Below are 118,970 nucleotides of genomic sequence, written 5' to 3' on the forward strand. Positions count from 1 at the left end.
ATTCCTTTATTCATTTACTAAGGAATGTATCATGTGTCTCCTGTGCACCAGATGCTTCACCAGTTTTTAGAGATATAACGTACAAAACCAAAAGGTTTGGGGCCCTATTAGGCAGATGGAAACCAGTCAGAACCAGCTCGGTGTTAATCAAGGAGGGCTGTCCCCTGCAGGGGACTTGAGTTACAAGGAAGGAGATACCTGCATCTGTCCATCGCCTCAAGTCTCCAAGGATGACACTGCGTATAGCTGATAATTATTAAATTAAAAGCAGCAGGAAGCCGGGGACAAAAAATGAAAGTGGTAACCTCGGTGTGGCGTGGGAGCATGTGCTTCTATGAGAAGCAGGCAGAGGCAACGTCCTCCTGGGTGGAGGGCCAACAGTGTGGAGGAAGGCTGAAACCGTTCAGGAGAAGGGGAGATAGTTGTAAGCTGCTGGCCAGACCCAGAGCTAAAGGCTTAATTAAGAAAGCAGACATTTTAGGTTCATACAAATAAGCCAACAGAATCCCCTCGGCCCCTCTTGATCACTGCCAAGTAATTGCTTTAAAGCCGTGGTTTTCTCTGCTTGGGCGATCCTTAAATACGTGTTGATAAAAGTAATGAAGACACGAGTGAGTGGAGACCAGGCTGCTCCTTCTCAGCCTATTTCTAGCTGTTCTTGACTCCATGAGACCTGAGCAGTTCCTTGTCCACCTTCTCAGTTGCTCTTTGCCTCCCTACCAACACAAAGTACCTGAGGATGGAATGACTTTGGGGTTTGGGGTGGCTGTCCAATCAGATGGATCCTAATCTAGTCTCAGGATCATGGAGCCCGGTTGACATAGCAGCTCAGACTCTCAGACAAATCCACAGCCATTGTAGGTCAAATGTCAACTCTACCATTTTGCTTGCTACCCTTGTGACTGTAGACTTGAGTGTAAGAAGGGAAAACTGTGAATTCTTTTCCCTCACATTAGAAATGAAATATTTTCTGAAAGAAGGCAGAGTAGGGAGTGGATCTGGCGGAGAGGGGAGATGGAAGGGAGAGATTTTGAAGCAGTAACGGAAGTCAGAACGTGATACATGAGAAAAGAATAAAAAAAATTTAAAAATAAAATTTTGGGTTTGTAGCTGTACTCAGTGACAGAGAACATAACTAATACCCATAAGGCCTGAGATTCGATTCCCAAGACTACAAAATAAAATTAAAAGAAAAGTTTCAGTAGTATTTCTAATTCTGTGAGAGTTAAGGCAAACAAGGGTCAGGTATTGGGGGCCCGGAAGCTAACTGTTTCTTCATAGACTCTGATGATGCCTACCCACAGGCAAATGGCCCACTGTGAAGAGTTCTGGGAGATATCAGCACACCGCGAGTCACCAAATGCTCTTGTCACCTGGTCCTCCTCCCTGGAGTCCTCCTGATTAACTAATAATCCTCCTTGCTTTTGCTTGTGCTTGTGGATGTTGTCCTAAAGTGCCTGTGTTCAGGCTCATTTCTCCACTATCCTCACACCCATCAGAGTGTAACATACTTACCTGCCCCACTATCCACTTTGCTCGCATTTGGGTTCCATCTGTAAATTGGACTCCCAAGTATCTACCACATTCATCATCATAGCATACTAGGCAATTAGAAACCCTACTTTATCACTAAGAGGAATGAGATACTCCCTAACAATTCATGCCCATCTAACACATAATACAAGAATTATGGTTAACAATATAGTCTCATATCCAATACTTTTACAAAAAGTATAGTTTGAATAAGGAATTATGTAAGATGATGCCTATGTTAACTTGCCAAGCAGCAAAACCATTCCCCCCCCATATGTATGTCAAAGCGTCATGTTGCATGCCTTAAATGTAAATAATAATAGTTTTTTTTTGAAAATGCTAAAAAAGAAACAGGTCCAATGTTTTCAATCTCTTGAACCTTCTATTTTATAGTTATTTCAATTTATTTTCAGACTCAGTTGGTACATGCACATACATATCCGTGACAAATTCCTACCAAAAGGGAAGGATAGGACTAAGTTAAGCTGGCTGAGATCTTTGCAAACCTTCTGCATAGTCGTACATGCTCTTCAATTAGAAATTACGGAGCAGGTATTTTTCTAAACAAAGTCACACTCCATGTCAGTGGCACAGCTTTTCCCTTTTAAAAAAAAAAAGGCTTAGAAGAACTGAGAGAGGTGCTTGTTAGATGTCTGACTGGTCTTTGAATTCTAGTGCTAGACCACAACTGATATTTACTTTAAGATACTGCCAAATTTTTCTTATTCCCCACCCTTTCACTACAATCATTTGACCCTTGGGCAGTAAAGCAACCAGTTATTTCTAAAACTTTCCTCTAAGTTGCTGGCACCCATTCAATGAGTTTTGTCATGGATTCATGAAGAGACAAAAGCCAAACTTATCACAACGATGGATGGCCAATAGCAGCCATCAGATGATAGCCCAGACATATTTTGAGCCACTGAGAAGAAACGTGAACCTGGAGAATTCCACTGCCATCCCACCTGGAGGACAGACAGAGAGCCCTCTCTCTCCTGCCGTCCGTTTGTTCCATTCTGACCTTCAGCTGATTGGATGGAAACCCCACAAATGGTACAGGGCCAAATGTTGTAACCAGTCCACCCATCCGATGCCAATCTCATCCAGAGACTCCTAGAATACTACTTACCCAGATGCAACTGATCATGCCAAGGGTCAGAGTGTTCTTCATTCCCTCAAGGCTCAATATAAGGGTTTTTTAGAAAATGATTCTTGGCTTTCTCTATGGTAATGTTCCCTAAAATCTAATTTGTTGAAAATACAGAGCTCCAGAATATTGTATCACATCTTCAATTCATTCTCTCTCAGAGACTCATCACTCCGCTTGTTTATTTGTATTTCTCTTTTAAGCTATTGAATCTGATAAATTAGGGCTATTAAGAGACTGTTTGTTATTCTGTCTGAGGTTACTATTTTGAGGGCTAAAATACTCGTATAGATGCTTGGACTCTAAATGGATTCACTTTAGCCAGTGGAAATTTCATTTTCCCTAATACGCCTTTATAAAGGGTCCTGCTGAAATTCTGCACAATGCCTCTCCACGGTCTTCTCACCATCCCTCCCAGTTTTATCTGATAAAAGCAGATCCATCACGAATGTGCTTCCTGTCCTCTGCACCATAAATAACAGTCTGAGAAAGGGAACATCTCCCAGAGCACAGCAGTGTCAACTTTAACCAATTTGGGGATTTATTATTAAGCCTTTTTTGGGACAGGAGCCAAGAGTACCTGCATGCCTGTCAATGATCTCATGGCCTCTCCTGGGCTTGGACAAAGAAAGTCTGAGATGAGAGAAATCTGCATGCGACTTCAGCTCTCTTTGGGGGTGGAGAGATTGTTACACAAAGGTGGCTCTCTCAGGCATGTTGCAGATTACACCTCTGACCCAAGTTACATTACTAAGCATGGTATCTTTTACTCTAGAAGTTCTCGGGTATATATGATAAACTATGTGGTCCCTGCAGAGGAGGCCAGGTTCTCCATATTGCCGTTCATTGACTCCCATCCCCCACGTGATGTTCATCTGAATAACTGAGACATTTTTTTCCCCATCCATCAGCTACTCATCCTCGTCAGAGGCAACATTTGAGGTGGAATAAGAGGGGGTGAGGAGAGGAAGCAGCAAAGATGATTTCAGTGACAAGAAAGTTCCTAGAAACGTGAGTTTAGTTCACACCACGGGCACAGCACTGTATGACTTTCATCAGCCAATCAATAAGAGATACCATGCATTTGCATTCATTCTTAGAACAGCCTCACTAGTAACTGGAGCTAGGATTCTGCGCTGTCTCTGCTGCACAGTGACAAGAGCCAGGAACTTTACAAACAGTATCATTTTAAGAGGTGTTTCTATATGACGGGGTGGGGCAATTCCTAATGCATATATGTATCTTATAGATTCTGCTTCCCCAGGAGCCTCATCTCCAAGTTTGCTGAGAACCAGGACTGTAAGGCTGGAGGTGTTAACTGGTGCTGATATTCCTGAACTCATATTTCTAACCTATGAAAAAGCGTTCCAAATGCTGGTGAATCTTATTCCCACGTGTTAAGAAAGCACTGATTTACTCTCGCTGGAAAGGTCAGGGATCCAGGTGTCCCACTCATTGCCCCTAGTCAGCCCTGAAGCCTCTCCTTTCCATTTTAGGTACAGGCATCTGCCTTCACAGCGTTAAGTGAACTGACGTGAGGACTTCGGAGTCCAAGGCTCCTGATCATTTCCCTTTCTCGCTGAGATTCTTGTGACCAACAGCTGATTGACATCTGTGGGGCTTCTCTGATCCTTTCTCCACTTTGGGACACAAAGATGCCACATGGTGGAATGAACACAGAAGTCATAGACAGACCTAGTTTTACATCTCATTTTTGATATCTTTTGCTGTGTGATTTAGAGTAAATTACTGGATCTCTCTGAGTCTTGGCTTACCTCCCCATTAAATGGGATTTTACGTACAAGGCCACCAATTCTAAACTTGCATTTTTTCATATGTCTTTAGAAATTTCTTAACACTTGGCTGACATCTCCCATCAGATACACTCTGTCATGAATTAATAACACTCTATTTATTGTTCTCAATTTACCACTACTTCAACCTAGGGAAATGCATGAATATCAACATAGTCATTAATTTCCTTGGTATAACAAATGCTTCTAAGAAATAAAGAAAAAAAGATAATTTTATGAAAATGGTAGCAGAGAGTACCAAGCAAGTGGCATGAGCAGGATTGTGAGGGTGGAAGAAATAAGAATGGCCAAGAGAGAATGAGTGCTTGAGGAGCCAAAGATGCTCAAATGAACCGTCTGCCAAATCTGCTGACCTGCGTTATCACCACACGATTGTTTCCCCCGCCTCCACAAGTGCCATGGAGCAGAGGCCAGAATGCGTGCGCGCACAGACACACACACACACACACACAGAGGATTGATAGGTAAGTAGATGATAGATAGATAGTTAGATAGATAGATAGATAGATAGATAGATAGATAATAAGTAGGTAGGTAGATGGTAGATTGATAAGGATGATAGACAGATAATAGGAAGACAGACAGACCAATAGACAGATACCAGAACACATGTTTGAAAAAAGAAAATCATCAAAGCTGATTAACACGAGATAAAAATTAAAACAATGCATACAAGATTTTTAAAGGTCACAAGAATAGTTATACCTTGGGCTTTGAACTTAGTAAAAATTATGTAAATAACAGTGCACCTAGCAATAGTAGTTGGAAAGCTTTTTATTGTAAAATATGCTCAGGAATTTTATCTCAGAGATAATGTTTAAAATGCAGAAAACTTGTGTTTGACAATGCTTATCAAATGTTACTTAAATTACAGAAAACATGAGATGAACTTAAATGTCTAATAGAGAAAGATGAGTGATATATATTTAAGAATACAAAGTAAAATTCTTTGCAGACATTTAAAATGTGGTTTGGGGGTTACATTAAGTTACAATAAGCGGTGACCAGAGCAAGTGCCTGGGTGTTACCTCTGAACTGTGGGGTTACAAGTAACTACTCTTTACCTTTCTTGCATATTGCTATATGTTGAAACCTGGCTGGGAAGAATAGAAGGAAGGAAGAAGAAAATGGAGAAGTTGGGAAGGAAAAGCAAGATGCTTCCTTTCTCCGAAGCTCTCTGGTGGATGGGATACCAGTCCAGATAGACCAGAGCGTCTCCATTGGAGATGGATGCTTGATTTGCCCAGTGGCATTCTGTGAATTTGTGCTCTGGTCCTAACTTCTCTGCTCTTCAAGGTTCTTCGCTGGGTAGAGATGAAAATTGCCAGACCAGCTTGCGCACTGGGCCGCTGCGACGATCAGAAGCGATGCCGTCTGTGAAAGTGCTCATCAAACCGCAAAGTGCTCGACAAGTCCTGGAGAGTGTAATTATTGCCTTCGTTAGTGCGATCATTCTCTCTTGCTCCATTATCCTCTGCTGGAGAGCTGCTTGTCGGGTGGTGAAGTGCACTCAGGGTTTCTACATACACAAAGAGAAGCACGTTCGGCTGTCCAGACCTGTTTCAACAAATCTGGCATCAAGATAAAACTGAGTGGATACCAAAGTACCCACTGGTCCCAGGAGGGGAGTATGTGTGGTCGTAAAAGAACAGCGTGGACAATGGACAATCAGGCTGGTGTGTAACAAGTCCACTGTGAGCTGTGTGGCATCAGAGCTCCACCTGCGTGAGCCCCCTTCCGTCACTTGTGAGTGGAGAGCCACTCCAGTCCTAATTGTGCTGGAGTCATTAGGGAGAATATGCCTGGCGTGGGACACATTACGGCTACTGACACACACTAATGGGGATATCATGGAGAATGCCATATGATATTGGTCATGCTATATAAACAGAAAACAGTTCCTCTCCAGGCTAACATGCAATATAGGGAATATAAGGATGTTTGGAAGAGTTTCAGAATCACTTCTCAATGATCTCAGTATGCGCCTATATATGTGAATGTCCATGATTAGATTTGTGATTGTTATTATTACTATTATATTTATTATGGTTTTTTATTGAGACAAGCTCTCTACATATTCCTGGCTGTCCTTGAAATCACTATGTAGACCAGGCTGGATTTGAACTCATGGATTCACCTGTCCCTGCCTCCCAGGTGCTGAGATTAAAGATTTTAAAAACACCTTTGACCACAAAACCCTATTTTATGGAGCTCATGATCCTTGAATCAAGCATTATTCGTGTTGCCCTAATGCAAAGCTGACTGAGACTGTGGCTTGCTTTTAACCTCTGCTACCCAGAACTCTTGAGCCCTTTCATCATGGAGGATGCATAGCATCCTTTACAGTTCCCAGAAACAACACATCAGTCTTACTCACCGATGTGCACTACTTCAACATGCCTCACCATCCTGTGACCTTCATTTTAATGGTTTAATTAGTTTATCCATCTCCATTTCTCCTTCACTCTTTCCTCTATTCCTCCATTCACATTCTCATTCCCATTTAATGGATGAGAAAATTAAGGATCCAGAAGATGAGCCGTCCCAAAGGATGCTCAACCATACCACAAAGACTCTTGCTCAACTATGTTCATAGCATCATTACTCATAATAGCCAGATCCTGGAAACAACCTAGATGCTCCTGAAGAATGGAAATGTGGTTTATCTACACAGTGGGGGGATTACTCAGATGAAAAAAATCAATGACATGGACCTAGAAAAAGGTCATCCTGAGTAAGGTAACCCAGACCCAGAAAGACAAACACAGTATGTACTCACTCCTAAGTGGATATTAGATGTAAAGCAAAGGATAACCAGGTTATAGTCCTCAGCCCCAGAGAAGCTAGATAACAAGGAGAATCCGAAGAGCCGCACAGCTTCCATTTGGAATGTCAATTCTAACTGTATGTAAGTTTATTAACTTGTGTGGACTTTGGATCTGGTTAATTTTACTGTGTGATGTTTATATTTATTTGCAAGATTTTAAATAATAAAATTAGGGGGTTTTGGTTGCTTGGGGGGATTCCCAGGCATTAGTGAGACTTACTTTAGGGTACATCTGTGATGAAGTTTCCAGAGACAATTAGGTCATAAAAACATTGACCTCATCATCAAGGGTTTGGTTCCTCGACAGATTTATAACGTGATGGCACTATTGGTAGGTGAGGCCTAAACAAGGAAGCAGGCCACCGAAGGTGACTCATTAGAAATTTTATCCTGCCCTGGCTGCTTCCTGCGTTTTCTTTACTTTTGCTTCCCATCTGTCAAGGAACTCCACCACACAGTGCTGCTGCCACAGTGAGTTCACAAGGGCCAAGCAACCATGGGCTAACGTTCGGGAATTGTGAGCCAGAATAAATAGCGCCTCCCCGTAAGCTGCTTCTGCCTGTTACGTTGTCAGAAAGATGGGAAAGCTAACTGTTACAGTCATATCGATACCTCTTTGTCACAAAGCTTTGAGAGAGCAAAGAGCCAAGGTGCATGAAGGCCTTGACGGTGGTCCTGGCCAGATGGCCTTCATCCCTTTCTCCTCCCTCTGACACGGTCTGGGTGAGAAGTTTGCGAGAGAGCAGATTAATGAACTCTGAGAGCAGAAACGCATGAATGTGAAGCAATTTTATTATTGCTGTGAATACTGGTAATGACAGCATCAGCAGAAAAAAAAAAAGAAAAAAAAAAACCTACCGTGATCACAGCCACTTCTGTTTCCTGATGCAATCTGTCCTCAAATCTGGTTTTTGTTTGTCAACTGAGGCTACATCAGAGCCCACCCCCCCCCTTTGGTAGCCTTGGAAAGCCCCTCATACATTCGCCTTTACCCTTTGTTCATTAATAAAGAATAACATATTCCTCATTAAAGTTTGTCCTGACCTTCAAAGGGCACTGGGTACAAGAACTGTGTTTTAGCCGAGCACACGTGGAGCAGGAAAGCTTGGCTAATAACATTACTAATTACTTGAAGCATCTTCTGTTTGACAATATAAGCCTGCCTGAGTGAGGTGAAATATCTCAATTACTTAGGAAAAATAGCGTAAGACCTCAGTCTGTTTTTTCTCTTTCGACTATGCAGGCCATATTCTAAAACATTTTCTCAAATCACAGGTCACTTACTGAGCAAATGAGCCACAACAATTATTAAATCCTGACAGGCCCTTCAGTAACTTTAGTTTGCCTTCTAAGGACAGTTATTTGGGTGAAACCATGAGGTTTTCTTAAAGAAATAGAATATCAAACTATGGACTTTGAGCTCTGTATTATCCTTGGTTGAAGTTCAATTTGCATTGGGGTGTGACTTCCAGCAGGATCTTTAAGAGCATTCTAGAAAGATCTCGGATGTGAAAGCAAATCCTCATCTTTCTTGTGGTCAGGGCTGGAACACACCACGTTTGACGTGGAAGTCATTTCTGATGTCTAAGATTTATTGGGTTACAGGATGCAAGGCTGATATGGAGGAAAAGAAGGACAAAGGGACGGAATCTTCACACCAACGCCATTGGAAAGCTGATCATAAAACATCTCTGCCTTTCCCCCTCATCTTTGTGGAACCACATCTTTCCACAGGGAGAAATAAGCTGCCTGAGAGGTAAGATGAGTTTGTGCTCAGTGAAGGTCAGCAGACAGCCACACGAGCATCACCTGGGGCTTTATTAGAATCGCACTCGCAGCTCGCCCCGACCCAGAACACCGCAGAATGCTGCCCCATGTACTCGCGTGCACAGGAAAGTTTAGGAGCTCTTGAATATTCTGTACACCTGACATACCTCCTTTGCTCCTTTCTCAAAAGAATCTCAAGTTCACAGAACCACTGGAAGACTCAACTTCGGCTCCAAAATAGTCACCAAAATTACCTTAACTAGCCCAGTACCCAAAGCGCTGGTAGGCACCTATCTACAGAAACCTCGACCAGATCAAATCATAGGCAGATGTGGTAGATATGTGCATCTTTTATAGGTAGCTGCTACCTATCTGGTATATTGATTAGTAAATTGATCATTGGACAGCAGTTAGACAGGATTATGAGTTCAAGGCTCACCTGTGCTTTATAGTGAGACCTGACAAAGGAAGAAAAGAAAGACAAGAGGAGGTAGGAAAAGGGAAGAAAAGAGGGAGGGAAGAAAGGGAGAGTGGGAGGAAGGAAGGAGGGAGGCAGGGAGGGAGGAAGGGAGGGAGGGAGGGAGGGAGGGAGGGAGGGAGGGAGGGAGGGAGGGAGGAGAGACATTATGAACCAGTGATGTCCAGCACACAGGCATACCCAGACGTATCATAATGAATTTAGAGGAAGCTTTGGTGGCAGGGGGTTTATAGTGAAAGCCTGAAAAATCAACTATCCCAAACCCTAGATGCTCTTCTTAGTTTTAGACCTGAGCTTTTCATGTTTAAGATGAAAACACTGAACTTCAACCACAAGCCTTTCCTACCCCGATGCTTCTTCATCTCACCAATTCATGATCCGCTGTCAATTCCATCCTGTAACACACGTTTGTGTTCCCACAACAGATTTTCAGCAACCCCCCCCCCCCGCTTCTCTTAGAGCCCTGCCCTCCAAAGTATGGTGGTGCCTGCAGGGGAAGAAGATGGAGAGGAAAGGGTGAGGGATATTGGGAGGAGAGCCTGCCAAGCACACTGGCCTGAAGCAGGGTCCCAGCTCGCCACCTCCACTGGAGCATCTGTTTCCAATGAAGCTAAGGAAATTCCTCACCCTACCCCCGTGTTCTCTCCTGGCTCTCCCGATCTTGCCTCCCCTCTATGGGCTCTGAGTCAAGTCAAGAATCCCCATATGTTTTCAGAGGCCAGAAAGCAGAACAAGGCCTGGCGCCCTGGCTCCCCTGGTGGTGGCTAGCTGCCAATTCTCCTTCTTCCAGGCTGTTTAAAAACTCTTGATAGGAAAGTCCACTGCTGGGCATTGGAAGCTTGTCGCCAAGCCTGTGAACAGGGCAGTGTGGGGAGGAGAGTTCTGAACAAAACCAGGCTTTAGTGACATGGTTTCTCTAGAGACATCTGCCCGCTTGTGTCCAGAACTTGTGTTTCTTCTGACAACAAAGATGTTAAATATAGAAAAAAAAAAAGAGTAATAAGCAAAAGGTGACATTTCTCAAGTTTGGACGTTATCTGCTGGGAGGTATTGGACAATACCTAGAAATACTTTTAGTTGTGTTAAATAGAAAGGTGCTACTGTCATCTAGTAGGTAGACCCTATGAATGCTGATAAAAACCCCTGCAGTGTGTGTGGAAACCCCTGTAAAACAAACAAGGATCTGCTCACAAGTCAGCAAGTTCAAAGTAATAAGGGACACCCCCACCCACCGCCTCATCCCACTCTCCCACCCTACATCCATAGAAAGCTGAACTTGGCCCTTACCACACCTATACTCCTAGTTTGGAGACTAGAGACCCTTGGTGCAGACAGGAATAAGTGTTCCAGGAAGCACGGAGAGCTAGTAGAAGGATTACACCCAGACGCTCAGAGGCAGCCCAAGGAAAGCAAAAGCCAACTCTAGGAGAGACCTCCTCGGGTATACAACAAGAAGGTGGAATGGGAGAATAGAATATGAGAAAGTCAAGCTTCAGGGTACAGTCGCCACACCTATAGTAAAACCAGTTTCAGAGATGAGCAACACCTTCAGCATGAACGATAGCTTCAAAGGAAAAGAAGACAAGTATGGTGGGGGAGACCTGAAGATGCTTGCTCCCGCCTAGGTTCACACAGACACTGCTTAGAAAATTCAAACAGAATCTAAAGTTTCTTTGTTGTTGTTGGAATGATTTCCAGAGGAACTATCCAAGTTACTCCAGAGTGGCTCCCGGGACGGTTTTCATCTGCTCCCAGGTACATCCCTTGCCAGGCTCAAATAGAAAATCCATTACCCTTTGTGGCCTCTAGTTTAGAGTCTGCATCATGAACCACACAGTAGAAAATTAGCCTATATTCCTGATACTACGTCAGAAAAATGACTAAAGTCTGAAGGTTGGATTGGGTGGCTTTGGGTCTCGCTCCATTCATTCATCCACCCTAACGACCCACTGTGGTCGCAGCAGCGGGTTCTGAAGCAGATGAAGAAGATGGAAGGATTTTTGGGCACCTCTTCTTTATGTCCTCCTTTAGGACAGATCTGACCCTGTTACCTCATGTTCTCTAAGAAGTTCCTTTCGTCACAGCCACACATTGACTTACAGATGAAAAATGCACTGGTAATGTCCACTTCTAAGCAGCCAAATACTATCAAAGTCAGGCCCCATTCTGCAACTCCCTTGTTGAAAAATGAAGCTACAAAATCTTTTTTTTAGTTCTATTGACCAGCAAACCATCCTTCCTCATCATTAGCATTCCCGCAGCATATGCAAAAGTCAGAGCCAAATATTTATTCTTATTTTAAAAATAATCCATCTCCTTTGTAGAATATTATACATAGGAAAATGTAAAGTTCACCTGAAAAAAAAAAGTCTCACTAAAATGGTCTTTGCCAAGTAGAAGTCAATATGCTTCTCCAATCTTTGTGTACACTCATATCTATACATAATACTATATAGGATATACAAATACATACATTTTAAATTTCCTCTGTTTTCTATACAATTTCACCATCTACTTTTTAAACAAATAGTGGATTATAATCAATCTTATTCTCCTATAATTAAATAATTTATGTATAATTGCTATATGATATCATAGTGATTTACCATAATTCACATCTTATAATCAGATGACATGTTTTTCTTTATGGTATCACAAATAACTGTAGGAAAAATTCTTACTATATTCCTTTGAGTCTTTCCATAGTTCCATAAAGTAAATTCCTTCAAGAGAAACAAGAATTTTATGACTTTTTAGACAGCCCTTCAGATTGAAAGTATCCTTTGAAAGTATTTGGAACTTCTGTTTCAGACTTTCAGATATATAAATACCCATTTTAGAAAAATAAGTGAAATCAGTCTTTTTAGTAAAATTTTGAGTAATTAAGATCTAATCTGAATGCGTTTTACTCGTGCTTGGTTCTATACCTGCAATTCAAAAAGTCACCACTAGTAGCCACTCAGTGGCTAAATAGGATGAAGGCAAGACTAGATTTACAGATGTATGTGGGATTAAAGTCCAGCAATATTGGAATAATAATTATGTCATCACAATACATACTTGTTCCCTTCTGTTCCTACCAGATTGGACTTCCTGACAGGAAGAGATCATGGAAATCCCATTTCAGAAAAACCTAACAATAAGCAAAATGTCTGCCACAGACTATGCATTCATTTTATGGGTGAGGAATTTGACATCAACATGTAAACAATTGCAAAGATGCATAGCGAGGGTAGTTCTAAGGCCCCCGTGACAATTTGCTGAACAAAAGAAGAGTTATCCCCTCTACTATGTGCTCTAATGGCAGCTTCGTAGGAAACCAATTATCTCCGTGAAAGATAAGGAGAGTAAAATGAAAGTATGTTTTAGGGAAAAATAATTTAAAACAAAATGAAAGCATATACAGGAGAGTGGCTAGTGGTGCTTAAGGTAACCAGCCAAAGAGATGACATTTGCTCGCTGGTTTCCAATGCACATTTCTGGGAACAGATTCAGGTGCACATGGAAATAAAATGTGTGCCATTCCAGATCCTAGAAAACAGACGGTGAGAGGCAAGTTGGTTCATTTCGAAAACAGAGGATATTATTTCGAGCTGCTTGATGGTGAACAAACCAACCTTCCCCACATGTCTGGCTATGGCTTCTGTCTACACCGAGTGCCAAGGACATTTAATGTGTGATATTTGATTTGCTGGGTGCAAAGCTCAGATGGGACCTTCAAGATCCATCTGCACTCTTACAGCTTTCCAAAGAGAAGCAAGGTTACTAACATCTAAGCAGGTTTTATTGTGGTGATAGGGGCTAGAGACTGTGAGGGCTCTAGTCGATTGAAGAACTGTGAGTGGTGGATAGATTTGGGCTAGGAAATCATATTCCTCAATCTATGAAATTCTATGTTCATCTCTTTCTCTCTTCTCCATTCAGGTCTTTACTATGGTGTGACACACTCTCTGTGTGTCTCCTTTCGTAGGAACCTGAAAAATGTTCATAAATGAAGGCCTGCTTGTCTGATTGTGCTGGGAAGTTTTTGTGAGTTTGACAGCCACCAGGGAAAATAGGTCTTCAATTGGAGAATTGTTTCTATCAGATAAGTAAATGTGTCTAGGGGGTGGGGGGATTTTCTTGATTGATTACTGGTGAGGAAGGGCCTTCACATGGGCTGTGGCATAGGCAGGTGGTCCTGTGTTCTGCAAGAAAACAGGCTGAGCAAGCTATGAACTGTAAGCCAGTAAACAGTGTTCCTCCATGATCTCTGCATCTGTTCCTGCCTCCAGGTTCCTGCCTTGGGTCCCTGCATGAGCTTCATATCACATGCCCATAAGCAAAAGCAAACCATTTCCACCTAAGTTGCTTCAGTCAATGTTTTATCACAAGAAAAGAAAACCAAACTATGACACTCATGAAGCATCATTGTTGACAGGCTGAGTGATATGTTACAAAAGAGCTTTAAAAGCCAGTAATAGATGAAATGCAGTGAGCAGTATTCTGCCTTTGGCACATTATAATGGCAAAGAATACATCATAGGGTGAGCGTACAAGAAACTGAAACTCTAGGTAAGGTTTGGATGAGCAATTTTCTTCAATTATTTTTAATCCTTCAACCCCATGGCAATGTCCTTACTTGGGCTTTTAAATGGTTTACTAGTCTGACTATAAGAGTCTGCAAGTGCCTGGATATGCTGGCACATGTTTGTAATTTGGAAGATGCAGTCAAGGGGATCAAGGCTTTAAGACCAGCCTGGGCTATATAGAGCTATGTGATATCCTACCTCAAAGAAGGGGAGGGGGCGGAGAAGGAAGGATAAAAATAAATTAAGAAGAAAGGACTGTGGCTAACTCAGTGAACAACTGAGGTATGATTCAGGAATGACTGAATCAATATGACATACTTAAGCAAGATCAACAGAATGCAGAAAATTGGCTTAATCAATATAGAAACAGTCCAGAATCCAACCTGATGAGAAGATAAAAATTCAGAAAGTATTAGAAAGCTGTCACCATCCTCTGATTTCAGGGAGAGAGTAAGATGGTGGCATCACTGGAGTCTAGGATCTGGAACCATCTGATTGGAGTCAAAATCAATCAGATACATTTGCAAGGAGAAGGTATTGGGAAGAAAGAATAAAGGAAGGAGAGAAGTTGGAAGAGAGGAAGGGGGGGAGAGAGGGAGAAAGAACACCTTGTTTCTCCCTATAGCTAGAGAGCAAAGATCAGAGGAAGCTCAACAAATTCAACCCTTTCATGGCCCTTCTCTGTCCCCTGGGGTATCCTAACTATAAGTCCGATATTGACATTTTCTGCTTTATAGTCTTCTGTGGTACTTGTTGCAATGTAGGAAAATATTATCAATTCCAGCACAACACACAGGATTCATCTCCATCTGCATGGGTTTACACCAGGTCCAGGATATTAAGATTCCCCTTCTGAAAAGGCCCATCTATTGGCCTTACGGTGGAAGTAGAATTATCTAGCAGCACTAGGACTGTGACGGAGAACATTGTGAGTCGAGTCCCTCCAGGTCGAAGAAGGCCAAAAGGAGGGGAACACAACAGTGGGGCTCAGAATAAGTTAGAGATGTCCGTCAAGCCACGGTGCCCTGGTTCCAAAAATCACCAGTGATGGAAGTGGGTAAGCTGCATCTCAGGAGGAAAAATTCTTTCTTAATACCTCCCCCCATGTGACTGTATCCAGAAAATTCCAGGCAAATGGCAGAGACTTTGTGAAGCCTGAGCTGAAAATACAGCAGCAGCACAGGACCAGCTCCTGGGTACCATATGAAGCACCTGGGTACCTCCTCCAGGGGTACACAATGTCACCAGGAATAGGGGACTTGAATCTACCTACAGACAGGTAAATGTCATCACTTCATTGTGAAGAGTATCCCAGAGAGAAGGAGCTGGACTAAAGATACTACCCTGGTGCCTGCTGATGGCCTCTCTACTCAGCTGCATGGCACAGGCCACTCCAGGCTCTAACCCAGCTGTGTCTACATTATATTCCCAACATAAACACCTGTACCTTATCCTTTTCAGAGGCAGAAAAGTCAATAAACTCATTTTCTCACAGAAAGAATCTGTCCTCTGTAAGACCCTGGGGAATTTGGCAACAAAGTTTAATTTTCTGAGTAGGCAAAGAATCTACAAGGGAAAGGAGCGTGGAGAAGAATTGAAGGCACTGACATCTATTTATGGAGAATTTATGCCACACTAGGAATTCTAGGGCTGCGATTCGAGCCAATGCTTGCCGCAGGTTTCCAAAACAGACAAAGTAGGGGCATGAGTAGGAAGCTGTAGGGATCAGAGCTGCCCATTCATCTCTAATGCTTGCTTCATTCAATAAATAACCATCAGGGGTCAGAGAGATAGCTCAGTCAGAGAAGTCCTTGCCACGCAAGAACAAGGACCTGAGTTTGATCCCCAGAATCCTTGTACAAATGCCAGGCACAATGCTGTGCTGGGGAGGCAGCGACATGCAGATCCCTGGGGCTAATTAGACAACCAGTCTAGCTGTTCAGAAAACTCCAGGCCAAGGGAGATTCTGTCTCAAACAAGCAAGGTAGCATCTTGGGGTGGAGCTCAACAGACAAGAGAGCTTGCCGCATGCTTAAGAACCTGAATTTGAATCTCTGGCACACAAGTGAAATACTGAACACCACTGTGAGCACTTGTGACTCCAGTACTGGGGACAGACAGAATCATGCCAACCCTGGGAGCCAGGCTAGCTGAAATAGTGAACTTTTGGTTCGGTTCAGTGACAAACACTTCTAAGGCAGAAAGGGACAAAGAAAGGATACTTAATGTCTACCTCTGGACCCTGCCTAAACAGAGTGAACACTCAAACACAACAGACACACACAATAAAGGGAGTTGGAGCAAAGGCTCTTTGGCTAAAAGCACTGGGTTTTAGTCATGGGTTGGATTCCCAGCACCCTCATGGCAGCTCACAACTGCCGAGGACTCCAGTTCCAGGGGATCCAAGGCTGTCTTCTGGACTCCTCAGGAACCAGACACAGGCATCCACTTTGTGCAGACAGACACGCAGCCAAAACACTCGTATGCATAAAATCAAAAAAAAAACAACAAAGAAGAAGAAGAAGAAGAAGAAGAAGAAGAAGAAGAAGAAGAAGAAGAAGAAGAAGAAGAAGAAGAAGAAGAAGAAGAAGACGATGAAGGTAGATAGTGCTTAAGGAACAATGTCCAAGATTGCCCTCTGGCCTCCTGGTAATCATATTTGCATGCCTACCAACACGTATGTGCCCACAGGAACACACATGTACATTTAGGTATACACATAATAATAATTGCAGTTGTTTTCATTACCTAGTGATCACCATTAAGGAACTAACTCCAGGGGCTAGGCATGGAATTAGGACTGGAAGCCCAGCGCAAACCCAGCATCGTCCTTTTCTCTGGAATGTCTGTATCTGTGTGTTGGAGGTGGGAACATGGGTAAGGCCTTAAAGCCTCTTCCAGAGCCCTAACCTCCATTGCCAGTTCTGCCTGGCCATGTACAGGAATAAGGTGTTTGCTTCTGTACCCGACCCAGGGCTTGCCAAATATCTCTGATATCCATTTTCATGGTGTGTTGAAAATCTGGATGCATCTCACAACTGATGCAGAAACTTAACATGATGGGTTTTTGTTTGTTTGTTTGTTTGTTTGTTTGTTTTCTCCTAAAAACCAAATAAGAGAAAGCAAACCAACAAGGTCTATGATGTTAATCAATCAATGGTGTGGATCAATTCAGTCTTAAATTTGAGTAATTATGGAAATTGTTTATAATCAAGATATTAATACCTCCCACTTGGGAGGCACTATGCAGACTATTTGAGGGAGGAAATGTGGGTTAAATTTGCATCCCCACCCTCACAGGATGCATTAGTGCTTGGCTGCTGTGTAACTCTCGCCTTTGCCACATGCTCACCACCCTTGTGAGCCAACCAATCAGAGTCCCCAGGAAAAACCTGCTTCTTGTTATTGAGTAGAAAAATGAAACATTCCCTTTATGTTGTTGAAGGTGAGGACCATGTGGCTTAACCTTAATCCAGAGTCTCTCTTCAATGTCTCCATTAGGGTAGGGACACAGACGTACGTACGTGAGAGAAAGGACCAATTAGGACCATTGAAGACTAATGTGTTTTCTCCTGTGTTAAATCAAGGTGTGCCCCAAAACATGGCTTTCCTGCTGACCCAACCTCAACTCCGTGCAACAAACACTAATTCACCAAACCTCCCAGGGTCTGAGGCTGGGAGACAACACGTAGGTTTTTAAATAGGGTGCCCAATGTGCTTCACCCCTCCTCTAAAGAGGCTCCACGTTAGGGGCATCAGAAAGAAATTTCCATGGTGGAGCTAGTGTGTGTTTTCAGACCATGTTAGTGTGTGGAGATGAGGCCACTTTTAGAAAGACAGGAGTTCATGGGGAAGCAGTGGCACCTGCGCTACCAAGACAGGCAGCTCAAGGGCTGACCTTCCTCTCTCTTAAATGAGACAAAAGAAAAGGGGATTTTTTTTTAAATCACTCCATCTTCTAGGTTCTCTGGGGGGGATGTTTGTTTTGATGAGATTTCAGGCCTGATTTCCAAGAATAAGGAGGTGCCAACTGTTTGTAAAGCTCCTAAGCCAGCACGCTCTCTGACCCCTCGGGAGATTTATCTTTTATTTATACAGAACATTCTTAAAAGCCTGTTACAGAGACAAAGAAGAGACTGAGTGATTTCACGTAAAAGGCAGCACCGTGTTTGGAGAGCCCACACTTAAAGGAAAGCAGTGCGGGAAGGTTCCAGAACAGTAAGTGGAGAAAATGGTTTTAGTCATTCACTTCAGTTCAAACATAAGTCAGCACTGCTAGGCTTCGGCAGATTAATCTGCACACAGACACTGCTATCAGGGAACACACGGTTTGGAAAAGGAAGCTAACTTGCAACAAACACAAACTTGAGTGCAGAAGAAGCTGCAGGCTGGCCTTCTTTTCGTCCCGCCTGCTCCCACATGGCTAGCTGAGCCCCAGAAATAATAACACACAAACTGTATTCTTTTAAACACTGCCTGGCCTGTTAGCTCTATCCTCTTACTGGCTAGCTTTCACATCTTGATTAACCCATTTCTAATAATCTGTGTAGCACCACAAGGTGGTGGCTTACTGGGAAAGATTCAGCATGTCTGACCTGGTGGCTGGCTTCATGGCGGTCTGACCTCACTTCCCTTCTTCCCAGCATTCTGTTCTGTCTACTCCACCCACCTATGTTCTGACCTATCAAGCCAAGCAGTTTCTTTATTAATTAACCAATGAAAGCAACAGATAGACAGATGACCCTCCTCCATCACACGAGTTTTGTATGGCACTCGGTGCAGCAAAGAAGCAGGGTTTCTGAGGAAGCACTGTGAACTTGCTGCTGGATAAAGGCTCTCCAGAAGCGGTGGTCCAAGTTTGATATATTAAAAGCACATCATCTCAAGTCGATGTTATCTCTGTTACATTGTAAGCTAGCAGGAGATTTCACGGTACGAGATAAAAACGGGCATTTATTCCCTTCTCTTGTTCTAATTCGGGGACTGCACAATTGTGCTCAAGATGGGGCCTAAGCTGTACCTCTCTGAGGACTGGCTGAGGTTTGGGGGGGATCTGTTTTCAAGGTAGCTTGCTCATGTGACTGGCAAGTTTCAAAAGAAACAAACCCAGGGAGGCCTGGATACTTCATTCTGTAGCCCTCGCCACATAGAACTGTTAATAGCATGGCACCTAGACTCCCCCTAGCCAATGGGCCAAGAAAATAATGCACTGTATTTTGGGCCTTAGCTTTCTCTAATTGGAGGAGGCTGTCTGCCATATCCTCAGTATTGTCCGCTCTGAAGGGTGGGAGAGAATTACCTGACCAGGGCTATAAGGCCGAACAGTTAAGAGTCACTGGGAGCCATCTTAAACTCTGGTTATCTTAAGTCATAATGGTAAGCAGGACAAGAATAAGTCATCATTGTCATGCTTGCCCTTTGGTTAGGAGTTGGAATAAGGGGCAGGTCAGTTCAGTGGTTATCGAACATCACAGTCGAGACCTGCACAGGCCTCTTTTCAAATTCTAGCTCCATCGCTTACTGGATTTCTCCCTTTCTCTGAGAAGTGGGCAATGCTAGCATCTAGAAAATCCACAATGAAGGCAGGGATGAAGTCACATGTACTGAAGCAGGATCACCTCCCTCCAGCGGTCCCTGATCACCTCCCCATAGACAAACATGTGAGAACGTTAGAGCCGTTATATTCGAGGCTCTCCCTGTGAGCAGGCCTTTCCTGGGAGCCTGACACATGAGTTGATGCCGAAAGTTAAATCCCCGCGTCTAATTTTTCACATCTGTAGAGCCAGAAATAGCAACTTCCCGGGAGTCCAGTGCGGGATGAAATAATGCATGGAAATGTTTTTCCAGTGTCTGGCCCCAGAGTTCACACACTTGTCATTGTCACCGGTGTCCTGCTTTGAATTTACGAGCAGAGTTGCCACAATGGATTCAATAGAAACAATCAGTAGATTCAGCAAAGGCTTGTACTCGTCCACCGATGGTGTCACCACTAGGGGAAGGGTTTTCAACAACTTCCTTTGGAGACCCCTTTCATGGGAACCTCGGGGATTTTAATAACACAGTAATGGTTTCCAGAAAGATTATACGCTGGGCTGCTTGCGGGCCAGGCTCTGTCTTGAACATCTTGGCCTTGCTACTTCTCAGTTTCCAATTCTGGAAAATAAAAAAGAAAAGGAAGGAAGGAAGAAAGAATGAAGGGAAAAATTAAAAATAGGGAGGGGGGGTGAATGAAGGAAGCAATGGTCAGTATTTCTTGCTTCCCAAAGGACGCATGAAACAACCACAGCAATCCAGCTGCTTATCCACATTGCTTATTTGGCTCTGCATAACGTGTTGCCGCAGAAGGTATTTTATTGCTTCAAGCAAGTTTGCAACCCCTGAGATGAACCAATGATCTACAAGTCACCGTCTGGCTCCATGAATCTTCCCTAACCCAGTTGCAGACACTCCGTGCCCAGCAATAACTCCTGTTGCCAAGTCCCCTCACTTCTGATATTTTTAGGTGCCTGCATTTGTCCCAAATGGATTAGCATTGACAGCTGGTGTTTGACAGACAAGAGCCAAGGAGGACTTTCTCTGCCCAGTGAGTCTGCATCTCTGCTCTGAGCCTAGCCACCTAGGGAGGAAGCAAGCGGTGAAGCAGACTGCAGGTCATGTGTAGCCAGCAAAGAGCAAAGAATCCCCCTGAAAGCAACGGCAGTGTTTACAGAGAGGAACAACATGAAGAAATGACATAGATCCTGAAATGCCACTGCCATCCAACACCAAGGTCCTGAGATGAATGAGATAAGCAAAACCAAAATGGCTAGTTTCTTTTCTCCCCTCTTTAAATGATTGTTTTCAATTTAATTGTCCTACTGAGGTTTCTCTGGCCCAGCCAGCAAACTTTTGCTGAGAATTACCTACAGAATGAATTTTTATGCCTCAGAAAGTAAAAAGGAGCTGACAAGATGAGCCATATCCTGCTGAAAAATAAATAAATAAATAAATAAATAGCCCAACAACATCATAGGAATGTGCTGGATGAATGCATGTCCCAAATGCCAAACTGTGCTGACCAAATCCTTGGCTTCCCTCCTGGTTGGTATCTCCTGCCCATGGCCTCAGGGAACTTCCATTTCCCCTGGAGAACTTCTTTGGAGTACCAACTTCTTATGACATTTCTGTGTCTCTGAATTACCTCTCTTAAGGAATCTGGCTAAAGAATGAACACCTAGTTCCTCTTGCGGCCATCGCTGGATCGCAGCCGCCAAAATGAAGTTCAATCCGTTTGTGACTTCTGACCGGAGCAAGAACCGCAAATGGCATTTCAATGCACCTTCTCACATTCGGAGGAAGATCATGTCTTCCCCCCTTTCCAAAGAGCTGAGACAGAAGTACAATGTTCGCTCGATGCCCATTCGAAAGGATGACGAAGTTCAGGTTGTCCGGGGACACTACAAAGGCCAGCAGATTGGCAAAGTGGTCCAAGTGTACAGGAAGAAATACGTCATTTACATTGAACGGGTGCAGCGAGAAAAGGCTAATGGCACAACTGTCCACGTGGGCATCCACCCCAGCAAGGTGGTAATCACCAGGCTAAAGCTGGACAAAGACCGAAAGAAGATCCTGGAAAGGAAAGCCAAGTCTCGACAAGTAGGAAAGGAGAAGGGCAAATACAAGGAAGAAACGATTGAGAAGATGCAGGAGTAGGGGCGTCTCATACAGTTTCCATTAAAGACTGCTTGAGTAAAAGTAAAAAAAAAAAAAAAAAAAAAAAAAAAAAAAAAAAAAAAAAAAAAAAAAAAAAAAAAAAAAAGAATGAACACCTAGGACAAAACTAAATAAGGAATTTCCCAAGGGCATGGTAGCAAGAAGGAAACATACAGTTGTGTGCTTACTTCAATTCATTGATAAACTGAGAACTTTAGGTACTCTTAGCCCAGTGTCTAACTTGGACAGTCACAGACATCTGGACCACAGGCCTGTTAATGGATGGAAGGTGACCTTGCTTGTCTGCTATGTAGAACCCACCTCCAAGGCTGGGCAAAGCTGCTTCCTTGGTTCTGTTCATTTGTCACCATGTAAGGAAAGCTATCTCTAAAAATAAATTTATTTGTCACCATGTAAGGAAAGCCATCTCTAAAAATAAATGTGCCTTTTAGCATTTTCTACTAATAAAAGGAAGAAGAAAAGAGGTAGAGATGGAAAGGAAGGAAGGAAAGAAGAAAGCAAAGAAGGAAGAAAGGAAGAAAGGAAAAAAGGAAGGGAGGAAGGAAGAAAGAAAGAAAGAAAGGAAGAAAGGAAGGAAGGAAGGAAGGAAGGAAGGAAGGAAGAAAGAAAGAAAGAAAGAAAGAAAGAAAGAAAGAAAGAAAGAAAGAAAGAAAAAAAAAACAGACCAAGGGTTTAATTTTTCTTATGTGCCTCTGCCCAGCTTCACTCCAGTTGGTTCTCATTTGTGGCAATGTGTACTTTGGAAGCAGAGCCCTCTGCCTTCCCGTCAACTCCCACCACCTGGGATGTGTTATTTTGATGGGGGCAGGGATGCTGATGCTCATATTCCACACTGTGGAAACAGATTGTAAAAGAGGTGAACTTTTGGAGGAATGTCTTGCTTGAACCCTTTCCATTGGACTGCGCTAGGAAGCCAAATGCTTGGTCCTGATCCACAGATCCATCCAAGAATTGCAAACCCCAGACTCACTCGGGTGGGGTGATGGCTCTCTGAAGCCGTCTCCGCTGCTTGCATCACTGAGGGGGTGAGTCTAATCAAGATGGGCTGTGCGTGTGTTCAAAACAGCTGGAAAGCATTACAGGTCAAAAGTTGAAATCAAGTTAAGAACAATCGGAATGTGCAAGCCTGTTGTTTCTAATCTCTGCTTCTTTTTCTAATCTGTTCAGTTCTCCTTGTGGAATGAAAGGTCTTGGTCAGGAATGGTGTTGTTGTCTCATGGACCAGTAAAGCTAAAGTTGAAGAAGTCAATAGAAGGGCATCTTATATTTGCTAGTAAGAACAAAGATGGTAGATCCTCCAGGTGAAACTAGAGAGAAGGGACGTGCAGATGTCCATGCTGGGAGAATTATTACAAACTGTCCAAACTCCTTCTCTATCAACAAGTTTGAGAAATAGAACCAGAGACATTAGTGTCATTCTCAAAGTCACTCAGCATCTAGTGGCTAAACCACTTAACAGTTTAGCCTAGCTAGGCTGTAACCATGGTTTCATCACAAGAAATGAAATATTTTTAGTCTACTAGGCCTTGGGTGATAAAGCTTCTACCACTCTTCAGTCACTGGTCCACATCTTGTCTTTGCCACCACTCTCTTGGTGAACTTTCCCCTCCCACTTCTGAGTTTGTATGGTCCTTCCTAGGTGTGTCTCCCTACTGCTATTATATGGGATAGGCATGTTCTTCTCATGATGTTTTAGTGAGATACCTATTCAGAGTGGCCTCCTCATTGGGCCTCTCTCTCCTCAGCTCCCTTGTATCTCCCCACCCCCCATCCCCAGCCTCTAGTAACCCCCCAATAATGTTTACTCTTCCATTATCTACCCCTACTATGAGAGTGTAAATTCTGGTGCTAGAAATCCAATGTCTAGTCAATTTTGCTAAATCTTACTCTCTAGTGCCCAAAACATGACAGGTGTCCAGAAGCTTTTGACAAACCAATTAAACAATCAGCTGAATAGAGAATGGATTCAGAACTCATTCCCTACTATCTCCTTGGTAACTAAACACTAGGTTGTGCAGTGGCTTCAAACTGGGTGTACATTCTTTGAGCTGGGATAGCCTATTCCCCTCCTCTTGATTATAAATGGGTTCTGTGACTGAAAGTAGCCCATGCCATTTTCTAAACCTAGGTTTGGTACCAGCAGCTTCTGCTCTTGCAACTATCCCTAGTAGCTCTCAGATACCAAGAGTGCTCCTGAGATGACCACCATTGCCAAGCATGGTTGGGGCCCTCCCAAAATATGCACCACACAAATGAATGCAATCATTCTAGACTCCCCTTCCCCAACAAAGGCTCAGCCAGCCTTCAATACCATGGGCTCACCTCAGCCATGAACAAGGCAGGGGTTACTTTAAGCTGATAATTGTGAATGCAATGGGAGAGTGATCGTTTTCAAGTGCAAACCCAGCCTTTGTCCTCATTTCCCATACATAGCTCCTAACATCTTGGAAATCTCTAGAGTGATGTGTCTTTGTGTATGTTTGTGTGAAAGAGTCAACCTGTGGCTGGAAATGCCTGGTCATCAAAATACAGTAAAGAGTTAGAATCTCTTGGGCAGTCCACTGTGAATTAACAGATATCAGTGATTGCCTGTAATAATCGTAATTCTTCAAAAATAACTTGGGCCTTAGACAAGACCTCTGTTCCCTGTTAGAAACATTCTGTTTCGCCATCTGTCTCTCCTATATTACACTTTTTTAAAAACAATAATAAATGTATATATTTATTTATTTTACATCCCTACTCCAGTTTCCCCTCCTTCTTCTCCTCCCAGTACCTGCCCCCATCATCCTCTACCCAAACCCCACAATCCACACCTCTGTTTCTGTTTAGTAAAGGGCAGGTTTTCCATGAGTATCAACAAAACATGACTTAGCGAGTTGCAGTAAGACTAAAGTACATCCCCATGTATTAAGGCCAGGCAAAGTGACCCAGTATAAGAAGTAGGGTTCCAAAAGTCTGCAAAAGAGTCGGAGACAGTTCCTGTTCCCACAAGAATCCCACAAGAGGACCAAGGTGTGACACCTAGGCAATGTGCCTATGCCTGTCCCATGCAGTCTCCCTAGGTGTTGGTTCAGTCTCTGTGAGCCCCTATGGGTCCTAGGTTACTAGATTCTGTGAGTTTTCTTGAGGCGTCCTTGATGACTCTGGCTCCTACAACCCGTTCTCCTCTTATGCAGAATTCCCCGAACTCCACCTAATGTCTGTCTGTGCGTCTGCGTCTGTTTCCATCAGTTGCTGGATGATCCCTATCTGCTGACAACTGGCCTAGGTACCAATCTGGTCACAGGAGATGGCCAGTTCAGGCTAGGTATCTGCTATTGCTAGGCGTCTAAGCTGGGGTCTTCCTTGTAGATTCCAGGGAGATTCCCTTGCACCAGGTTTTAAGCCTCAACTAAAGTTCTTTTGTCCTTTCAGGGGCTGATTGTCGGTACCAGTGGTGACATCAAATGACGAAGAGGCCTTTGATGTTTCTATGTTCTACCCTGTGTCCTGTCAGTGAAGCACAGTTCCTCTCTCAGAGGGGATGAACACTGAAACCGCACCACTCACTCACTGCCCTTCGGGTTCATTCCCATACCATCCCCAGAGGGAAGATACCAGCTTGGGAGAGCCCTCTTGTCCCTGCTTATGCTGGGCCTGTTGTCTGCCACCCTCCCTTCTCTCGAATCCCGTTCTCAGCCTTGCATCCACACCCACAGTCACGCACACTCCCGAAAATGACAGGAAGGAAGCAGATGAATGTTCCCACTGTGACTATTTCTGGGTAGCAAGATCATAGGCGTGTCTGCTTCCTCCTTGTGAATCTCTTTTGTACTCTCCAAATCTTCTACAGAAAATGCATTATTTCCCCCAAAATGTAGCAAAAATAACAGTCGATACATACGAAGTGAAAATCCCTTCTATGTAAAAGCTAACACATTATTTCCTTTGTCGTTCTCACCAGGAGCTACCTGAAAGTCTCTTGTGTTCTGAATGAACGAACAAATGAATGAATGGATGGATGCATGAGCAATGTTCATTGTACAAGTGTGAACACGCAGCCTCAGTTTATATGCTGACTGCATCAGTAAAAATAGTTTGTGATTCTGCCTTTGCTTCCCATCCAGTCTATTATCTATATTTTTGTTTGTTTGCTTAAAGATCTTCGTGCCGAACTCCTTTTTTCAAACTAAAGAAATTATTTTCTGATGCGAATAAGCATTCTGTCACTTATGTTTTTTAAGGTCCAAATGCTAGGGATTTTAAAAAGGAGTTCCTCCTGCATCTGTGTTTATAAACTAATGGCAGCCTCTTAAACATTCATTTAGCAACTGGAAATTTCCAAGGCAGCGGGTTCCGTTCTGGTTAGAATTCAGTCGAAGGGGATGCGCATGAATTGTTCATGCACAAGGGAGCTGAAGTCTCCGGGAACATGAATTATCAAGTGCAGATTTGTAACCACAAACATTTCTTCTGTCGGGGGGCAGCAAGGGAGTGTGTCAATGTCACAGCCCCTGCTGCTCGGCAGGGCACCGTGAGCAAGCACCCATTTTCCCAGAAGCTCCCCTCTGTCTCTGTCTTCCTTTCCCTGGCTGCCTTGCCAGACTCTGGCCTGACAACTCAGATTCTTTCACAACTCTTCTAAATAGGTTACTAGTTCACGAGCCTGATTTTTTTCTTCTTTCCTTCGCTCCTGTCGATTTGCCAGCTCACTGTAACCCAAATCGGCCCAGCTTGTGTGAGATGAATCCAATGAGCGTGGAAACTGCCTCCGAGTCCTCCATGGCTCTCTGGCAGTATCCAGGCTCCCCAGCAGAGCTCCTCTTTTGGATTCCTTCTGCATTAGCAGTTGGAGTGGGTCTCTCTAATAGGCCGGAGCCCCTTATCTCTGGAGATTTTCAGCTCCCTAAGCCATCCCAACAGGCTTCTTTCTTGGTCATTTCTCATCGCTTAGATCTATAAATATTAATTGCAAGCTTCATATTTTAAAACCCCCTTTGAGCATATTAAGTATTTAGCCACATAAATCAATCCTAAACTAATCTTAGTGGCTTCGTCATACTTTCACAAGTTCCAGAACTTTCCATTTTAGCCACCACTGTTCTCTGTGTTTGCCGGAGGTTCTTTAATGGCTTTTCAATCAGCTGGTTCTTCCTTTAGATAAAGAAGCAAAATGGGAAAGGAGCAGAAAGCAGGAAGAAGGGGAGGGAGGAGGTAACGAAAGAAAAGGACATTGGCTGAGAAGAAAGTGGAAGTACAGGGAGGGAGGCTGAACCTTGCCTGAGACTGGGGGTTCAGAGACCTGTTTTGATTCTCTCATTGTCCCCAGAGCTCCTGAGCAAGTCATTTGACCTTTCTGGGGTTGGTCTGGTTGAGGGGATTTACTCTGCATCTTCCTTATGAGCTCCTGTACAGTGAGATCCCAAGTGTTGGGGATTCTCACCAGACTGTGCTTCTGAAGGCATCCCCCAGGGTAGCACAGACAGTGTAAAGGAAGTCTGGGCTCTCCTCAAAGTGCTAATTAATGCAGGTGGAGGGAACCCAGGATTAAAGACAAGGTGAGAGCCCCAATTCTGGATTCAAGGTTGACTGGAGAAGACTGGCTACTGGCACTTCAGCCGGTGCTTGTGTGTCCCTGTGCAGCAGCCAAGCAGTGCTGAGTCTTGGGGTTTACCTCCTAGGTACCCGGAGGTCTTGTCACAGGAGCCCCTGTGAAATTCTGGCATCACTGGTCGTTCTGTACCAGGGCACCAGGGCATGGATCATTGGGTAACGGAGTGGACAGAAGAGAAGAGTCGTTCAGACCAGGGCACAAATATTAACTTTTCCACGTTTGTAACAATAAGTGAGGCACCTTACCACCCTGAAATGCATTTCTCTCGCCTATAAGAGAATGATGCACCTATGTGTTCCTTAGGTTTGTTATTCAGAGTAAAGAAGACCATGCTGCAACGCCAACCGCTCAGAGCCTGACTCATAGTTAGTGTTCAATAAATGGGAGCTTTTATTATTACCATATTTCCTGCATTCAGAGACACCATCGATCGGAAGTCAAAGCATCAATTTAATAACTTCTCAGGGGGAAAAACAATATATTAAACACACATTCCCATTTTAACACATCACAATTTCAGCAATATTAAAAGGCGAAAAGAAATGTGTCTTAAAAATCAATAATATATGGTCTTATTGTCACATTCTGGAAGCTTTTAAGTCATTTGCTGGTTTACTTGCCTTCCCCTGCTTAGCCTAGTGTCCCCAGGAGATGTATAAGTACCAGGAAAATAAAGAAATCAACATTTGTTCACTATTGTGCGCTTGGTGACGAACACAGGCACCAAGTGAGTTATTGGATACAACCGCTGAATGGCATATTAATACAAGGGGCTACAGACAAAAGCATCAACAGTTCATATAGTGACACTTTTTTCTTATGCCTTGATACATTTTCATGGCTTGGTTCCGCACCTGCCTTGGCAGGAGGGCTTGTTTACATATTTGAATAGATACATGCTGAGGATTGGAATTTTCTTTAGTCTATGAACAAGAGGTATGAGGATTAATTGCACGAGGAAGGCATAGCATATACCATAATGCTTGACAAAGACATCATGACAAATTTCACTTAAAATCAAATCTAAAACAAGAGTAAGGTGTTGAACATGACCTACTCGCAATGCTGCGTCGGTTGAAGCACCCTTTACTACTACAGATATGCGTTGGCTAGCCATAAACACCTGCTCATAGAATCAACTTAAATTCTTCCCTTCTGTTTATATATCAAAAATATCAAGTCATCTCCAAATCCAAAAGAATTTTAGGTGTTCATTCAGCCACTAAAACGTTTGCTCAGCCACGCAGTAAGTATCTGTTACGACCCACTGCATGGCGGGTACTTGCTGACCCTAAAGGTAGGAAGCCGTGCAGAATCACCTGGAGGATAAGGCTGGCCATGGGAGAAAAGTCCCTTATAAATAGACGAGTGCTCCACATCAGTTAGTAAGCGACATTGATTCAGAGGCGATAGGGCATCAATTGTCTTAGATTGACTAGGCTGACAGAGGAGCTCTCTGGGTTTGCATTGCCTCAGCCATTTTAGAAAATGAACCAAACTCTAGGCCGGGGGACCTGCCAGAAGCCAAATGATGTTTCAGAGATGTGTTTTTTTTTTTTAAAAAAAAAAAAATTAAATGGCTTCTTGTAAAAAGAGAAATAAATTTTCCACATTCAACTGTCTGGAGGATGAGTATAATTGCATGAATAAAAGCTGTTTTTAATTTTAACTTATTATCAGGTTTTGCTTTTCAAATAATTAGCACAAATAATAAATGAAGTCCATTTACTCTAATTGGGTGGCGTGTTCTTGACAAGAGACACTTCTGACATATGCTCTTTGTTGATGAGGACGGAGACAGCTTACCAGAGGGCCATAAGAAGCAGCCTCATTATCAGAACCAAACCTAAGAAGCACGGAGCAAGGCAGAATGTGGTGAACCCAGTTCTCAGACCTAAAGTGGGACAGAACAAGGTGGAAAACATGGGCTCTTAACTATTGGACCAGGGCTGCCAGAGATGGAGGTAATCTAGGCTGGTATTCAACCACGAGAAGAAATTAAATGATTGCAGAGATGGGTCGTGCCATCCCAAGAAAGCACTGAAGCTGAAACAGGATGTTTCCCAAGTGGCACAGGTGCCTAAAAGAAGAAGCCAGGAGCTTTCTCAGTGATGCTGACCCTAAAAGGAACTCAGAGCTGCGCTATTTGGGCTCGTCCTATAGTTTAGGTTGTCAGTATCCCTGAAGGGGTCATGTGGGAAGAGTCTTGATCCCTGGAACATGGGGAAGTGATGGGACTCTTGAGTGATTGGCTCTGATGGAAGGAAGTCAGAGCATTGGAGATGACCCCTAACAAGGGGATCACGCAATCTCACCCCATTTTCTCACTGTGTTTCACTTATAGCCACAAAGTGATTGCACTATCATGTGCTTCTATAATGAGGTTATGCCCTACCACAGTCCAAACACAATGGCGCCAACAGACCATGGGCAAAACATCTGATACTGTGAGCCAAGACAAGCCTTCCCTCTTTTTCAGCTGATAACCTCATGTCCGTGTTACAGTACTGGAAAGCTGACTCACAGTTTGTTGACACTACAGACCTTTGAGTTGTGAAGCACAACAATGTAATATGTATTTGAAGATGAAAATTCTAGTAGTACCGACTTGGGAATAATTACTGCAATTGTTCAGTCAATGAGTGAAAGGCCAAATGTCAGGTGAGCAGATGGAAGGACCTTGGAGATCAATTAGATGAGACGAGGAAGGGTAAGGAAAAACATCCTGCCCTGCTACATTGTGAGAGATAAGGTTGTTATGCTCTGCTACCGAATGTTCTGGAACACTTCTAGCAGTAGTCTTCATATTGGCCACCTGAAAATTACCCAGTGAGCATGATACAAAAAAAAAACACCACTTTTCTATGTGAAGAAGTGATTCTAAACAGAAGGTATTCCCAGAAGTGAATTTTCAAACACAATCCCAAATGAAAAGAAACAAGAACTCTACATTCACCTGCATTAAAGTTCTTTACTTCATTTTACTCCATTCAAGGAACCCAGGGCACCTCTAGGAAGCATTCTAATATACTGGTTCCAAATTCTAATATTCTGGTGCTCACATCACAAAAATTTGAACATTTATGAGAAGCTTTATACAAATGTATTCGAGTTTAACTATTTAAAAAAAAAACCCTTATTCTGTAGAGAGAATGGATGGCCCTGCCTAACGTGGGCAGGCCTTATCCAATCAGTTCAAGACCGAGTTGAACAAAAGGGCTGAGTAAGAGGGAGCACCTGCCTGGCTCCAGGGGCTGGACCATCAGTCTTCTGCTTCCTCTGACTGGGACTTACTTTATCACGTACATAGCTCTCAGGCATTCTGACTCAGATCAGAACTACATAATCAGCTCTTTTGGGACTCCAACTTTCCTTAGGATTTCTAGCCTCTGTAATCAGTTGGCCCTCTGTATATTCAGAACCTCTCCATCTCAGGATGCAGCCAAGAGCAGAAAGAAAATATTTGAAGACAAATTTGTGTCAGTGTTGAACCTAGGCAGATTTTCCTCCTTGTCATTATTCTCTGAACAACATGGTTATATATAAAATAGCATTTACATTTTTGCTTTATTTACTACACATAATCTGGAGAAGACTTAAAATATATGGGGGGTTCTGTGTAAGTGGGATGCAAATACCATTTATTGAATGAAATTGAGCATCCACAGATTTTGTTATATATGGGAGGTCCTGAAACCAATCTTCCATGTATACTTAGGAAGGACTACAGTATCTGTTGTACAACATTATAACAATTTTAATAAAAGTAACAACAACAATAACGCCTTTCATTTTGGAATGCTAATACCATGTGCTCCAGAGAAGCTGGTAAGTTCTGGCAGCAACCTTCTGAGGCAGAATATGAAGCTTCATTTTACAGATAAGGAAGTAAAGACCACGAGATAGTAAAGCCTGCTTGTCCAGAAGAGAACAGGACATGAACCCAGAAATCTCTCTGTCCCAGTCAGCCTTGTCAACATGACAGGGCCCTGGAAAGAGTCTCCAGTGGGGGGTTGTCTATACCAGATGGCCCCATAAGCCTGTCTGTGGGAAATTTCCTTGGTTGCTAACCGCTGTAGGAGGGTCCAGACCATTGTGAAAAGTCCGGTTCCTGGGCAGAAGATCTGTAACTATGTACAAAAGCTGGCTAAGCTAGTCACTGGAAACCATTTGCTACGTTTTCTGCTTCAGTTCAAAACTGCTGCTCTGACTTCCCTCGGTGATGAATTATGATCTGAAAGTACAGTCCAAACAAACCATTTCCTCCCAAAGTTGCTTTGGCCATGATGTGGCAGAACAAGAGACCAAACTAGTGAGCCCTGTTGCTTCATGGCTTCTGCGTCAAGCTCCTCTCTTGAGTTTCTCCCTGAGCTTGGCCCAATGATAAGCTCTAACCTGCAGGGAAAGCAAAATTCTTTGTTCCCTATGTGCTCTTGGTCATAGTGTTTCTCACAGCAACAGACACAAACCAGGCCACTCTCCATTAGGTGGCCTAGTAATTTCACAGCAGTGCTTCAAGAAAGGTGAACACGATTATTGTCCTTTAGGTGTTAAATCTGAGAGGTCTTCCTGACCTCGCTTTTCTGGAATAGGCCGGCAGTCTACCCAATACTTCCAAACATTTGGGTTATTAACAGGCCCAGAACTCTGCTTGCTTCCCCAATCCCTGCCCTGTGGAACGCATACCCTCCTTATGAAATTTTCAATCAAACAAATGAATTCAACCTGGAAAAGCAAACACGTTTTGGATAGAACAGTCATCCTTCTAAATCAGTTTCCGTGCTTCCTGGGTAAACCAGCAGCCCAGAGGTACAATTTCTGAAAACATTTTGTAATAGAAATTTTTACCTGGGTGCTATTTAGCACCACCATCACTATCTTTGCTATTAATAATGATTTGTAGAGTGGTTGGGCAGACGCTGCCATTCAGAGACAGCGCGCACGAGCCGGGGCTTCAGACTTAAGGCAGCAGCCGAAATAGGAAGAGGAGACCACGGAGGAAGAAATTAAAACAGATGGCTTTATCCTGGACAGACAGCCACCTTCAGGAACCGAGAAGCAGGTAATATGACAGAAAGATTCAGCCAAAACGGAACCCAAGGACAAACACTTCCTCCGCTCTGTCACGGCAAGTGAGTTGGTCTGCTGAAGGTCACGGAGCCTTGCAGAGCTTGTAGCTCCTTGACAGATTAGCTCTTTCCAACAGGTAGATGACCCAGGCAAGTTCCTACAAATAAGGTTGCATATGACCATAAAAATACAGAGCTCAGAAATAACGACACCGCTTTACACTGTGTGCGGTTCTTCTGTTGAAGGAATTGAAACCCAGGCGAGCATAGGTCCGGGTGACAAAATTATTAAAGGCTGCCCTACACCACTGCCTAAACGGGAAAATCCCAGGTCCCTACTTTAACTAGCGACTCTGAAACAGTATCAACTAGCGAGTGCATTCACGATCATGTAAACTATCCAGATTCTACGATAGACGTGGTTTATACCTTAGAAATAAAACTCAGGCCGTTATAGAATGACAGATTCACTTCAAGTGTCACAGAGGATGAACAACTCCCAGTGACATCTGGCAAGAGTCCAAAGTAGCACAGCCTATGCGGAAATCCTGAAAGCCTAGGGAGGAGGAAGGCGTTGTCGTCAATGGGGCGGTAATCAGACTCACATCAGCTTCTACCATTTGATGGAAAAGAGATTTCAGCATACATATAAGCACATTAGAGTTTCGGCAAAGAGCAGTCTCTGCAAAACAATAATAAAATCGAGAATATACTTCAGCCAAATGAAAAAGAAATCCAAGGAAAATAGAAGAGAAGCCCAGGAAAGCCAAGGAAAAATGGAAAGTAAACCCAGAAGGGCAATCAATTAAAAATCTCAGGGTGACGAGCGTGCGGCCAGGAAGCAATCGGTCGGAATGGGGACACGAAGTCAAGAGGTGCCAGCAATAACCTCTTCAAGAGGAAATCAGCCTCTGTCATCGAATTTGTATGAAGAAGACACTGCAGCTTCTTAATAGGAAGGTGGAGTGGTTTGGTTTGGTTTTCTCCACTCTATCGATAAGAAAAAGTAAAAGGACACCTGGTAAAATGCAATGCCTGGAGAGGCCTAGGTTGGATACAAACAAGACAAAAGAGCATTTGCTGGACATGAGCAAAGGGGAAGCTGGAGTACAGAGACCTGCTTTGCGTGTCCTTCAGTGTGTGTGCTGCCAGACCCAAGATTCCACGGAGGGAGCATGTAAAATGCAGCATGTGCGTTGCTGGCATGGGCACAAATGTGTTAAAGACCCCAGTGTCACCCATATGGGAGTGGCGAAGTCTTCTCTGGGTGAGGCTCAGAAGGATGGCAAAGTTTTCTCTGGTCCAAGCATGAAAGTTGACGGTGTTTGTTGAAAATATCCACTATTGTTTTCTCCTCCAAGATATGTATGTCCGAGGACCGCTCCCCTGTACAAACTGCTCCTACTGAGAAGAGCTGAGCCTTTGCCCTGATTGTTGTGTTAATAAATCTCCTTGTTCAGCTGTATGTAACAACCACAATTCCCTGTCCAATGGTATATAGTAAACACACTGAACTTATGGGGTGTTGTTTTTACAAAAAGCCCACCAGAGAACACCACATAGTTTACAGCCAATTGAATATCTTTATTCCAACCATCTGGGACTGCTCTATGGTGTTTGGAACCGAAGTGTAGTAAGACTCAGAGACTCCATATTAAGTATAATTGTTTGGCTGATGGCTAAGGCTTATTACTGGCTAGCTATTACATATAAATTAACCCATTTTTATTAGTTTATATTTTACCATGAGGCTCGTGGCTTGTTACCTCACATTTTGCCTCTCCGGTGGCTGCTTGCATCTCTCTTGACTCTGCCTTCTTACTCCCTGTCTTCAGTTTGGCTCTCCTGCCTAGCTATATTCTTCCCTGCCATAGAACAAAGCAGCTTTATGTATCAACCAATAAAAGCACCACATAGTCACAGCATACAGAAGGATGTCCCACATCAGGGTAAGAAGTTTTTACACAAAACCACATCTTGGTGTCTCTCTCCACTGCTGCAAGGAAAAGTTTTGTGCAAACAAGTAGTTCAACAGACACTAAGATAAACTCTTAGCTGGGGTGGGGGGTTGCAAAAGCAGACAGTTAAACAGAAGTTAAGATAAGCGAACTAAGGCATCTTGACTTCAGATTCCTAGAATGCAATTGGGTGATTTTTCAAGGGACTTCCTGTCACAGAGATCAAATTCTAGTAAAAGCTACAATGGCCTCAGCAAGAATACAAGATGGAGGAACTTCTGCTCTGTCTTGCCCAGTCACACTGTGTCTTCTCCATCAGAGAGCCCAGTCCCCCAGTCCTAGCTATGCTGTGTCTGTACCCTGTGCCTGTCCTTCCTTCCCTCCGTGCCCCAGTAAGGTCAATCACTGGATCCACATAGAGCGTGGCAATTCTGCCTTGAGTTCGTGGATGCTAAGAGGCCAAAGAGCTCGCCGGCTCTGACAAGAATGCTGAAGCCCTGGTCTGCTCAAATGCCACCTGTGCCCAGATAGAAGCTCTGGACCCTCGCACAAATTACTTCAGCTCTCAGCGCCTCCTGTTATCTCATCAGGGGAAAGGTCACCCACTTCACAGAGATTAAGTGAGCTGATGCATAGCAGGTGTCAATAATAGAAACCAGCTGAGAATAAGTGTTCCACTATGACCTAGCATTGTGAGCGCGGTGATAATCAAGAGTACAAAGGATGGCTGTTTTCCTATGCAATGACCGTGCTTAGAGTTAGCCGCCCAACACAATACAGATGACTAAAGCAGAATCCTAACACATCAAGTAAACAGAGAAGCCAAAGAGGAAAAAAATAAACGGCATAGCTGAAAAAGATACGTAGATAGGCAAAGGTTTATGGCATCTATACATGATTCTAAATTATTTCTACAGTTATAAAAAGTAGATATTCAAATACTATAGATATAAATAGACTGAGCCAAACAATAAAATGCTTTTCGCATATCTATATGCTTTAAATAATGAGGTTAGTATATAATTGCAATCAACTCTAATTTGTTCTTTAATTGGCATGAACTGTGTAAATATACGCGGTACCTATTATAGATAACTGTCTCCATTTCATCTTCATAATTGATTTGACTATAGCTAAAATTATTAATCAATGACTTTAAATACAATTTGAAACCCAAGTACTACACACAGTATTTACTAATAGCAGGGAGCAGGTGGCAGAGGGAGGATCAAAGGAGATGTAAGCAATGACTCGTGCCTCTGTAGCGTGCTTGCTGTGCGCCAGAAACTGCTCGAAGACTTCTGCATACTATGTGTGTCCCTCAGTTCTCTAACAATATCAAATGCTCAGTATCATTATCAGCATGGTCAGCATTTTAGGGCTGAGGAACTTGCACCGGGAAGAGACCAAGTGCCAGCCCTGGTCCTCTGGCTAATGAAGCGTGGGGATTCTGGACCGTTTCCCTGGCTCATTGCTCATGGTGGGAAGGTAGAAAGGGTGGTTTGCATATTTCATTTTGAGTAAGGTTGCAAAGGCCAAATGAAAAAGTCACAGCAATAGCGCGATGAATGGTGCCTACAAAAATGCCGTGTCTAGCCAGCATCCCTGTGACCTTACTGGGAAACAGTCTTTGCAGACGCGATCATTAAAAGGGAGACCATATGGGATTTGGTAGATCCTAAGCCTGATGATTTCCATCTACAACACAAGAGAGGAAAATCCACGTGGCATTTGCCGCAGAGGCTGGAGTGACAGCTTCAAGCTAAGGGTCAGGGCTGTCGAGAAGACCAGGGGCAAAGTGGCAAAGAAGAGCTCTTTTCCACGGCCTCGGAAAAGGCGTGGCCACGAGGACTCCTTCATTCTGTGTTCCAAGACGCGGGAACTATGAGAGAAAGAATAACTGCGCTTCATGCTACCTGCTTATAGGAATGGCATGCACCTATGAAACTGAACAAGGAATAGAGACTTCAAGCTAATATTGATCATGAGTTGAAGGAAGAGTTTCACGGCAGTTGATGGCTTGCACTACTTTTTGCTAAAACTACACAGCAAGGCAAAACAAACTAGTGTGTTTTCCTTTGGTAGTGGACAGATTTTAGGGTGCTTCGAATGGTCCCAGACTCCTGGTATTCAAACTGTGTGTGACCCCTCAGTGGGGGTACAATCAGGGCTGTGCTTTTGAACATTAGAATATAGGGAAAGGGGCGAGACATCTCTCCTATGGCTGCATTACGTAAGACTGCCGTGCCCATCTCTTTCAGTGGCCTCTCTTTTCTTTTGCCTGTCTTAATGAAGACCTCGGTGAAGGTGAGGAGGTCCACATCCCACAGAGCACAGGCATCCTCTGCCCCATACGTGGGTAGGACCTGACCATGCCTCCCACTCTCCGCCAGCAAGAACCTGCAACTCTCAGACCAACAGACTGCAAGGAACTGAGTTCTGCCAACTACTTCAGGACCTTGGAAGCTTGGAGGCATATGCTGCCCCAATTCCACATCAGGTGATACACGGCCCCTTTGAATAGCTTGAGTTTTCCCTGTTTGACCCGGGGAAAAAAAGGACTCAGTTAATGTTCGCACCAAATTTCCATCATAGAAACTGATATTACAGAGGCTATCATGGTTGTAATTTTATTCCTCAGCAATAGCTAGCTAGTATTCTTCCATAATTAAATGTAACCGAGACAGGCAAACATTAAGGACAGCTTAAGGATCTGGGACTCCCCTCGCCTTGAGCTTTTCACGCTCATCCCTCTGAGCATCCCACTAGCATCCTCTTGCCCGGACTCCCACCTGCTTCAAGCTGCACCAGGAGATAAGTTTCTCCTCTGTTTGACAGCTATCAAGCTTAGATTCCACCCAATCATACACTGCGTATATTGTGTAGAGAAGATAGGAGATCAATCCAACCTGAACTGATTTGGGGTACATACAACATAAGGTAAAACTGGATCCTCAAGGGAACTTCTAAGGAGCCAGACATCCCTACTCACCACCTAATGCCTACATATAACTGGGCATAATATGAAATAATATGAAAGGAATATGCAAAGTGAAAAGATGATTATATGACCCAAAATAAATCCCCTTGGCAACCGACCCCTTCCTCCTTTAGACTCTCTCACTATAAGAAGCCCGAGGCGAAAACCAAGAGCCCTTAAGTGTCTTCGCTCCTGTGGCCCACTGCTCCCTAGCAATGCCTTCTGATCTTTTGTATTGCTTTCCTTTAAAGAAGATTTCCTCAGGCTAATTGACAATCTGTGTGAGCTTCTGTTTCGTTCTTGAATAAGAAACAGACCAAGAACCCGGTATCACCAGCTTCAGCCACCTAGCCCTGAAACAGAACAGTCAATGCAATAATAAACTCAAGATGATATGTAGTCAGCTGTGGGACAGGGGTCGGGGGGGGGGATCCCCACCTCAGACAGGCGGGGAAATCAAGGCATGGAGAATTACAGTAGCATGGGGGTGATGATGAATGGCAAAGTGTCATTGATGTCTATGGATTCCAAGTGGCTCGCTATTTTCTACCTCTCTTCTGTCTACATAACAACAACTGGAAATTTTTTTTAAGACAAGATAATTACTAAAATCAAGAGTAAAATTTCACCGTCCCCTCTCAGATTATATCCATAGTCAGCACTGTCCCTAACACCCCACCCAATTCCTGGGAGGGGAAATAGGTTAAATAACAATTTAGTAGATAGCTTTAAAAAAAAAAAAAAAAAACTATAGTCACATTTACCATTATTGTGGCATTTTTTTCTTCTTCTGAATTGTTCCAGATTTGTTTTTTATCTGAGCTGAGGTGGAAAATTAAGAAACAGCAGATTCAACAATAATTAATTTTATGAGGAATATGGATGCCTTGTACACACTGTATACTAAAAACTCGTTGCTTTTGTATTGGCCTTGCATTCCATACACTTCTTTTATGATTCTCTGCTCCCCAGTGCGCTCCCTACTTAATTGTTTCCATCCGCTTGATATCCCTCATTCCCTGTCAGGCAAGAGGAAATAAATAGTTAAAAAAAAAAAAAAACCTAAGTGCTCATCAGACACAAGGCAGAGTTCATAAATGAGAGTGGGCAGCCTTGGGTAATTTAAGATATTGCTGTGAGCTGGTGTTGCCAAAATGATGCACTTATTGAACCATAAACAAAAGCAGTTAAGATGAGATGTTGATTACTGTGAAAAGAAGCTCCTCCTTCTCATAGAGACATAGAGTCACCAGGGAGTCTCATTCGAATAAGCATCTTTGGAACCCTAGAATATCCAGGAAGGTTTGCAGGTTTCCTTTGCAAGAAGTTTCTTATGAGTCCTGGGAAAGAGCTCCAAAATCCCCCAAACTATTTAACACAGGGCATCACAAAGTAAGTGGCAGAGGAGGACCTGTTTTTTTGATGTGCCACCAAAAAGGGAAAGCTTTGAGATAGATGGGCAGACACACGGTCTAGACCATAGTTACAAAGCTGTCCTGTCTTAAAAAAAAATTCAGTTCAGTGTTGAAGGTCTCAGGGCAGAGAACATGAAGGGAACATTCTGGAGTGACCCTTCATGGCAGGACCCTTCCTCCAGGCTTGAACAAAAAGCAGCTGAGACATGAAGAGCCAGGCAACAGAAGTCTGGCTCTCCAGCTGGTCGTGCGTAGGCTCAGCCTAGATGCAGGCAAGGCATGAACCACAGAAGCGTGAACATGCTGTAGTTCCTGTAAGGGAAAGGGAGTGCATGGCTTATTATAAACCTGGAGAGAAAACTTGAGTGACAGGTCTAGACATTAAAAAAAAATTATAACAATAGACAACTCCCCAGCTCACTCCAAAAGACCTCCCTAGAACCAATAACTCCTTCTGGATAAAAGAAGCAATCCTGACTGTGGAGAACTGTGCACAGAAATATCTATGAATGAGGCCCGTAGTGGGTCCTGGATAGCTGTTTACAGGACGAAACGAAGAGAAACAAGGGACGAATGATGTCCAGATGGAAGGATACAGGAGCATGCATCACTGTGACTGGAGCTAAGGTCAGGACTGACATTTAGAAGTGCCTTGAGGAAGCCGAGAAAGTACAAAGATCACGCTGGGGCAACGTGCCCCGAGACACATATGAAGCAGTGGGCAGGAACAAGAAAGGCAGCCGAAGAAAAATGAGCATCCAGCCAGACAGATGATGTTGGGTCAACTCAATCTTTCCTAGTCTGTCTAGAGAGACTGCGGGCACATGTCCCAGCATGCCGATCAGCCTCGGGGAGCGGTGATTGGCATCTGCAAGCACAGTATCTGGGAGCAGATAGACAGGGAGACAGGTCCAAATGTCACCAGCCGAAGGCCAGAGCACATCTCAGTCTGACTGGGGCCACTCAGACAGGTGAGTGACCGTCAGACCAATGCAATCACCCTGGGAAGTGCCTTGAATTTCATTTCAAGTGGCCAAGTCACAGAACCAGGAGCTATGTCTGTGCTGGTTCAGCCGCGACTAAAACAAGGGGACCTTGTAGAACGGAAATTCACATGTTGAGAATACGTATTTTATGCCAGACTCCACCAAGAAGGTAACATCATTATGTTGAATAGTTAGTAAATTGTTAAGAGGGGCTTATGAGATTAATTTGACTGCTAGGGAAATGGGTTCAGATAAATTAGACTTTAAAATTTTATACATGGTCTAAAAAGGATAGTTCAGTTGTTAAAGTCTTGCCTGCAAGCATAAGGACATAAGCTCAAGCCACAAAACCCTTGTAAAAAAGATGCCAGGTGCTATAGCACGTTATTGTAATTGCAGGGCTAAGGAAGAGGAGCCGGTAAGATCCAGGTAGACCCCTCCCTAGTGCTTGCTAGATAGCTGCTGTGGTTGAACTGGTAATTCCAAACCAGTGAGAAAGTCTTTCTCACACAAAGGTAGAGGGTTCCTGAGGAACACACACATGCATATCATCAACACACACACACACACACACACACACACACACACATTTACATCTGTGACTATAGGTGAAACTAGGATCACATCATGATATCTTTAGCTATGGAAATCTTGGGTGCTTCTCAGTTTCACTTTAGATGTTGACAATCTAGAGATTCCAAGGTGAGATGTTTCCCAAAACAAAGAGACAGGCAGACAGGTAAATGCGGAGGACTTTTAATGTTCATTGTACTAGTGTTATTGCTCTTCTGCTGCTGAGAGAGAAATAATTTGTGGGGTATGTAGAAAATTTGATGATATAAAGGGGTAGCAAGAAGAGCAAAAACATCTTCGCTCTGTTGCTGTATTGGTCTGCTATACTGCCCAGCACTCCGTAATAGCAGACTGAGTCTCTGGTCTCCTTGGCTTTGTGTTAAAGTGCCACAGACCCTCTCTGCAGCATCTACCGTGTTTCTTCTTCGCATGTGTGTAAAAATGGTCTCGTCTCCATCCTCAGTGAAGTGGTCATGAGAAAGGAGGGTCTAATTCTTACACACCGGAAGCGGCAGGTGTAAGTCTGAGACTTCTTATGTCCTAAGAGATCACAAAATAAACTAATAAGTTTTTAAAATGCATCCTCAACTCTAACATTGAGAAAATGGTATTTTCCTTTGTAAGGCATAGAAGAGATAACCTGAGATTGCAAAGTCATGCAGCCTGTCACCCAAATGCAGAGAGCACGAGTTTGTCTTCCTTGGATTCTACTGTCTTAGCCAGTTTTCTGTTGCTGCTATGTGATTCCTAAGATGGGAAACTTAGGAAGGAAAGCTATAGCTGCGGCTTGAGGGGCGACTGGGGGGGGGGGTGGTAAGAGTGCATACTGAACAAACACAAGAACCTGAGTGTGGATCCCAGCACCTCCACAAAGGCCAGGTGTGGATGCTCGGACACCTTTAACCCCAGCACTGTCAGATGTGGCGACAGGAGGATCACCAGGGTTTGCTGGCTGCCAGTCTTGCTAAAAAGAAAAAAAAATAGCAAGCTGTAGGTTTAGGAAGAGACCATGTCTCAAGGGAGTAACAGAGAGTGATAAAGAAAGGCATTAGACATTCTCCCATGGCCTCCATGAATATTCACAGGTGCGCACATGTGCGCGCGCGCGCGCACACACACACACACACACACACACACACTTATTCACCATCATATATGCATACACACAAAGAGAAAGAAAACAAAAGTGGCGGTATTAACTTATAGTTGTAGCATCTGAGAAGTTCAAGAGATGGTCACAACTGGAAGGAGCCTCCTGCTACATCGACCCATAACAGAATAAAGGAAGCAGGAGATTGTTTGAAAGGGCATGGAAGTCAGCCTTATGTTATGGTAAACCTCTCTCCTCTTCTGATAACCAATCCAATCCCCATAAGAAGAAGGAACCACTCAAAGAGGTATAAAGATGTTCATGGGGGCTCTACCCCCGCTCCCCACTAGTTCCCGCCTCCTAATGCTTCTGTAAAGCAACCAATTTTCAACATGATTTTCAGAAAGGTGAAACCTATTGATCTTGTGCACTGAACATGTCAGCGTCTAAACCTTGAATTTCTGCTGCTCAGGGCAATCCTGTCCCCACAGTGGCTCCGGGATTCGGGGATTCGGAGGATATTTGTGGTTTAGAAATGCTACTTTCTCTCTCCAATCAGAAAACAGAAAGCTCCAAATCCTTAACAATGGAAGAGAAAGGAGGAAAGGATAGAAGCAGGCGATTAAGATGAAGTATTTCTCTTGTCACTTGGAATGTGACATAGAGAAGGAAGGTAAGATTTAAGGGACACTCTAGAAGTTCTTGCTAGAGTCCATGCCAATAGAAGGGATGTTATGGTGAATAAGAGGGAAGCACAGAGCACTGCTCAGGCTTCAGTGTGGTCTATTACATAGAAAATAGAGCTAACAGTAAAGACTCCGTGGGAGCCAGGTAGATTCATGAACTGCGGGTGCATTCAGGGTGGCACACACAGTGGACATTGAGGAGGTAACAGCACTAGGAGTTGGATACGACACTCTGACCTTAGATGCTGGGCAAGAGATCAAGTAGAGCATCATCAGAATTTAGGTGGTGTTGGTCCCCTCAAGAGTAAAGGAGTTGACTGGGAAGAGTTAGCACAGTATGGGGATTGGGCTAGTTACCCTTTGCCGTCAACTTGACTGCATTTAAAATTACCCAGGACGTTGGTGAGACACCCTTCTGTATCTGTCTGTGGGGATTAATTGAGTGCAGGAAGAGCCACCTTGAATACGGGCAACACCGTCCTCTATGCTGGGGCCCAGGAATGAAAGAAGAAGGACAGGAGAAAGGGAGCCAAGTGCTGGCATTTCAGCCTCTCCTTCCCTCTTCCTCACACTCTGATGTGACTGATTCTCTGCCCACCCCTCCCCGTCATGATGAGTTAAAATAAACACTTTTGAGTAAATATAAATACTTCCTTCCGTGAAATCGGTTCTGTCAGGTACTTAGTCTAAAAATGATGAAAGTAGCCGGGCAATGGTGGCACACACCTTTAATCCCAGCACTTGGGAAGCAGTGGATCTCTGTGAATTCAAGGCCAGCCTGGTTCCAGGACAGGCTCCAAAGCCACAGAGAAACCCTGTCTCAAAAAAAAAAAAAAAAAAAAATGAAAGTACCCAAAGCAGGGAGGATGTTGAGGGGGAGCAATTACTGTTCATTAAAAGCAGGTCACACTGTCTGTGGGATACAGTAGGCTGCTGGAATCCTGAACACACAGCAGCTATGGTTACCTACACAGAAAGAAAGGCAGGAGAGTGGGGCTGGGCTCGTTGGAAAGAGGAAGAGAATTGGAAGGATGGAAGGGCAGGCAAAAAGGGATGACTATGATCACATTCTACACATGCATACAATGGTCAAAAATGAGTTCATTTTCAAAAAGTGAAACCGATAAAATGGCAACATGGGGTTAAGCTAGCCCACCATCTATGGCGCACATCTGATTTAACGCCAAGGACAAAGGAATCTTGCCAAGTTCTGTCCTCCACTCACATGGGTGTCGAGATGAGCATGTCAACAGTTCTATGGGATAAACACTCTTCAAATGGGTGCAGAGAGAGCCTCTAAGAGCACTAGAAACAATGTCAGCTCTGCATAAGGAAATGCCACATTGCAGGGGCCCCGCCTTTCCGTTTGGGCAATGACTGAAATCACACCCGAGAAGCTATAGAGATGAAGGTTGCTTCTTTGGTTTTCCAGAACTTTCAGAATGAGTCATCATTACCCCTCCTTTGTGAGCTGGAAGTGTTCTCGAAAGAAGCCCATACCCCCATCATAAACCCCTTGGTTGCTTCTTTGCCGGTCAGGCCAGATTGATGAGCTTCGCTCGCTGATGTAGAGGCAGTTGGAACCGTCCCTAATCTCTTGTATTCATCTGCATTTATGTTGATGGTTTTGCTTTTGACCAGAGCAATCGTGAAACCCGGGAAATGTTTATTCCATTCCAGGTTTGCCTGTATGAATTATGTGGGAGCCACAAAATAGCCAGGGCATACAATGTGCAGAAACGTATCTCCTTTATTTATTTATTTTCTTGCTTTGGTCCCAATACAACAGACTTCCTGCATACTTGGGACCGAACCAACTCAATTTTTCATGTTCTGCATTGTCGTCTGATTGATTTAATGCTCCTTGTGGTCAGACTTTGTAGAGAAAAAGAACGCGCATACATTTTCTCTCTGTCTGATATGTTTTTTCCTTGCTCATATTTCCCCAAAGGGTAATTTTATAAAATCACAGGGCTGGGAAGGGGTATTAGTGTACACTTTTTCCTAACTTCTCACAACACAGAATGCTGATACCAAAGAAGTTTCTAAGTCACTTTCAGAAGTCAGTCTGTGTGCCTGGACATCTCACTGGGGTTGTTCTGTTTAACCCCCTTGAGCTTTATGGGGGATTCATATGCTCACATCGAATCTGAGCAAATGTCAGCCACAGCAGACAAGTACCTCCTGTGGCCACAACTCAGCTTGGCTTTGATTTCCTATAACTAAAATATTCTTGGAAGACAACTATGCTTATTCCCTAAAATTTCATGAATGTATACTTTCAAGACACAGTACTTTCAAGACTACAACCAAGATCATCTGGTTCACAGCACCTAGAATGCTTACTCTCTGGTCTTTCAAAGAAATAATCTGCTGGTCCTTCATTTAGAAAAATATCCTGTCCACAGAAAAATAGCACATTTTCTCTTTTAACCAAATACCTGAATTGGATAATGTATGAGAGAGAGAGAGAGAGAGAGAGAGAGAGAGAGAGAGAGAGAGAGAGAGAGAGATTATAATTCTGGAAGACCAAACACAATGTTGACCTCTACTGGGCTTTACTAAGGGTCTCATAGAGACAGCATCACAAAGACAACAGCATCTGCGGGGAAAATGACATCGCAAGCAGGAATCACGTTTTTGTCTGTCAGGTTGCTCCAATAAGAACCAAGACTGTGAAAGCAACATGAATCCCTTCTGAAGGCAATATCCTAATGACCCAGCTATTTGCTATTGGCCGCACACCAAAGTTTCCATTATCACTTAATACCACCACGTGAGAAACCTCGTGAGACACCTAGTCTTTGTTGTCAACCTGACTACATTTGGAATTAACTAAAACCCAAGCAGTTAGGAACACCTATGAGGGATTTGATTTTTCTTAATTAAATCATTTGAAGTGGGGAGACCCACTTTTAATCTGGATCTTTTGCGGTAGAAAGATTCACCTTTAATCTGGTTCACACCTTCTTCTGGCAGCCTATATAAAAGAGACAAAAGAAGGAAGCCGGCTCTCTCTTTGTCTGCTTCCTGTCTCTTTTGCTAACAAGTCCATTCCTTCATTGGAATTAGAGCCTATTTCTGTGCCTTTTTATAGGTGAATTGAGACCATTAATATTAAGTGATATTAATGACCAGTGGTTGTTTACTCCGGTTATTCTTATTGTTTTTTGGTAGTAGAGTTTGTGTGTGTGTCCCTTCTTTGAATTGTGCTGGTGAAGGTTCGCTAGATGCCTGAGTTATTGTAGGCAGTGTTGGCAATGTTGGATTCCTTGGGTTGCGATTTTCCTTCTATTACTTTCTGTAGGGCTGGATTTGTGGCTACATATTGTTTAAATTTGTTCTTATCCTGGAATGTCTTGTTTTCTCCATTGATAGTGAACACTAGCTTGGCTGGGTATAGAAGTTTGGGTTTGCATCCATGGTCTCTTAGTTTTTGAAGTACCTCTATCCAGGACTTTCTGGCTTTCATGGTTTCCATAGAGAAGTCAGGTGTAATTCTGATCGGTTTACCTTTATAGGTTACTTGGCCTTTTTCCTGGATTCTGACGTATACTGAAGACCAGCTGAGACATCCACCCTCATGGACCGAACAACTACTGGCTTCTCAGACTTTCTGTTGGTAGACAGCCATTGTTGGACTAGCTGAACCACAGCCTGTGAGCCATTCTAATAAATCCCCTTCATCAATATTCATTCTATGAAGCTGTGTCTCTGGAGAACCCTGACTAATATGTCATGCCTGCAGCACATGAGGCCTCGGGGTTAAAACACATCTAGACCACAGAAGCACACAGCTGTGACGGTAAGGCCTTGTTCTAGCTCAGTCTAAGTCTTCTGTCCTATTTTACCAAGGACAAATGAACTCAGGAAGTCTGTCTGTTCATTCTCACCCACAAAGCAACCCAACCACATTCTCACAAACCAGCACATTTTTCTGCAACAATTTCTGGCAGCAGCAAAAATATTACCATGGGTCAGATATTGAGTAACAGATGGTTCTCTACACTTCATACAGCAGAGGGGTGCCTTTTCTGCCTCTTTTTTTTTCCTACAGAAAGGAAAGCAACATTGATGTGAATTTAAATAGAACCCCACTTTCTCTGTTGGGGAAGAGTACCTGGAAGAGGTAGAATTTGGTATAACATGCTCATGTCATGGATCACATTAAATGTTCAGAATGCTTCTACAGCACATGCAAGAAGCTGAAAGGTGGCTTTAAAGATCCAAACCACTGGAATGGTGATTCTAGAACAAGAAAATGGGCAAGAATGCTAGAAGCAGTCATTTACCGTGTACTCAGTATGTGCCCCTAGATCCATATGTCTGATGTTTGTCTACTGTTTTTAAGTGGGTGATTTTGTGACATAGGTAGACAGACATCAAGAAATGCAATGTTATTTATCTATAATACCTCAGTTAGCACACACTACAGAGAATTTGTAGGCAGGTCTGCAAACAAATCTCATTCCCCGCCCTCAGAGTCAACTTAGAAATAAAGTGAGTGGGGCAAGAGTAAAGTCTGAGACTTGGCCTCAAAGGTAGTGTTTGTTGTTTGTAAAACTGAAGTAAATTTGCATGAACAGGCATCGATCAGAGGCAGAGATCCAAGGAGAACTGGAAGTCTAAAGAAAAGAGGAAAGGAGAAGGTACTTTTTGGAAGAGGTGAGGAATGAGGGTTGGAGGGAAAGCAGATTGGAAAGGAAAAATTTATGTCAAGGTTAACTGGCCTTGGAGATCTCTGGAGATCAGACAGACCCAATGAGTAAGAAATGATAAAGTAGAAGAAAGATCTTCCGGTGGAGACAACGTCTATGAGACACCAAAGAGTGAATGTTTTGTCTGAAGTTTTGATTTGAGATGAGCTCTCTACAGGTCGGGTCTAAAGGCTTGGAGAATTGTAGAGGAACTTATGGGTCATTTGGTCTGATGTTCTGTGTAACACTGAACCCTACAACACCAGAAAGCGCTCAGGCACCGTTGATTTCCGCTCTAGGCATGGAACTTATTTAATACAGTATCAGTTCCAGTTACTACAGGGAATACCTTTGTGGCTTGTTCCAAAGGCCTTCACTCCCAGTGCAAGGGAACAGATCAGACACATTCAACTCTTCCTACCTGTAAATTTTCTTGAAGCACATAAATGTCTAGCAGATACCCTGGCAATCCTCTTCCCCAAAGCAAACTCCCAAATCACCACTTATAGATTGTCCTGTGCACACTCCACCCATTGGCAGCTGTAGGTCATGTCATAGTCCTTAAAGCTGTCTCTTGGAGCTGCTCTAGACAAAAGAGAGACGACAGAGGCTCAGAGAACATGAGTAACACCATGGTAACTTAGCCAGAGGGAAAGAGACAAAACACCAATCATTCCTCGAACCAGAGGATTTTGACCTTTTTGAAGAAATTATGATAATTCTATTCTTGACTTAAGATCGAACAGGAAATAAAAAGTAATGAGCATATTTTCCTTTGGTGTTTTAATGCATTAACAAGGGGGAGTAAAAGTAAATTATAAAGGCAAAGGGCATAATTCAGGAGTAGAACACAAACTTAGTATGTATGAGGAGCTGGCTTTAATAGCTACTACCAAAAAATGTAAACAATTAAAAGAAATAATTAAGCTACGAGTACAACTGAGTTAGTTATAGTTGACCTGGTAAAAATATTTTCATATAAAATCCCTTTTTGTGCTAGGTGTGATGGATGATGCCTGTATTACCAACACTTGGGAGGCAGAGGCAGAAAGGTCAGAAATTCAAGACCAAGGTCAGCCTGGGGACAAGAAGTCCTGACTCAAAATAAAAGGAAAACCAAAATACCTTCTTAGGTAGTTCCAATGGTTAAATGACAATAAGTGATATCTAGCTATAAATAGAGGTGACAAATTTCCCCAGTTTTCTGAGAATAAAATTCTACTTCCTTTAGTTTCTCAAAGAGTAAGAATATATGTTGGATAATTAAAGAAGCTTCTCCTCTTTGTCGCTCTATAATCAATAATATCTTTAAAATCTACTTTCATGATAATGTCCTCTAATAAAATGCTCAGAAGAAGCCGTTTCATGGACTATAACTTTATAGACAATGAGGTTAATCAGAGTGGGTACATTTTCAAAACTGATTACAACTTGCCCCGTCTCCAAGGTCGAAAGACAGAAATCAACTATAAAATTTTGGTCTTAAATGACATCATAAAGACAATTTCCAATCTTCCCTCTTGCCATTGTTATAACCCAGCCCCTTTTCAAATCCAGAAGCAGCTTTCTGTAAGTGCGTTAATGAAGTTGTAACTCCTATGGATCCTTCCATGTGGAGCAACTTCAGTGCTTTGCCGATGAAACCACCCATGGCCTCATGAGCCGAAAGCTTGACTTCTAAAGGCTCAGGGCACCGACTGTCTGACACACTCTTAGTTTTTGAATATTTTAAAGACAAGGGGAATAGACACTTCAAAAATAACAGCTTCTGCTTTGCATGAAAATATAATATGTTTCCATCTTAATGATGTAAAAGAATAGCTTGTTATCACAGCGCATCTGAAGAAAAAACAAATTACACATGCAAATGTTTTGGGGCTAATTAATTCAATTCTGAAGATAAAATTGGGACAGTACATAATTGTGAGCAGATTCCTAATAAGATCTGGAAGCTAGCAAATTTTAGCCAAGGTACCAGAACATATATTTCCAGGAGATACATTTGCAGACCACTATGTCCAAACCTGATTCACTCTAGGTTTGCAAAGAGCCTTAAAATGCTGATGAGTTATTTGTCCATTCATGCCTGCCCTGTGGGAAATTTGGGGTCAAAATTCAGACTACATAAGTAGAAATTCTAGCTAGTTCATACAAATTACGATGCCACCAGGAAGTAGAATTCATCTGCAATGGTAATGTAAAGATGTTATCTTAAAACCTATGCCAGTTCCACTACCTGACCTCAATCTCAATAGTCCAGCTCACTTTAAAGAAGGAATGTGGGTATGTTGTCATATAGGCGTACATTGGAATAACAAACCTCTTAGTGATTTGCTATTTGATAGACGTAAACACATAAACACTTAATATAACCTCAAGTTTTCATCTGTAAAGGGAGATAGAAAATATCCATATTCAGGGTTATGTAGTTGATTCTGATGCAAATTGGAACAAAAACAATAAACAAACACAAAGGATTTGTGTTTGTGCTTGGACAAAATGTAAAAAGTCTTTACAACCCCAGCTACCTTTTATGTGCATTCGGCCCTAAAAAGAATCCTTTTGTTCTGTCAGGAGACCAAAATCTGCTAGAAATCACAAAAGCCTTGAGAGATTCTTTTGGTTTCCACAAGGCCAGGCTAGACAAGTTGATAAAGCTTGTCACATTTGGGACAGAGGAATTTAGAGGCATTCTAAGATCCCATCATAAATAAACTATCTCCGAGCTAGGAAAAGGAAGACTCCTAAAAACCATTCATGTTTGTCCCTTCTAGGGACCTTGATTCTGTGCTATACTTCCCTGGTCTTAAAAAAAAAAAAAAAAAAAGTAGCAAAAAGTTTCTTTTCACAGGGCCCAGAATCCTTTCAGCCTAGCAGAGAAGAAAAAAAAAAATCATTCTTTACTCTGTCCCAGAGAAGAGATTAGTAGCTTAGAATGAAGTGGAGAGTGTAGAAAGAGGCTGTGATATACAGATATGCTCAAGCTGGCACTGTGGCTCAATGGTCATCACCAAGAGGACATAAAGTCATGTGTATTAATACCCTAAAGGTATTAATATTGCAGAAGAACACTAAAGAAAATATTTGATCCCCCATCCTTTCTATCCCCTACCTGTCCAGAGAGATGGATGTTTATGATTATCACTAATGCAATAATAGCATTCATTGCCTATACATACCAGATATGGCTAAGTGTAGAACATGAGCTACCCCATGAGATGAGTGATAACTGAGGCACAGATGATTAAAATCACTTTCGCAAGATCAACCAGACATCAGAATGCAAAGCCAGTATTCGAACTCAGCCTGGTAGCCACAGGGCCCAAGATGTAATCACTGGTCTCTACTGTATTCTTAGAGGAAGTGAATGGTTTTAAAAGGCACTTTTGGTAGGGAAGGAGACTGATTGCTGGTAGAGATAACTGATAATGTTCTCCATGAAGCAGAGCTCAGGATACAGTGTCAGCTACATTATGAATTTACAGGGGGACTGCTTATGTGACTCCAGCCCCTGGGGAAGTTAGAAGAAGACATGGGAGAAGAGAAAACAAGAATGCTACTGGCCATGTGAAAGGCCTGCATAGCTACAGAAAAGGACTTCCACTGCCCAGCTCCAGGTCTCTCCTTTTCTCCAGTTTCGTTGACAACCATACTCCCACAGTCCCACCCATGTAGGAGCGTGGAGAGGAAAGAGGAGAGCACCTCATCCTTGTGTGTGTGTGTGTGTTTCTTTCATTCCTTTTTCCGTCTCTTTTTATCACAAGTTCCTTGGTAATTTTCCGATTTCAAAGGAAATATTTGGAAGGATATCTGAGGACTGGATGTGTTCATGTTTTACACCAAATGCTTTCAACATGAGAATCCGCCCAGTCGTATCTAATAAAAATATCCTTCCTGAGCTGGTACCAGGAGGTTTCATTAAAATAGCAGTCGATAAGCAGAGCTGACTTGGCATCAAGGAAAGAAATCACAGGCGTATCAAGCCTTTGGAATTCAAGAGCAGCTGAATCCAGGCCTTTTTTATTTGTTTTAGGGCCATACTCTGGGTGTTGCTTGAGCAGATGCTGAGGAACATACTGAAGAGGGAGAAAAAATATCTTTTCATCCAGTCTTAGGTTTGTGGCTGAGGTTCCTGTAACAAAAGACAGATTAATAGGGAAAAAAAAGCATACAGATTTATTTAATGCGTTCTATGACAAAAGAGCCTTAGAAACGAACTTCCTAAGCATCTGAGAAGCCTGTGTGTTTTGATATGTTGAATGAAGGCATAGACAAAATGGCAATAAAATGGGAAACATTTAGCAAAGACACTGTTTTTCTAATCTTTCCTATCACCCTGTACCTTCAAAGGTAATGATATTCTTAGCCATATGATACAGAAAGGGAGGACAAGGGGAAGGTAAGAGCAGTTTTCCTGTGTTTCATATTTGGGAGTAGCATGTTATGAATCCTAACTATTTATGCAACCCATTCTGTGCAAATTGTCACTGCGAGAGAAGTGTTGGAGCTCTACTCTTTCTCCATCATGGCCAAACAGAGATCCCTGAAATGGACCACTGCCAAGGTCTCAGAACTAAAGATCTTTTCTGTTGGGGTCTAAAGCCCAAATGAGCTCCCCAAGAAGTTTCCTCCTAGTGCTTCATTTTCATAACACAATTGCCCACTCAAGAAAAAGGCCAAGCTGGTACGGCGGTGCTGGCCTGAGATCCTAGCTAATGGTAAGTCTGGTAGAGGATTAGCAGTTTGAGACCAACCTGAATAACTCAACAGGCCTCTTTGAAAAAAATATTTTTCTTTACTTTTTTGTTTGTTTGTGTGTGTGTGTGTGTGTGTGTGTGTGTTATGTGTACATGGAAGCACATCTATGGCATGCATGTGGAAGTCAAAAGACATTTTTTGGAAATGGTTCTCTATCCACCATGGGTTCTGAAGATGAAATTTGGGTCTCGGGCTTACACATCAAGTGCCTTTACTTGCATAACCATGTCACAAACCCCTTAAGAAACCTTTTCTGTAGCTGAGGTGTAACGTAACTCACTGGTAGAACACTTCCTTAGCATGTAGAAAGCCCTGGGGTCAATTCCTAATGCCACCCAATGGAAGCCTGAACAAATAGTTCCTAATATTTTTGTTATAAATTTCAGCTACTTGGAGCTTCTCCATGGCTGGGTCCCTGGTGCTGGGGACACCATGTTAACAGGAATCTTACCTGAAAGGAACTCCTCATTCAGCATGGGAGAAAGACCCCTGCACACTGCAAGAGAGGAAACCACCATCGCCACAGGGGGATTGAAGGAGGAAGTAATCATTCCCACCTAGGAAAGTGTGAGCGATTCCCAGAGGAAGTGATATAAGAACCAGGCCTGAATGCAGAGGCAATGTGGCCATCAAGAACGGGCGTGGTCACACTTGAAAACATGCAAGCCAAGGGCCACGACAGCATTCTTAGACATCCAATCTTCTAGAGTTAAAGTTGTGTTGAGGAAACGAGCAGCAAAAGGGCCACCCCCCAGTGACTGGTGTCACTTTCTAGGGGTAGCTTTACTCATACCCTGGGACCTGGGCTGAGTTCCGTTCCAGCTAGGTTCACTGCCCATTCTCACGCCACCGTTCTGACACAGCCATCACCTCAGGCTTCTTTAAAGGGGGTCGTTATTGTTATTGAGAGGCCAGAATCGAAACCAAAAAGAAAGTAAAAAGCACCCTCGAGCCCTCATTCCCGGCGGCACTCCAGTCGCGCTCTGATGGCTGATGACATCACGCTTCCCACGCTGCTCCGCTTCTCTCCCTTCTCAACCCTTTGCGCTTCCAACCGCTGCCCTCGAATATCCCAGCATCTGCGAAGAACGTCTTCTGTCTTCTGCGCCCGGCCACCTGGCAGCTCAGAACTGCAGATTCCCTCGTTGACAAGACTACACTCCGCCGGGCCCGCCAGCCCTTGTCATTTTGTGCCCGTTGATAGTAAGTAAAAGCAGCTACGGTAAAGACAGTGTGCTGAGCACCCAGAAAATGTTTGGTTTCTCCACACCACTCCACCATGAGCTCAGAAGAGCTAGAACAGTTATAGACTGGTATCCATTCCTAGAACGAAGAGCACATACCAGGAGCCATGGCACCTCGGTCGGCTGGCCTCTGGGCCTGACATTTAGTTCTGTGACTTAGATAATGGATCAGCCTCTCTGGGCCTTGACATTTCTCATCTGAAATATGAGATATCAACAATGCCCACATGGTGAGTGTTATTACCAGTCATGAGTCCCGTGCGGAAACAGAGACCCCAGAACAGCAAAGACCCATCCTTGTTATGCAACACACTGATGCAGTAAGTGCTCTGTGCAGAGATGTTTATTTCAACGTTTTCATTGCATTCATTTGGGGGGGTTGCGCGTGTCTGCATGTGTGTATGACTGTGTGTGTACCTGTGTGTGTCTGTGTGCATGTGTCTGTGTGTGTTTGTGTGTGTCTGTGTGTGTCTGTGTGTCCATGTATGTGTGTGTCTGTGTGTTCGCCTGTGTGTTCATATGTGTGTCTGTATGTGTGTGTCTATGTGTGTACCTGGTGTGTGTCTGTGTGTCCATTTGCTTGTATCTGTGTGTGTGTCTGTGTGCGTGTGTTTATGTGTATGTGTGTGTGTCCATCTGTGTGTTCATATGTGTGTCTTTGTGTGTGTGCAGGTGTGTCTATATTATATGAGTGGGTGGGAACACGCCCCAGCGAGTGCATGAAGGTCAGAGAAAGATTTTAAGAGTCAGTGTCTTGGACACGGCTGATGGGATCTCACTTGGGTCATGAGACTTGGAGTAAGCACCTTTACTTGCTAAGCCGACTCCCGGACCCAGGAATGTTTATTTTCTTATGCTTATTTTTAAACTCAGAGTTTTTTTGTGCCTAGCAGCTAGCGTGAACACACATGGGCAAGTTCCCTGAGGTCCCTTCTAGCCTCCAGCGTTTTCCAGTCCCAGCTGCCATCCTGTGTTCTCAGAATCCCTGGGAAATGTTGAATGTCATGTGCTGTCCCAGTATACAGGCCACCTGCTGTCAAGGGACCTTCAGAGTAGAGCTTGCTAGGGGACACCCAATCTGCAGGTGCCTCAGGTAATGCCCGAAACTCGAAAGCACCCTCTTTCAAAACATTCGACTTTTCTAGCTGTTGTTGTTATTGTTATTTCCAGAAGATGAATTGGGTCTTTAAGATAAAAAGAGAAGTAACTGATCTGTTTTGTGCCAGAACTGTCTGGTCTCTCCAAACACTTAATCCAGCCGCTCTCATTGTTGGGATCAAAGCGCCTCCCCCCACCCCCCAGCTTTGTTCTACCAGGAGTAGATGAAGGGGGCTGAAAGCAGAGCTCCTCCCGGCTTCCTCCCTTTCCCGGAACTTTGAAAGAACAAAGAGATTTACAAGGCATGGATCCCAACTACAAGGTGCTAATGATTGGAATCACATGTTTGGGGGGCTTGAACAATTGTTCCCTTAGTTAGACAGCTTCCAGGAGTGGGGGAGCAGTTAGGGAAGAGAGGAAGCAGAGAGCCAGGACCAGGAGTGGGATCTGTCAGCCAGGAACAGTACAAGGAGGTGCCTGGGGTGCTCCAAATCATCGCATGGTACACAGAGCACTCGCTGGCAAAAGTGTATCTTGCTTTAAGACAGCCCTCCATCCGCCATTGCTAACAGGCTCTCCCTGGGTTCTCTACATGCCAGGGGAAGGCTCCACAGGACCCTTCTCCTTCCTATGTTGTGTTTTGGATGTCTGGGGATGATTCAAGTATTGCTAAGAAAGGCAGAATACAAACTAGAAGGACCATTTAGAGTGAACACCAACTGCCCTTAGAGCTTGTTAATATGTAAGTAACTCAGTCAGGGGCACCCAGTGCTGATATGTGGGATCTGCAAAGAGCTGGAGGATTTGAAGTTCCATTAAGTTCCTAGATGCTACTGGATCAGGGGCTGTCCTTTGAGAATCTCTGTTCTGTGCAATGAACTCTCCAGATTATTACACAATTAACCCAGCAGATCCTGTGATGGTCTCTAAGCTCAGCCCCCGAGAATATGGTAACCACACAAGCAACGAGCAGACTCCCGGCCTCAATCCTCCATCCTCACGTGTGCATCCCAGCATGGTCATGTCAGAATGGAAACACACAGGTCTTACTTTTAAACCTCTCCATGTGACCAAGGGATGAAGAGGAGGTGAGAGATACTGGGAGATAGCCCAGTTGGTAAAGTGTTTGTTCCACAAGTATGAGGGCCTGCATGCAAATACTGGCATCTAGGTAAAAAGCCAGGTGCAGTTCCCACCTGTAATCCCTGTACTAGGGAGAAGGAGACCAGCAGTGGCAGATCCCTAAGTCCTGCTGTGACAATGAGTCACAGGTCCAGAGAGAGACTCCACTTCAAAACTACGGTAGGGAAGAATTGACAAAGACAAAAGTAGTCTGCCTCTGGCCTCAGCTTGCTCACACACACAAATATGAGCTTATACACACACACACACACACACACACACACACACACACACACACACACACCAGCACTGTATAAAGCAGAGTAACATAGTGGCAAGCAGGTGAAGAGGGGGTTGCTAAGGCACCTGGCATGCATTTTGCAAACTCACCTCCTAATGCATGTTCCCTAAGCCCTGTTAGTCCCTGTTCTTCACTTAAAAATGGGAAGCAAACAGCCTACTTAAAGCAACACATTCAGAACATCATATTAGGCCCCGTGGCCTGGGTTATTTTTAAAAGCCCATTGAACGCACCTAACACGACTCATCTGGCTTCCCTACCTTGCTGTGACTCTGCTGTTGTTTACCAGCTGTGGCAAGGGATAAGATGACTTCAAGTTCAGTGAACTGAATAAATGTCTTCCGCAGATTTGACAGATTTTCTTTTGAGCGGAAAGAGGGCACCAATATTTTGTCTGTGTACCCCACTGCCCACCTACACCCCAGATGCAAGGGCACGTGTGTGACTGTTTAACTCTGCTATGCCTAGTCCCTGGCGTTCTTGTTGATGTGGCAGCCTGCACTGCAGGAGAAACACCTGTTTTGATGGACCCTTGATGGGGAAAGTATCTTGTTACTTTTATAGATGAGAACTGAAGTGTTGGGTATTTCTGGGGAATTTCAGAACACAACATTTGGAAAGGGGAGATCCACTCAAGTTGGCAGAACAAATAGATTCCCCAAGAGTTCTATCTGGAAGAGATGTTTTATGGTGGCTCTTCTTCTTCTTCTTCTTCTTCTTCTTCTTCTTCTTCTTCTTCTTCTTCTTCTTCTTCTTCTTCTTCTTCCTCTTCTTCTTCTTCTTCCTCTTCTTCTTCTTCTTCCTCCTCTTCCTCTTCTTCTTCCTCCTCCTCCTCTTCTTCCTCCTCCTCTTCCTCCTCCTCCTCCCTCTCCCTCTCCTTTTCCTTTTCCTTCTCCTCCTTCTTCTCATGGATAGTGAATGTTTCAGGACTGAGCCCCCCAGGATTCTGCTCAAGGAAGTGTTTTTTTTTTTTAAAAAAAAAAAAGGGGAATGTTTTCAGAATGAAACTTGGAACACTTTCTGTTCACTAATTGTCTGAAATTCTCTGTGAGCAAGTTAAAGCCCTCTGTGTGGTCTTGAAATAATCAAATCAATGGCCAGATACTTCCAAAGTCACCTAGCTGAAGCATCTGTATGGAGAAAGAAGGTTCTCACAGGCAGCCAGCTGGGCTCAAAATCATTCCATTAACCCAAGCAAGAGATTAAAGGCACAATATGGTCTCCAAATGGTCAGAAAGTTGAACAAAGGGCTGCCATGTTCAGACCAAAACTGCAGAGGTCAATAGATATGTTAAAGCCTAAGTTCTGTTCTCACATCATCAATGATAGCAGCTGCGCATGCTGAGAAGAGCTGTGGAGGCCCAGACTACCTTTGCAAACACCAGGAAAGTCAGCGTCATTTCTAAAAACATGTGTGGCCAAGTCAAGGTGCTTACAATTAGGCTAGGCATTTTTTCCCTTAGTGAAACCACAAAGGTCCTGTTTTGTAGTCTTAAATTTGGAACCTCGAAAAGGTGGCATTATTAACTTCTGGTAGAAGCTATCTCTGAGCCAGAGAGCTCCACTCAGACTACAGGGCTGCTAAGTGCAACTCTGTTCCTTTCCTTCATCAAATATAATTATCCAAGACTTGTCTTTTTGTCCTTATCCAATGTAAGTTAGATTTTAAAAAAGAAACGTTCCAGGTAGCTTCTGGCCACAGCAAGGCCCACACTGAGAATCTATTATAGTAGTCTGTGTATACTTATGAGTTTGGGCTCCTTAATTTCTCGCTAGAGCTTACATGGTGAAATAGGCTGAGTAATGGCCCCCAAGTTATCTCTGTCCTCATCCCAAGGACTTATAAATGTCTTCTTAAATGGCAAAAGGGATTTTGTAGGTGCGGTTATATTAAAGCTCTTGCAATGGGGAAATTATTTTCACTATCAAGGTGTGTCCTAGAAGTAATGTATCTTTGTAAGAGGAAGGCAAAAAAAAAAAAAAATGGGACTGCAGAGACAGAAGGCAGAAGTGTGATAGCCACGGCTAGATGCTGTGCTTTGCAGATCAGGGAACAGCCAGAGCAAGAGCAGGAACATGGCCAGCTCTGGATGCTGGAGAAGAAGGAGAATTGACTATTCCAGGATTCATAAAGAACCAGGTCCTTACCCTTGATTTTAGCCCAGTACACCTGGTTTTATACTTCTATTTTGTTACAGGAAAAGAATAAATGTGCATTGTTTTCAGTCACCAACTATGGAGATGCTTGTTACAGCAACAACAAGAAAGTGATACACTTGTACACTACCTAGTTGCCCATGTAAGTCACCTATATACTGCTTTTAAAGTCATTTCAATCGACGCCACCAGATCTCATTGGTCTCCTATACTGACTGATCTGCTCCACAAGTGACAGTCCCCGGGTCAGATGAACAGAGGATGACAGCTATATTGGTTAGCTCCAAGTTTCTAGAGCATAGGCAATGTGCACTCCCTGACACTGACTAGGTTCAATCACTCAGAGCACAAGAAACACAATCTCAGTGAGCTTTTACTTGACACCCATGTTTTTAATGGCAGGGCTTTTCCTGTCTTCTAAATGAAGACAAGAATTGTGCAAGACTTAGGTGAAGAATCAAATAGAACAAATTGTATTAGTAGCTAGCAATAGTTAACCTCTACGGAATCATTATTTCCACTTTCTTAGACTATGACCTATATAGGTTGCTATGTGACAGAAGACAAAGCAGCCCTTTGTCGCAGGTTATACTTGATATCTCCATTGCACAGAAACAAAAATCAAATTCTAGGAAGGCTGGAAAACGTAGGCAAAGTCACGTGGCTGATCTAGGTCAAACAATTGAGATGGCAGTAGCAATGGTACAGCTTGATTTCAAAGACCCTTTCCTTTACTGCCTCCTGTCACTGCTCTGAGTACACTGGGCTACAACGATCACAGTCGTTATAGGTCTCTTGGGTCCAGAGATAGTGATAACTGCTCCACCTCTGGTTGCTCTAGCTGGGGCCATGCCATTCCCCAGGCTTGCCACAGAAAGCCATATCCTTTCTATTTAGAACACACAGGCAAGAGCCATAGCTGGGCATAGATGTGAATCACCTCTAAGTTTGGTGTTCTAAAATGTGATCACACAACAAGTCATGGTTTTGTTGTAGGTTTATAGGCCATCTCCTTCGTAGACATTTATTAAGTTCATGCTAATATATGCTGACTCCTGGAGCTAACGTCATAAAAAAGGTGGTGCTTCCCTTTGGCAGTTCACACTTCGGTTTAAAGTACCAAAGGCTCAGCTAAGTGTGGTGACTCACACACTTAGTCCTGAGTCTTTGGGGACAAAATTAGGAGGTTCCAGAGTTCAAGGCTATTCTCCACTAGAAAACAGAGATAAGACTAGTTTGTGCTACATGCGCTCCTCAAGATAATAAATAAACAAATAAATAAATAAAACAAAGGACATTTATAACTTGTGGAAAGATGAGCAGTGATCAGTTCATATGTGACCGTTCGGTGCTGGATCCCCAAAAAGAAATGGCTATATATGCCTGAAAGAATTGAGCAAAGACTGAGAAAAAAATTATAATTCCACTGAATTGCTAAGACTTGCCAGCGAGGGAAAATGGCCTTATAGAAAAGAGGGGACCATTTATTCACACAAAAGTTGAAAACACTAATAAAAAAAAAAAACCTAATCAGCATCGCTAGAATGCAGGGTTCTGTGTGGGTGGGGAGAATGGGATAAAGGAAAGGTTGGGTTTCTACCCTAAAGGCAAGAGATGGAACTTCCGTTCCTAATGAAGACTGAGATTATCCACCAGGCTGCTGCAGTGAAATCTCCAATGGACTGAGCCTCCAGCCTTTCTTCCCTCTCTCCCCTCAAACTCTTGAACCTGAACTCTAAAGCATGTCACAGCGAAGCTCCCATGTTAATGAGGGAGCGTCAAGGCATCTCATTCATATGCAAACGCTCTGATACAGACGCTCTATGAAATGAATTCAGATGGAATATGCCAGCGTGCTTTTTTTCCCCTTAAATCCTTCCAGAGAGTTATGATGTTGCTACACGAGCTAATGAGAGGAATGGAGGAGCAAACGCCGCTCTCAAAACCTGTCAACAGTAGAACTATTTGGATGGGTATTAAAGCCAGACACTGTCATATAATTTGAGGGTATGGTTGAAGACATCTTAAGGATATTTTGCTTCTGACAATTGAATCATAATTCTAATAGACATCTCCCAAAAGGGTAGCGCTGGTAGCCGCCATGTAAGGTTTATTTAGAAGCTGCTGAAGATCTTTGATTCAAAGTGCTGGATGAAGTGACAGTACCTGGCTCTTAGACTGTCAGACCTGCCAAGAGGTTTGAATTTTATTATAACACTAAGTGCTCAAGAAATATCATCTCCATAAGCAATACTATGCAGAGTGCTAGACATCTATTCTTTGTTAAATCCTCACAGCCATGTTTTGTGCTAGCAACTTGCAATGTCCTCATTTTATAAACGTGGAAACTGAGACATAGAGAAAGTCCATGCCTTGCCCTAGGCTACATAGCCAATGAGTCAGAATAGACATTTCTGACCAAACCTTTCATGGGTACTTTGGGGCAAAAATATTTGCCTTTAACCACCAGTGACCATGAGTTCCTCATACAATCTTGCAGAGAGGTGGAGTCTCTAGGGAAGCTGACTTAGCATCTGGATTTGGGGATCTTCATTAGACACACAGCCACACACAAGTATCTAAACTTTGTCTACCGTAGTTTGTTCATGCGCATGACAAGGGGACTCCTACCTACGTTACAAATCTGTCACAAGGAGAATACAGGCTCCTAAATCAAACTTTCTGCAAAAGAGTCTCACTTTTTCTTCAGTTGTCCTCAATTTCCATATTCTCTGCCTCTCTCTGTCTCTTTCTGTTTCTCTGTCGCTCTCTAAGTCTCTTTATCTCTGTGTCTCTTTCTGGCTCACTTTCTCTGTGTATCTCTCTATCCCTCTCTCTGTTTCTCTCTCTCTGTTTCTCTCTCTGTATTTCTCTCTCTGTGTTTCTCTCTCTCTCTCTCTCTCTCTCTCTCTCTCTCTCTCTCTCTCTCTCCCCTACTTGCAGATCAGGATAAACTACGGCAGCAGTGCAGCATCCCTCCCTGCCTGCAGCCACATTCTCCACCAAGATGCTCATGGACTCAATAAACTTTTTCTTCTGCAGACTGTCTGGGTCATTGTATCTCATCATTGCAACAGAAAAGCAACTAAGACAAGTAAGGAGAGCCCAGAGGGAAGAGAACCAAAGGCAAGCTAGAGATAGATCACCACCCCGATACCAGGCACTCCTGCTGAGAGATTCTTCCTATGCATGAACCCACGGTGTTCTGACCTATGTCTAGACCATATGGCACGTCATACTTCCAACAGCCTTCTGGGACAGGGTTGTATTATATTTCCTTACACACGGTAGAACTTCTACACAAAGCCTGTAAGCAGTGGATCTGGGATTTGAATAAACCTATCCAGATGCAAGGATTTTTCCTTTGGCCAAGACTCCGTTCTTCATTTCCATGGAGAGATTATTTGATCTACTTCTTAATCCTGAGTAAGAGTTGATGAATTGCAGTGCTGTGTATGGGAAAATAAATCAAAGTCCCTGAATCTCAGCACGTGTATTTTTAGCCATTCAGTATTTTCTTAGAACCTACTGGTATATGTAAACCGAAAGGGACGTTAGAACGACAACAACCCTGCAGACTGCTCAGACAGCAGTGTGTCGGGAGGCCCAGCCCTGGTGAGTGCGAAGAATGGGGACATGGAGGCCAAGGCAGTGTAGCCATTGCATTGTGCTTCCTTTCCACAGTGAACCAGGAGACAACTTTTTCATCTCCATTATCCAGAAGTAAAACGTGAGGACAGTGAGGAGAGGAGAGCTTGAAGTGACTGGCTAAAGGATGCTTCGAACATTGTCTTAGCACCAGAAGCTAGCTACCAGGTCTATTAATACGCACAGAGAAACTTCTGCCAGGATATCAACACCCAAGCTCGCTACTAAGACAGCAAATCCTCAGAATCATGTCCAGAAGAAGCCGCTCTTTACTTAATAAAGCCCAATGAGCCTTTAAAAATAGTGCTGCTGTTGACTGTATTTCTGGCGCGCAGGGCAACTGAGCAGAATATTTTAAGGCGAACTTCCGAGGAAGGTGCAGGCTTTCACCAGCAATGCAATAAGCAAGACTTTAGAACAGGCTTGCCTTGGAATGGTGGGCCATATTCATCCTGCTTTCTTCTTCGGAATCTTTTGGTGTTCTCTCCCTGTGACCAGGGATAGAATAGGTGGGGTTTGCTGCTTGCTTTGTGGAATTTGCATATTATGATTAAAAAGGAGTCATTATTTATCAAAGTCAGGACCAGCCAAACCACCCTCAGCCACTTCATCAGTTAATCCTGACCCAATGGAAAGCGCCCCTGCTGACTGCATCTTCCTCAAAGTTCCTAGGGAGCACTACCCCACAGGCTCTTCGTAGGGTGTCTGGGGAGTAAGAGGAAAGCAAAAGATGTCCCCCTTTTTCTCTTAATTCTGTGAGCAAGGTTACAGTCTAGGTCCAGAGAAAAAAATAACAAAGGAACACAGATCAGCTAAAAGAGAGCCACAGAGGAGCCCGTGGACACAGCCTGAAGTAGACCTTTTGCCTTTCCCATGACTCTCTCCATCGTGAATTAATTCCAAACAGATTCATTCGCAAAACAAAACAGAGCCAGGATCTGATTACAATATAAAGAACAAAGTTATTTTGGACCGATGCCCATTGCCATTACGCGGCTAATTGATTTGTCCCAGCTTTGCTCCCTTTTTATAATCTGTGGACAATAAAAAATGTCACCGCTGACTTTTAATTTGTACAGTATAAAATGCCTCTTGGTTCCGCTGGTATTAAAAGATGGCCTCTAAAGCCAGAGGTAACTTCTCCGATAGCATTGCTCTTTGTCAAGTCGGTGACACTCTCTTCCCTTCTCTGGCGCGCCCATACTTCCCAACTCCCTTGATCCTCAATCCCGTCTGCTTTCACGTTCAGGCATAAAATTCTGACATATAATAACATGGGTCTCGATGTGGGACATGCAGAGGCCGGAGAACCTCAAATTGAAAGCCAGCTATGGTGTGATCCAGAGGTGTGGGGGAGGGGAGCGGCATACAGCAATTCCCCCAAAGAACTCAACCCCCAAGTCTCTCCCAAAAAGCAAAAACTGCAGGGCTCAGGGCTTCACCTTCATTAATTAGGATCAAATCTCAATCCCTGATAACCTAAAGAAAAGAAAAGACAGCCAGTCATGCTAAGAGGCTGTAAAAGAACTTCCTATAATCCTCCCAAAGCACTGAAGAGAAGGCTTTCGGCCAAGTCAGGGTCATTTAATGTAGTCTGCTTTGGAAAAGATATTAAAACTGGTTAAGTTCATTAAAAAAAGAAAGAAAAGAAACCTCGTCTAAAGCGATGACCTCTGCCCAGCAGTCTTGTTAAAACAAGTACCTTTTCTCAGGATCTGAAATGTGTTGGAAATTTCAACAAAACTCTGCAGAAAGGCAGGGCACGCCCTCACCAGGGAGCAGATCTGTCTGCCTCGCCAAAAGGCAAACACTGCTGTCGGTCCAGTACTGAAGAGGGGTGGGAAGGGGGAGGACAGTCTCTGTTTCTCAAATATTGCAGCCTGGGCAGAGATGACATTCAGACAGAACAGAAAGCTGCCTGACAACACACAGTGACAGTCAAGAGGATCCCCCAGAGGAAGGACTCCTGTATGGGGTCTTCACTGAGGATTCAAGTCTAGACAGTACAAAGGAACATTCTTCGGGCAGGAGAGTGTCTGGAGTCAATGCAAGTAATTGACAACAGGGACATACACAGTCCAGTGGGAGGGTGGGAAAGTGGGTTGAATCCTTCAAAGCGTAGGCACAGACCAATGAACTGTGAGTTATCCTAAACGTCAGTGTGTACATTGGTCACCTTAGCTCTTCTCTGGGACAAAATCCTTTACAAAACAGCTTACAAAGGGAAGGAGGCTTTATTTTTGGCTCATGGTTTTGGGAGATTCAGGCCATACTTGTTTGTGGCTTTAAGCTTGAAGAGATCATTACAGCCACAGAAGTTCATGATGAAGGACCTCTGTCATGGTGGAAGGGAAGCAGAGAGAGGAGGGGATTATAGGAAGAAGTCAAGGAAATTACAGCCCATGGGCACACAACCCTGTGACTCACTTCCTCCAATTATGCCTAAGTCCCTATTTTTTTTTATCATCTTCGTAATTTTTACCACCTCCTAAGAAGTCATCACACTCTGAATGGATCAAGGGATTAATCCATTCATTAGACCAGAGCCTTTATGATTTAATTTTCTCTGGACACCTCACCTACATCCCCAGAAGTGTGTCTCGTTGATCTCTTAGGCCCTTCTCCCCCGAAATGGTCGTGTTTCTACTCATATCCTCAGAATTCACAATTTTAATGTCTCCATTATGCTGTTTCTCTTACTTTCCTCTATACATTATCTCAAGTTCTCAACTAGGGGCAGCATCCGTCAACAGAACATTCATTTGGAGTCATAAATACAATTAGGGAACATGGGTAAGAGACAAGGGCACAACGTGATTCCATTGGTCAAAGAAGAACTGCCCTAGGTCAGCAGGGACTTGATTATACCCTCTGTAATAATAATTATGACAGAAATAGAACAATAACAATAAAATCATACATCAATCCTATGGATGAAATCTAAACCTATTTGTTCATATCACAGTGACAATGTATCTAGGGATTTGTGAAGTATCTGGGTTCCTATCATGACTAAATGGTACTCACCATCTTCTTGTCACTCTAATAGGTATATTAACCATCAATACAAGATACCTTTCAAAAAGTGGAAAATAGAAACAAAAAAGATGCTACCGCTTCCTATTCTAGGAGTTCCCAAACTAATGAAATCCCCATGTATTCCAAAGAATGAATCATGGTTTGCTGTCATGGCCCAACAAAGAACCAGTGTGCCTCTTACAAGTATGGACACCCAGTAGCCAAGCACTGTGCATCATGGAAGGTACCTTGGTTCACTTGCCCGCCTTGAAAAGCCACTGAAGACCAACATCAAAGATAGAAAATATTTTAGGCATGCTATTGCTATATTGACCATTATATCTCTCAGAACTTCAGATGGCTTTTGGTACAATGTAGCTGAATTTTCCAAAGAAAAAAAAAAACAAAGAGGAAATTTCCTTTGTTGTGTGTTGTGAAAATGTGATAGGCTATGTTATTTCTGAAAGAATTTCAAGGACATCTCAGATACCTCATGCAGCTACTAGCATTAGGACAACATAATTAGTTCTACATGATGCATTTACATGGAGCAAGAGCCTGAAATGGTGCTTTGGTTTTGGAAAAGTTTAGCACAACCACTTAGACTTAGGCAATTCTTTTGTACTCCCATTGAGAAAATTCAAATTTTGGGCAATGTTACTATGCATGCACCCACTTAGTATGTACTGCTGAGAATCTTCCATAAGACTAGGGTCTGAGAAAATGGCTTGATTGGTAAAATGTTTGCTCTACAGTCTTGAATACCTGAGTTCGACCCCTAGAACTCTCATTAAAACCCTAGGCATGGTAACGCACACCTATATTCTCACTGTCTAAAGAGGAGAGACAGGAAGATCCTTGAGGACTGCTTACCAGTTGCTCCACCCAAACATGGTACATATCATGTTTTGTGAGAGACCCTATGGCAAAAGACTAGGTGGAGGCCAGTTGAGGATGACACGGGATATGGATGCCAGGCTACACATATACATTCCCACGCAATGCGGACATGCAGACAGAGAGGCATACACACATACATGAAAATGAGAACTAGATCATGGTTCTTACATTCTCAGCAGGAGCCTATTAATTTAACCCAAAATCTCAGGCTTTTTTGCAAACCCTCAATAATGATAAGGGCATGTAAGGCTTACAATTGAGAAGGTAACAACAATCACTGTACAGTCTTTTCACCAGAATTGACCAGAATTGACTCAAGTACCAGGCAGTGGGCGGTGCAAGTTGGAGTATGGCAACCTACTGTTTGTGTTTGCAGGGGAGGAAGGGTCTCTGAATCCATGGCGACACCCTAGGTAAGCTATCTGCTGTGGTGGGAAACGCCATCTTTTGAAAGTGGGTAGGGATGAAGTGTGCAGATGTGCAGTACACGAGCCAGGCCGTGGGTTTTTGTTCCATTCCAGCTCCCATCTCTTTCTGCTGGTTTCTGGCATCTTTGGGCCCCCTCTCCCTTTATTCTGGTCTTCACCCCTTTAGTCCTTTAGTTGTGAACAATCTGCTACCTGAGGATTGTGTGTGTGTGTGTGTGTGTCTGCGCGTGTGCGCGCGCGCACGCATGCAATGGGAGGTAGACACATCGTTGCATGCATGTGTGGGGATCTGAGGACAACATTGCAGAGTTGGTTCTTTCCTTCTACTTTTACCTGGTTTCAAAAACTAAACTCGGGGAATCAAGCTTGCTTCTCTGGCAAGAGCCTATCTCACTGCCGCAAAGTTCTCTGAGTCTTGTACAGCCATGATTACAATCTATAAGTACCAATACCAGTACTACCACTGACACACGTTAGCTCTACTCTGTAGATAAAAATTCTCATGGTAGAGATTATAAAGTGAGACGTGGGAGACTCATTTCTGGTCCCATGTGTCCATAAGAGCTTGGGACCCTGTAGTATCTTCCCACCCAGATCATCTTCCAAGTGCATTTGAAAAAAAAAATCACAGCAATACCTAAATAAGGACTTAATGTTAACCCCACATTCTCCTTAGAATCAAACCAGACAAGTAACTGCATCCTGAAATAGTCCTATGAATACTGAGAATTTTCACCTGTTTACAATAACTCTGTGTGTCCCTTATGAGTCGTATAATCACTTCTAGTGATTTCTATGGTTTCTGGGGATGTAGCTATTGCTATAGCTTTACCAGAATCTCAACCCTTTGGAACAACATGGAGAATTGCTAAACTACTCTTGTATCTGGTTTTAAGAAGTGACATGGTACAGCCAGCATCTGGGACCTCCTCCTTGAGGGCACCCTAATCCTTATTCTATACCTTTGCCTTTCTGCTGTTAAAAATAAAGTAGAGAGAGAGGAAGAGAGACAGAAAGTTCATGTCCTTCACCACTCCCTTGTAAGTAACATTAGCTACTTACAAGCCAAAAGAGGGTTTAGGTACTTACAAGTCAGAAGAGGGTTGGCAGGTGGAAACTCGCTGACTAGGGTCCTAAGCTAATCATGTAAGGAGCTGCTGGACTGGAAATTCAGGTCTCAGATCCTAATGTGTTGCCCTGTCTTTCCTCCTGACAATCCTGCTTATATAGAGGGTGGAGGGTGGGAGACAAGAGAATCGGGATATCTTCATAAATTCTCCAGTCTCAGCTCTGCCGAGGTCCTTCTCCTGGAAGGCTGCCATGATCTGCATTCATTTCACGTCAGGAAACTGTGGATTTTGAAAAGCTTCAATCATGTGTTTGCTAAGGTTGCTTACATTCCCCGTTGGAAACCTGTGCATGAGACCATTTCAGCCTCCCAGGCATTGGGATTCAGGATCGGACTCCACGGATGACTATCTCAGAAGAGCATGACGCCCTCCCCCCTCCCCCGAGAGACATCAAGCACTCCATGCCCAGTCACAAGAATTTTTCTAGGAGACAGTCCATAATTTCCCTTAGATTCTCCAGCTAATTTCTAACTCAAAACAAATTTGGGGGTACCTCTTTGCAGAAAATGTGTTTCTTATAAAGCAAGAATGTGAGTTCTATCCTTTCCAGCCTCAACGTGCTCAGACACATGCAATTTCAAGTCATTACTCAAGCTGCTCACTAGGCTTGCATTTAAAAGAATGATGTTTTCCTAACTTAATGCAATATGGCTATTGGCAAATAGATCACTTTTAGAGTTATCGAACCTGCCACCTTTTATAACCACCCAGGTAAAAGCGCTCACCAGGTTTTGTCTTTTCATTCTCTCAACTGGCTTTAATAGATTTCTGTCTAGGACCAAAAGGTTGGGTGAATACCGGCCATGCATAAAGTTCTGTGGGTTAATTAAGGTGATCATTAGCCACTCAGCTTCATGCTTAGAGCCATGATTTGTAGGTAGCCAATTGGCATTTATCAGACACGGTTGCTCCACCAGGAGTTGAGTGTACACAGAGAATGTTGAAGCAGAGACAAGACCCTCGCAGCAAACCCAGCTTCCTGTGCGCCTGCTTTGCTACCTGCCGTCCGAATACTTTGTTGTTGACTTGGCTCCTTATACCACCATGGTAGGGATTTTCACTTGAACATTTGTGAGCAATGCTTTCACTCTCTGGGTCACTTCCTTCTATTTTCTGCAAGTGTGTTTCTGTATTGTGTACTGGAAGTTGAAGTCGTGTATCTATCTATCTCCTCCTTCTGGGCCTTGTATCCCTCATTGAAATACTGCTTGAGTACTGAGTGTGCTCCACTCAGACCACTGTTGGCCGAATAAAATAAGATGGTATATACAGTCTGTGTCTTCACAGCCCAGGAGAAAGGAAAGGGGAAATTGACACAATGTAACAACAGATTAAGTGGTGGTAAACCGCCTTCACAATGTAGCTGTTGTTGTATCTTGAAGGACCAGAAAAACCAGAGATGGGTGACTGGGGAATGATGGGTAAAAGAGGCTATCCCAGGTGGGAGGAATGGATCCTGGGAGAGCAGGAAATGGGGCAGCAATAGGATGCATCCACAGCAGCTGGAGTCAGCCCTTTGAGAGCTCTGTAGGGACCATAATTTCTCTTCTACAGATGTGACCAGTCTCATCAAGGTTAGCTGGTTTCTTGCTGTTCCTATTGGCCAAATGAGAAAGTCATGCTGGAACCCTAGCTGCAAATATCACAATTAAATTTAGATACCATCATAAAAATTAGCACCCTTGTGGTAGGAGTAAAGCCTTCATAAGAAGAGAAAGATAGAGAGAACATGAGCACGCACCCTAAAAGGGTCCTGGGATCTCTACAAAGCCAGGAAGTCCTGCTTCAGTAGGAGTCAAATCTAGGGAACCTTGATTTTTGACGTTACGCATGCAGAGCTACAAGAACTAAATACATGCTGTCAAAGCCGCCCCAACCATGCTGCTTTACTGTATCAGGCATTCTAACTGAGAGTTCCTGCCTCAGGCAGCCTGAGAATGAACAGTGTCTGAGATCCCAAAGGCCATGAGCCTGGTTAAACTGCCATGCCTAGAATGGAGCCATTTGGAAGCATCCAGGCAGGAGGAGAAGGAAAGAAGAAAGGGGTTTCACATTTCATACGGCCATGCGAGAGTCTCCTTGTGCCTTCTTATCTTGGCAATAAGAACACAAGGTTCAACAGAGTGAGAACCTTATCCAGTCTTACACCATAGTTTATTGGTAACCACTAAAGTCTCTGCACTTTGAAGATTTCATGGGATTAACTCTTTGCTAGTCAAACACAATGCCAATTCATAGCCACTGCCTTTGGCAGAAACCTAAGAACTCTGTGCTAAGTAGAACACTCTAGAGACCATGACCATGGATAAACAGAACCAGAATCTTAAGAATGTTAGTAATGAGGATGTGAGGGAGACAGACTGGTTATTACCAGTACAATGAGTGTGAGATTTCAAATACAGCACTGTTCATTTTGGTTGCTTTTCTTTATGAGAGGCACTATTGAATGCAAATATATCACCTGATAAATAACAACCATCCTCAAGTGCTTTCTATGTGTCAGATGCTCTGCTGGGCACTTCACACACAATGTGTCTAATTATGGCAGTAACCCAGCCAAATACCTGTCACTTCACCCTCAGACGGAATAGTTCAGGGACAACTCCAAACCTGCAATATCACATGGTGTGGAAATCAGGGCTGAAAATCTGCAAGGGAAAGTTTACACAGACGAGAACTTATTTTCTTTAAAGTGTACACACACGCGCACACACACATGCATGCACACCACACACATGCATGCACACACACATGCATGCACACACACGTGCATGCACACACACACAACAAAAGAGCTTAAACAGTGTATTAAAAACCTAATATTCAAAATACCTTAAACAAATCAGTGGTCTAAGTGGATATATCTAAGAACCTGTTTTCAGTGTTTTGTTGTTGTTGGTGGTGGTGGTGGTGATTGTTTTTGTCTTATTTTGTTTTTTCTTAATAAACTACACAAAGATGATTCATAGAAGATGGCCAAAGTGCACATGAAGGGAATGTTGAAATGCCCAAAGATCTTAGAGGGACCTCTCAAGTACAACATAAGAAAGAAGAATGTTTTGGTTGCCAATGTGAATCTAGGCCACCCTGACAGAAGTAGAATGCCACTGGGAAAGGGTGGCTTATTTTGAGGACTTGGGGGTTCCCATTTGCTGATGAATATGGTAGAACCTGTGAGCTTTCAAATTATCTGGAGCTGAGAAAACGATCTCCAATTCCAATTCTTATGCCTGTGAAGTGGAAGCAATAGCAGGCCCAATCATCTGAATGTAAAGAAAGTACAAGATCACAGAGAGAGTGCTCAGCCCAGCATTTATTGATGAAATTGCCTCTCAAAACTGGATCCTTGAGTTTGAAGGGCTGCGAGAGGACTGTGGGTAATTGAGCCTCAGCAAAATGAGACCTGAAATGTTCATGGGGAATGCTTTAGGTGCGGACTCAATGTAGACGTATTCATTGCCCTCTTCAGAAACCCAAAGCATCACTGGGATGCGCCCAGGCACTGATAGTGTGAACTTTCAGGTATTGTATGGGTCAGAACTCTCAACCATCATGAAGTAGACTTGCAAAAGTAAGATAAGGATTTTTTACAAATGTCCAAGGTGTTTTTCTGCTGAATGAAATCATCACCATGGAGAAAGGACATCCCTAAAGGACAGTTATATTCATGGCTAATCATTCCCAAAACTTGACATATCTTCTCCTCCCTCAGCAATTCTACAGATCTTGGTTGGTTACAGTTTCTCAAGCAGACCTTATGAACTTTGCCACCTACCAAGACCTTGCCTCAAATTTATAATAAATAAAAGTTTGGGGACACCATTGGGTGGTAAAGAGCTTCCCTAGCATATACACAGGCTTCGATTCAATCATGACCACAGCAAAAAAGAAAGAGGAAGAGGGAGGGAAGGAGGGAAAAAGAGAAGGAAGAAAGAAAGGAGAAAAAGAGAAGAAAGGAGGGACGGATGGGGAATGGCAACCTACTCCCATGTCCAGTGTACACTTGTTGGCACACACTCCCAGCAGACTCCTAGGAGAAACCTGTTCTCAAGGAGATTGTCATCTGGACAGGGAGCAGGAAACATACTCTCCACTTGTGAGGCCCCATAGGTCAAGGCCATAGAGCATGTGAGGATGACTCTTGAATTTCCAGGGAGAGGTAACAAGGGTAAAATAACCACTTCTTGCTCACTTATTGGATTTTTCAACAAAATAAATTATCTCATTTTGGAAAACCTAATATGAACAACCAAGAGATATGATGGGAGATTTACACCATGAACTGCTTTATATACATGGAAAATTCCTTGCAACTCTTGGCCTTTCTTCTAGTAGTTTCCCCTTAAAAGTCTTGGGGCAGAAATGGGGCCCATCAGGAGGCATGGAGTAATTTATCATGGAGCTGTCTTGTTTCATTTCTCCTTGCTGTCACTCAACATAACAGATTGAGTTGTTTGTAAAAGATAGAATCTGATTTGACACCATGCCTGGTGGCTCATCCCTTCAAACTAAGTACTCAGCAGGCTAAAGGAGGGAGATCACAAGTTCAAAGGCAGCCTTGGTTACAAAGTAAGTTCAAGTTCAAATAGAGAACTTGGGTGAAGCTATCTAAAAATAGAGTAAAGGTTTGGTAATGCAGTTAAGTCATGGAGCATTTGTCAAGCACATGAAGACACGCTAGTCTCAGTCACTAGCATACCCAGCCTCAAATTTGTTTGTCTTATGTTTCTGGAAACTAGGAGGTCCAGGGCCACATCTGATGTGTTAGCTGTCCTGTTGCTATGACAATATACCTGACAAAGGCAACCAAGAGAAGAAAGAGTTGAGTTTAGCTTACAGTTTAAGGGTAAAATACATAAAGGTAGAGAAGTCATGATGACCAGAGCTTGAGACAAAAAAGTCCATAAAGCAGGGGAAAGAGTCAGAGACAGCTCCAGTTCCCACTATTTGGAGCGCCACAAAAGGACCAAGCTACACAACCATAACATATATGCAAAGGGCCTAGGTCAGATCCATCTAGACTCTCTGATTGTCAGTTCAGTCTCTGTGATCCCTTAAAGAGCCCACGTTAGTTGTTTCTGTGGGTTTTCTTGTGGTGTCCTTGACCCCTCTGGCTCGGACAGTCCATGCTCCTTCTCTTCTTCAGGGTTTCCAGAACTCTGCCTAGTGTTTGGTTGTGAATCTCTACATCTGCTCCCATCAGTTGCTGGATAAAGCCTCTCTGATGACAGTTGTGCTAGATTCCTTTCTACAAGTGAAATAGTATCATTAGGAATCATTTCATTGACTTTTCTTCTAGTCCTGTTTGGTTCTATTCTAGGTCTCTAGGCTACCTAGTCTCTAGTTCCTGGCCCTCCAGGCAGTGTCAGCGGTGGGCTCCCTCTCATGGCATGGGTCTCAAGCTGGACCAATCATTGGCTGGCCACTCCCCAGTTTCTGTGCCCTCTTTACCTTGGCACATTTTGCATGTAGGACATTGTAGGTTTAAGGTTTTGTGGCTGGGTTGGAGTTCCAAACCCTCCACTGGAAACCTTCCCTGGTTACAGATGATAGACAGTTCAGGCTCTATATCCTACGTTACTAGGAGTCTTGAGGTCACCCTAGAAGATTCCTGAGTTACCATTAAAGTAGGATTCTACCTCACCCACAAGATGTCCCAGAATTCTGGATATCTCTCCCAGTACTCTCTCCACCCCCCACCTGATCCCTCCTGTTACCATCCAATTGTTCATAGTCGACCCTCAAAATCTCCACTTTATCAGGGAAATTCAAACATTCCCCTGCCCCAAACTCTCCTTGTTACTTAGCCTCTCTGGGTCTGTGGATTGCAGGATGTTATCCCCTACTAAACAGCTACTGTCTACTTATAAGTGAGTACTTACCATGGTAGTCTTCCAGGGTCTGGATTACCTCACTTGGGATAATTTTTATAGTTCCACCCACTTGCCTGCACATCTCATGATATTATTTTATTTAACCATGAAAAATACTCTATTAGGTATCTATACCACATTTTCTCTATCCATTCTTCAGTCGAGGGACACATAGGTTGTTTCCAGTTTGGGATAGTAGGAATGTAGCTGCTATGAACATAGGTGAGCAAGAGTCCTGTTGGTATGATGGAGTGTTCTTTGGGTATATGCCCCAAAGTGCTATAGCTTACACATGAGGTTGATCTGTTTTCAATTTTCTAAGAAACTACCATATTGATTTCCAAAGTGGCTATACAGGTTTGCACTCGCACCAGCAATGGAAGAGTGTTCCCCTTGCTCCACATGCCTAATCAGCAGGAGCTGTCACTTTTGCTTTGATCATAGACATTCTGACATCTAAGATGCTATCTCAGAATTATTTCAATTTGCATTTCTCTGATAGCTAAGGATGTTGAACCCTTCTTTAAGTGTTTTCAGTCATTTGAGATTCCTCTGATGAGAATTCTCTGTTTAGATCAATACATCACTTTTAATTGGATCATTTGGTTTGTTGATGTCTAGTTTCTTGAGTTCTTTATATATTCTGGATATTAGCCCTCTGTCAAATGTGGAGATGATGAAAATCTCTTCCCATTCTGTAGGCTGCTGCTTTATCCTATCCTATTGACAGTGTCTTTTGCCTTAAAGAAACTTCTCAATTTCATGAAGTCCCATTTATTAATTGTCCATCTTACTTTGGTAACTGGTATCTATCAAGGAAATTGCCATTTCTTTTAAATTATCCAATTGCGTGGAGCATAGGATTTTTTTTAGTATGACCTAATGATTCTTTGAATTTCCTCATTGTCTGTTGTTATGCCCCTCTTTTCATTTCTAATTTTATTAATTTGGATATTCTCTCTCTGTGGATAAGGGTTTGTGTATCTTGCTGATTTTGTCAAAGAACCAACTCCTTGTTTCATTGATTCTTTGTATTGTTCTCTTTGTTTCTATTTTATTGATCTCAGCCTTCAGTTTATTTCATGGCATCTACTCCTCTTGGGTATGTTTGTTTCTTTTGTTTGAGAGCTTTCAGGTGTGCTGTTAAGTTGCTATCTCTCTAATTTCTTTATGTAGGCACTTAGTGCAATGAAATTTCCTCTTAGCACTCACTGTTCCTATTGTGCCCCATATGCTTGGATAGGTTGTACATTCATTTTCATTGACTTCTAATACATCTTTAATTTCTTTTTTATTTCTGCCTTGACGCAGATGTCATTCAGTAGGGAGTTGTTCAGTTTCCATGAGTTTGTAGGCTTTCTACTGTCACAGTTTTGTTGATATCCAGCTTTAATACATGACAGTCTTATACAATGCAGGGGGCTATTTCAGTCATCTTGTTTCTCTTGACAATTGTTTTGTGATTGAATATGTGGTCAATTATAGATAAAGTTCTGTGAGGTGCTGAGAAGAAGGTATATTCTTTTGTGTTTGGGTGAAATGTTCTGTGGATATCTGTTAGTTTTTGTCTAGATAACTGTCCATTTTTGCAGTATTGAAGTCTCCCACTATTAATCTGTAGGGTTCATTGTGTGATATAAGCTTTAGTAATGTTTCTTTTGCAAATGTGGGTGCCATTGTATTTGTGGCATATATATTCAGAATTGGGTTGTCATCTTGGTTGATTTTTCCTTTGATGAGTATGAAGTACCCTTCCCCACCTCTTTGGATTACTTTTGGTTGAAATCTATTTTGTTAGATAGTAGAATGATCAGCTTTCTTCTTGGGTGTATTTCCTTGGGAAATCTTTTTCCAACCATTTACTCTGAGGTAAAGTCTATCTTTGATAGTAAGGTGTGTGTCTTGTATGTAACAAAAGGATGGATCCCTTTTCACATCCATTCTGTTAGCCTTTGTGTATTTATTGGAGAATTAAGTCCATTGATATTGAGAAATATTAATGATCAATGGTTGTCAATGTCAATTCCTGTTATTTCATTGTGGTTGGTGGTGATGGGTGTGTGTGTGTGCCCACATGCACGAGTATGTGCGTATTTCCCTTCTTTTTGTTTTGCTGGTGTGTGATTATTTATTTTCTGTATTTTCATGAGTATAGCTAGCCTCCTTCAGATGGAGCTTTCCTTCTAGTACCTTCTGTAGGATTGAATTTATAGACAGATATTGTTTAAATTTGACTTTGTCATGGACTATCTTGTTTTCTTTATCTATGGTGATTGAAAGTTTTGCTGAGCCTAATAGTCAGGATTAACACCTGTGGTCTCTTTAAGGAATCTCTCCAGGGCTTTCTAACTTTTTGGAGTCTCCATTGAGAAGTCAGGGTTAATTCTATTTGGTCTATCTTTTGTATGTTTTGTATCTTTTTCGCCTTGCAGTTTTTAATATTCTTTCTTTTTATGTATGTTTAGTGTTTTGATTATTATGTGAAGTGGAGATGTCTTTTCTGATCCAATCTATTTGATGTTCTGTAAGCTTCTTGTACCTTTATAGATACCTTCTTAAGCTGAGGAAAATTTTCATTTATATTTTTGTTAAAAATGGTTTCTGGGTCTTTGAGCTGGAATTCTTCTCCTTCTATTTCTGTTATTCTTAGGTTTGATCTTTTCATAGTGTTCTAGATTTCAAGTATGTTTTATGTCAGGAATTTCTTTTTTACTGAAACATCAATTTCTCTCATTGTATTGTCTGTACTTGAGCTCTTGAACTCTATTGGTGATGCTTGAGTCTTAGTTCCTGTTTCCTTACCTAGATTTTCCATCTCCAGGATTCCTTCAGTTGTGGATTTTTTTTTCTGCTCTATTCTATTTTCAGGTCTTATACAGTTTTTTCCATTTTCTTCACTGGTGAGTTTGTTTGTTTGTTTTCTTGACTTTCTTGGTTTTCTAAAGAATGTGGTTCTTGTTACCACTGAAGGCTGTGGAGATGCCCAGGGACTCTATTAATACCTGAAGCCATGTTGGTATCCAAGGGTCATGCTGCTGCCAAGGTCACCAAGGTCATAGAGATTGCAGTAGCCATCAAGGGGCATAGTGAAGTCTGGGCCTAAGATGTGGCTGGGGACCATTTCTGGGGCTATGGCCCTATTGCAACCAAGATCTATGTTTATGTTCTTGGCTCCTGTTACCATCAAAGGCTATGTGACTGTTTAGGATCCGGGTCACTACCTGGGTCCATGTTGCAGTTCAGAACCATGCTTCCATGGGTCCCATTTGGATCCAAGAGGCCTACACTGCCACCTGGGACCATGGTAGCAACTGGAACCAAGCTGCTGCTTTTGGCCATGTCTGGATTATTGTTCCTGATGTAGTTGGGGGTCTGTGTTGATATCTGTTGCCTGTGTTACCACAGGGGGCCATGTGAACCATGTGTTCAACCATGTGTTGAAGTATGAGGGACATATTGAACTTGTCACACACCTCACTGGCCCAGAGAGAGCCACACACCCCCTCACCAGAGAACTGACCCTGAACCCCACTGGTCCCACCTTTCATAGGAGAGTGGCCCCCACGCACACACTTGGGAAATGTGACCCTAACCCTCACCGTGGGATTGAGAGAGCTGGCTCCACCTTTCACCGGAGAGGGTTGAATTAAGTAGTCAATACTGACCAACTCAACTACTACCCAGGCACACATCCAGGACTTTGGGTGGGTACTACCCAACATCTACCCTATCTGTGATCTACTAGGGTACATGAAGGGACTGATCCTGCAGAATCATAGCAACAGGTGCTCCATGACAACAGCAAGATGTCTGAAAGGAGATTCAGTAAGGGTCTAACTTTGATGGTGTACACTACACAATGAACAATTGCAAGGGAAGTTGTTTGGGCAAAAGAGTGCACTACATGATACACCACAGCTCCCAGTGCCACTAAAACAAATGCAAAGTTGATAGGGAAGCAGGAAAGATGGAGGAGGGAGTGGGTTTTGTTTGCTTATTTGTTTGTTTTGTCTTTTGTGTGTTGAATTATTATTCTTATTATATTTTTATTATTTGTATTTTTATTATTTCCTTCTAAGTTTTTCTTTGGAAGGCACTACAAGCATGAAGGACAGATGCAGAGAGGCTGGAAAATGAGTGGGATTGGGGTGCATGATGTAAAATTCCCATAGACTCAATTAAAAATCCTGTTTAATAAATCAATAAATAAAATGAAAGAATGGAAGCTTGGCAAGAAATAATTGTTCTAAAGCAAGACTAAACATCACCAAAGAAAGTACCAAACACAAACCTCTATGTTCAGCATCCGAGGATCATGGTGGAATCGTCTGCATCCCAAATGGCTTAGGTAGAATCACCCTTCTTACTTAAACTGGCTCTATTCTATGTCTAAAGGTTTTCTCGTTGGATGCCCGATGATTCTAACAGCTCCTATATTCTGTAGTCACTGTTGTAATAGGCTTCACAGTCATGACTTTAAACTGTGTTCCCTGAGAACCTCTCTATAAGGACTCCAACCCTCCTACCCTGCTCTGGCTCTCTGGAACAATGATGCAAGACTCCATGACCTCCTCAATCTGCATCCTTTTTCACTGTAAACCTCGTTGCCAAGCTCCACTGTGAGCTTGTCTTGCAGCCTGACCCTTCTATTCTACAATTTCAGGATAAATACTTCCTTGGATAATTGCATTTGAGGAACAAAGAACAATTTTAGTGGTGCTCTGTTTTGTCTCTGCTTTCAAATTAATTTGCATTCTTACCTCTGGAGTCTTTGAGGAGTAAGATCTTACTCCCAAGACATTTTTCCTGGTGTCCCAAGGCAGAGTGCCAGGTTTATCATTAATGGCACTAATCTCTTTAACAATTATAGTTGCTTCCAAAGCTAACTTGTCTGTAAGATTAAGCTTGTTTATAGTTGGTTCCTTTGAAAACTACACATTTTAGCACCTTTCTGATTCACCTTTTTGTTCTTTCTCACCATAGATTTGATGAACGCAGAAGCAAGAATCATACCACAGCCTCAAAGCTTTCCTGTCCTGAAATTACTTCCACCAAACAAATTAGTCAGTTATTCTTGTATTCAATCTCACCCAAGTTCTCAAGAAGTGTGAATAATGCCTAAAGATTCTTTATCAGAATATTGCATGAGTGTTCTCTAGTCCGATTCCTAATACAGGCCACATTCTCCCCTGAAACCTCATGAGCTGGGCCTCCACTGAATACATTTCTCTCAAAATTCTGGTAATCCAAATTACCAGAATACCCCCAAAGAACCTCTGCTTACAGTATGCTAGGGCTTTTCTAGCCCATAGTGTCAAACTCTACAGTGTCTCTTCCACAGGCAGTTTCAATTATCTAAGAACCACACAACCAAGTTTACTGTATTATTTACTCCACTTCTGATAACAATTTCCAATGTTAGTTCTTTGCCTTGTTTCTATAACAGAACTGACAAAATCAACTTAGAAAAGAAAGTTTTTATTTTGGCTCATAGTTTGAGGGTATAGGAGATCACAGTCATGATGGCAAAAGATTGAGGAGTCTGACACATTGTACTACCAGGCAAAGAGCAGAGAGCAATGGATGCTTGTCATCAGCCCACTTTCTCCTTTTTAGTCAGTCCTGGACCCCAGCCTATGGAATGTTGTCATCCATATTTAATGTGGGACTTACCATAGGAATTATAGTAGCCAGTATAATTAATCACAGACATCACCAGTGAATTGTTTCCATGGTGATTCTAAATCCCATCAAGTTAAAAATCAAGATGAATCATCACAACTAGCAAGGCCATTCTTCTTAGTGGGGACTTTCTGCAGCATCCTTAGTCAAGGTAGATCACCATGTGATAAGGAAAGACACATTCGTGAGACAGGGCCAACTTGTTCCTAGAGATAACCACTCTGAAGATAATCTATTAACCTTCTAATCCACAAACTGATCAATGCATCCATTAGGGGAAAACTCTCATGACCCAATTGCCTCTTACAAGTCTTACCTGGGCCTGCCTCTTAATCTCCTACAAAGAGGATTAACCTTCAGCATGAGTTGTGGTGGGAGTATTTGAACCATGAAACCATAACTGAAGGCATTGAAGAGCACCCCACTCAGATGCATTTGTTATAATGAGTACCCATGAGAGCCTAAATCCTCCAAATGAATATTATTCAACTTAGCTATGGCATTTTCTGCAGATTTTTACTCCGGATAAGTTTCACAACATACCCTTTGTATTGCTGTTCTTTTGAGCTTTTTTGCTGTTGTTTTTGTTGCAAAAATATATAACTTCACAAAAAACCAAGGTCTAGAAAATAGCTTAAGTTGAGTGCCAAGAGCTAGATGCCAATAGTCACATATTCACTGGTCAAAAATGAGGGAAATGTGACCGTGAACAGCTATTATCTTTATGTAATGCATTTCCATTTTATTTCATTTTTATACCTTTTTGAATTTCTAATGTACCCAAATAGAATATTTTACTTTCTTAATTTAGAAGAAATTATTTCTTGGTTTGCAACCAAATGAAGAACTATTTATGGCACCCAGGGACATTCTTTACTCACTGCCGTGCCAGTTGTAGAAATTAAAATTATTCTTTACAAATATTCGGGAGTATTTTTGAATAGTCTGAAGATGCCGAGATATGAAAATGGACAATTTGTAAGCAGACTGTCCCTCCTGTACCAGAAGCCTTACAAGTATAATTCCTAGGTTAGTAGCATCACATCAAAACAGAAATACGAGTGCTTTTCTCTGCACACACATGTGCAGGCACATGCGCATTCACAAACCCGGCTACTGACTCAGAGATCCCACGGGTGAGGAGTTTTAGCAAAACCAGACCGAGAGCCAGAAAAACACTCGCCCAAGACTTGGAGACTTGTGGGCGGGCTCTCGATGTCAAGGGTAGGTGGCAGTCCTGATTTCTTCCTTCCAGGTCCACACCCTGTCAATTTATTGTTCTTCTGGTCAGCGGGGAGTGTGGATACAGCCTTATTGCCTACGTATATTCTCCCAGGTGCCTGTAAATCTAGTCTCTTCCTAATCAGTCTTCAGTTGTTACTGTTGTCATTAGTCAAACTGCGTCAATCAGCAAAGGGTCCTACAGCTGGATTCCATGAGGCTCAAGATGAGGAGCCTCCCTACTCTTTTTAGCTGGGCTGATTCTGCTTCTCCTCATCCCTCATAGGGGACCTTGGTCTTGCAGGTGCCTTGTCAGGCTTCACGGTGTCCTATGCCTTGTACCTGTGCTACCACAGCAAGTTGAATGACTTACCTGGGGTGTAAACCCGGGATCTTACTTCCTGAACTCTGAAGAACTAAGCGTGTGAGTGCAATAGAAGAGAAGGACAGGGCACATGCCACATTGTAATTCTGTGTTTCTGCTCTCTATTCATACCCCTTGGTACTATACCCTAATGGAAACAGAATGTTTTTATGAAATAAATACACATAGCAAGGAATCAATCACCGTCTTGTTACTGCAACAGATATGACGGACACGAGTAGATGTCTGTCCTCTGTCTGTCACCATTTAAAATGAGCCTACCAGGGAGGACAGATTGCAAATTACACACAATGGCCCTAGATGATACTCTTTTTCAGAGCTGTTTGAAGAATCCCAATCTGCCCTTTCTCAAATCATCACAATCAGTAGCCATTTTGCTTCTGGTCTTTGCAGCTACTGCCAATCCGTGATTGAGGCAGTGGGAGGTACTGGGGGGAAGTGACAGGCCTCCAGCAGTCCCCAACAGGCCAGCTCACTCTCAGCCTGACCTTGAACACATTCCTCATGGCCTTGGGCTCCCTATGTAACTCAGAGACTCACTAAGGAATTTCAAGGGTCCTCCCATTACAGGCAATATATAATTCCAATGTGTTGCCTTCAGGCAAACAAACATGTCTCCTGCAAGCCCTTTTGAGACAAATCAGCCAAATTTGTGCCTACATTCCCTTAGTCACCCAACCAGCATTTCCATCCAGAGGCTCAATCTGGTTGGAAGTTCCAGGAATTAGACATCCTGACTAATTTGCCTGACCCCCACAGCCAGTGAGCAGCCTTGGCAGGCCCATTTGGCATTCTGGTGACATTTGGCTTAACTCTGGCTCCAGCAGGACTTGTCCCAGACTCTGTGCATGCCTGTCTTGGGTGTTCTGACATTATAGATTAGAAGCCCAAATTGCTGAGACATCACCAATCCTATCTAGTGAATCTTGAAGACGCTTCTGCCAATTATAACTCCCAGAAGAGTCTGTCCCAACTTGGGCAGCAGGAGTCAGTCTTAAATTACCTAGAGAGCCCAAGTGCCAGGCCTGGGTTCCATTTGTTTACAAAATAGGCACTTTCAAAGGTCCTTTACTAGGGACTGGCAATTCCCAGGTCCCCTGCTATAGGCTGATGCATAATACATAAGGTGCTGGGAAATGTGTATTCATGAGGGCGGCTTGGCTTTTGTCAAAAAGAACTGTGAAATATTATGATGGAACAATTTTCATTTCTGCCACATTGTTTTTATAGTGCATTCATGACTGGGGATTGAGGGCTTTTTGAGTTTTGTCTGGTGCAGATGTTGCGGTGCGGAGAGCTGCTTCAGACGTCGTCTGTATTTTCCAACTTTGTTGCTGACAATTACACGAAGCAGGGAGGGAGGCTCACCCGTGGAGACAAAGGATGTATGTCCTCAAGTGATCTGGCCTTGATTTATTCAGGAAGGGGGGGTGAGCAGTCAATGATGGAAAGAGGAAAAGAAGGCAGAGGAAAAGAAGGCGGGAGGGAGGGAAGAGGACCAGACGAAACTGCAGGACAAAGAAGCTAATTCTGCTGCCATGTTCTCTGAGTGTCAAGCCTGGGCTGTGGCTTCCAGCTCACCCTTGTCTCCCGCACATTCCTGCTGTTCCTGAGGGAGCATTATTTTCACTTTAGGAGGAAGAAGGAAGCAGAAGCCTGGCAAGAATAGCGGGGTGTGTGAACTCACACAACCATGAGTGCACATTTATATAGGAGCATGTACGAATGCTACCAGACAACCAAAAGAACTGAAGTCAAGTTCAAGTGCCATCTATAGCCATGTGAGCAACAGTCACAGACAGAGGGTGAGAGAGAGAGAAGTTACCACCGTGATTGGGCACCAGTGTCCATTGGCAAGCACTCAGGAGCAATCATCACCACTGTAGGCATGCACAGGAACACTGTGAAGCCAGTGTGCGGCCACATGCTGCACATTCACATACAGGCAGCTTATTTCAGGAGACTCAGAGACTTGCCTGAGGTTCAACAGTTCTTTCATTTAAAAGAAAGGGTGTGTGTGTGTGTGTGTGTGTGTGTGTGTGTGTGTGTGCGCAAATGTACATGGAAGCCAGGGTTTGTTTGATGTTGGGTGTCTTTCTCAATCCTTCTCTTTTTATGTTGTTGTTATTGTATTTCTGAGACACGTTCTCTCTAATAGGTAGCCCTCGCTGTCCTGGCTACCTATAGACCAGGCTGCTTTCAGACTCCCAGAGATCTGCCTGCTTCTGCTTCCAAAGGCTGGAATTTAAAGGCATGCTCCATCATGCACAGCTATTTTTTTCTTTTGTTGTTGTTTGTTTTGTTTGTTTTGTTTTTGAGATAGCCTCTCACTAAATCTGAAACTTAGGAACTGGGCTAGATAAGACATCTTTAGGCCTCAACCTCCCAAGAACTGAGACTAGAGACCCAAACCACCAACCTGGCTTTTATGTTGGCACTAACATCCGAACTCAGGCTTGCTCCTATAGTTTTTTTTTTTTTTTTTTTGTGCCAACATTCTAGTTCCAGATTCTCTCTGAATCTGGGGCCTGCTTCCTAGCTTTAGGAATACTAGCTCCTTACAGCTCCTGATGAGTTCCTGAAGGAAGAAGCTGGCTTTGTTACCCTAAATCTCACTTTCATGAGTTGAGGAAAGCTCAGAATGTAGGTAAAATATATTCACATTAGAGGAACCTCTCATGAAAGAACGGGTGGCAATCTGTGTAAACTGGAAGGCAAAGGGGAGCGGCATGCAGTGCTGGACAGAAGGAGAGCAACACAAAAGGGGAGATGCATAAGAGGCTCATTGCCTTGAATCAAGGCGAGAGCAATGCATATAATAGAATGGAAACTTTGAGAGCAGCCTACTCATAAATAGGTGGATCAGCTTACACTGACAGAAGTCAGAACTGGAGTCAGAAAGCCCATGCAGTATGGCTAAAGGGGAAGTCCATGGTGACCCAGAGTGACACACAGCTGGGAGGGAAGGGTCCCTAAGGCAGTGCCTGAAGAAGCTGTTCCAACTCCAGATGTGTATAGGACACATGGACCTAAAAGTGGTGAGCGGTGTCAGGAAATGGCCTAGGGAGGTAGTATTTTTCTAGCACATGTGCATGTACACTTGAAGCCCCCAGTTCCATCCCCAGCACTGTGCAAACCAGGCATGGCCATGCACGCCTGAAATCCCAGCACTAGGGAAATGGAGGCAGGAGAATGAGAAGTTCAAGGTCTTCTTTGACTACAGCATAAAATGAAAAGCAACCTGGGATACAGGAGACTATACAGAAAAGAAGAAAGGAAGGGAGGGGGGAGGGAGAGACTGACAGAAAGACAAACAGACTGGGAAGGAGGAAAAAGACAAACAAAAAAGGAAGTCATGAGATCATCCGCCTTCTTTCCCAGGCTAGAACATTCATTGTACTGATAATCTGTACATGGAATGAGTGTCTGGAATTTCTGATGATTACCACTTAAGGTTAGGATGGAAAAATCTCTACAAATCCAGTCCCAACACACCCTCCCCTTCCTAAACAGACCCAAGCTTCTTCTCATCTGAGGCTCTTTACACTGGCTCTTCTCTCTGCCTGAAGCATCTCTTCCCTACACAGTCACACAGCCCTGCTCAGTTCACCTCTCTAGCCTCAATTTATCCAGCAGTTTCTCCCACTCTGGGTCTCCAGTGTGCTCAGTGCGCCTCCATGGCAGCTTTGGTGGTGGTGATCTTGCTGCTGTACTTGCCTGTCTCCAGAGCTGTGGGAGTCGGGGTGTCATCTGTTCACCCGTCTGTCCCTAGGACTGAGGATCCTGGGCAGGGCCTAGACAGGGCTCTGCCTATGTTAGAGAGTGGATGAGCCTGCTCACAGTGTGAGACAGGAGAGCACTCACGGTGCATGCCTAAAGGGATTAAAACGCAACACTTGGCGCATGTTCTGCACAGAGCACTTCTGTCTGACTGGCTAAAGTGCACCAGCCATGGGCAAGCAATAATTAGCATGAGGGAACAGATCAAAGCTCTCCCCAGTCCAATCCAAGAGGCTTCCCCGGCCCACCAACCCCTGAGCAATAGGGCAGCCTCTTACACAGTCTTCCACAGACTTGGAACAAATGTGATTTCACCACTCCACGTTCACAGCCACCAATGTCGCAACCGTTAGCCCCAGTTTCACCACCAGCAGAGCAGACAGCAGAGCCCTGCTGGCAACAGCGCCAAGAATACTGAGCTGGAAAAATATTTTAAACAGAGGTGATTTTGCCCCTGAGGTGTGTTTGGTAATGTCTGAAGACTTTTCTTTGCTGTTGTCATTTTAGGGTAGAGGATTGCTAATCTTCCGCAATACACAATACATGAGCTAGCACTCACAATGAACAACTCAGCCCCCGAATGTTAACAGGGTTGAGGTCCTGAAGCCCTAGGGGGACGGACTTTTCAGGAGCTCTGTGTCAGCAACTTGTGCTCTAAGCATTTGTGGGTGGCTCATCAAATTTCCCAGAAGATTTCTTATATTCTCATTTGTTTGGGCTTGACCCACCCATGTGTCCTACCAGGACATGTGTCCTCTCTGTAATCTTTATGTGTGTGTTCGTTGTATGTAGTGTGTGTGTGTGTGTATGTCTTTGTGAGCATAAGTGTGGTCATGCGTGTGCCACAGTGTCTGTGTGAACTATGTGTGTAGGTCCTTGCTTTCCACCTTGAGACAGGGTATCTTGTTTGCCATGCTAGTCAGCCCAACTGGCCTGGGAGCTTCAAGGATTCTCTGCCTCCCAGGTCCCTATGGAAGGGCTTGACTACAGACACACCCTACAAAGTTTCTAGCTATCTAAACTTGTGTCCTCTCATTTACAATACAAACATTGGCTCCAGCCTCAGGACACCAGCCTTCTAATTAGTCAGACTTTCTCAGGTAATCTAATCTCACTACCAAGGAGTCTCCTTTATGCATATTCTCTCTCTCTCCCTCCCTCCCTCCCTCTAGTCTTACAAGCCCTTCTATCTCAGCTCCATGAGGTCTTGGTTGGGATGAAGGAAAACACAATGTAGGAGCACTGTTGGCTTACTCTAAAGATCCTGATGATTTGTGCCACTGCCAGCAGAGAGAAGCGTCTAGACACCAACCTTCAGAGGCGGGGACTTCCAGGGCCAGCTGACAAAGCAGCTAGAAATATTTCATATCAATCATTCCGAGTTTGGGCACTCTCAAAAGGTTAGCCACAGCTAATTCTGACCAGACTATCTGTAAAGCGTGTCCCAGACGGCATTACACACAAACACAAGGCATTGCCACAAGGCTGAGTGACGTCAGAGATGGCAACGTACACCAGAAATGGGGTTCTATTGACTGCCCTCTCTTGGCCTCTCTGGGCTTCACTGTCCACATCTGTCACATGGGATCAGTCATGTCTTCCCCTGCACATCTGCTGTGGAGACCAGAGGACAGGAGAAAAACGAATCAGTGAGACACTGAGGAAACCCAGAGATTATTCTTTGCCAGTAAAAAACCCTATTATAAGTTATTTCAGTAGCCTCCCCAGTCATTACCCTAGCCAAGTCACAATTCGACAATATTTTAGTGGCAAGTTAACTATTGTTCCAAATACCATGTGCCATCTTAGACTTCCTTATGTGGTCCTTGAGTGTTTTCTTGAACATTAAACTGAAAACACTGCAAAGGTAGTGTCCTTTGTTCTGGTTCTGGTTGTCATTTGGTCATCTATGTTTTCCCAGAATGTGTTGTGATACACACACACACCACACACACACACATATATACATATATATATATATATATATATGCACAAATAAATAAGTACAAACTTCTAGATGTTGCAAACAAACTGATTCAAACATTTCCTCACCAGTCACTTCTGGTATGTCACAATGAAGGTGCCCCTGGGCTTGATAACTAGCTATACCTCTGGTAGAAGCTGTTCTATCTCCCTGCAATCTAGACAGTTAATAAAGGTGTCCAGCATTTATTCTATTCCTGGGATGACAGAATCCTTCCTTATCTGTAAGTGACTTTTAAACACAGCTCAGGCATCCTGAAGCATTTAGTGGTTTCATTAAGAGTTTCCCCGAAAGAGAGGCAAAAGCTGGGTTTGCCATTCAGCTTCCAACCACCACGTTTGTGTAAGCAGAACCTGAAGTGGACACTGCCGGGGATAGTTTAGAAGAAATGCAAACACGGGAAGTTACATGTCACTTGGTGCTGGTAACAACAAGGCATGGCTCTTATTAAACTTTGACGATGCAGAAATCTAACGATCTGCAGACTTCTAATTAAGACTCCAATGGTGTCCAGCACCATGTGCCCTGCAGCTGTGTCACTGGAGAAAATAAGAAAGTGGCCCTTGTATCCCATTGCTGTTGATGCTAGGACCGACTCCGCACCCCTCCCCTCCCACATTTTGTGAGGCTAAAAACATGCACAAATAATACTTTTTAAAGCTTCAAGTGCCTTGTTTGTTTTTGTTTTTCCCTCTGTGCTCCAGGCTAAGTGTCCCCTGTTTTCGATGTGATCTTTGGCTAAGCTTCTGAGTGACTAGGTTCCACACCCGTTTGGCAGGGGAACAGGTGGGCAGCTCCCAGGTAACGGTACTAGAATGAGAGAGCAGCCACAACTGCATCGCTTGAAGGCCCCAGATGATCCAACAATTACGTTCTTCATCGTTCATATTTTAGAGCAAGTAGCGTTTACTCTAGACTGCGTTTTTCATCTGGGAAACTCATCTGCCTCTGCTTGGGGTGTGCGGGTCCCCCTTCTCCAAGATGTAATTTCATTCCCCTGGTACCCCTTAGCAGACAGAGGCTTCTGGTGATTAGCCAAATGGGGGGAAAAAGGCTTGTACTTTCTTGCCCCATTATGCATCAATATCTAATTTTCAAACACATCCTCCTTCTCCTGAGAGCCCAGTGCACTAGTGGCTTCTCTCCCCACACTGATCCTGAGGCTAGAACAACTTTGAGTCGTAGCATATACTGAGAGAGAAATGGGAGTGGCTCCTCATCTTAATGGATTTCCAATTTTCAGAGATCATGTTTTCAGATCCAATGCAGGGAACCTTGGGGCTTTCATATCACGGTGAAGAAGAAGCAGAATACACATGGGTGAAGCCATGGGCTTCAATTCCCTTTGGCTGACAGCTTATGAGTTAAATTCAATTCCACTGTCTAGTTTGCAGGTTGGGTGTTTGGATATGGAAGTGGCTCCCAAGATGCTAAGGGAATCTGGAAGAATGACAGTTATCAACATTTACATGGATGTGAGACCATTAACAATGAAAGCATAACAATATGTTTTTATTGAGATACACAGACAAATGCATGGACTAGGGGGTTGCACCTGAAAACATGAGATGCTGGAAGTGTCAAATTGGACTAAGTTTAATGTTCCATATAACTAAAAGCTAACCCTCAAATCTAACAAAAATAGATGGTTGGAATTCAACAAAGTTCTGCTCCAGAGCCAAGACTTGACTTGGATATGCAGAAGACTGTGTCTCACTCTGGTCCTACTCTAAACAGCTGTTCTCAGCTCCAGCAAGCTTCTCAAAGGATGCAGAAAGCTGTTGAGCATGGCAAAGTTGAGTCCATGGAGAACTGGAATGATGTCAGCTTTACACACTGAAAAAGGTGGTCTGGGAGAAAGGACAGTGTGACCAGCCACAACAGCATGGCTTGGGACTTAGAAGGTACCAGAAGGAGTCTGCATCCTAACAAAACCCTTGTTTGAAAGCCAATGCTCCCAGCACAAGTTCTGGAGAGGATGTGGAGTAAGGGGAACTCATCCATTGCTGGTGGACCATGAAGGGTTCATCCACTGAAACAGTTTACTTGAGCTAATGGGAGCTCACCATCCAGCTGGACTGGGAAGGAACAAGCATAGGACCAAACTAGTCCCTCTGAATGTGGTTGACAGGGCAGACTGAGGGGCCACTCGCAGTGGCACTGGGATTTCTCTCTATTGCATGTACTGGCTTTGGAGGATCCTATTCTCTTTGGATGTTTACTTTGCTCAGCCTAAATGTAGTAGGGAGGGCCTTGGACCTTCCAGAAAGCAAAGTGCCTTACCCTCTCTGAGGACTAGATGGGTTGGATGGGTTGGGGTGGGAGGGTGTGTGGAGGGAATGGGAGAAGAGGAGGGAGTGGGATTTTGAATTGGTATTTCTAAATATATATATATATATATATATTTATATATATAATTTATAAATATATAACTTAATTTACATATAATATATATATAAATTAAAAAAAGGACAGAAAAGAAACCCACTGTTCCCGAGAGCTACACTGGTCATCTCTGCGATACAGCACTCTGACATGCGCACAAGGTAGCCACGCTCACTTGCTGTCCTTTCACCGTTCTGTTCCCTGTCATCCCTGAGTAGACACAAGGGGTCAGAAGATTTCTTTTTTGTCTTCTTTGCCCTACTGAGAGGCACAGTGATCCAACAGGAAAAGCATGGGTTTGGTAATGAAATCCCAAAATGAAATCCCAGTAATCTGAAATCCCAGCCCTGTTCTCTGGTTGCCTGATGACTTGGGATGTTTATTTATTTAGCATCTTTCTCACTCACTTTCATCCTCTTTAGAATGTCCCACACTGGGTGTTAGAGTTGGCACTGCAGTTTATAGCATTGCTGTTCTTCTAGAGGACCTGGGTTCTGTTCCAAGCACCCACACCAGGCAGCTGTCAATCACCTGTAACTCCAGCTCCAGGGAGTCCGATGACACCTCATCTGGCCTCCATAGGCATTCAGGTAGTGTGTGCGTGTGCACACACACACACAAATAAGAATACATTTTTAAAAACAACAAAAAATGTTCTCTATCAGGTTGTTCTTAAAGTTTAAAAAGCTAGTTTTGGAGCTGGATCATGGATCAGGTCAGTGATCTTAATTACAAAAGTCTGTATATGCTTGATATACGTTTTCCCAATTTCTTTACCCATATTTGGTTGGATCCACGGACGTGAAACCAACGGGTAAAGAGGGCCGACCTGAGTCTCTGTTTCTTACCATCTGTAACTCCAGTTCCATGGAATCCAGCTACCTCTAGATACTTTTTGGCCTCTGAGGGTACTAAGTATACATGTGGTACAAAAGCTTACATGTAGGCAAAACACCTATGTACATACAATAATGTGTGTGTGTGTGTGTGTGTGTGTGTGTACACACACTAGTCCCTATATGCCACATAGGGCGATAATTAGTACATACCAACTGTCCCCAATTTCTCTCCATAGGCCCTTTTCCAGTCCTTTCCCTCTCTTCATCACAGAAAACACACTTGAAAATCAGCCAGTGGAATCAAAAGTCCAAATCAAAAGAAGCGAACATGCAGCAGTAAGGTAAGGGAGTGCCATTTTTCAAGTCATCTGAGAGCTGAGTCACACCATTTCTGGGCTACTGTTTCCTCAGCCATGCATGGGAGATAATCATGGCTCCATACAGAGTTTGGTAGAGGATGGAACTGACGTGTTAGAACATCGAAAACAAATTCAGAAAGAAGGTTGACAGGTTGACATCACTACCTGCTCCCTAAGCAAAAAAAAAAAAAAAAAAAAAAAACAGCCACCCCTAAGCCATCAGCTAGGCGATCAGTTGAGCTCTCATTAGCATAAGTATTTTGCAACAATGTCATTTTAATACTCCCCAAGAGCACCTGTTATCTGTCCCACAAATTGGAGCCTCTATGCATAACTCATCAAGAAGCACTTCCCATGTAGCCTAAGTGAAGGAGTGCCATTCCACCCAATAAAGCAGATGCTAAACAAAACAAAACCCACGCTGTGACTTTAATAGTTGATCAATTTGCAGATAAAGAGCCTTAATTCTTCTCAGCTTTGGCCTGACAGCAGGAGGTGAGTTTCCACTCGGAGATGACTGCTTTGCCAAGAAGCAGAGGTTCAAATTGGCCCTCTTTCCCCTTAGGTTCCAAATCCAGGGATCCAAGCAAATACGGATAAAACATGTATCAAACATATATAGACTTTTCTAATGAGTCTCCAAACACCATAGCATAGAACTATGTATATTGCACTTATATTACATTAGATATTACAAGTACTTTAAAAAAAATGCCTTAAACAGTATGGGTGGATTACATAGGTTACATGCAAGTGTTATACCTTTATATAATGGGATTTGAGTATCTGTAGGTTGTGGTGTCTGTGGGTATCCTAGGAGCAAACACTCAGATACTGAAGGATGACCATAAATATTCAAACTGTGGAACATGCATAGGAAAGTTAGACCATGGTACAAAGCGATACAGAAGAATTTTCAAGTCGTCGGGGGAGGTGGCCTGTTTCAGACACACCTGAGCAGCCTGGGGCTTGGTGGAAGAGTTTTGTTGCGGCATATTTATTTTGACTCCACGTGCTGCCCAGTTGTAGAGACCAGCCTTCTAAGTCAAGCATGGAGCTGGCCATACACTGTTAGTAACTTGCATCAGACAAGCAGAGTGAACAAAGCAAGGAGCCGGGGTCTAGGCTCCAGTTCAGCTGCCTGCCTACCTCTCTGTGCCCTCTGAAGGCTTTTCAGCTCCCAGGAACTACGCCTTTGTCATGGTTTGGCTATACTTTACCAAGTTTCCCTCAAGAGTCCTTGTGCTAAAACAGTATTGGGAAATGGCAGAACCCTTGAGAAGTGAGGCCATATGCACATCTCACGATTGATGTACTTATGATCATATCTATCTCTCTGCTCCTGGACAGCTTCCACTGGGAGATAGAAAGGGAGATGACATGATGGTGGTTATAGATTAAATTGTGTTCTCCTCCATACTCATGAGCTAAAGTCATCCTCCGTTCTCAGTACCTCAGAAAGTGGTGTGTGTAGAGAGGATTTTAAACAGTTAATGAATTTATAATAAGGCATTGGGCCGACCCTTATCTAATCTGCATCCTTCTAGGGAGAGGCAGTTAGCATGCTGGCATGTATAGAAGGAAAGTCAGCTGTCTGCGGACACAGAGAGAAGGGGCTGTGTGCAAACCAAGAAGAGATGACAAAGAAAAAACCAACCCTGTCCACACCTTGACCTCAGGTCTCACACTCCCCAAGCCTTTGGAAAGTTTCTCTGCATGAGCCACCCAGGCTGTAGTGCCTTGTGATGGTATCCACAGACGTACAGGTGACATGATCTTTACCCATGTTTGCAGCTGACAAATTGGAATACTCGCACTTTCCAAATGTCAAGTTTTCTTTGGAACGAGACAGTCATTTTCCTCTATCTTTGGGGTGTAGAGAGTAGAGTTTACAACATATTCTACAAAATACTTTGCTACTTTAATGGTTTCTCTCCCCCTTGTTTAAAATTAACTCATAAAAAAAATCCTTGCTCATTTGGCCTAAGTAGTTAAATTGTTCATTTGAGCCAATGGCTGTTAATAGTTCATATCAAGAAGTTTGACCTTCAGGACAACAGGGAGCTCCATAAAGTGGCACAGACACACCGTCGTGCCTGCTATCATTGAACTCAGCTGTCTCTGAGAGCTTGGGACACGTGTGACATCTGTGGTATGGCTAGGACAATTCCCTGTGCCCCTCTGTAACCCAATGCCTGTGTCATACTGAAAAGCTCCAGCCAGGAGAAAAGGTACTAATTGAAGGCCTGCGGTTTGCAGGCCTTGAGGGAGGAAACTCTTCAGAGGGCCCTCCCACACCTCCCTGCGTCTGTCAGTCAATCAACACACAAGTATTGGCAGCCAACTGAGCGCAGTGCAGCAAGAGTGGTTGGAGAAAAATATAGAAATCTGAAGAAACAAAGACCCCACTGGAAGCATTACAAATTAACCAAAAGAAACAAGATCAGAGACAAAAAAAAAAAAAGAAAGGACTATTCCTTCCAGGGAACCCCACAGTGTCGTTTGAACTGCACTAATACACCCCTTTCCTCCATAATGAGTTTAGGGTTTCCCCTCATTTAGCACACAATACTACTTGCATTCCCTGCTTTCTTGTTGCCAGGGCGCTGATTCTGGCAGACGATGTCAGACATTAAACAAAACGCATATGGACACACACAGGCACGCACGCCCACCGGAAGCTAATTTCCCTGCGGTTTCTATAGTCTCAGTTATTTTCTCTAGCCCTCCTTCCAATCTTTGCCTCAATTGCCACAGAGCATAGAGTTGAGGACTTGACATTTCCTTTGAATTAAGGCTGCGAGTTAAGTGGACATTTTCCCTTAGATGGATGGCTATTCTGCGCCTCCCCACTGCTAATCGCGCCCAGCGCTTGAATCTCACCTGTTCCTTTCATATGCACACGCTCTGCTTGAAATTTGCCAGCAGGTCCTCAATAAAGAAATAGCCCCGATTGCTCATTAAAAGCAAGAGAGAAAGCAATTAAAATACAAAAGGCAGAGCAAAACTTAACGCTCAGTAGTTGAAAGTTGGGCAAACGTTGTTGAATGCTGGGAACCCATATAAAACGTGGGAGGGGGAGCAGGAATTGAAGACCCCAGTCAGCAAAAGCAAGTACACAAACAGACTTGCGCCTCCCTGGCTCAGGAGGAGAAGACCAAGGAGGCAGTGGAGCCACACAGCGAGCCTGGTGCCCAGCATTTAGTTTTTCAATTTCGTTTCGATTCGATTACATTCATTCAGTTCACTGAAGTGAGCTAAACGGGAAGTATTATTTCCTTTAATAAAAAATTGTGTCCCTTTTATTTTATTTTATTTTTTTCAGCAAAGCTCATAGTTTGGACAGGGTCAGCTTTCACCAGGATGTAAACTGCAGAGGAACAGGGCCTTGCTTGTAAGGCTCCCAAAACTTGATCTCAAGTTCTATTATTGCTTTCTTGAAATTAACCTCAGAGCAAGGGGCCCGGCACGTTCATTTGGCCATGGCCAGCACAAGTTATTGATTTTTAGACCACAGACCCTCTAGATGCTTCAACCCCACCCCCGGGTGTCTAGCCACAACCTCCTTACATGTGTGTTTGCTCTCTTCCTCTCTCCCTGCCCCTCTCCCCCTTCTTCCCCTATCCTGCTCTGGCAAAGAAAACTGAAGTTAAAGGAAGCCATGCTGTGACCTAGCCACCCTACCCCCTTGCAGTCTCAAGACAAGTCAGTGGTCCTACCTGTTCTGGCCCCCATTCCCATTAGCACACAGGCTGTACCAAACTAGATTACTTGGTATGAAACTTGCCCATCTTCTGGAAACCTAAAGGAGTCAGCTACTCCCGTTGTTCTTGGGATTTAGATGAAAGGTTTTTCTCCTCCCATGGATGCTGCCTGTGGCCATAGTATCCTATCTCTCCTGATAGTCCAGGAATTGTGTCTTTCCCTTTAAGATCCTCATCAGCTATACATGGTAACTACCTCTCTGAATGCAGCTCCATTTGGCCTGATCACCCTCTTCAGGTTCTCCTATCCTCCACAGAGTTCTTCTGGGCCAATCATATGTCAGCTCCTTTCTGTAAAACCACATGTTAAGTTACAGTATCAAAGGATTCTTGCCTTCAGAAAATTCTGGGTAAACTACAGAATATTCTCCTAGGTCCACCTTTGAAGTCTAGTCTCACCCACAATGTTTGCATTGCTTAGCAAGAGCCATTTACCTGATCGTTCTTGGTGTCTGGTCAGGTCTCTAAGCCTATAGCACTGTGTCAGGAATATAGTAAGGGAGCAGCGTATTAGAGAAGACAGTTGACTTCTTTAGAAGGAAACTCTTCTTCATCCAGACTACAGGCAAACAAAACAAATAAGAAACAGCATGGGAGAAGGCAGATGCCATGTGCATGACTTATACATGGGCATGGAGCTCATGGCCCAGCGCTTTTGAACACAAGCTTTTTCCTCAGCTCACCCACCCACTCTTATTCTCAGAATGGACTGCTTTTTTCTTAGAGAGTTCTCCATTTCTTCACCAAACCATGAATCTTTGGTGCAGTTCTTTGTCCTGGGACCCAAGAACTTCAAAACTCTAGCAGATGCCCTTGGAATTTGGGTGGGCACCTGCAATGGCATTCCTTTGGTTAGTGGCGATTGCCCTGGGCAGTCTTCAGCAGGAATTCTACTAGGAAAATTTAGCTAGAATCCCTCTGTTACAGCTCACTTTGGTTGTCAATTTGACACACCTGGAAAGAGGGAATCTGAATTAAAGAACTGCCTCCATCAGACTGGCCTATGGCCATGTCTATGGGGACTTCTTTTTTTTTTTAATACCTAATTGATATGCACAGTTGGCAGTAGCATCCCTGTGCAGGAGGTGGTTTAGGCTGTGTAAGAAAAGTAGCTAAACATGAGCCTGGGAAGGAGCCAGTATGTAAGTGGCCTTTTCCCATGATCTCTACTTTCTTTCCCTCCTTGAGCTCTTGCTCTGGTTTTCCTAGGTGTTCAAGCTGTAAACTAAAACACTTTCTTCTCCAAGACATTGATTTGATCAATGACTTACCATGACAACAAAGCAAACCGGGACCTCCTGTTACTTCTAATATTTCCACCTGGTAATTTTTTAATCAATGACCACTCTATCCTTTGGCTATTAACTCCTTGCTGTCTATGCTGTGTTTGAAAATGTACCCAGTATCTCTCTTATACTGTAAAGCCCCATTGAAGTCATCCCTATCGATACTCCAATAGTTTGGAATAGTCTGTTTTCCTGAGCTATAACAAACACCAGTGGATAGATGTTCTTTAGTATTCTAGTCTGGCCTGCTATTAGAATCAGTAAGCATTCCAGCTGAATATATCCTTTCTATACCTTGTTCCAGAACCCAAAATGCAAGAAATGCTTTTGCCCTAGCCCCCTGCTTGGCTCTGTTCTGTATACAGATCCTCAGTTGGTGCCACTTGCCAATAGGATCAGTTAGCCCAAAGGAAGATGGATGATTGATTAGAATTAAAATAAAAATCCTAGGTGGAACTTCCCAGGAAGGTTTTCGGTTGACCCTGAGTAATTGTGCAGAAATGAGTCTCCTTTCAAATCGTTCTGCTCCTGGGTAAGTAGTGAAGAACTACCATCACCACAGAACAATGTACCGAGCAATAAAATTCATCCTAGGTGTTAATTAGCTCAATATTTATCTCATCTAATATGCAAATTAAGACACTGTGGTCTCATTAGCGTCATCTGAATTTCCTTTAAGCAAAACTAAATCTCCTGCCAATGCAAGAAACAGAGAAAAAAGGAGGGAAAAAAAACAAACATCAGTATTTCTTTGAAGCTAATGAGGATGTGATTTGGTTCTCCCTTTGTTATGAGGTAGCAAGTTAGGAAAAATACATTTTAAATATGCAAAGTGTGGCCTGACCTCATCTATCAGAAGCGAGAGCATAACCTTGATGATATGTGGTTATTAGGCTTCTGCACTGAACTTGTCCACTGGATCTGGGTCTCGGGAGCAGACAGGTGAGTCTGCAGTGAGGTTGCAATTGGGAGCTTCACAAAGAAGGCCATGTTGCCTTTAAGAGCCACTGAGAACAGATGTTACCTCCATGGTGTAAGAGCAGGAGACTCTTGTTTTTAACGCTATGAATCTTAAGAATAAGAGATTTTGTCTCAAATTCAGAAAGAGCAAAGACGCTTAGTCCCCTAAGTTCTACCTCCCCATTTTAGGATTTTAAATTTTACACCACAGGAATGAATCATCAGATATCAAACTGTGTCCCTAAAGGGTGGCTACCTGCACCGAAGATATAGCAATGACACAAATTGATAATTCTAGAAATATCTCCGACATTCTAAGTCTTTGGCAAGCTGCTAGGAATTCCACAGTAATCAGGCTCAGGATATTACCCCAAGATATTGTTACCAGAATTAAAATCGAGGCTGTTATGTCACAGGTGGTGGGGCCCCACAAGCTGGCAGTACTCTACATCTTCTACCTGATGTGAGGGGCTGACAGGGGACACGTGCTATTCCCATGAAGTTTTTCAGCTGTCCCCACCCCCCACTGCCTGGGTATGAGACTCAGCCTGATCATAGGCTCCTACTATGAGTTCTATGAGTTATTTGCTAATTTAGCCTGCTGCCCCCAGGTACAGGATCTCTCCTATTGGTTTCGTAGGAGCCTAGGCAGTTTCGTGGATGCTCACCTTACTAGACCTGGATGGAGGTGGGTGGCCCTTGGACTTCCCACAGGGCAGGAAACCCTGACTGCTCTTTGGGCTGACGAGGGAGGGGGACTTGATTGGGGGAGGGGGAGGGAAAGGGGAGGCGGCAGTGGGGAAGAGACAGAAATCTTTAATAAATAAATAAAAATTAAAATTAAAAAAAAAAAAGAAAACCAATGAGCAGCAGAAAGCGCTTCAGTGGTAGAACTGCAATCTCCCCGCTCATTCTCCCCCTCTCCACATCTTCCTCTGTGTTATAGCTTGCATTTAAAATTCTAGCCTGAAAGACGTTTGACTCACAACCCCTTTCTTCCTTCCCCACCCCCACCCCAGCCTAACATAGGGTGTAGACAAGTTAGTAGTAGATAATGAGATTGATTCAAAGGGCCATCAATTTGAGAAGATGGAGGTTGCTCAACCTTCAGTCTGCATCTTGGGGGTCTCAGGGCTGGCAAAGACCTTTAGTAGGAACAGGAAGGATGTTAGGAATTTTTTTCTAACGCAAGCTCTCTGCCGGAGCAAAAATCCCAATCAAGCCAAATCACAACAATCCAAATAAAAAATTATCCAGGTTTAATGAGATTTCTGCACTCTCGGGTGGCCCCAAAGGGGAACTGGGAGGCCGCTAATGCCCTGAAGGGCAATCAGGAGGCCGCTAATGCCCTGAAGGGCAATCAGGAGGCCGCTAATGCCCCGAAGGGGAGCTGGGAAACCCCTAATGAGACCACCAGGAGGAAAGAAAAGAGACCATGAGGAAACTTTCCAGGGAAGCAGTTTAAATAGACTGAGGGTGTGGTCAAGATTTTGGTGGGCTCATCTTGACCTTCCTCCAGGGAGCGGTCGAGACTTGGCAGGCAAAGGGACAGGGCCTTCAAAGATGGAGGCCAGAGACGGGGCTTACGGGGAGGGAGAGTAGGACAGTAGGGCTACTTGCTGATTGAAATCTTAGTCCAGGACTTGTGTCAGTTTTTTGGGGGTTTTGTTTGATTGTTGTTTGTTTGTTTTTGACAAGATGAAACATTACAATGAACCTTCCCAGCCAGTTCCTATATTTTCTTAAATCAGCGGTCTACAAGTCAAACCTCACAGATTTACAGAACCAAAGACTCAGCAAGGAGTCACAAAAGCCACCGCATGTTCTAGGTTCCACAAAGCTAAGGGCTACTTAGCAGTTAACGTCTTCCTTAGACTCTAGCATTCCACCCACGGAGGTGCCAGTGTCAACCTTGCTAAGCAACTACGATGAGGAGGCAGACAGAAAATGAAAGATAACGTTAAAGGCATGCTCGGTCACAGTATGGCTATAGGAGACTCTCCCAAAAGACTCCTGGCAGATAGGGATTATTTTGTGCTGCTGTTTTGAAGCCCAACAGCCACATGAGAGGTCCTGAGAAAGTTACACTTTTGTAAGAGATATTTACAGTATAAAGGGCATCACTGTGAGGTTGCTCCCCTCTCTGCACCAGAGAGAAGACCTAGAACACTGCGGACCATGAAACCATGAGGAGGTACCAACTGATGACTGTCTAACAAACCTCACTTTTCTTTTATAGGGCTTCCCTGGCCAACCCATCTCAATCAGGGCTTGCCCTTTCCTTCTCCCTGCAGTTCAAAGAAAAGTGTATTCAAGCCTGAAGGCTAAGGCAACTCCTTGAGATCTATTCTAGAGGTTTACTTAATTCACTGAGTTATTTCCCATGCATATAGATCACATTCTTGTATTAAGCATGTATTTTCCATATCTTAATCTCTCTTTTGTTCAAGAAAGTTTCTGTACAGACACAAGCAAGGTGATTGATAGCTGAAATAGCTTCCCTTCCCTTACAATGTGCCTTACTTAGCTCTTACTTCCCCACGACCTCAAAAGGACCTTAGTGTCTCTCTCTGTCTTTGTCTTTCTCTTTCTCTCCCTCTCCCGCTCTTTCTCCCTCTCTCCCACCCCTCTCCCTATCTATTTGGTTCCAGGGTTCGTAGGTCACTAGTCCAAGGTCATGCAGTTGAAACTTTGCCCAGTTGGAATAGATGGATCAAAGGAAAACAGCAGGCCACAAGGAGGCAGTCTAATTGGTGAGGCATCCTGCAGGCCGCAATAGAGAGGTTGAAAGGGTAGGAGATGCCATAGTCCCTGCTTGCACCTTGTAGAGCCTCCACGTCCTAAGGCCACAAGCCCCAGGTGGTCCTCCTCTCCTGATTTTGACAAGTTATTTGAGATCTGTGCTGTGAACACAGACTATCTTACTCTCCAGGGCCAAGGGAGACCTGTCTGCATTCCGAAACTTCCTGGACCTGAAAACTGAAAACCACTTCTGAGGCAGACAGAAGCTGATTTCCATATGTCGCCAGGCGTGTCAAGTGTCACAGACACGGAACAAGAAGAATTCTCTGCTCTGGTGACCAGGGAGCAGCAAGAGAAGCAGGAAGGTTGCCCTCCGAGGCTTTGAGAGGAAGCAGGAGAGAGAGGCCACGACCTTCTTGTGACCTTTGGCTCATAAATGACAGACTCCCCAAAGCACTTCTGTCTAGCTGGATTCTCCACCTGTGAGCTTAGCCTTTCCCTAGAAACCAAGCCGCAGAGCAGAAGGCAAGGTATCTGGATGCGTCTAGGTCACCGTGGGGACCTTGTGACACGTCTCTCACTGCCAATGAATCCAGAACCAAGTGAGCGACATTGAGCTTCTGTGGAAGGAAGGTCCGAGGCTGCGGTCTTGATGTCCCATACTAGAGCTTCAAAGATGCTTCTTATTTCCACATTTCAGAAAATATAATTACACACTTCCCTGTCCCTTCCCTCCCCCAAGCACTTCCCATGTCCCATCCCTCCAACCTCTCGCATGTACCCCCATCTCTCAAATTAGCCTCCTTTTTTGGCTTACTTTTGCTTTATATAAATATGATATATACATACAGATATATCTATATAATAAGTATAAACAAACATGCAAATACAAGCTACTGAATTCATTTTTGTTTGTTTGTGTACAAAGGGTTTCAGGACTGAATATTTTGTCTTGAATATCCAGTCAGGGAGCTCATCCCTAGGAGAGGCTAATTCTCCCTTCTCTAGCAGTCATTGGGGGCCTGTAGTTCCTCTAGAGATGAGACACCTGAGACTGTCACCCTTCTATGTTTATTGACATTGACCTTGTTCTGATCTTGTTTACCTATCCATTTCTAAGAGCGGCAGTTACACAGAAGCCTTCCCCGTGTTCTTATGCTTAGAATCCTTCTGCCCCCTCTTTTGCAATGTTCTCAAGGGTGCTTTTCATATGGTCTCGACACTTCCTCAACCACTGAGCTCCACAGCATGAACCAAAGGATATATGGACCCACAGGCTGGGAATCTTGAAGGACCCCAAGGCAGAAATGGCTTCTGAGAGCCAGAGAGTCAAGAAAGCATGGTGGAAGGTATGTGCCACCTCATTGGCTCTCTCCTAACGTTATAACCATTAAACGAGCATTGTCCTTTCCATTTCAAGGACTGAGGAACTGAGACTAAACATACCAAAGAAAGGAAGAGTCTTGGAGCATCTGTTGAGTACTTACTGTGGCAGGCAGGCCATGGGGGACACATGTAAGAAGACCCTGCAAAATAGAAACAAAGAGAGAGAAAGGTTGGTGGTTTGGGAGTTCCACATACAGAAAGGGTGTTCTTCTTCTCTAGGTAGGAAAAGTAAATATTACATGATGCCTGTAAAAATTACACCCCGTCACAGGATCATCCTGGGAACAGAGCAGAAGCAAATTTAAGCTGGACTCAAACCTAAGCCAAGGTGGGAGAGGTGGACACAGAAGCCCCAGCTCATTGCCTGCTCACTTGAGTGTGAATGGAGTGGGGTTAGTTTTTGTTGTTGTTGGCTGGCCTTGAACTTGTGGTCATCCACACCATCCTCCCAAGTTCTGGGATTACAGGTGCATGCCACCACACCTGGCTGAAAATGGGTTTTGAAGTCTAATGTTGCATGGAGTTTCTGTGTCTTTTGCTGTTTGTACATCTGCTGATTGATGATATGTTTGCTTTCTTTCTCTTTTTTTTTCCATTCAATAAACTTGTTAACATAAACTTGCTCTCAGAATGATTGCCTTGGGTTCCTTTAAATTATGTAATAGATTTTACTAAATGAAATATACATGAGGAATAGGCAAGATCTAAAACAAAATCATAAAACTCAGACCCACATGAAGCGACCACTTGCCTTGAGAAGTAGATTGTCATTAACTTCCTGGACTCTGAATACTGCTCTCTCGGAATCTGACTCCTAGCAATATAGTTCGTGTAACTAATTTTAATGGAATTCATTAAAAGTTATACTTCATTGGATGCTATAGATCTTAGTGATTCATTGACGCCTGTCCCCATTTCACAGGCAGAGATGTCAAACCCAGAGGGATTCAGATAAATCAGTTTGCCAGAAAGTACTTTGGAGAGCCAGGATGTACCTGGATCATCCTCATGGATCTGGGTCATCCTCATGCCCACTGGAGGTGATACACTCATTGTACAATTCCAGGACCCCCCTGCTTCTGCTGGCAGGATGGAGATGGGTGTCCTCTTTCTAGGGTTGTGTGCTCTGGGACCTATCATACTCCTGCTTCTACCTCTTCGCTTTGCACACACATCTTCAAGTGTCTGCCAGGTCCCAATGCCTACAATTTAGGAAATCCGACACAGCTATTTGTTTTATTTCCCATTATTTTATTTGCCACAGTGAGCCTACTAAAAATTCCTCCACATATAGTACCATCCTGGACAAATTCCACTTCACACTACAGCGAAAGTGTCTCTCTTGCTTTATTGTCCCAGTATCCAGAATGAAACATAAGCACTGAGTGATACAAGAGTTTGGAAGATGATGGTGATGAAGTCAAAAGGAGATTTCAACAGTTAACCAGGGCTGCTGTGTGGCTGTATTCCATGGAATGGGATTTAAATGCAGCAAGAGTAGGAGAAGGAAGGAAAGGAAGGAATTGTGCTCACTGAGCACTCGCAACAAGCCAATACCCCCCAAAAGGTCTCCCATCCATGCTTCTGAATTCCGCTGTCATAGCAGCCCTGGAGGCAGTGAATTTATAATCCCCACTTTAGGGATGGACATACTGAGAATTTAAGTACCAAAGGACACAGGTTTAAGGACATGGATTGGTAAGTTTGTTGGTTGGCAGTTCAAACAATTTTCTTCTGAGCCAAGCTCTTTGCTCTTTCAGAATTATGGGTCAATTACAAATGCCCGCTCAGAGGAGAACCTCATAGAGCATCTTCTGAGTTGAGTGTGAACTTTCCAGGTGAGAGAAGAATCTGAGTCTGAGGACTTCCTACCAGAGCAAACAGTGTCATGCCCAGCCTACTTGTCAGTATATTCCTGAGAAGGGGAGTGTGGATTCAGGAAAGACATAGAGAATAGACAAGACACAGAAGATAGAGTCACGAGGGCTTCCAGGGAATACTGTAACAAAAGCCCCGAGTTTATCACTCACCGTCCTTATACACCCCAATCAAAAGGGGAGGGCACAACTGAAAAGCTTCTGTAAAACAAAGGACACAATCAACACAAGAAAACAGCAGCCTACAGAATGGGAAAAGATTTCCACAAACTCCACAACAGACAGAGGTTTGATGTCCAAAATATACAAAGAACTCAAGAAACTTGACATCAAAAGAACAAATAATCCAATAACAAATGGGGTACAGACCTAATTAGAGAACTCTCAATAGACAAATCTAAAATGGCTGAAAGATACTTAAGGAAAAGCTCAACATCCCTATCCATGAGAGAAATGCAAATCAAAACAACTCTGAGATTTCATCTTACATCTTTTAGAATGGCCAAGATCAAAAACAGTAATGACAGCTTATGCTGGAGAGGATGTGGGGTAAAGGGAACACTCCACTATTGCTGATGGGAATGCAAACTTGTACAGCTGCTTTGGAAATCAATATGGTGATTTCTCAGAAAATTAGGAAACAATCTACCTCAAGTCCCAGCAATACCATTGTTGAGTATATACCCAAAGAATGCTCAATCATACCACATGGACATGTGCTATCAATAACAGAGGTTCATAGGCTGCCTTGGATCCCTAATCCTAGCCTACCTACAGAGTTAAGATGATGACTGATAAACCTTTCTCTAACTCTGCAGAACCCAGAGAAGATAATGACTCTGTAACACCTCTCCTTAGTCTTTGGCACTCTGAAGATGTCTGTTTGAAAACTACAGGACATAACTTCAAGAGATCAGGCCCCTTCATCATATCCTGGGGAATAAGTAAAAAGGGCCTGTGGGTCAAAGCTGATGAAGATCACCCATTCAGTTCACAGCCTTCCAGTCTGTCGTTTAACTATATCTCCTTTCTCTCCCATCCCACGGGGTCATTAAAGACAAAAACAGAAGCATGAAAGCTTTAGGACCAGATAGGAAGAGGGTCAGCAGGAATAGGCGGGAGATAAGAGAGTAACAAGAAAGGAACTTGATCAAAATACATTATATATACATAGATAAGAAAATGTTAAAACAAATACATCATTGTAATTAATATATAATACTCTTAAAAAGTCCATCAAACCCCTAAATTACCTTGAACATATCTGATTCCTTTCTATCAATCCTGTCTCTTGAATATTGACCTTCAAGTGGCATATTACCACTTACATATTACTAGTAATACAGACTTATCAAAAATATGTGATAATCCATGATGCCTAAAAAAAGGCACCAATACTACAGCACCGCCTTCACCAATCTCCTATATACATTTCTGCCATAATTGCATCAAAAGAATGGACACACAAAGTCACAAGCTGTGTATTGTGATGTTGTACGTACACACTCACACAATCCTTTTATGTAGAAAACACATACAGGAACATATTCCATTATTAAGGATGTGTTTCAAATCAACTCAGGGATGCTAGACAATCCAATGAATGATTGAGAGCCTCTGGTTATTCGTTTGACATAAGTTCCTACCTAATACCATTCACAAAGTTCCAGAATTACTAAAGTGCCAAATATTGAACAAGTTAATATATTGAATGGCTCGAAGAAAGAGGAATGTATTTATAACATTGAATAATATCAGACCTTTAAACACAAATATTATGAAAGGAAAGAACAAAACATTGGATTATAAAATTAGATGAAAAACTGCATTCAAAATACAGCAGTCCAAAGATTGATAACGGAACACCTAAAACAATGCCTGATCGATAATAAAGGTCTAAAACACATCAACAGAAAAATGACCTGAGGATTCTTATTGGCAATTCACACAGAGAGAAGCATAAATAGTCAGTGATATCGAAGCATATTTTTCCCCCCACTGGTTATCAGGACAAAAATTTTCAAGCAACCATGAGATGCTGTTTGCATTTTTGTTACCATGAATCAAACAAGTATTAATATGCATGAAATTTTGGTAGGGGATGGGGAACAGGGGTCTCTGCCTGGCTTCGAAGAGCTTCAATCGACTAGACTATCAGAAAGAAGAGCAGAAGATGCAGGCTGGCCCAATGACAACACCTGCTTAACCACCAAAGGCAAATGCCACAGCTGCAGACAAGAAAATGTTGGACCATACCCCCACCCCGGACCATGTATAAAGGCTTAGCCTCCAGCTGGGCACTACTGTGAGGTGGTAAAATCTTCAGAAACACAGGGTTTTGCAGGGCCCTTTCTGATCATTGAAGGTCTGTCCTGTCCTTGAAGAGAATAATGAGAACGAAGGGGTTTTTTGTTTGTTTGTTTGTTTGTTTGTTTGTTTGTTTGTTTTGGGGGGGTTGTTTGTTTGTTTTTGCTAAGTATTGGATCTGGTACGTTAACTCCATCAAGTGCTCTAGCGTGTTAGACTGCTTTCCTCAACCCCAAAGCCTAAAGGCAATGCCTCTGCCTGCTCTGGGATCAGAACCTTTAAAACAGTGTGCCAAACCAACGCTTTCTCCCCAGTCATTGATTTTGCCGGGACTAACAAAGGAAACAGAAATCTGGCACAGCTGTTACATTCCCGGACTCTAACTGGGTCCATGTGGCACCTGAGAGCTTCAAGGCTCTCTCTCTGTGTCCTGCAAAGCAATTTGTTCTGGAGTCTAAAGATCCAGACATGGGGGCGTTAGGCAAGAAAGCAACTCAGAAGCTGCAGCCCCGGGTCAGAACGTTCTCTAGAGCACCGACTAGTTCGATTCAGGAGGAATGAATTGGAAACAGAGGAGGTTTTCCTGGGGGGGGTACCCGATCGCTGTGTGCGCGTCCCCGTGCCCAGTGTTTGCTGCTTTCCCGTCTTCACTCACTACCATCCCCACACTGAGGACAAACCTCACAAATGAGCATAGGAGAGATTCAGCAGAGAAGCAAAGAAGCACCGAGTCTTGCAGCTCTAAACATGCTGCAGCTGCAGCTGCTAGCCCTCACCTTGCCCGGGTGTCTGGCGATTTATAGTCCAGCCTCAGAGCCCTTGCTGAGAAAAATCTCCCTCGGTGAGTTCCACAGGGCCAGTTGTCAGGTTCTATCCTCAACCTGGAGGAAGTTACCTCTAATGACACCTCCAGGAAGGACCGCCCTCCCTTGCTCTTCCAAACCCCTTCCATTCATTACAGGGCCTGAACACCCAGAGGCCCTGACACAGCACCTGTGGGAGCAGTACTTTGTCTTTCTGCAGGAGCCAGTGTTGCTATCCCGGAGAAAGGCCAAGCATTTCAGACTCCTTCAAGGAGCCTCGCATGACTTATGAGGTTTATTTAGAGCCTAGGAGTGCCTTCCCTGTGTGGAGAGAAGCTAGGCCTCCTCCTGGCTAGAGGCCTGGACAATTATGTGCTGGAAGATTGGCTGGCAAGAAGCTGTGAGGCTCTCTCCAAACTACATGGCAATTTGCTCTGGAATCTGAAGGCCTAGGCCAGGAGTAGGGGTATTGGGCAAGAGGGTACTGAAGACCTTAAAGATATTCTTCAGGAAGTAAATGCCTAAATCTGTGCAGGTGGGGGGTGGGGGGCCAAGGGGGACATAATGGGGTTCACTCAAAGAGGCAGAACAAGAAGAAAACTCCATGACCTGCAAATGGCAGTAACTTAAGTTAGTCAGAAAGCTTGGTGGCTGAATGTTTAAACCCATTTTAGAGATAAGAACTTTCTGTTGTTGCTGTTGCTACATCCCCTACAGTTACTGTATTCTCTTGTCTGTACTGAGAGCGGGTCACTCTGACTGTCCTGAACTGTATTTCTTCCGTTTGAGACTTGGTCTAAGAACAAAATAAAATCACACTGTTGCTGATCTAGTAGCCTATGGGGCAAGACTTCGCTGTCCGCTGGTTGACTTGAGTGTCAATGTGATTGGGTTGTTGGAATCATAAGATGGTGGCATTATTGGGAAGTGGTGAAGAGGAAGTCATGGTGCCTAGCTTGGAGAAGCGATCACTGGGGCTATACGCCCATGGGAGCTGTATCTTGCCCTGCCCTCTTCTTGCATTCTCTGTGTTTTCTGTCTGCCAGGAGTTGAAAGGCCTATTCTACCGCATGATTCCACTGCCATGATGTCCTACCCAACTATATGGGGCCAATAACCAGGCATGTCCCATTTCAGGGTGGTCTCAACGATACTCCATCCTTCCAGGAATCCTCTGATTGCGTAGTTGTCTTATGCCAAGTTCTCACTCCTTTCCTGGGCAACTCAGCCCGGCCCACCCTGCAGGAAGAGAAATTGTAGGATCTGTGCATTTATTCATGCTCTTTCTTCAGGCTCTGGCCCTAACCCATCACTCTGGTTTCCTCTACTGTGGCTTTAAATCCAACCCATGCTCCCAAGCCCCAGATACACAATAGTACTGGGCACCAGGGGTGCAATTCAACCACAATCTTCTGTTTTCTGAGTTGTTTTTACATCAAATCAGGTCACTAATGTGCACCTCAGGAACCCTTCGTCATTCTTTAAACTCCATCTTTATTGTTCCTTTCCTGGAAAGCCAAGAGAGTTCCAGATTTTATACACACACACACACACACACACACACACACATACACACACACATATATATATGCGCTCTGGGCATCCCTGCCTCAATGAACTGCTTATATACCTGCCCTATCTGCCCTACTAGATGCCTTACCACCTTGAGATCCCTGTGTCTAGATACTTCCTAGGCTCAGGCTTACATTCTGTGAAAGACAGAAAGAGAAAACTACAGTTTGAGCTTTCTAATTCTTTGGGCAATTAAAGGCATCGGGAAGGTTAAAGACGTGAGTTAAAGGTAATGATCAGGGCTGATTTGTGGGTGGGACTTAATGAATGACGGAGCAGAGCTTCCAGGGTCTCGACTCTTGGCTGTGCAAGCACAGAGAGGACCTTCTCTGGAGTGGGAAAGAGTCGAGACTGTCCATGTCTTGGGATTGACAGCAAAATCGAGAGTGGGAACCCAGTACACGGAGGCTAGCAGGCAGAAAGCTACAGGGCCATTTTGGTCTGCAGTAGTCTACCTCATTATGCCATGGAAAAAGAGGGTTGGTAACAGAAAACCCGGGCAGAAACAGAGCAGAAACTTTTCAGGGCCATAGGAGATCTCTACTGTGTGCCATCCTGAAACCAGACAGTGAGGTGCATGTCTGGGGTTGAAGATTAGAGTTCCTGCTCAGTGTCTGTGGGGATCCTGCTCGTACCAGCTCCTTAACTTCCCATCCAGACCCTCTCCACAATACCTCAAATCAGAGCCTCACCTGAACCAGGTAACTGCAAAACAAACAAACAAACGCATGGCATGCAAATTGGTGCCCCACAGCCTACTCCCCAACATGTTTCGTCAAATCATGATCCTACACTTACTTTCTCTGTGGCAGAGTGAAGTTCTTTCATTTTCTTTCCTTTGTTTATTTTAAAAGGCACGCGTGTGGGGGGCGGGTCATTCCTCCAGCATGATTCCCATACACTTCTGCCAGTCTGCCTCCCACCATAGTACGACACCTGACACCTGCCCTTGTGGATTCTGAAACTCAAGTGAAGTCCGATAGGAAAGGATGATTGCAAACAAGAGGTAAGCACGCGTTTCCCCAAATGGACTTGGTTGAATGCGTTTTCTGATGCTATTTAAAGGAAAGAGAGGTAGTTCATGTGTTTGTGTAAGATAGCTCAACTTCTCAGAGCCTTTAAGAAACAAATAAATGTTGTTTACACATTGACTGTAAATCATCGATTCTGAAAGGCTCACTCCGTGCCATATCCTAACCTCTCCCAAACTTGGACTCCCTCATTCCCTCTAGAAGACATCCTAGGACCAACGTTCATATGAAACACAGCGTCAGAAATCCTGCTAGGCCTGGAAGGACACTGACTCTGGGCCAAATCCATGCTTGCTGTTTAACACGGGTCTTTGGATAAAAATGTAAACGTTAATCAAATCTAATTTGTGGTAGTTTTTCTTCCTTACCTTTAATTTCTGAATTATTTTAATACGCACTTCTTAAATGTATGAGTCAAGTGCTTACAATGTAAAATGAAAATTCAAAGCCTCCTGTCAAGCCCCTAGCCTTACCTCTTAAGTGTAACCTTTAAATTTTTCCATGTGTAGACATTTAAAACCTTTTTTTTTTTTAAACTGCAGTCTGTTTTGACATCACGGTTTTGGTGACTGCCGGATTTGGTTTTTGCTTGGAAGGGGGTGACAGCAGCCCTATGCATTAATGGCCCAACCCAGAGCTTGGCACATGATGGACCATAAATATTGGTTAAAATTAGCTTCTTGCTTTGGGATTGGCAAGCTCAGGCTGGAGCCCGGTGCCAGTTGCTTCCAGAGACGATGACTTCCAGAAGTTGCTGCTCCATGCAGATTCAGAAAGAAATTTACACCTTCCTGGTTCCTCGGAGCCTCTGAAAGCAAACAACCGAGTAAGATCTGAATCTCTCCTTCAAGAGATCTTAAGGCTCCCAAGGAGTCCCTTTGCCTGCCAAGGGCCAAAGTGCATTCCTGATGGCAATGCCAAGAGAAATATCTCTGTTTAGGGGAGCAACGTTTGCACATGAAAGAGGAGCAAGAAGAATGGCATCTCCACATCCCACAGGCAAGTTCCCTTCATCCCTTCCCAGCCAAGCTCAAAAGCTCCTCATGGATTTCCATCATGGTCAAATCGTTCATTTACAAAAACTGCGGCTGCAGATGGGTAACTCCCTACAAAACCATGCCAGAGACTCTTTAGGGCAGATCCTGCTACTTGGCATGAGGAAGCCCTGATTACTGCTGCATCAAGGGGTGTCGGGCTTGCCAGAGGCCTGCTTTTAATGAACTTTACCATCCAAAGTTGGCCCAGAGAAGACGAGTTGGATTTTGCCAATCAATTGGAATTGATTGCTTCTCGAAATTTGGGCCTTAGCTTGCAGGAAACATAGACAAAACACACCCAACTTTTGAGGGTTAGTTTGACTTCTTGGAGAAAACGGAGTGTTCCTTGCAGCCTGAGAGAGCGCTAGAACACATTCCCAGAACACTGTGCATGTGGTGTTTCTTATGGTAACTTGGGTGGGTAAAGAAAGCTTAGGCAGCCTCAGAGTTCAGAACATTCTTGGAGTAGTTTTCACGGATTCATTCTTAACCATCCACCTGCCTATTAAAACTTAACAATACCTACTATGAGTTTAATAGCACCCAGTGGCAGAAACCCTGACTAGCACGCGGTTTGATTCCTGGCACTGCAATTAATAAATCATCATCAATGCATCTGTGCTCAGAAAACTTCTTGAAGAGCTGCGCCTGGTGGGGTGGGCAGGGGGTGTTGGTTAATGGCTAGCCATAGACCTAGAAGTTCTCTTCAAAGGCCCATAGCTGAGATTTCAGGTAGCAGCTACTACAGGACTTAGAGACCACAGTAAGACAGGCCTGCGGTATGATGGATATGAGCCTGCCAGGGAGAGCTGAGTGGAGCCAGCTACCCCGAGCAAGGGAAGAAACAAACTGGACAGGGGTCAATGACAGAAGTGGAGAGTAGAACCGGAAGATGCAAGACAGAGAAAGATGAAGCAAGAGAGTGGGAAAGAGGAGAGGAAGAAGACAGGGAGGGAAAGAAATATAGAAGCGATTAGATGGGAGAAACTCAAAAGCAAATAGAATCAAAAGGGATAGATGAACAAGGAAGGCACAGGCCAGGGAGAAGAGAAATGAAGGCAGAGAGAGAAGGTGCCAAGAACCATGAAACAATATGGGAAAGCTATACAGTGACCTTGGCCCTCGCTGAGGCTTTGAGCCACACAGCCTTCTTATTCCACTTAGGCTATGAAGGTTTTCCTTCTCATAGACTCAACCCTGCTGGAATCCTCAGAAAGTCTGCTCTTCTGTGACACTCCAGGCCATGGTCCAGGGAAGCCAATGTTGAGAAGAACAGATTGGACTGAGGACTTCGAGTTTCAGATGACAACCTCTCTATTACACCTGTGAGATCCTAGCCATCCACCACCTCTTCCTTGGCCAATGAGCACAGAGTGACCAAACACTGGCTGTCCGTCATCAGGCTGGCCCATCCCTCTGCCAAGGCACATACAGGGTGTCACATGTACTATCCAGACTGACAGAAAGGCTCATGGGGGTCTAAGATCCCAGACACTGATGTCATGCCGGGTTCCTCCATTTTTACAAGCAGCTTTTTCCTCACAGTCAACGGAATGCTGTGTCACATGGGCAGCTTAATTCTGAGTGGAACAAGTGTGTGCTCTCCATGTCTTTCCTTATCCCCCATGTCTCTAGCTCGTCTTTCCTGGAAAATAAGTCGATCCTCACACAGCCTGCTTGCCAAATGTAGCTCCCTGCCTGTATCTTTCCCGACGAGCACACAGAACTGTCCTGAGCAGGATGGCTAGTCTTACTTATTTTTCATTTTCTGAATTACTGTTTTCCTGAGCTGGGGGAAAGCCTGTCATTACTCTCCATTCTATTTAACCTATAGATATCTATACTGTTTCCTCCAGAGCCTGCCGAAAGAGCTCTGTTTCAATTAACTTACATTTCTTTTTTAATGAGCAGTGGCATGAGATAATAGGCAGAGAAAGTCGGAAGGGGCCTTGGAGATCTTCTAATCCAACCAGAACATTCTATAGCCCAGGAGGGACATCAGACCCAGACAGCCAAGGTCAAAAGGTATATAAAGTCGTCTATGTTTATAGAGACATTGAGACATGAACTTGATTCTCCCTATCCTCACATTTAGGTTGTTTGCAAAAATCCACGGACATCTATTTGTATGCTTTTTAATTCATTTATTATGCCATGATTGTGCTCTCACTGTGCAACTTTTGGTTTTAAATTCCCAAGCATTTCTTCCTTTAATTAGTGCTAGCCACTCAAGTCTATGGAATGTGTCTTTTTCTGCTTTCTGGAGTTCAAGGGGACTAGTACCCTTTGCCCACACCTACCACTTACTTAGAGTATCATGGTGGAAACACTGGGAGACGAAACTCTTGTGTGAATTATCTGATCTCCTCCCCACAAAAATCCATGGACCCAAGTACACCAACCAGCCTTCCTTGAAATTAACACACAAACCCCTCATTATCACATGAAGCATGCTCAAAGACCCCAGCAGATGCCTGAAACCATCTGATACCCAAATCTATAGAAAATGTGTTTTCCCCTCCATATGGTAAACTTTAGTGTGTAAATTAGACACAGTAAGAGATTAGTAACAATAAACAATGAAATAGAGCTGGGCGTGGTGGTGCAAATCTGCTGTCCTAGCATTTGGGACAATAATGTAAAATGATTATGAATAACCAGCCACCCTGGGATACATGGTGAAAGCTTGCTATGTTATAATAAAAGCAGTATGAATAGACTCTCTCAAACATCACAGAGGCTGTAACACTCTTCTGGGAATGAACAGAGATGATGCAGTGTCCACATGATCAGATGAGGGGAGGTGAGTGGCATTCATTGTTGTATTATTTGACTACCACTGACTATCTGCCATGGTCAGGAGGAAGAGCCTCTGCTTGGGTGGTCCTGGATCATGCAACCCTGACCACGCCAGTCAGGAGTATACACGGTATGGATACATTCAACAAAGATATGACTCATATGCTAGGTGAACTGATGAACATATCTCAGACAAGATGGTACTCAGAATGGTAGCAATGTAAAGTTTATATATTGACTAAGTATGGTGATGCTTAATACCAGCACTCGGGACGTAGAGGCCGGCAGGTTTCTTGAATAAGAAAGCCTAGTCTATATAGCAAGGGCTGTCGTAAGACCTTCTCTCAAAACAAAGCAAAACATGCACACACACACACACACACAGACACACACACACCAAAACCACAATGCTACTTGCTGCATCCTGCTTATTTATTGAAATTTCCATTTGGTGTCTTTATTTAGATCATGATTGTTGGTTGGGGATAAGAGAAACTAGGACAAGCAAGACTGCAGGGAACGGGGTAGGGGGCATTTACAGGAGAGACAAATTCCTTCCTTGTATCCAGCTCGTTGAGCCTGAGGATTTGATTCTCCTTCAGAGTTGCCACCTTCCCTCTCCCTAGCCATTAGATAGGGCTGTCTGCAGCAGGGAGTCAGCACTCAGCAGCCAATAATAGAGGCTAGAGTTGGACAGTCTGAGCAGCCAAGTGGGGGAGCTGTATTTAGCTCTGGCTGGCCCCTCAAGAAGCCCCGGCTTCAAAGAAGACAGCCATCAAAAGAACATATGATGCCACTATTAAAAATGCAAACAGCAGCTGAGCATGGTAGCACTCTGCATTGTCCGAACACCAGGAGGTTGCAACAAGAGGCTCCCAAATTTGAGCCAGCCTCAGTTACTTAGCAAGATCATATCTCTAAAACAATGATAACTGTAATTGAAAATAAATAATAAAGGATTATGGATTAGTGTAACACAATGTAAATGACCTAGATCCAATTCTTAGTCCAAACAAACAATACTCATTTATTTTTCTTTATTCTATCAGCTCATTTAACTCAAAAGCAATTCCCAAAATCAAACACACTCATGGCATTTGCCCGTTAGATTGGTGAAACAAGTGAGCCTTTAAGAACAAAACTGCCTCACCCCCAATTCTAAGTCACATACTTCAGATAGACTCCTAGGTCAACTTCAAAACCAAGATGTATCACTTCCCTGCGTTTAGTTTTCTGGGATAGAAGTTTGGATGTGGGTAGCATATGCCCAAAGGAAACAAATGGAGGAAGAGATGCTTTTTTTATGAACAGCAGTGGGCTATTGAACAGCATCTTGAAGAAGATGCTACAGTGAGCAGAACCAGAAAAGAAGGCTGTGAAAGAGAGTGGAAAAAGATATAGATAGATGATAGATAGATAGATAGATAGATAGATGATAGATAGATAGATAGATAGATAGATAGATAGATAGATAGATATGCACGTGCGTGCGTGCGTGCACGCGCACACACACACACACGCACATACATACGTACATGAGAGAGAAAGGGGGAGAGAGAGGTGTAGCTCATAGTACAATGCTTACCTAGCATGCTTGAGGTCCTGGGCTCAGTCCCTAGCATTGCAGACATCCAATCAATCAATCAAAGAGGCCCATGGGTTGCTTTTGATACACGCCTTCCTTATCATTTCCTTTTCCAATCTACAAAGCCTCTCCCATACCCGGAGAGTAGAAGCCATCAAAACTACTCCGAAGTTTCTTTACAAAGCAGCTTCTCTCTTGCTCGCGCCCCTCTCTCTCTTCCTGTTTCTCTTTCTCCCGGATCAATCCCTGCCAGAGGCAGTGAAAGTTTGGAGTCTGAGTCCCTGGGTGATCCGAGGTGACAGGCAAAGGCGGGAAGAATCTATCTGTATTCCACAGAGCCTCTCGGCAGCGTTACTGAAAAGCATCCCGCAACCTTTCACCGGCTTTCTTTGAAGGCTTCGGCAATTTCGATATTTTGGTTTAGTGTCACTATAGAAAAGGCTTTACAATTCTAGCTCGGGAATTAGAAGATATATTTGTAATAAGAATTGCTAACCACTGTCAGCTGGCAGGCCCATGTCCATGCATGAAAATGATGCCATTAGCTTTCACGGCTGCGGGCGAAATGTAAAGAACATATAAGAGACCCAGAAGAGGGAGGGGGAGAAATCCGCCACCCGGGCTCAGCCGCAGGGGATTTCGGGCAGTCAGGATGTGTGGCTAACATGTGTGCATTTAGCCCCCTTGATGAGGTGGAAAGCTCAATACTACTTGTCTTTGCAAATACTAATCCCCCCCCCCCTTATTGTGTCTAACTGCTTTCTCCAATAATGCTGATGAATCATGCAACTGCATTCTAATGGGGAGGCTGGAACGTCCAGAGACATTCCGTGGGAAGGAAGAAAAGAAGAGCAAAGAAAGGACAGGAACAGCCGTCGGTACCAAGTCCCTCCTTGCAGGCCAGCGAGGCCCAGCCAGTCCCTGAAAGGAGAGCAGAGCTTCCCACACGCGTGCATGGTGTGAGCAGACTGCAAGGGGCAGGCAGGGCCAGGTTTCTGCTCTGTCATTTCCAGTCTGTGTGAGCTTTTGGGCGGAGGGTGGTAGTCTCAGACTCATCATTTTCAGTAAGGTCCGTTCCCAGACAGGAGAAGACAATGTGGCTGCATATCTGCCCATTTCGGGGGCTTGGCGTCCTCCAATGAGCGAAGGAAAGGACATTCCCGCATCTGTAATGTTTAGATTTTAGTAGGATGAAGCCACCAAGAACCCTGATGTCTGGCTTCCATGAAGATCCCATAGGCTAAGAAAGTCGAAGGGTCAGGCATAGGGGTGTTTAATGGATGCCTATTTCTTCTACTTGTTCCCATCTATTGCTACAGCACCCAAGGGAACGTGGTATTCTCTTTAGCACCTTTCTAGGTAAGGAAGAGGATGAAGGTGAGGCTGTGGGGATTTATTGAGGCCGGAAGCTCTGAAGCGTAAGCTTTGCTGTCTGCTGTAGAGATGGTGCCCCTTCCTGTCATCGGTTCCTTTAAAATCACAGGCTGTGCCCAAGGCTTGAGTTCCAGAAAAGTGGGCGTCTCACATCAGAAGGAGGCCTGTGGCAATGGCCCAAGGAAAGGCTGGGAGACACTTCCTGACTCATTCTAGAGGGCAAGGGAAAAAGAGGGGGGACACATGTGAAGAGATTGGAGCCTGGGATCCCACACTGGAGACCAGGGTGGAGCACGTAGCAAAAGCAGCACCGGGCAGAATTAAGGGAGCAGAACTCAGAACGCAGACCTCACATCTGTCACCTAAGAGCTCAAAAGGAGCCCTAGTAGCCTTGCTCCTTTTCAGTGCTGACTTTGCGATTACAATGGTCCCTGTAGCAGGTCATCTTAATTCTAACCCCCTATAAATTACCTTTTATTTTTAAAAAAACTCCTTCTTTAACATTTAATGAAGAGCTTGTTGGAAAAACAAGAGCAATACATTACTTTTGAAACGTAGCATTCAGAAGACATTTAATAGTTTGCAAGGTGCTTCTCAGTTCTCAGTATTTCAAGACATGCCTAAGCTGCTCCCTTAAAACCTGGATAGAAGGGCTAGAGAGTCAATCCAGTGGTGTAGAGCACTGGCTGATCTTTCAGAAGACCCAGGTTCGATTCCCAGCACTTATAAGACAGCTCCCAGACATTTGTAACTCTATATCTGACAATCTCTTCTGGCCTCAGAGAGTACCATACTTGCACATGGTGTACAGATATCCATGCAGGCAAAACACTTATACATGAAATAAAACTCTCTCTCAAAAAACAAAATCTCCAATGTGGGTCTCTGTCTCTGTCTCCTTTCATCGCCTGATGAAGGTTAATATTCAGGCGGATGCCTATATGTTTTTCTTTGGGTTCTCCTTCTTATTTAGCTTCTCTAAGAACCCGAATTATATGCTCAATGTCCTTTATTTATGGCTAGAAACCAAATATGAGTGAGTACATACCATGTTCCTCTTTTTGGGTCTGGCTTACCTCACTCAGGATAGTATTTTCTATTTCCATCCATTTGCCTGCAAACTTCAAGAAGTCCTTGTTTTTTACTGCTGAGTAGTACTCTAATATGTATATATTCCATATTTTCTTCATCCATTGGAGCACCGGACTGAAATCTCAAGGTCCAAATCAGGAGCAGAAGGAGAGCTAGCATGAGCAAGGAACTCAGGACCGCGAGGGGTGCACCAACACACTGAGACAATGGGGATGTTCTATCGGGAACTCACCAAGGCCAGCTGGCCTGGGGCTGAAAAAGCCTGGGTTAAAACAGGTCTCACTGAACACAGCAGACAATGAGGGCTACTGAGACCTCAAGAATAATGGCAATGGGTTTTTGAGCCTACTGCACGTATTGGCTTTATGGGAGCCTAGGCAGTTTGGATGCTCGCCTTACGAGACCTGGATGGAGGAGGGTGGTCCTTGGACTTCCCACAGGGCAGAGAACCCTGATTGCTCTTTGGGCTGACAAGTGAGGGGGACTTGATTGGGGGAGGGGGAGGGAAAGGGGAGGCGGCGGTGGGGAAGAGACAGAAATCTTTAATAAATTTAAAATAAATAAATAAATAAAAATAAAATAAAAAAATGTTACAGCCAAAAAAAAAAAAATCTTCTTTGCAAGCACAGAAGGAAGGAGTGCACCTGAAAGAGTGAAGTCATTTTTTTCTAACCTCCTACAGTTGCTTTTGGGGAAATCTAAAGTTCAATCCCAAATTTCTCAACCTCAAATCTAGCAGGTTTTCCCACCACTGAGGCCTCCCAGTGGATGAATCAAACATGACTGAAGTCTAGCCATGTGTTTTGCACACACAGCCAACAAACACAAACAGAGTATTTCTCAAAGTGTATTCCTCAGGACATCTACATAGCATCCAGGCTCCCTGGGAGCTGCTTGGAACATAATTATCAACTCCTGTCCCAGACCTGTTGGATGGGAAGCCCTAGGGACAGACATCAGACTATGGTTATTCATCAACAAGCTTCTCAGAGAGTCTCACTGGGGATCCACAACAGTCAGATGGGTGTCATTGTCCATGCTTACAGATGACAAGAGGGAGGGCCACGGAAGCCCAGCCTTGCCTAGTTTCTCTAGCTAGCTCCGGTTCATGGATTCAGTTTCCAGTCTTTATTTTTCACAAATCTGTGAGCCAACAAATAGATTTACGCAGGTAATAATGAAATACTTCTAGAGAGCCAAGCATTGTTCCGGCTCATCCCAACAAACCAAGCTGAATTCCACCCCCTCATTTCTCTAGGTACCAATTAGAAGAGGAACCAGAAAGGAAAAAAAAAAAAATAAGTTGGGACTGGAGCACAAATAAAGAGCTTATGGAAATGTGTAGCATCTGGAGCTCTTTATGGACACAATGGTAGGTATTTCTCAAAAACAATGTGCTAAATTCTATTATCTCGTTTAATCAGCCAAACAGCTGTAAGGAAGCATTATCACTATGCACAGTTCAGAGAACTGAGTACCATTATCAGGAAGTTTAAGGGAACGAGCCAGGTTCTCCCTGTGAGTGAAACATGAGCCAAGTGCCTAATTTCTCATTACTGAGCTCTATCCTGGGAAAGTCCTTTGTCCCGGTCTAAACTCATGAAGCAAGCAGATACCAAGCACCAAGACACTGGGCTTAGTTTCTTCGGCAAGTGTGAGTAGTTGATTAACAACATCCCATAAAACAAGAGTGTGTTAATACCTATAAGCTAATGTTACAAGGTAATGATTGTTAGAACAGCGATTAACATTATCTGAAGATTTTAATGAATTACTGATGACTTTTCATTGCCTTAAAGGAAAATGCATCTCAACAGCCTGTCTCAGGAGGACATAGAAGAGACATATTCTGATTAATAAAGCCCACATTTAAATGGGTTATTGTGCCTGGAAAGCGGTTGTCACCACCCTCTCAGCTCTCTCACCAACTGCAGAATATCCTGTACATGCTACCCATCTTCTGCCTAGCTGACAGTGGAGAATTTCAGAGATGAGCCAAGATCCAGATCCAGAAGACAGATAGCCAATCTACGCCTTTCCCCAAGGCCACCTCCGCCCTTTTTTCCCCCTTCTCAGTAAAGGTCCAGTCTTAAGACAAAGGCCAGATTGGTTTGGTTAGTCAGTTTTCTGTCCCTGAGACAAAATACCTAAAATAATCATCTTGAAAAAAGAAAAGGGTTGTATGGGTAACAGTCTTTGAATTTCAGTCCATGGTCAATTGCCCTCATTGCTCTGGGTCTTGGTGGCTCCACTTACCAGAGCAGAGTGCACGGTGGAGGAGGACAGCATGCTTTATAGCAGCCAGTAAGCCAAGAACGGGTAACCATGAGATGGGGTTACAATATTCTCCCATTCAAAGTCCCCAGTTACCTAACTTCCTTCCACTGGACCCCTGTGCACCGAAGGTCTCACCACATCCCAGCAGGGCTGGAGGCTTGGCTCCAAGCCTTACACAACTGGGTCAAGAGCTTAGCTGCAACACTGGTTGCTTGGGCTGATAGGATTGGACTCTAGGAACAAAGTCGGTAATGCACTGAGTCAGCTTCAGAAAGCAGTCGCCACTGGGAGAGAGGAGAGGCAGGCCTGACTGCCTCAGACTAAAAAGGCGATGCTCACCTGCATGGATAGGCATCTCAGGAGGGTGGGGTGGGAGCATTTCTGCAAATCCTAAAGAAATTGCATGCTGTGCAGGGCTTATGGGGGAGGAGTGTAACATGAATAATAAAAACCCAGAGACAGATATTGGGGTTCGACCTGAAGATCAGAAAAGCAAAGCAGCCAACCACTAGCTCTTACCTCTACCTCAGACCAAAATGGGGATTCTGCCTCCAGGAATCCTCAGAGTGAGACTGAGTTGAGAGCTGTCTCCTCCCATCTTATATTCTTCTCTAGTGCTGAGATTAAAGGCATGAACCACTACCACCTGGCTTCTATGGTGAACTGTGTGGCTACTGGGATTCAAGTTGTGTGTCACCACTGCCTGGTCTGTAAGGCTGACCAGTGTGGCTGTTTTACTCTCTGATCTTCAGGCAAGCTTTATTTATTAAACTTCAGATGAAATATCACTACAAAGGGGCTGCTGCATCAGGGGAGAATGTAGTAGGGGACCAGGAGCAGATAGGAAGCCAGAGGAAGGGGCCACTGGAGTCTCTTCTCCTAAAGCATTGCTAGATTGAATGCTGTCTGTTTCTCTGCTAACAGGCTGGGGCACCAGCGAGCACTTGACACTTTGCAATGTGCCAAGTCTGAAATCACAAACAAACAATACTGATTTCACACATCTGAGTACCTGTTCTATGCTGATGCACCTGTTACCTCATTCAGCTGTTCTCAATGCCCCTGACGATCATTTTCACTCCGGTGTGGGCAACTGGCTTTCCCCTGGCAAGGGGGAGGGGGCTAAGACTGCCCAGAGTTATCTCATTTCTGCATGAAACTTCTTTGGGATGCTCTCACCCCAATTCATACATAGGTCTTGACAGAAGTTGGTGCCTGGCACTTACCAGGGGATGTCTACTGGGCATGATGTTCCAGTGCTCCTGTGTCAGTCACTTGGTCATGACTGTGGCCAAAAAAAAGCTGAAGGAACAGGTTAAAGGAAGAAGCATTCAATTCTGCTCACTGATCAAGGGGCTTCAGTCCACATTTTCTTGGCCCCATATATGTCAGTAAAACACCATGGAGTAGGTAAGAGAGGGAAGCCTTTACCTCATGTCAGATGGAAAATAGGGAGAGAAAGTTCACGGAATGGCCTGCCTCTCTCCTGTTTGCCTTTTGTTCTGTTTAGAGTCTCGAGCCTATGGGGTAGACAGGGTGGGTCTTCTTGTCTAGTTAATGCGCTCTGCAAATGCCCTCACTGACACTCTTGGAATCATAAATCCAATCAAATGGTTTTACAGAATTGGGCTAAGGAGATGACTCAGTAGTAGATTCAGAGTTCAGATGCCCAGCTAGGTGGGCTTGGCAACCTATTAAGATCCTAGTGCTTGAGAAATATAATCAATGGATTCCACAGAGCAAGCTGGGAAGCTCATCTAGTAAATTTGGTGAGTTCAAGGTTTAAATGAGAGACCTTACCTAGATTCATAAGGAGAGTAATTGAGGAAGATATCTGACATCAATGTCCAGTGTCCACAAGGCTAT

The 118,970-nt window shown here is 43.7% G+C and overlaps 1 protein-coding gene and 1 long non-coding RNA gene across 2 annotated transcripts; one reads left to right on the forward strand and one right to left on the reverse strand.

Annotated features, from left to right (window-relative positions):
- Window positions 1-18,397: 18,397 nt before the first annotated feature.
- Window positions 18,398-104,452, reverse strand: LOC126502999 (uncharacterized). Its single transcript, XR_007592126.1, has 3 exons — window positions 104,311-104,452; window positions 99,452-99,490; window positions 18,398-20,290 (listed from the first exon to the last, which is right to left on the reverse strand). It is a non-coding gene; the product is annotated as an uncharacterized lncRNA (long non-coding RNA).
- Window positions 21,355-21,874, forward strand: LOC126502998 (60S ribosomal protein L26-like). The gene has a single exon (XM_050144434.1). It carries the CDS (start codon window positions 21,392-21,394, stop codon window positions 21,827-21,829), a length of 438 nt encoding a protein of 145 aa, XP_050000391.1. The 5' UTR covers window positions 21,355-21,391; the 3' UTR covers window positions 21,830-21,874.
- Window positions 104,453-118,970: the final 14,518 nt, after the last annotated feature.

The sequence above is a fragment of the Alexandromys fortis genome, unplaced genomic scaffold, assembly GCF_014885135.2.
Source record: "Alexandromys fortis isolate MF-2015 unplaced genomic scaffold, M_Fortis_MF-2015_v1.1 scaffold_1, whole genome shotgun sequence".
Lineage (NCBI taxonomy): Eukaryota > Metazoa > Chordata > Mammalia > Rodentia > Cricetidae > Alexandromys > Alexandromys fortis.

What these genes read in the sequence shown, in the direction of transcription:
- LOC126502998 (XM_050144434.1), top strand. Translation starts at nt 21,392, where the DNA reads ATGAAGTTCAATCCGTTTGTGACTTCTGACCGGAGCAAGAACCGCAAA.